We start from the raw sequence: 144,179 nt of genomic DNA on the forward strand, positions 1-144,179 counted from the left end.
CTTGTGAACTTGTGATAGATTCCCTAGAATATATTATCAGAAATGAAATTTGTCAGTCACAGGTTAGGATCATATGGAGGTTTATTAAATATGGCCAAATTGGTTTCTTATTGAGTTCATATTCTACTAGGAAAATATGAGGTTCAATTTTCCATACCTTTTGGCCAATTCTTTGACTCTTTCTCTATTTTTGCCAGTCTTACAGCATTTAATGATATTTCTGTGGTTTTAATTTTCCTTTCACTGATTAATTATAAGGTTAAACATTCTTATATTTTTGTTAGACATTTAGATTTCATCTAATAACTGCCTATTTTAATTCTTTGCCATTTGTGTTTATTTTTTACTAATTGATTTCCAGCATTCTATATGTGTGTGTGTATATATATATATATATATATATATATTCTCAAAACTCAACTCATTTTAAAATATAAGCATCCCAAATGTCATTGCTGATCTTGTGGTCTGATATATTGCTTGACAAATTAACCTAAAAGTCAAACTGATATTTGCTAACTCTAGTGGGAAATTATATTTTCAAGTTGTTTTTATTTTCATTCATACATGTAGTTCACTAAAGGGATTTCTTGGGACAAACATAGATTCCACACAGATCAAAGAAAGACAAGCACTGAACTTCTTATAGTTCACCTTCCCTGTAGCTAAACACAACAGAATCTAAACATGCTGCCAACTGTCGAGGATTTTCGTACTGCTCATCCAGGCTTAAATATCTGCTAATTGAGATAATGGCTACAGTCCATCAGTTAATAGTATTTACAACAAAAACATATGGCCAGTAATTGGAAGGCCAGACATTAGCTAATGTGAGTCATTTCCAGATGACAAAGAGATCATTTATATTGTCCCTATGAATTCCACTTGAGTACTGTGGCATCTCCCAGGCTTGACCTTAAAAGTAGATATTGGTGGCTCCTTATGTGTTGACTATTGGGAGACTCTGAAAAAGCCTACTCATTCATCACAGATTATGAGGTACAGACTGAAAGAAACTCTAGAGTTTGAGAGAGGTAGGGGAGAGATGAGAGCAAGAAGAGACAGAAAAGATTAGAACAGAGATTGAGCAAATTAAGTCTACTTTAGTCAAAATAGGTGGTAGTTTATGCTAAAATAACAAACCCTAATATAATGACTTAACCCAATAAATAATTTTTCCTTAAGTACATTACATATTCAGCATGGGTTAGAGAAGGCTCTGACCAATGTAATTATCTGGGAGGTAAAAGCTTCTGTGATCATCAGAGCTTTCTCTCCAAATTGATATATATCGTTTCTGACCACACTTGGTTGTCCCTAGCAAATCTCATGGCCACCTATAACTTCAACGGGAACTGATAGACTTTCCATGATATGCCTGGAAAGAAACTGGAAATATTTGATAAACAGCATAGTGACTATATAAAACCATCATTCTGTTTATCAAATGTGGTTCAACTGCTTCACTCTCTGTCCCCTACTCCAAGAAAGACAGTCCAAAAATCCCACTCATGGGACTTCCCTGGCAGTCCAGTGGTTTACACTGTGAGCTTTCACTGCAGGGGGCATGGGTTTGATCCCTGCTCAGGTTCTAAAGATTCCCCATGCCACATGGCACAGCCAAAAAAAAAATTCCCACTCTGTCATGGCATTAAGCTCAATACCTTGGCTCTCTGCATTGCATTCATCAGTCTCTACCTCAAATTTGGATGTGGCTACTCTAGAAATGGAGACCTGCCAACTAAAACAAGTTAAATTCCAACACACACACACACACACACACACACACAGACACACACACCCATACATTAGGGTATACATAGGCTAATGCTGGAAGCAATAGGAGGCCAATTCAGGAAGTTAAGAACTGCTGAAAAATACTAGTTTAGTGATTTTTCTGTGACTTTTATCAATAAGCAGGATCAGGAAGTAGTCTGGCATTTTATTCATGTTAAACTAGGCCTAGGGTGATACCTGGAAAAGATAGACACAAGGAGCTTCCAATGTTTTGCCAATTAATATGATGAAGTTAAAACCCTGTGTAGCCTGTATAAAGATAGATAGGCAGCAGGATATGACACAATTTACTTTTATCCCAGGGACGTCTGTCAGTTTCTAGGTCTGCAAAATTAAATTCCCCTGTGGGCTAACTAAATTTAAACTCCAGGACTCCTTTAGCAAATGCATTTATCATCTATTTCCACCTCATTTTCTTCCCATCTGTCCTGCCTGTGCCGTCTAAAGCCCCTGAGCTCATTTGGACTGAAGTCTCATATCTGTGCTTCTGGCATCTAGTTTGTTTGGTCCCAACTGAGTTTTCCCCTACAGAAGATAGATCTATAAAGAGAGAGGGAATATTTTTCACAAGGATGGGGAACTTTCACAGAGCAACTGTTTTCATTAACTGATGGCACAGTTGGCTGAAAAATAAATGATAAATGAGAAAGTATGGGGTATCTTTTAATATGTAGATTATACTTCAAGAGGAGTAACACCAGGAAGTAAGGAAATAATCTTGTAACAAGTACAGAATGCCAAACACCAAGGGGAATAAACAATTGAAAAGAAAAAAACCTGGGGAACTTTTAAACAGAAGTCAGTGAAGGAGGCTTGCCCTTGCTGTCAAAGCATGATCTTTGCACTAGCAACATGGGGATAATCTGGGAATTTGTTAGAAATGCAGAATCTTGGGTTCTGAAACTTACAGAATCAGAATCTGCATTTTAACCTCATCATCTGGTGATTCATGTGTGGGTCAATGTTGGCACTCATCTAGATTATAATTATTAAAAGTTATTAAAATGAAAAAATATAATTGTTCACATGTTCTTGTCTTCAGGAAGCAGCATAGAACACAATGCCTGACAACTAGTTGGTTATCAGTGACTATTTATTATTAAGATCAAACTATCCCTTTTGGACTAGAAGTATTTCTTTTCCTGTGTAGAATATAATTGCTGAGATAAAGTATATGTGGACGGCTAAGCAATAACATAAAAACTGAAAAACAATTTTAAGTAGAGGAATTTCTTACCATTTGTATACTTACATATTCCTGTCCAGGTACACATACATAATTCATTTATACAAATATGTTAAATTGTTATATAAATTTAAAAGTATATCCAGGGTGGTGGGGTGGTGGTGTGATGAATCAGACAATTGGGATTGACGTGTATACACTGATGTGTATAAAATGGGTGACTAATAAGAACCTGCTGTATAAAAAAATAAATAAAATAAAATGCAAAAATTAAAATAATAATAATAAAATAAAAGTATAACTTTTGTCACTAAGTATTTTTATATAATAAAGGATACTTGGGACTTCCCTGGTGGCACAGTGATTAAGAATCCGCCTGCCAATGCAGGGCACACGGGTTTGAGCCCTGGTCCAGGAAGATCTCACATGCTGCAGAGCAACTAAGCCCGTGCACCACAACTACTGAGCCTGTGCTCTAGAGCCTGTGCTCCACAACTACTGAAGCCTGCGTGCCTAGAGCCCGCACTCCGCAACAAGAGAAGCCACCGCAATGAGAAGCCCGCGCACCACAACGAAGAGTAGCCCCAGCTCACCCTAACTAGAGAAAACCCGTGCGCAGCAACGAAGACCCAACACGGCCAAATAAATAAATAAATATTAAAAAACAATAAAGGATACTTGGACACAGAGATGGATAAGTGTATACATCACATATAAGTGGCAGAATATGGAATAGGATCTGATCATAATCTGATCATAATCTTACATTATATCTAATAATTTTAGATATAAAATTATATTACATTATATCTAATAATTTTAGATATAAAATTATATTACATTATATCTAATAATTTTGAGGCTTAAATATTTTAATTAAGGTTAATTACAGTAGTATTCCATAATGAATTTCAAACAAGAATCAAGTTACAGATTGAATGGTTTGGTTTTATGGTCATGTTCTTCTGGAATTTTAAACTAATAAATAAAAATTTCATCTTCAGTTTAAAATATTTGTCATTATTTATAAACATATATTTCTAATATTTGTTATTTTATGACTATGGGCTACTCTTCTGCTTTCTAAATAAGATGGGTTAAATTTAATTTGAATGTTAAGGCTTTATCTCAGGGAAATTTAAATTTTACTAAATGTTATCACAAAGTTTTAAATCTGAAAGCTTTCTTATACTTGATTTATTTTAATCTATTTAATTTTTATAACGAAAGCCATAAAACATAAAGTGATAAAACTAATTTATTTAATATTTTCCATGTGTTATCCACTTATGCCATACTGTTTTTCATGAGTAAAGTTCCTTTGCTTTAAAACGTAAATATACATTAGCACCAGCTTTTATTATGCATAATGCCTTATTATTTACATCTATGAAGGCTTTAAAAATAGGGAATATAGAAAATTAAAACATATTTATTCTAAAGTAATCCAAAATTTTATGCATTCCATGATTACAATATAAGAATATTTGTGCACATAGTGGGTAAAATGCAAAATGCAAAAATAAGTTTATTTTAATATAGGATTATAGATTTTTGCTATTCTAGCCATTTACCTAATGTTATATATTCTTTTCAATAAAAAGTGGGTTTTCTCTGTGTGTGTACATGTTCTCTCATAACCTGTGGCTAGAATTTTCACCTTCTTAATGATAGATTTAGAAAAACATAAAGTCTTAATTTGAATTGAATTAGAGATATTAGCCTTCTTCATAGCTACTGTTTTGGTTCTGTTTAAAATTTTTCACCTCCCGAGTTCATATTCTCTCATCATCTAAAAACTTTATTGTTTTTGCTTTCACATTGAGATTTGCAATCAATTTGTATTGATTTTTGCTTGTGGCATAATGCTGAAACAGGCTTCATTATTATCCCACATGGATATCTAATTTTCACAGTGTAATATTTTGAAACCAATGTAATTTTCCCACCACTCTCTAGTGCTACTTTTTTCATAAGTCAAATGTCTATATGTACACAGGTATGTTAATGGTTTCTGTATTTTCTTTTTTCTTTTATTTTTCTGTTTGTGATGCTATGATAATATATTAAGTATTTTAACTGTATGATAGATCTTTAATTAAAGATTGAATTTACTTAATAGAATATTCAGATTTACTATCTTCTTTTGTATCAGTTTAAGTAAGTTGTATTTTTCTGAATGTCTAACATACATTTAGCTAAAGTTACAGAAAGAAAAAAGAAAGAATGGGACAGAAGGAGTATTTGAAGAGATAACAACTAAGAATTTCCTAAAACTAATGGAAGACTTCAATCGTTAGATTCAAGAAACTCAAATTCTAATCAAGATAAAATTTAAGTTAGTGACAGATAAATAGGAAGATGGTTAAAGAAGTCACAAAAGTAGAGAAAGGAAAAGCAAAGAGATAGACTATGTAGAAAGCAAGTAGCAAGATTGTAAATTTTAACTCAAATACTGTTGATACTGGTTATAATTTCAAGTACTAGTTACATTAAATGTAAATTACTAAGTGCTAGGATTGGGATTTTTCAGAACGTCTCAGATGCCTTAAAGCTGTTCTATAGTCTCTGCAAGAGCTGATTAATTCCCAGTTTATGCTAACTCCTAGAATGCAATTTTTTGAGTCTTAATCTATGGCATTGGGTGTTTATAAGGGTCCCCACAATTGGTGGGCTCTGGAGGATAACTTTTGCTCCAATATCCCCTAATTTCTTCAATAGTATTGTTCAGCTTCTCTACCACTACTTCAGGGTTGACCAAAGACCTCTGGGCCAAAGCAGCCCCAGAGGGATGCTGCATTTCTCTGCATTTGTGTCAAGATTTAATTCTCTGCATTTCTGTCTTCTCATCCACTAATTTTTTACTGTCTTGTTAGGACAGTGATCATTTCAAGTAAATGTTTTACAACAAATTTTGTGCAAGTTTTCTAGTTATTCTCAGTGAGAAGAGTGGTTTTAATTACCTAGTTTGCTACTATCAGTAAAGATAATTCCCCTTTTGTTTTTTTACATGTCATTTCATCTCTTTCTAATCTAGTTAAAATGTTTTCTTCATTTATTAAGCTTATTAAAAATAAGAGTTTTAATAGAATAGCATAAGATCCATTGAAAGTCAGAATCTCAGAATTCAATCATTAATATTATATTTAATATTTATAAGCCAAGGGTTTAACAGATTCATGGTATGCAATGCCCCATACCCAATTCTATCAATATTAAAATGGGCATAAGATTCATGCAAGCACATTTAACATCAATTTCCTTTACCTTAGCTAACTCTAAGGAAAAACATAGTGAACACAGATATAATATTAGGGATATGGGGAAAGTAGACTCCAAATATTTATAGCTTAGAAGACACACGAGAGATAGGAATACCATGAAGCTGAAAGAAAGGATAGAAATAAAGGTAGATATGTGCAGAAGACAAATTCCACTTTCTCTCAGGTTTCCTAGGATTTACTATGGCTCTTTGAAGCTGTTCTAGAATAGCTGGCAGTTCTCCTAGTATGCAAATAATGTTGAACTGTGGGTTCATATGAATCCTTCTCCCATCTCAGTTTCACAGCTTTATGCTTGGTTATTCTTGATAATGAAAACAAGGCCAGATTGTATGGCCAGTTAACAGGCTGGATGAGACAGCTACCAGAACTTAAATAAATAGAAGTTAGTCTTAAATAACTCAAAGGCTTTCAGTTGCTTTTCTTAGTGTGAATGAGCAATGTGTAGTCAGTTGGCAAGAGACGGACTCAGTTACTTTAATACTTCAAGTTTTGCTTAATGCAGATTTGTTCAGAAACTGCTTATGGAGTAGGGAAGATTTCCTGGTTAAGACAAAGTCTCTGATGACGGTTGAATAATGAGTATGAATTAGAAAGGTTGAAAAGGGCATGGGGGAAGGGCAATCGATGCGGGGAGACATTTAAGAGATATATTTTAAGATCTCATTATGTGAGAACCAAAGGAGCAATTTCTGACTCTAAAAAGACAAAAGTTTCTGACTTGAGTAATTGGGTGGGTGGATAATGGTGCCGTTTACTGTTATCAGAAATGCAGTTAGGTTGAAATCCTGAGATGCATCCATATTTAAGAACTGAGTTGAGAAAGAGGAGCAAAGCGCTTTGAGATAACATAGAAAACCCAGAGAGGGCTTCCCTGGTGGCGCAGTGATTGAGAGTCCGCCTACCGATGCAGGGGACACGGGTTTGTGCCCCGGTCCGGGAAGATCCCACATGCCGCGGAGCGGCTGGGCCTGCGCGTCCAGAGCCTGTGCTCCGCGATGGGAGAGGCCACAACAGTGAGAGGCCCATGTACCGCAAAAAAAAAAAAAAAAAAAAAAAACCCAGAGAAAGTAGTGTATTAGAAGCCAAGAGATTCGAGAGTTTCAAGAAATTAAGCACTCAAAGATGTCAAAAAACCCCTACATTTCTAAAGAAAAAATTTAACAAATTTTGTTTACTGTTATCCAATAAATAATAAATAAATATTGGACTTAACAATAAGTTGATGATTAAGTACTTTTATAGAGCAATTTTGGCATCAAAAATAAGATATAATTGAGTTAGGATGCAAAGGAAGTAAGTAACTGGAAATAACAAGGTCAGAGTAGACTTTCAAGACTTTATCTTAGTTATAGTGAGACGGGATGGTAACTGTAAAGAGGTGCAAGATTGATGGAGGGTTTGTTTGTTTTTTTTCCTCCAGAAGGAATAAACTTAAAGACTGAGAAAGACCCAAGGGAGTGATAGGATAAATATAAGAGAAAAAGTGCATAACTGATGGAGAAAATACCAAGTGAGAAAGAGGAGTCTTGATGGGAAGTACTAGAAAGTGGTTGGCCATAAAAAGGAGAGGACATTTTTAACAACTGAGGATAGGCGAAACTGCTTAATGAAGATGAAGATGTGAACATGTTTGTAGAAGATTAGTTGTGTAGATGATGCATGATCAGATGCTAAACCAAGCAAGATACATTGATTAAGCTGCACTCTGAAAACTCAGTTGAAGTTGATTTTAATATAAATGTTATAATTATGAGGAATGACAATTTGTAATAGTCATCCACATAATGAAGTCTCTAAATAAGATAAATTATACAGCGAACAAATCCAATAATAGATTTTCATAAAACTCTTGCATGCAAGACTGAAGTTGAATGACCATTATGGGATATACGGGAGTTGATAATGTTCCACAAAGGTTATATTCTCATCAGTTAGGCTACCCTGAGACTTCGAGGATATCCAGTCCGTCAACTAAAGAAAATGCCAGTTGTCAGGATACAGAGAATATATGAGATGGCAGAAATCAAAGAAGAGGACATGCCTAAAGATATGATACAACATAAGAGCTCAGAAAAGGGGTTTTGAAGATTTCACTACAACTCACTGCACCTAGTACTCTTTTATTTATATTAGCCTTTGCTATTTAGATAGAGATCACACATCCTTGTTTGCCTGGTCTACAAGTGTTGTCCCAGCCTCCTTTTCTATTCAGCATTTGTCATATGGAAAGCCTAGATTTAGGCACACCTAGCTGAATGTTAAAACTAAGAAAGGTCACGCTGGAGTTGAGTGAATATGCCAAGTTAGGAGAGCCAAGAAATTTAAATCAGATGGCCATGGCTGTTGGAGTTTGTCCTAAGCCACTCCTAGCCAATGCAGTTTGCTTTAATCTAATCTGACCTTGTTATGCTTGGTATTATAAATTTAGCTGCTCAGACTATAGGAAATTAGCTAAGGCTGAACTACTGACCTGATGATAAAAATCTAATCTCAGGGAAAATGCCTAAGAGGCTCATAAACCCCTGGAACCTTTCTCAGGGTCTCCTAGGCTAAGAGCCAGTGCCCTAGAAAGAAGTAATTATTTGCCACCACAAGTGATCAGGAAAGGATTGTATTAACTTTTTTTTTTTTTTAAGGAGAGAAAAGGGGGGAAAAAAGAAAAGAAAAATCAAATTAACTTCTCCTGTTAACTTGCATTGCCTTCCTTCTTTTCCTTCCTCATCTCCCTCCCCATCCTGGAAAACTAACTTCTAATTTGAATATTGTTTCTTGAATACAAAAATCAATGCAAAATATTCAATAAGCAGGTAAGGGATTTTATGCTTTAGCTCAATGATTTGCCAACTTTCACACTGTAAACACCTGGAGGGTTGTTAAAACACATTGCTGGGCCTGCCTTCAGAGTTTGATTCAATAGGTTTGGAGAAGAGTCAGATAATTGCATTTCTAAAGTTCCCAGGTGCTGCTGCTGCTGCGCCAGAACCACACCTGAGAACCACTGCCTAGTTCTACGTAGCTGCACAAAATACCCTCTTCCTTGTGTGGTACTTGAGAAATCCCCATTCATTTTCCCCCCACCGCATGGCTTCTTAGAGTCAATGAAAATTCAGGCGTGCACTGAAATCCCAGATCACTCCCGATTAGCCATGTGCTTCAGGAGACTCTTTGTGACCCTCAGGATGCTCTTGTAAGAATAAAATTAGAACATGTTAAGCTAAATGGCTACCAAGCTGCCTGATCACAAATCCAAAAGTCCATTGTTACCAACACAATGCCTGTAGGAGACAAATAGCGTAAACGAGAGCATCCTGTGTTAAGCGTGCACAGCTTGGACATCTCAGCAGGCCAGAAAGAACTTGTGGGCAGTCACTGAAGCGACAGTTAGTTCACATCCTCGTACGACTGCAATTTTAATGATAATTGGCTATTTTAAAGACTACTTAATAAAATTAAACAGTAAACCACCGTTCTAATTTAGTGCTTCTTAAATTTTGGGGGGGTTCTAGACTTACTTTGAGAAACTCAGGAAAGCTATGGCCCCTTTTCCCAGGTTGGTGCATCCAATTCGTTGGGGAAACAGATCTCCTGCGGGATCTATGTTTTCCAAATTCAGAACCTCTGGCTCTCAGTGCTTCAGGTTGATCCCTTCCTGATGAACGAGCAGTCTCGCAATCCTATGGGCTACATCTGAGAAGATTTCAAAATCAGAAGGCAGGCGCCTACTGACCAGACAGTCTCTGTTTTTAACTCAATCCTCTTTTGTCCTAGAATTCAGCATCTAGATTAGTTTCAGCTGTTGGGACAAAATACCATGAACTTTGTGGCCTAAAACAACACAGATTTATCTTATACCTCTGGAAGTCCAAAGTCCTAAAATCAGAGTGTTGGCAGGACTTCCTTCCTTCTGGAGGTTCTCGGAGAACCTGTTTTCTTGCCTTTTCCAGATTCTTGCTAGAGACCACTAGCATTCATTGGTCTATGGCATGGGCTTCCATCCTCAAAGACAACAGTTTAGCATCTTCAAATCTTTTTGCTTTCATCTTCCTGCCTCTGACTTTGATTGATTCCTCTGCTTTCCTCTCTTCCTTTATAAGGCCTCCTGTGATTACACTAGGCCCACCTGGATAAGCTAGGCTACACTTCTCATCTCAATATCTTTAACTCAATTGTATCTGTAAAGTCCCTTTTGTATTTAAGGTAGCATATTCACAGGTTCTGGAAATTAGGACATAGAAATCTTAGGGTGTATGTGGGAGAGACATTATTCTCTCCACCACAGCATTAATTTCATTTACATCTTTCTAACATCCACTAGCTCTTGTTTGATTACCTTTACTTTCAAGACCAGTCAAATAAAATGAATAATAACTGTGGATTTCAGTTAATATCTTAAACTTACTTCTAACATTTGGTAGAAGTTAAAAGTTCTAACAGTACTTAGTAGAAGTTATTACTTCTAACAACAGCCTCTCCAATGAATTGTGAAAAACTTCTAAAATTAGATGCTGGTAGCCACAAGTTAATAATTTTGCTTCCAATTCTCTAATGTAAAACCTGTACACTATGGAAACATGGTCTAATGATCCTATATTTTGAGATCAATTGAGAAACTATAGAAAAAGAACAAAGTAGGGGCTTCCCTGGTGGCACAGTGGTTAAGAATCTGCCTGCCAATGCAGGAGACATGGGTTCAATCCCTGGTGTGGGAAGATACCACATGCTGCAGAGTAACTAACCCTGTGTGCCACAACTACTGAGCCTGTGCTCTAGAGCCCATGAACCACAACTACTGAGCCCATGTGCCACAACTACTGAAGCCCACACACCTAGAGCCCATGCTCCCAACAAGAGAAGCCACCACAATGAGAAGCCTGTACACTGCAACAAAGAGTAGCCCCTGCTCACCGCAACCAGAGAAAAGCCCACGTGCAGCAACGAAGACCCAATGCAGCCAAAAATAAAATAAAATAAAATAAAATTTTATTTTAATAAATAAATTTACTAAAAAAAGGAAAAAGAACATAGTGGGCAGCTTATCTTAAAAGTACAATGTAATCAACCAAAGCTCTTGCACTTAAAGTGTAAAAAACACCATGAACATGCAATGAGAAAGACATGACTTCACAGAAATATTGTCAAAAATAAACTGTTATAGTTTTTTTTAGCTGACTCCATGATCAATACGAGTTTTTTAAGATAATGCAATTTTAAGCTGCATTAATAATACTATATTTAGAAAAGGGGATAACATTCATTCATTCATAAAAGATCGTTTTGAAAGCATCTATGTGCCAAGTACTATGCTAGACAATGGAGATACTCTCCACTTTGTAATGCTACTCTGTCCTCATTAAAAAAAAAAAAAAGAAAAAGTTAGGTTCATATAACCTGGATTAAAAAAATGACATTACCGTTACAGGAAAACGCTTAAACTTTAAACTCAATAAAATCTTTGTGCAACATTTTTTTCTGAATTATTACATCTGATCATGCAGATTTATTAGCAAAAATGCACTTTAAAATGTTTATTGTCATCTACATAATGCATCTGTTTTTCAAAATGTTCAAACATCATCAACAGTTTGAAAATTTTTTCTTTTCTGTTTTAATTTTGTTGTATTCCTCCTAAATATCTCTCACCATGAACTGTAATCATTTATAGAATTTTAATTCTATTATTTTTAACTAAACTTTTAATATATTGCAATTTTATGCTGCAACAAGACTAGTAAAAGAGATATTTTAAAATAAAAGATAATTTTTAAGCAAATGATTATGTAGGTGACACTCTAAATTGTCTCAACCTATTCCACAGACTCAAATCTCTGTTTTATTATTATATTTCAGATATACACATATTCTTAAAATTCCAAATTGATATGTAAGTGAGCAGATGCTATTTGTGTTAAAAGTTTTATGCCAAAGAAGTAATTAATTCCTCTCCTTCAGTAAAGTAAACACAGAAGAAGATGGGAAAACATGAGCAGTGACTGGTGAATGTATCAGGTCACAAACTCAGGTGCACAGGAAGTGAAACTAGTTCTGGTTAACTTTTGATCACTTCACTTCACCTGCTGAGTTGTCCATCATTCCAATAGCCCATCTGGTCTGCAGATCAGACCAGTGGCACATCAGTGGCAGCTGAGTCATCCTTCTCCCCAACTTTATAGCTTTTTATTCCAATTCTTTCATTACTATCATGCCCCTCTTAAAAGCTTGGGAAAATACTTTGCTGTGCTCCCAAGCCATGCTGGCACAAGAAGAAATTCTCCCATGCTATCTCAGACCATTTTTGCCTAAACAAAATTTGTTTAAAAAAAGTTTGTTCTCTAAGTCTGTGAGTCTGTTTCTGTTTTGTAAATAAGTTTATTTGTATCATGTTTTTAGATTCTGCATACAAGCGATATCATACAATATTTCTGTTTCTCTGTCTGACTTACTTCACTCAGTATGACAATCTCTAGGCCCATCCATGTTGCTGCAAATGGCATTATTTCATTCTTTTTAATGGCTGAGGAATATTCCATTGTATATCTTCTTTATCATACCATATCTTCTTTATCCATTCTTCTGTTGATGGACATTTAGCAGGCTTCCATGTCTTAGCTATTGTAAACAGCCCTGCAATGAACATTGGGGTGCATGTATCCTTTCGGACCATATTTTTCTCCAGGTACATGCCCAGGAGTGGGATTACAGGATCATATGGTAGCTCTATTTTTAGTTTCTTAAGGAACCTCCATACTGTTCTCCATAGTGGCTACACCAATTTACATTCCCACCAACAGTGTAGAAGGGTTCTCAGGATGCCTTTATTTTTTTTTAAATAAATTTATTTTATTTATTTATTTTTGGTTGCATTGGGTCTTCATTGCTGTGTGTGGGCTTTCTCATTGCGGTGGCTTCTCTTGCCACGGAGCACGGGCTCTAGGCACATGGGCTCAGTAGTTGTGGCACATAGGCTCTAGAAGAGCACAGGCTCAGTAGTTGTGGCTCATGGGCTTAGTTGCTCCGCGGCATGCAGGATCCTCCCAGACCAGGGCTCGAACCCGTGTCCCCTGCATTAGCAGGCGGATTCTTAACCACTGCACCACCAGGGAAGCCCTTCTCAGGATATTTTCAATGACAGCTAACTAAAGGGACTTTATTGCCTCCCATAAATAAAAGTCCAGATGAAGAACAAATTGTAGAGTGGTCCAATTAGGGCCTTTGCTCCATTTCTCTGCAGTTGTCAACTCTGCGCTTCCATATGTATGTGTCAGGTTTTTTTTGTTTTGTTTTTTTGGGGTTTTTTTTAGCTTGATTCCCCTTATCATTGTAACAGAACTGCCATCAACAATTATGGCAACCTGCGCCCTCATTCACATCTGGCTGGAAAGTCTGGCTTTCCATTGCTGTCCATTAAAAGTAAGGAAGGACCTCCTCAGAAAACGCCCTGGTGTCTCATTAATTAGAATATGAGGCTCATTTCTGTTCTTAACAAGTCACTGGTAAAGGCAATAGCAAGACCAACCACTTCTAGCCCATGAAATCATTACACAAATCTTATAAATAGAAGGAGAAAATCATCATCATCATTATCATTACCATCACTATAATCAACATTCCAGGTAGGTTTAGGAAATTAAACATATTGGTCATTTATGGACTTATTTTTTCTACTAGAGACCCCCACTCCTGCATCTTGACAGTTATACTCCAGGGACCTATTCCCTAAGCATGGAGCTTCAAGCAGGCTTTTTCTAAATTTCTTATATCCAAATCTTTCCTTCTCATGCCCCCTCCTGCAAGCCTTCCCCATCAAGCACATTCTCTCTCCTTGGGGGTCTGCTAAATAAAAGTAAATAAATATATTATATACTATTCATTCATTTAATTGCCATTTAATTAAACTCCTTGTTTTTACTGACCTTGATAGCTTTAAAGAATACAAGACAAGTATTTTGTAGAATGTTCTTAACTGGGATTTGTCTGATTTCTTTTTCATGATAAGACTGGGGTTGTCTATAGGTTATTGCCTACATATTGTCTTTTTTTAGTCCAGTGTCAATAACTAACATCTAAGGAAAGCATATGAGAGAAATCTGTATTATTGCTTTGCTCTTCTCATATATAGAACTTTCCCACATGTCCTGTAAAAAATTGATTCATTTTACTACAAAACTCCATTTGATCTAAACGTCTTTCATGTTTTCATACAGCACAAAATTAGATCATAATAGCTTCAAATAACGTTCTCTTTTTGGATTTAAATAGTTTATGAAGGTAATTAAATAGTTAAATCAGGTGTTTTGATGCAGATCAAAGACAATTGACCATTCATAGACTTCCTCTTTAAGCTTAATAGTTTGGCTTGCTTACCAATCACCAAAATATTTGACTGACACAGGATTTACAGGCATAGGTTTGATCATTAGCTTTGATATAAACCAATTAGTTCATATTTCTCCCTTACTGGTTTTCTCGGCACCATCAAAAAAGAATTGCCTTTTTGTTTACTTACCTCAGTCTGACAGAAATTTGTTCATTATGTTATTGCCTTTTTGGCATAAGCTTTCATGTATCATCTTCAATATTTTTAGCTTGTCTTCATGAGAATATAATATCTGGTCTGAATACTGCAGCTCTTAATATATGGAGAATTGCTTTAATTTTCCATTAAGTTATTGACAATTTATAAAACATGTATCTATAGAAAATGGTATTTTTTGGTCTCAGATGTCCAGTTAGAGATAATAGTACATTCAAGAAACAGCACAAAGAGCCACAATATAAAAAGATAGCAAATGCGTTACCTATTTCCATTCCCACATCTGGCAGCTTGGGGTCAGCACAAGTTTATCTTTGACCCACCCATTACTGATAACGCATTCCTTGTTCTCATTCATCGTGCACAATGAAGCCATAGTAATTGCTTGGCTGCTCTTCCTATTTCAGATGTAATTCACAAACAACTAGAAAGAAGTAACATAGCTGTCAATTGTGAATCATCCTAGAAGACCCCAAGAAGCACAGTCAATGAACAGTCCTCTGAGTATCTATCGGTAGAGAGGCTTCTTTGTAATTCTATGTCAAGATTAAAAGTTAGGTAATTGAACTTTAAGTTCAAGCCAGAATTAATCTAGTTTCCATTTGAAAAGGCAAGATTTCAGCACTTAATTTCAGGCAATTTTGGCTTCTCTTCCATCTATCATTTCTCTTGACATTGGGTCTTAAGTTTTTGAGAGTGTGCTAAGGATACTTGGGGAGGAGGGGGGCATTGGGGCTGCTTAAATAAAGTATGATATAGGCATCAAAAACTACTATAAAAAGTGAGAAAGCTCTTTGTATACTAATTTGGAAAGATCTCCCATATACATTATTAAATGGAAAACTTGAGGTACAGAATAGTATTTTATATGCTTGAAATGGGCAAAGAAATAAGAATATGTATTTATACTTATTATATCTTCATAAAGACACACTGAAAGTTTTCACAAGAAATGAATAAAAATGGTTCTCTACTAAGGGCAGGAGACAAGTCAGGATGGAACCAAGACTTATCAATGTATCTTTTCATCTTGCTTTATGTATTGTTTTATTTAAAACCAGATGGTCTATTTAAAAGAAAATACAAATAAAATATTTAAATTCTCTCTTGACTCCACATAGACTTCAAGCTCCTTCTCTGTCCCCATTTAATGCAAAATTTCATAAAATTATCTCCACTTTCTCACCTACCATTCACTCTTCAACGTATCTGAACCTGTCTTATTGCCTCCCCACCAGTACTCTTGCTGAAGTCATTAATGATACGTATTTTGCCAAACCCATGTAACAGTTTTCTTTCTAGCCCTGTCTTTCTAGATCAATCTGTATCATTCTACACTATTGACTATTACCTTGTTAGGTCTGTGACACAGTAGCACTCACTTACCTCTTATTTCTCTGATCACTCCGGTGTTTCCACTTCCATCTGAGCTCTAACTGTTGGTTCTCCTTATACGTTGGTCCTAGGCTCTCTGGGCTTGGTCTTGGGTCATCTTTCATTCTGCTACTAGAAGGGGTCCTTGAGCTCCTTAACATTTACATTTATGTGGCAACTCCAAAATTTTATCTGTAACTCAGACCACCCACTGAGCTCTAGACTGGTGGGGACATGCACTCTTGGATTGTTCCCAGTACCGTGTTACCACAGACAATGCCCAAGTCAATGACCTTGTAAATATTTCTTTCTGTGCACAGCCAGGTGCATCTGTTTGAATAAATTCCCAGAAATGAGATCACCAGACCAAAGACACATGTTTTAAAATGTTAATAGATATTGCTAAACTGATTTCTATGGGGTTATATAACTTTACACTTGCATTAGCAATATATGAGGGCCTGTTTCCTTATTCCCTTGCCAACTGTTGTGAAACTTTTGAATTTTGCCAATGTGATAAGTGAAAAATAGAAGCAAAGTGTATTTCCAGTACATGTTTCCCTTATTATGAATAAGGTTGAACATTTTTACACACTTAATTATTTTCTCTGAACTGCTTATGTTCATAACCTGCTTTTTTGTTGTTGTTGTTGTTTTTTGTTTTTTTTACTGTGTTACTTATCTTTTCTAAGAGATCTTTATTTAAGAGATTATCTCTTATCTGTGATACAAGTTGCAGATATTCCCCCAGTTTTTCATTTGTCATTTGATTTTGTGGTGTTTTTTTTTCCCAAGCAGAAATTTCTCGTTTTCTTTTCTTTTTTTTTCTTTCTCCTCCTCTTCTCCTCCTTCTCCTTTCTCCTCCTTCTCTTCTTCTCTCTCTTTCATGTTTCCTCCCCACTCTCTCCTGCCCCTTTCAGTCTCCTCTCTTTCCTGTCCTTCCTTTTACATACTCAAATATCTTTATCTTTCCATTTTGATTTGCAAATTTTGAGTTATAGTTGGAAAGGCTTTTGCCTCTCCAGTGTTATAAAGGAATTGGTCCATATTTTCTTTCAGTGTTTCACATTTAAATATTTCAAGTGCTTAGAGGTTATCCTTATATACAGTGTGTGGTATGAATTTATCTTTTCCAGATGGCAATCTTGTTGTTTCAAGAAGATTTAAAATTTCATCTTTGTCCTATTGCTGTCATACTGTGTACTAAATTCTTGTCTTTGTTTCAAACTTTTGATCATTTTCCATTGGCCTACCTGTCTATTCATGAACCAGGGACACACTGCTTTAATTGCTGAGAGTTTATAATATGTTTTATTTATTTATTTTTAAAATTAATTTATTTATTTTTGGCTGCATTGGGTCTTTGTTGCTGCACGTGGGCTTCTCATTGTGGTGGCTTCTCTCATTGTGGAGCACGGGCTCTAGGTGCGTGGGCTTCAGTAGTTGTGGCTCGCTGGCTTCAGTAGTTGTGGCTTGCTGGCTTCAGTAGTTGTGGCTCACGGGCTCTAGAGCACAGGCTCAGTAATTGTGGCACATGGGCTTAGTTGCTCCACAGCATGTGGGATCTTCCTGGACAAGGGACTGAACCCATGTGCCCTGCATTGGTAGGCGGATTCTTAACCACTGTGCCACCAGGGAAGCCCTTATAAAATGTTTTAGTATGAGATATGACTCATTAGCCCTCATGGCTCTTCTTTTTTCAAAATTATCTTAGATATTTTTCCACACATACTTTAAAATCGCCTTGTCTAGTTCTAGAATAGGGAAGTCTTTTTAAATATGGAAAATAACAGAACATACTTATATACTGAGGAAAATAATCAAATAGAGAGGAGAGGTTAAATTCAGAGGAGAAAGGGAGATAATCAGGAAAAATTCTTAAGTGGGGCAGAGAAGATGAGTTCCAGAACACATATAATAAGAATGGCTTTTGATAGTAAAAGGAACATTCATTTCATGGCAAGAAAAATGAAAGTAATTGGCATATAGACTTAAATTTTTTGAATGCTATGAAGATGATGGTGTTCCCATATGGTGACTTATGTATTCTCAATTAAGTGTGAGGGGAGCTATCAGCTGAATGGAGTGGGGTGGATGAGGAATGGAAGATTGGGAAAGCATGAGGAAGTATTATACAGTGAAGAAAACATGAGAAACCAATTGGTTTAATGAAGATTGGGATTGACTGATGACATAAATTAGAGAGAGAAGAAGGCTGTGAGCGCTTTGATGAAGTTTTCAGAGGATGTGGTGGCAGAACCAAGACATGAGGATGTTACAGCAAGATTGCAGGGTCCTCACAGGACCAGGAATCATAATAGTCCAGAAGGGACCATGAGGTACACAGAGCATAACCTCTGGACCACAACATTTGGGGTATATGAGTATTTACCAACTCCACTTTAGTGGACCAAAGGGAAAATGGTACCCTCCAGGGACAGCCACATTTCCAATAAGGCAGATAGTTGGAAGGATGGGTTTGATAAGACATTGAGGGTTTATAGGGGATTTGGTATGCATAGATCTGGGTTCCAAGAGGGCCTAGAGGAAACTCTGGGAAGCAGGGAGAGTTAGAGAATGAGAATAAAGAAATGGGACACAATACATAGCCAGAGCTCAGAATCTTAGGGGAGTTGTTAAAATGCAAGTTCCCAGGACCTATATTCAACAGAGTTTCTGATTCAGGAGAGTTGGGTAGCACCTGAGAATCTGCATATTAAAAGATGCAAAAATGATTGTTACTCACTCTGGCCTTGAGAACCATGTCTCTTGTTGGAGGCTGGGGACTGTGGCAATAAGAGCTTCCTGCAGTAGTTCGATGAAGAGGAGGAAGCATCACTCTTCACAAGATCAGGTTGTGTTGACTGAGAAACGCAATCATACTTTCACTCTCTCACCTCACTGTTGAAATGTGACAGAGTACACAGCTGTATGGTAATCATACAGCTATGCCCCTGTCTCCAGAAGGATGTGGGTCAAATAGTTTACATAGACTAAATGTCAGATTAAATCAAGAGACCAAAATTCTGACTAAGGAAAAGACAATGAAAGCACTGCAAGAGGTTAGTAAACTCCATAGACAGTTTTAGTACTGCATTTTAACTTTGACTTTTAATTTGGTGAAGACATTGCCCAGAGCTTTCTGGTCCGAAAACCACAGTCTCAATAATAAATCCTTTCACTAGTAAAAAAGCAGATGTAACAAACAATGAAAGATCATCAAGAATGTGGTTCAAACTTGATTTTTGTTACACATTTTAAAATTTACTTACAAATTTACTGATATGTAGGCAGAATTAACAGCCAGTGTTCTTCCTCAAGAAGATAACACTCATGTATGAAGTTTATAAAAAATATCAGATGCTTTTTCCTCTTCTCTTGAACTGTCTTAATTCATCTTAAATATGTCAACAAGTGGTAGAATCTACAGGGAAGTGAATTTTATTGAGAGAGAAAATGACAACCTAAAAATTATTTCTACTGAGAAAGGCTGAGTATCTTAAATTCCCCCCTGTAATAACACTTAATTCAATTCTCTGCTATCTATCTTATGCTTTCCTTAAAGATGCCAAGATACTTAACTTTAAAATTGTCTTGAAAGCATACATAAGCAGTGTATGGCAGTTTTTCAATTCAAATGACACAGAGGGTAAAGAGTAAAAAGTAAAAACCCACCCATTCCCCATCCAATTCTATACTTAATTAATTAGACTATCTGAAACTGTCCTTGTAAATATTTATACGTCTCAATGTATTTTTAACGATTTATAAATACCCTTTGTAACCTCCATTCTTACTGATATAACATGGAAATTATTCCATGTCAGCACATGCTGACTTTTCAGTCACTCTTTGTAATCATTGCAGAGCAACACAAAATATGGATTGCACCAATATTTATTTTACTTTTCTATATTTTAAGTTGTCTTCAATTTTTCAATTAATAATGTTGCCCTGAACTGAATATAATCTGACATAAATACTGGCTCACTATCAATAACTTTTTATTCCTAGAAGTAGAATTGTTGGGTCAAATATACATGCATTTTATATTCTGATAGGTACTATCCTCCAGAAAGTTGAACCCATTTATAGGCCCACCAACAATGACTATAAGAATTCTATTTTTAGTATGTTGCCAGCTCTAGACAGATCCAATCTTTTTAATTGTTCAAATCTCATTGGTAAAAAGTATCTCATCCTTATTTTAAGTTACAGTTTCCTAATTTGTAATGAATCTTAAGATTTCTTTCCCCAGTGCTTCATAGACATCTATAATTTTTCCATTGAATTTCACATTCTCTATGCTATAATTATTATTCGCATTATATCTACACAGAGTATAAGCCCCCAAAACAGTATTACAAATTATGCTTTAAACAATGAAATAATACTTTTTAAACAAAGAAATAGCATAATCTTTTATATTTACCCACATATCAACCATTTTCAATACTCTTCATTCCTTCCTGAAGATAGGAGTTTGTACTGGCTCTTATTTTTCCTTGGTCTATAGAACCTACCATCTTATTTCTTCTAATACACGATTCCTAGCTATACATTTTTTTTATCTGAAACTTCTTTTATTTCATTTTCATCCTTATAGAATACATTTCTGGCATATAGAATTCTGGCTTCAGTTACTTATCATTTTAAAAATATTATTCCATTTTCTTCTGTCTTTCATAGTTTCAATGAGGAGTCAGTCATAATTCAAACTGGCGGTTTATTCTATTATTTTTTTTTAAATTTTTATTTCTTTATTTTTGGCTGTGTTGAGTCTTCGCTGTTGCACATGGGCTTTCTCTAGTTGCAGAGAGCGGGGGCTACTCTTCATTGTGGTGCACGAGCTTCTCATTGTGGTGACTGCTCATTGCGGTGGCTTCTCTTGTTGTGGAGCATGGGCTTTAAGTGCATGGGCTTTAGTAGTTGTGGCACGTGGGCTCAGTAGTTGTGGCTCACAGGCTCTAGAGTGCAGGCTCAGTAGCTGTGGTGCATGGGTTTCATTGCTCCATGGCATGTGGGATCTTCCCAGACCAGGGATCAAACCCATGTCCCCTGCATTGGCAGGAGAATTCTTAACCACTGTGCCACCAGGGAAGTCCTTTATTATTATTTTTAATGTAACATGCTGTTTTATTCTCTAACTACTGTCAAGAATTTCTCTTTATCTGTAGTTTCCAGCAGTGTGATCATAATGTGCCTAGGTATGGTTTTCTTTGTATTTTTCCAGTTTGAGGTTTGCTGAGCTTCTGGTATACTGAAAAAATTTTATGTCTATTGCCAAGATTGCTTTCAAAAATAACCCTCAAACCCTCAAACCTGTGCTGTACAGTAGCTCCCTGTTGGTTATCTATTTTAAACATAGCAGTGTGTACATGTCAACCCAAAACGCCCAATCTCCCCTCCCATAACCATAAATTTGTTGTCTAAATTTGTGAGTCTGTTTCTGTTTTGTAAATAAGTTCAATTTGTATCCTTTTTTTAGGTTCTGCATATAAATGATATCATATGATATTTGTCTTTCTCTGTCTGATATACTTAACTTAGTATGATAATCTCCAGGTTCATCCATGTTGCTGCAAATGGCACTATTTCATTCTTCTTAATGGCTAATATTCCGTTGTATATAAGTACCGCATCTTCTTTATTGATTCATCTGTTGATGGACATTTAGGTTGCTTCCATGTGTTAGCTATTGTAAACAATGCTGCAATGAACATTGGGGTGCGTGTATACTTTTGAACAATGGTTTTCTCTGGATATATACCCAGGAGTAGGATTGCTAGATCATATGGTAGCTCTATTTTGGTTTCTTAAGGGACCCCCATACTGTTCTCCATAGTGGCTGTATCACTTTACATTTCCACCAACAGTGTAGGAGGGGTCCCTTTCTCCACACCCTCTCCAGCATTTATTGTTTGCAGACTTTTTTTTTTTTTTTACGGTACACAGGCCTCTCACTGCCGTGGCCTCTCCCGTCATGGAGCACAGCCTCCGGACGCGCAGGTTCAGCGGCCATGGCTCACGGGCCCAGCCGCTCCGCAGCATGCGGGATCCTCCCGAACTGGGGCATGAACCCGTGTCCCCAGCATCGGCAGGCAGACTCCCAACCACTGTGCCACGAGGGAAGCCCTTTTTGAAGACTTTTTAATGATGGCCATTCTGACTGGTGTGAGGTGATATCTCATTGTCTTATTTTTTTTTTTAAACATCTTTATTGTAGTATCTCATTGTCATTTTGGTTTGCATTTCTCTAACAATTAGTGATGTTGAGCATCTTTTCATGTGCCTCTTGGCCATCTGTATGTCATCTTTAGAGAAAAGTCTATTTAGATCTGCAATTTTTTTGATTCGGTTTTTTTTTTTGTGATATTGAGCCACATTGAGTTATTTGTAAATTTTGGAGATTAATCCCTTGTCGGTTGGATTGTATGCAAATATTTCCTCCCATTCTGTGGGTTGTCTTTTCGTTTTATTTATGGTTTCCTTTGCTGTGCAAAAGCTTTTGAGTTTAATTAGGTTCCATTTGTATATTTTTGTTTTTATTTCCATTACTCTAGGAGGTAGGTCAAAAAAGACCTTGCTGTGATTTATGTCAAAGAGTGTTCTTCCTATGTTTTCCTCTAAGAGGTTTATAGTGTTCAATCTTACATTTAGGTCTTTAATCCATTTTGTGTTTATTTTTTGTGTATGGTGTTAAAGAATGTTCTAATTTTTTAATATGCAGCTGTCCAGTTTTTCCAGCACCATTTATTGAAGAGACTATCTTTTCTCCATTTTAGGGTCTTGCCTCCTTTGTTGTATATTAATTGACCATAGGTGCGTGGGTTTATTTCTGGGCTTTCTATCCTGTTCCATTGATCTATATTTCTGTTTTTGTGCCAGTACCATACTGTTTTGATGATGGTAGCTTTGTAGTATAGTCTGAAGCCAGGGAGCCTGATTCCTCCAGCTCTGTTTTTCTTTCTCAAGATTGCTTTGGCTATTTGGGGTCTTTTGTGTTGCCATACAGGTTTTAAGATTCTATTATGTTGTTTTTCTAGTTCTGTGAAAAATGCCATTGGTAATTTGATAGGGATTGCATTGAATCTGTAGATTGCTTTGGGTAGTATAGTCATTTTGACAATATTGATTCTTCCAATCCAAGAACATGGCATTTCTTTCCATCTGTTTGTGTCATCTTCTATTTCTTTCATCAGCATCTTACAGTTTTCAGAGTACAGGTCTTTTGCCTCTTTAGGTAGGTTTATTCCTAGGTATTTTATTTTTTTGATGTGATAATAAATGGTATTGTTTCTTTAATTTCTTTTTCTGATCTTTCATTGTTAGTGTATAGAAATGCAACAGGTTTTTGTGTGTTTATTTTGTATCCTGCAACTTTACTGAATTCACTGATGAGCTCTATTACTTTTCTGGTAGCATCTTTAGGATTTTCTATGTATAATGTCAGGTCATCTGCGAACAGTGACAGTTTTACTTCTTCTTTTCTGATTTGGATTCCTTTTATTTCTTTTCCTTCTCTGATTGCCGTGGCTAGGACTTCCAAAACTATGTTGAGCGAGAGTGGACATCCTTGTCTTCTTCCTGATCTTAGTGGAAATGCTTTCAATTTTTCACCATTGAGTATGATGTTTGCTGTGGGTTTGTCGTATATGGCCTTTATTACGTTGAGGTAGGTTCCCTCTATGCCCACTTTCAGGAGAGTTTTTACCATAAATGGGTGTTGAATTTTGTCAAAAGCTTTTTCTGCATCTATTGAGATGATCATATGGTTTTTATTCTTCAATTTGTTAATATGGTGTATTACATTGATTGGTGTATATTAAAGAATCCTTGCATTCCTGGGATACATCCCACTTGATCATGGTGTATGATCCTTTTAATATGTTGTTGGATTCTGTTTGCTAGTATTTTGTTCAGGGTTTTTGTATCTATGTTCATCAGTGATATTGGTCTATAATTTTATTTTTTTGTGATATCTTTTTCTGGTTTTGGTATCAGGGTGATGGTGGCCTCATATAACAAGTTTGAGAGTGCTCCTCTGCAACTTTTTGGAATAGTTTCAGAAGTCTATGTGTTAACTCTTCTCTGATTGCTTGATAGAATTTGCCTGTGAAGCCATCTGGTCCTGGACTTTTTTTTGTTGCAAGTTTTTTAATCACAGTTTCAATTTCAGTACTTGTGATTGGCCTGTTCACATTTTCTATTTCTACATGGTTCAATCTTGGAAGATTGTACCTTTCTAAGAATTTGTCCATTTCTTCTAGGTTGTCCATTTTATTGGCATATAGTTGCTTGTAGTAGTCTCTTATGATCCTCTTGATGAGTCTGGCTAAAGGATTATCAATTTTGTTTATCTTTTCAAAGAACCAGCTTTTAGTTTCATTTTTCTTTTCTACTATTTTCTTCATCTCTATTTCATTTATTTCTGCTCTGATCTTTATGATTTCTTTCCTTTTACTAGCTATGGGTTTTGTTTGTTCTTCCTTCTCTATTTGTTTTAGGTGTAAGGTTAGGTTATTTGAGATTTTTCTTGTTTCCTGAGGTAAGACTATATTGCTATAAAGTTCCCTCTTAAAACTGATTTGCTGCATCCCATAGGTTTTGGATCATTGTGCCTTCATTTTCATCTGTCTCTAGGTATTTTTTGATTTCCTCTTTGACTTCTTCAGTGATCCATTGGTTGTTTAGTAGTATATTGTTTAGCCTCCACGTGTTTGTGTTTTTTACAGTTTTTTTTTTCTTGTAGTTGATTTCTAATCTCATAGCTTTATGGTAGGAAAAGATGCTTGATATGATTTCAATTTTCTTAAATTTACTGAGGCTTGCTTTGTGGACCAGCATTTGATCAATCCTGGAGAATGTTCCATATGCACTTGAGCAGAATATGTATTCTGCTTTTAGAATGGAATGCTCTTTAAATATCAATTAATTCCATTTGGTCTGAAGTTATATTTAAGGCCTGTGTTTCCTTATTGATTTTCTGTCTGGATGAGATGTCCACTGATTTAACTGGGGTGTTAAAACTCCCCCACTGTTATTGTGTTACTGTCACTTTGTCCTTTTATGGCTGTTAGTATCTGCCTTATGTATTGAGGCACTCTTATGTTGGGTGCCTATATATTAACAATTGTTATATCTTCTTCTTGGATTGATCCCTTGATCATTATGTAATTTCCTTCTTTGTCCCTTGTAACAGTCTTTATTTTAAAATCTATTTTGTCTGATATGAGTATTGCTATTCCAGCTTTATTTTGGTTTCCATTTGCATGGAAGAACTTTCTCCATCCCCTCACTTTCAGTTTGTATGTGTCCCTAGATCTAAAGTGGGTCTCTTGTAGACAGTGTACAAAATAAGACAGGTCTTATATTTTGTATCCATTCAGCCAGTCTACGTCTCTTGGTTGGAGCATTTAATCCGTGTATATTTAAGGTAATTATCGATATGTATGTTCTTATTGCCATTTTGTTAATTGTTTTGGATGTGTTTTTGTAGGTCTTTTTTCTTACCTTCCTCTTTTGTTCTCTTCTCTTGTGATTTGATGACTAACTTTAGTGTGGTGTTTGGATTCCCTTTTATTTTTTTGTGTGTGCATCTATTATAGATTTTCAGTTTGCAGTTACCATGAGGTTTTGATGTGGCCGTCTATATATAAACAAGATTGTTTTCAGTTGCTGGTCTTTTAATTTCAGATGCATTTCCAATATCCTACGTTGTGCTTTCCTCATCTCACAATTGCTTGTTTTGATATCATATTTGTGTGTGAATGATTTTCTTCCTTTATTGTATGGTTGGCTTTATCAGTGAGCTTTTCTATTCATAATTTTCTTGTTTCTAGTTGTGGCCTTTTCTTTTTCACCTAGAGAATTTCCTTTAGTATTTGTTGCAAAACTGGTCTGGTGGTGCTGAATTCGGTTAGCTTTTGCTTGTCTGTAAAGCTTCTGATTTCTCTGTCAAATCTGAATGAGAGCCTTGCTGGGTAGAGTATTCTTGGTTGTAGATTCTACCCCTTCATCACTTTATATTGTGCCATTCCCTTCTGGCCTGCAGAGTTTCTGCTGAGAAATTGGTCAATAACCTTATGGGAGTTCCCTTGTATGTTATTTTTGCTTTTCCCTTGTTGCTTTTAATATTTTTTCGTTGTCTTTATTTTTTGTCAGTTCGATTACTATGTGTCTCAGTGTGTTCCTCCTTGGGTATATCCTGCTTGGGACTCTCTCTGGACTTGGGTGACTGTTTCCTTTCCCATGTTAGGGAAGTTTTCAGCTATTATCTCTTCAAATACTTTCTCAGGTCCTTTCTCCCACACTTTTCCTTCTGGGACCCCTATCATGCAATTGTTGGTGTGTTTAATTTTGTCCCAGATATCTCTTAGACTGTCTCCATTCCTTTTCATTCTTTTTGCTTTATTCTGTTCTGTAGCAGTGAATTCCACCATTCTGTCTTCCAGCTCACTTATCCGTTCTTCTGCCTCAGTTACTCTGCTTTTGATTCCTTCTGGTGCATTTTTCATTTCAGTTATTGTATTGTTCATCTGTTTGTTTGTTCTTTAGTTGTTTTAGGTCTTTGTTAAACATTTCTTGTATTTTCTCTATCTGTGCCTCTATCTTTTTCTGAGATCTTGGATCATCGTCAGTATCATTACTTTGTATTCTTTTTCCAGTAGATTGCCTATCTCCACTTCACTTAGTTGTTCTTCTGGAGTTTTATCTTGTTCCTTCATCTAGGATATATTCCTCTGCGGTCTCATTTTGTCTGGCTTTCTGTGATTGTGGTTTCCATTCTGCAGGATGCAAGGTTGGTTTGTCTTACTTCTGCTGTCTTCCCCTGGTGGATGAGGCTGTCTAAGAGGCTTGTGCAGGCTTCCATTTGGGAGGGACTGGTTTCTGCCCACTGGTAGGTGGAGTTGGGTCTTATCCCTCTGGTGGGCAGGGCTGAGTCATGGAGTGTGTCAATCAGGCAGCTGTGTGCTCAGGAACACTTTAAGCAGCCTGTCTGCTGATGGGTGGGGCTGTGTTCTTGCCCTGTTGGTTGTTTGGCCTGAGGTGTCCCAACACTGGAGCCTACAGGCTACTGTGTTGGGCTAGGTCTTGTTGAGAAAATGGTGGCCTCCAAGAGGGCTCACACCAATAAGTATTCCCCAGAATTACTGCTGCCAGTGTCCTTGTCCCTGCAGCTAACCACAGCCACCCCCCCACCTCCACAGGAGACCCTCCAGTACTACCAGGGAGGTCTCGCCCTGTCTCTTATGAGTTCACTGCTTTTTTCCCTGGGTTTTGGTGCATATGAGACCCTGTGTGGACCCTCCAAGAGTGGAGTTTCTGTTTCCCCCAGTCCTGTGGAATTCCTGTGATCTAACCCTGATGGACTTCAAAGCCAGATTCTCTGGGGGCTCCTCCTCCAATTGCCAGACCCCCAGGCTGGGGAGCCTGACATGTGGCTCAGAACTTTTACTCCTGTGGGAGAACTTCTGTGGTATAATTATTTTCCAGTTTGTGGGTCATCCACCTGGCATGTATTGAATTTGATTTTATCGTGATTGCACCACTCTTACAGTCTCATTGTAGCTTCTTCTTTGTCTTTGGATGTAGGGTATCTTTTTTTGGTAGGTTCCAGTGTTTTTTGTTGATGGTTTTCAGCAGTTAATTTTGATTTTGGTGTTTCTTCAAGAAGAGGTGGGCTCATGTCCTTCTGCTCCACAATCTTGTCTCCCAATCTAGTCTCCAAAGATTTTAAAGAGCTATGAATTAGTAAAAAAAGTTCATTCAGATTTATAGCATTTTAATCTAAATTAAAAATATAAAGTCAAAACAGTTTTTTAATGGGAAAGGTAAAGAACAGCCAGATCATCAATATAAAAATTAAATGCCAATTTCTTCATTTACTTAATACTTTTTTAATAAAGACAATCCATTCTCATTTATATAGTGGTAACATGGATATCCTTAGATTATTTAACTTTTTCTATTCATTAAAAAAATTTCTTTCTCTTAGAATTATGGATTTTTGCAAAGCTGATATTATTTCTCTTTCATTTTTTTTTTCATTTGAAAGTGTGACCTTTTATTTCTATGCTACTTATGGTTAACCTTTACATTTAAAAAATATTTTAACTTTATAACACATGTTTTCCTAACAATGACAAAAAGGAACTATCTGCAACTTCTTTTCCCACCAAAATAAACTTTTTAGCATGTGGAGGCAACATGAGGCAAAGTCAACTTTACTTCTGGTTGTACAGAGAATTAGGTTTATGGGCAAAGGAGTTTGCTGCTGGGTCCTACTCTACTTCCTTTTTTTTTTTTCATATTAACAACTTATTTTTTATTTTTGAATATCACAAACTTCAATCAGAATACTTTAAAAATATTATTCTGTATGCGCTTAACAAATTTGACAAAGGGCAAGGATCCAGTTGACTTGTATTATGCTATGAAGTTTGAACTGAATAGCCAATTCACATATATTTAAAATTGTTAAGTACAGGTAACCATGAATACTTCACTGCATTAATCTGATGGCATCCTACCTCTATGCACACGTTCATGTAACACTACTAGTAATTACCCTGGAGCAGAGGCAAAATGGAGACGGAGGAATTGCCCTACAAAGCAAGTTTAAGGGACTAAACAGCGTCGTCATCATCGTCATCACTACTGAGGACAAAGCTGCTGCCTGTGGACCGGGGGGCCCTTCCTCCTTAACATTCCCTAAACCACCTGCAGTCCCTCTCTCATCGGAATCTTCAAACAACTTGTCACTGGAATTGTCATCAAACAACTTCTCAGTGGAATCGTCATCTTTGAACATCTTTTCATCTATGTCTTCATCTTCCTTTACCTCTACATCTTCCTCATCTTCTTTTCCATCTGAATCTTCAAACACCTTTTCATCTGCATTGTCTTCTTCATATTTTTCATTTGCATCTCCCAGCCCCTTTTCTTCTGCATCTTCTTCATCCTCCTTTTCATCCGACTCATCGTCAAATACTTTTTCATGTTTCTTCCTTCTCATCTGACTCTTCGTCAAATTCCTTCTCAGAGCCTTCTTCATCAAACACTTTCCTGGAGCTGTCATCTTTGAATTCTGATTTTTCAGAGTCATTTTCTTCTAACTCTTCTTCAGAAACATTTTCATTACATTCCTTTTCAGAGCCCTCTTCCTCAAAACCTTTCTCAAGGCCGTTTTCTTTTAACTCTTTTTTCAGAGTCATCTTCAAACTGCTTTTCTGAGCACTCTTCAGACCCTTGTTCTGAGCTGTTGTCTTCAGCTGCCTTTTGGGGGCTGGCCTCCTCCTCAGACTCCTGCTCAAGGCCATTCTCATCAGGATCCGTTTTGGGTCTCTTCTTTTTGGACTCTCATTCAGGGCCATTCTTTTTTGACTATTTTTTAGTACTACCCTCTTCATGCTATATCTCGGGGCTGCCTTCTCTGGACTCTCCATTGGAGAAGTCTTCTTCATGCTCTCTTTTGGGACAGCCTTCCTCAAAGTCTCTTTCGAGGCAGCTCTCTTCAGATTCTTTTTGGGGACAACCTTCTTCAGCCTCTTTTTCAGGGCCACTTCTTTTAGCATCTTTTTCAGAAGCAACTTCTTCATCCTCTTCCCTATCTTCTGTTTTTTCAAACTTCTTTTCATCTATAAGTTCTTCAAATGACATTTCAGTTGCGGCTTCTTGAACATTCATTTGAGATGTGCCAGGGTGCTCTGAAAAATGCCTAACTCTAGAAGGCCCCACCCTTCTGGAGCACAGATGGAATCTGAAAGCTGAAGGCCTCTGTTGGCCTCGGGAGTGTTGAGGAAAGCCTCCCATCCTCTCAGCCTTTCCTCCCTTTCTCTTGTGGTCTCCTCCACCTGATAATCTGTAGTCCCATCCCACACTTGGGCAGTGATTTGATGGCCACCAAACCACATTCCATTGAGGGTTTGAATACAATAACCAGCTTCCTCCGGATCCCTAAAGGACACAGAGGCCAGACCATGAGGGTGCCTATCAAAGAGAAGGAGCTTCCTAATTTGTCCAAACTTTGAACACTCTACTTGAAGGTCTTCTCTGATCTCGTTTGGCACCAGTGGATCATCCTCAAAATCCATACGATGAAACATTTTTGATGATGACAACTTGCTTATGGTGTATTCAGGATTGGCCAGCTCTTCTCTAAGGTCTCCAATCCAACTGCTTTTGTTGCATAGACAACTTTTTCTTGAAGTCTTTGCACTTCTTCTTCTGCTTTGAGGTGTCATATTCCCCTTTCAGTTGAAACTTTGCCACATCCATGTGTAATTTGTAGTCTCTAATTTCATCTTCATCCAAAAGTTTTAATGCGAGATCCACAGATTCTCTCTTCATATAACAGCAAAGTCCATCTCCTTTAAGAGTTCCTTGATTATCTTTGTAAAGCTTGACCTTAAATTCTTCTGTTTGAAGATCTCTCATAATAATGCAAAACTTGGACATGAGCTGTATAAATTCATCCACTGTAATGTCTGGAGGCAAATCAGACACATATACATTTGTGTTTCTGTCTTCTTCAACATGAAACCATCCTGATTCAGCCTTTCTCTTTTCTCCCCTCTTTTTGGGATAACTGGGTTCGGGAGTTTTTCTTTGTGGAGGTTCTTCTGTAGTCCTAGCACTGACATCTTGGACACTCGCAGTAGAACTAGATGCACCATCATTAGAAAATCCATAATTGGCCTGATATGTAGCAATAAAATCTTCAGTGATCTTAGGGAACCAAGCCTTCTTGTCCAGGTCCCATTCATATGGGGTGTCAGTCAGCTGCTGCCCGAAAGAATCAGTTTCTCCACTGGGATCTTTCTGGGTATCACAGTCCTTGGTGTCTCCATACAATTCTTGCATTCGCAACTGCTCATCAAACTCGTCATTCGCATCCAAGTTGTTGCCACTCATGTTGCCAACTCAGCCCAGGGGCAGGGTCCAGGTGAGCGAAGAGGCCAAGCTGATGCTGGTTCACCCTGCCAGGTCTTGCTGCTGCTGCTCAATCCAGAACACGGCAGGAGCGCAAACACGAGCTGCTGCCACCGATTGGGTCTGAGACGACTGCGGCTCCCGCGGCAACGTCCAGAAACCACTTGAAAATGGAGGCCCACTTAGGCTGATGCAGTCGCCATTGTCCCCTACCCTGCTTCTTAGTCCAGCTCCACCACCCCCTCCCATGGAAGTTAGCTCACTTTGGTAAGAGAGTCTCTTATATGTTTTTGGCTTGAGGCAAACACTGGAGGCTGGTGCTTCTACATGGAGATAAGTACCATTGTGCTTATTACACTATCCTTATGATACATTTCCCAGTTAACTACTCAAAAACCTGTTCACACTCAAAGCCTTTATGCCTCTGATCTTAGTGTTCACACATGGGCCCTAGTCTAGTCTATTCTTTCCCTGTATTATTAGTGGTTCCTATAGCTCTGTAGCATCAATTTAGCATCAGTTTGATCCCATTTATATATCTTCCCAAGATTCCTAAATGCTTTGGGCTTACCAGTTTTCGTGCTTTGTTGTTTCATATTTTTACATTTCTTCTAGCATCTTAATGTGAGTTTAGGATAAGGGAGACAGGAGCGCATACCTTCCTTTGAATGAATATTTACAATTTTTAATTTACAAATTTTTTAATTTACAAATTTTTTAGTTTACAATTCAAAACATCAAAACAAAACTTCAAAACTCATATTAATAAAGATGGTTTTATTGAGTTATAGGACAGGGCACATAAAAATCAAATATTTGATTAAAATTTAACCCTTTACTCAAAACTAGAAATTTTAAATATTAATAAGTAAATTTTTTAGCAGATGTCTAAATTGTTAACCACTTATTAATTATTTAAAAACTTTAAGGCAGATATTTACTTATGCACTGAATCCCAAATAGGTAAAAAGAATAATCACCCAAAGTTTGTTATCAATTAAAACAAATTAAAGTTAGTACTTAATTAAAGAAAAATTGTTGCAAGTTAAGGAAATATAGCACATGCTTAATGTCAGTTCCCTCTCCCCATTTCATATTAAAGAATCACATACTCTCCTTTCACTTCTCCTAAGCAGCATAGGAAAATCCCATATATAAAAAAGCTTAAAGTTTAATCTTCCCTAATATTATCTGATCATAAATTTCTTTGGTCAATGGAATGTATGATTTTTTCAACTTATCCATGAAGTAAAGTGGATCAGAAATTTTCAATGGACTAAATCCTTCTTCCACCAACCGAAACTTCTGTAGTTTGAATGTTCCTGTTGTTTCCATCTTTTCCTATAAAACAGTGACCAGGATTAGTGGAGTCAGTCAATATTATGTATAATTTACAAATAAAATATTCAACAATATAGACTGTAATATTTAATTATAACATTTTTATATCCAGTGACCATCTCTATTTTCACTACTAATAATTTAACATTAGAAATTTTAAAATGCTCTTTAGAACATTTAAATCTTTACCTTGATTTTCCTGTGAGCTTCATTCAACATATAAGAATTATCAATATAGTTAATAACTGATTACAAATATGTCTAAAACATATAGGTTTATTTCTTCAATCCAATGTCAAGGCAATATTATGTACAAAGAATGCTACTAGACGGCAAGAAGATAAAAGCTATAAAAGACAGCAATCTATTCCATAAGGCAGAATACTGCAAGAACCAGAGGGGGTAAGGAATGATCTAAAACTTGGGTTCCCAAACTATGCACTGAGGTGCTTCATAGTACCTCAGTGAATTGCCAGAGTCCCCATAGGATATTTAAAAATTTCAAGGTAAACCCAGTGACATCTGTTGTCACACTACCAACTACTTGGTCGAGGTAGTTCAGTTTCAATATTAGTTTATGATACATTCTTTTCAATGACGTCATATCTTTGAGAAACAGGGTTTTTGGTGGTTGCTATGACAAAAAGCAAGTATAACCAAAAATCAAGGTGGAATATGGAATTAGTCTGGCCCTGTTCAGCACAATCTAATTCCAACATTTGAGGAGCTGTGCAATGCCCAACTTACATCTCCTTAATACATGTGGTTATTTAAATATGAAATAAAAGCATTTTTCTTTCCATTTATATGCATTATTTTTTCAAACAGCAACTAATTTATTAGACCTAAATAGTTATTTTGCGTTGCCCTAAGTAGTGAATAAATGAATGTTTAGGTATTTGTTTTGGCCCAAGAGTGCCATGAAATAATTACTAAGACACTAAAGATGTTATGAATTGAGAAAGTTTAAGAATCTTTGCTTTAAGGAATTTAAAGGAGACAAGGATATTATCTCTGTGGTAGTTTCAGGCATAGGGAAGCAACCTTGTTTTAAGTCAGATGACAGGCAGGGTCCATACAAGGTTCTATGAGTAGTTAGAGCATTTTTATGCATCCTTCTGAACGAATGCAACTAAGTCAACTTTTCTTTGAACCTTCTTCCTTGATCTCATCCTCTACCCAACACTGTCATCACAGAATGAGATGTAACTGTGGAAAAACACATATTCTTTTCTCTTTTTAAAAAAATTAGTTCACATTATACAATTTGACAGTCTGCCTTCTTTAAAAAATAATTATTCCCGGTATGTTTCTCCAGGTTAGGTAATTTTCATCAAAATGGCAATTTTTAATGGTCTCATAAGATCTCATCTAATTATAATATGTTAATTAACCTTACTCTTATTCTTGAACCTATATAGAGAATATTTAAAACTTTTACTACATAAATAATAACATTTTATATATAACATTTGTGCATCTTTAATTATGTCCTAAGGGTAAATTTCTGGAAATGAAATTACTAAATCAAAATATATGCAAATTCTAAGAGCGTGATCACATATTTACCAAATTATTTTTGAGAGAGATGATAACAATTTGTGTTCCCAGAAGCAAAATGAAAGGACCAGTTTAATTTCATCTCAGCCATACTGAGTAATATCACATTTAAAATTTTTTTGTAAATTTATTGTCAAAAAGAATCCTTTTTAAATTTGTGCTAAACAGATTTTTAATAAGATAGTTGTCTTATTCATTTTGTCAGAAGTAACTTATATGTTTGCATTTTTTATATCAGATCATTATAATTTATTTATTAAATAATTTTAGTGCCAACTAAGTGTCATTCATTGTGCTAACTATAGCAAATACTGTAATAAACGTAACACTCATGGGCCAAGTTTTTTAGGTGTTTAATGATCCTAAAATATTTTCTAAATTTGTACAAGACTGATTTAATCTTACAGAGGGGTCCTATGACAAAATATTTCTTCTGCTTAATGACAGTGAATTTTAAGTTGCCCTTGGAGGAAAATGTTTAAAATATTATTTGATCCATCAACTTTCTACTCTACTAAGAATTAAAATCCATTCTTTCTGGGGCAAGATGGGAGGGGTAGGAGGGAGCTGGGTGTGGTTATAAAAGGGTAACGTGAGGGAGCCTTGTGGTGGTGGAATTGTCCATATCTTGACTATGGTCATTGATGCATGAAGCTACACAGGTAATAAAAATGTATAGAGCTTAATACACACATACACACAAATGAGTACAAGTAAAACAGAGGAAATTTTAATAAAATGAGTGGATTGTATCAATGTCAATATCCTGGTTGTAATCATTTACACAGGATCTCTCTGTATTGTTTCTTACAAATGCATGTGAATCTAAAATTATTTCAAAAATTTCAATTAAAACCGTCTTACTTCTTTTTCATATTTAGCTACCTTTATTATTTCAGAGGACTGCTATGAAAATAATCTGACACAATATATGTAAAAGCTCTTAAAATATTATGTAAATGGAATATGTATTCATGACAGTTTAGATGATGTGTCTCATTGGCCAAGCAGTGACTTGGCCACAAGGATTACCCAGCAAATGCTTTAAAAAAGAATATTAAGTCAGCTATTGCTCTATCAGGGATGTAACAGTGATATGACAAACATATCCAGAAAAGTTCTATGTGATTGGATGTTAAGAGAGGATGAGGACTAGCTTTGGGAAATTATATTTGAGGCACAATATTAAATGAATAAATGGCTGGATAAATGAGCAGGCAAAGTTACCCAGGAGCTGAGAAAATTTGTTTTCTCTTTATTGGACTTTACTCCAGCAGCCTAACAAGAGAAAGCCCACCTCTCAAAACCAATGAGTTCAAAATTCCCCCAAAATATAAGGTCCCCGAAGGAGACTGGACAGAATGAAGATAAAAAATTAAAGGCAAAATTGCTTAAAGCCAATTGCCTTGAGGGTCTACACACATCCTGCAGACACTTTGATGTCAGCTTGGTAGAACCTAATTTTAGGTACACAGCACCAAATGTCTTCACAAAGCATTAAGGCATGTGTAAGATTTGGGTTTGGCTTGCCACCATCACTGGGACCCTCATTTATCTGATTGAAGAGGAGGAGAGCAACAAATAGGACAACGACAAAGACTTCCTAGCATTTTATTGTCCTCCCTTCTATAATTAGGCTTCAAATATGGCATAAATTAGCATCCCAATGCTTTTCATTGTTCTGGAAATTTTCTAATAAAAATAAAATGCACCTATTATCTAAGCGGTAAATATTATTTTATAACTAAACCATCTCCAGATTCCTGGTCTTAAATTTTATGGGTAGGTAAGATTACCTGAATTCTTAAAAATTGTGGGCAGGCATAAGCCGGTAAAAATGTTACAACTTGTTCATAAACTTTTTCCAAGTCTAAAGACGTATTTGGTTTTAAAGTTATAGAAGCCATTCCTGCTTTTCCTTCACAATCTGAAAAAAAAAAGTTTGTAATAGCATCAGTTTTACAAGTGGTAGGTGAACTTTTAAAAAAATCCAGTTAATTACACACTAATTGTTACAAATATAGACATTACATCTATTGCAGCAATAACAATGCAACAGTATCATAAATAAGTGGGTCTTTCCCTGAGCATATGATTTACTCCCTAGAAATGATTTAGGAGAAAGGAAGTGCAGAGTCTATGTTTAATTGTTTACACTACAAAAGCGAACTAGATGGAATAGAAAACACCATAAGTGACCCATAATATGCATCCTGCCACTATTATTATAAAATATTAAGAGGAAACATTTTTTTAAAGGCAACTATATTTTAGAGAAATGTCCATGTTAAGCATCAATGCAAAAAATAAAGGGTATTATTCAATATCTTCAAGTTAAGAAACTAGAGGCAGGTATTTCCACAACTAATTCCACAGATCGCTTACTGCTTATCATGCCACCTTTTTTCCAGGGCTATGGAATCTCTTGTAGCATTTTCCCAGCACCCAGTGCCTGTCTATTAGAGTTAATGTCCTCTTTCTTTGCCCCCCTATCCAAACATTCCCACACTCAGTGTCCCCTGCACCTACAAACATTAATTGGAAAATACTGTCATTTGCTTTAAAAAAAAAAGGCAGTAAAGGGGAATAGCTGTCCTGTGATTTCAAGTTGGTCACTTTTCTTTGCCATTGTCTCACCAATGTGAGACAATCCTCATAGGCATACTTATAATGATAAATGAGGCCAACCACATTTTAAAATAATTTCTGAAAAAGATTCAACTTAACTACAAGTCAGTGTTATTAAACATTTAAATTAGAACAAGTTCCTATTTAGTGGTATGTATAAACTCTAGTCATCAAGAGAAAAATAATAGACCATTGAAAAGCTCTAAATATTCTAGCAGTGAGTCACTGATCAGAGTTTTCAAGATCGGCTTAGAAATACACACATACATTAAAATGCAGTTGGTACCTTTCCCCTGGTGTGACCATGAAGTTTGCGAGCTTGGTCTAGGGCATTACTTGCCAAGCCAAAACTAAGATATTTATTTTAATATGTGAAAAATGAAATGCTGAATTAATAAAATTGTTGCAAAGTGAAAGGAAAGTGGCACATTCTGAGAACCATTTCCAAACCTGAAATATATTCATACCTGGTACAGCCACACCATAGACATTTGTGTCCTGTATGAAATCCAACATTCCAATAATATCAGCAACCTCTGTGGTTGCAATATTTTCCCCTTTCCATCTAAACAAAAAACAAGTTCCAGTTAGTTACCTATACTTGAAGAATGAGGCGCCCAGCTTTAAGTTTTAGTGCCTTGCATTTGGCTCTATGCAAGCACCTAATAATAAAAAATAATGGCAGTTTCCAAAATGAAAAACATTTCTAAGGAAGAACATTTTTGAGAAGTCAACAAAGTTAGTATCTGTTTTTTATTTAAAATTACATCAGTATCTGTTTTTTGTTTGTTTGTTTGTTTTTGAAGTACGCGGGCCTCTCACTGTCGTGGCCTCTCCCATTGCGGAGCACAGGCTCTGGACGCGCAGGCTCAGTGGCCATGGCTCACGGGCCTAGCCGCTCCGTGGCATGTGGGATCTTCCCGGACCGGGGCACGAACCCGTGTCCCCTGCATCGGCAGGCGGACTCTCAACCACTGCGCCACCAGGGAAGCCCAGTATCTGTTTTTTTATTTAAAATTACATTATCTGTGTCTCATTGGTATCAACTGGTACTGTAAAAGGGTTTTTTTAATATGTCATAAAAAATAAAATAACAACAAATCCCTCTTTGTTTTGTAATATAATAACAGTGAAGTACAAAGCATTCTCTATCTCTAATGATAGAAAAAACTGAAAGGAAAGCTATAGTTGTCTTTCGGTGTACTGACCCCCTTGAATTTCTAGGAATTAACCCCTTTGGCTCTTTTAATGCATATGAATGTTTTAATTAAAATGATTTTACATAAGGTGACCTCCTAACATGTCACAAAGAAGGTGAGGAAATAGGAGGTATAACTCATTTATTCATTCAAACGTTTTTGGACTGTCTACTGTCTGTCCTCTACTGTTCTATAGTCATTGATTAGTAAAGCAAAATAAATTCATAAGCCTAAAATAACCCTAAGGAATTAAAAAAGCAAATATAAGAAAGGGAAATTTTGCTGTTTCACTATTTTTGCCATTAGGTCAAGAATTAGACCATATTTGACTAAATTGGTTTTCTGTTTTAACCCTACCAATTAGACTTCACATCAGCCTGCCTGTATCATATGCTAAAAAAAAAGGAGCTCACTGATTTGGACCCAAATGATTCATTAAGATAATTACAAAAATGACATCAAAATGTAACTTATGTTTCAATCTAGAAACAGATGCGCAGTGAATTTTTAAACTGGGAGACATTATTGAGATAAAAGCTCTCCGTTCCCTGAAGGTAGACAGCAGGTGGTGTATAATGTTTCCATAGAGCCTCACTCAGAGCAGGGTTCACAATCACGGAGCAAGCTTTGCAACCGACGCTATTTCATACCTGAAAGTGTCTCCAATACGGTCCCAAAAATAAAGGAAATTCTCCTGGTCTTGGACCATTAAATCTCCAGTGTTAAAGTAAACATCTCCCTTCTTAAAAACGTCACAAAGCAATTTCTTTTCTGTGTGCTTCCTATTTCCAGCATAGCCAAAGAAGGGATTCTTTGCATTCACTGGAGAAATGAGAAGTCCAGGTTCCCCTGGGAGAGACGTATTTTCAGTGATTTGATTAAAACGATTATTACACACACCATGCATGTACCTAAGTTACATATGACCAACACATCCAGTGTAGCTTATCTTACTTTCCTCTGAACTTATTTTTATTATATTTGACATCAATTACTCTGGGTGCCTAAATCTAACACCATTTCACAGACTGCCAAAGCACAAATCACTTTGGAAAAACTAACAAAAAGGAAATTGAATGTAAAGAAAGGAATATTAAATTTATTTTACATCCTGGGTGGATACAGCAATGGCTACTTTTTTTGATTATGTAGATTCTAACACTGATAATAATGACAATTATATAAATAACAACTACAATAATAATTTTAAATAAGATTATGATGGTAGCAATATTTATTTATTGGGCACTTACTATGGAGCAAGCCCCATGAGAAATGCAACTGTCACCTTATTAATTTTTCAAAGAAATCCTTTGAAATTGATCATTATAATCCCTATTTCACAGGGAAGGCACTAGGGTCCAGAAGAAGGAAGTATGTTAGCAAAGCCCAACAGATAAAAAGGAATGGACCTAGAACTCAAATTCAAGTCCCTATGATTTTTCTGTACAATATTATCTCTGATTTAATAAATATGTTATTAGAAGCTTAAGAATATGTTTTATTCCTCTGGAATGTTACTCTGGAAATCCTCAATGGACAGGAGATAAGCCACGAAATTTATTAGTTTTACTTACATTTAGACACATTATTTAAAATAATTTTTAATCAGACTTATTCAAGTTAATCAAGATACTGCCCAGCAATCAACAAGGTAACTACTTCTAAGAGTAGAAGACAAAGGGGAGCAGCAATCACTTCCCCAGAAGATTTCAAGGCCATTGTTGGCTTGTTTTGGCCACTGTGAAGACAACTAACATCTATGTGATGGGTTAGATGAGGCTGTATTCCAGCAAACTCTAAAGCGATTTATGTCATTTTAACACTCCCTTTTCAATTCTTATTGCTCCCACTCCTCTGGACATTATGGGTTCCAAGGGCACACATGCCACTGGCCAAGACTAGTCTGCCCTGACTCAGCAGGGACCCCTCACTGTCACTGTCATCACCGACACCATCATTATCATCGTTAGCATAATCACTGCCATTGTTACACTTATTGAGCACTTTCTGGGTACCGGTCACTATTCTGAGCACTTTACATATGTATCCCATCTCATCCTCATCACAAACCTGTAAGACAGGGCCTCATATTGTATTCATTTTACAAGTGAAATTGAGGAAGAAAAAGTAATTTGCCCAATATTACACAGCTGCCAAATGTTGAAGTTGGAATGTTTTTAACCAGGTCCATCTAAATCCAAAGGCTCTCCTCTCTCACGTATCCCATCCATCTACATCCCCTATATACATTTCAGAATTCTCTAAGTCTCTTATATTTCCCTTAAAATTTATGCTTTATTTTTCTTCTTCAGGACACAGGTGATAGTTTCTTCACTGACAAATTAATTATTGCGAATGCTTAAAAAGGTCAGAGTGTATACTTATCTTTCCCTCCCAGGCATACTTTATGAAAGACACAATGCTTTAATGTAAAATAAAATTGAGCAATCCATAATGAGAATTACAAAATTGTAAAGCAGATATTTGGGGACAATCTGTTTTTGAAAAACCCTGAGGTTGCATAAGTGGTTCTGGGATTCAAGTTCCAATATCAGATATTATTGTAATTGTAATAAATAAAACACACTAGAAAAGAGTGCTTAAATAAAGTTCTTTGCAATCTTCTTAGAAGTGACTTTTTTCTTAGATGCTGTCTATAGAGTTGAATTAGAGAAAGATATTTGATAAACGCTCTTGAAATTCAGAGGATTGGGAAATTTGTTTTTTAAAAGACAAGGCTTATATTTTTGTCCAATCTTTCAGCTACCAGGAAAACAACCAAAACCCTAAAACTAAAACAAAGAAACCCGGGTCTGTGACCTTTATCTCCATATTTGAAGTCATCTCTGAAATGTAATTTAAACATATTCTGAGGCAGTAAAAAGTAACTTTGGCCTGATTCTTTCAGACTGGATCTCAAACCAATTCTAAGGGCACATCTCTACATTTAATTTTCTAGATTGATTATATGCAGCTGCATGTTAACTGGGGCACTTGCTTTCATTAAAATTTCTAACCCAAAACTATGAGAAAGACTAGCCTGGTGGAGGAGGAGTGGGAGGAAGAAGAGAAAGGGGGGGAGGTAACTGGCCACATGACAGGCCCTCCAGAGGGCTCTGCATACATCATCTCATTAAACTATCAACAATCACCTCCCGAAAGAAATACTGCCACCTCCACTCTGCATATGAAGAAAATGAGACTCAGACAGGTTGAGTGACCTACCCAAAGCTGGACAGTTTCTAAGTGTGAGAGCCCAGATTTAAATCCAAGTCTGTCTCACTTTCCACTATACATAGAATCATAAATTGCCATTAATTTTTATATTATATCTTGGTGGTACAGGACGTCAGACATATGCCACTGCAAGAGTGGTGGATTAAGAAAACTATAAGCCCACAGCAATCACTTTTAAATTTTCGTAATTACCATCTGAGTGACCCACGTGGGGCCTCTAACTTCTAATAATTAAATCATTCTACCTGTATTAAAATTCCATTAAATTAGAAATAACCATTCTTTCTCTTCTAAATTCAGTAATTAAAGAGAAATTCAGGAACTTTGCCTGAGGAGACATCTTCAAATACAAGAATCTTACCTTTTTTCACATGACTACACCATCCGTGTTCATTTCTAATGGGTTCATCTTTCTGAAAATCATACTTTATCAAGTCAAAAGTGAAAAAAAGCTGCAAAAACAAAATGAAACAAAACCAAGATTTATTTACTTGTGCAATGACATCTCCTGGTAGTAGATTTAAATCTCAGTCAACTGAAATACAGAATTAGAATGTGGATTTATTAAAACAAGTAAGCTTTCCTGGTAAAAAGTTAAATAAATATTTAAAAATCAAAACTGAAGGTGTTGGTAACCAGCGCTCATGTACTGGCATTTACTTTCACTTCTTTTATGCTGCACCCTACCTTAGAAAAGCGTTACTAATTTTAATCTTTTTTTAAGTTTTTTTTTTTTGATGTGGACCATTTTTAAAGTCTTTATTGAACCTGTTACAGTATTGCTTCTGTTTTATGTTTTGGTTTTTTGGCCCCGAGGCATGTGGGATCTTAGCTCCCCGACCAGGGATCAAAATCTTAACCACTGGACAGCCAAGGAACTCCCCTAATTTGAGTACCAGGAAGCAATCCTTGCACGAAATCACATACTCTGCTAACTATAGTTAAGAGGACACTTTCTTGCCTTCTCTTTTTTGCAATCTTTCAAACATCCCTTGAAATGGAAAGTTTTAATAGAACTAAAATGTCAACTATGTGAATGCAAGGATTGTGTTGTGTATTTTAACTTATGATCCCTTGAAAAGGGATTAGATGCCTCAAAAGTACTTGCTTTTGTCACTTACTTAGACCTTTTCCCAGGCCTTTCAACTTAATGTCCTTAAACTAACCCTCAGTACTTCTGTACACAGTTGTGGTGTAAGATGGAAATTTGTTGGAACATCCTCATCACATCAGGAAACAAGCTACTTGGACATCTCTCCTTGACCTCCAATATTTCCAGCTCCTCTGCTCTTGTAACATTCATATTACCATGTCATGCAGATTCACAGATCCTCAAAATCTGACCCTGGGAGAGAATTGCACATTGGTTCAATCCAACTCCCTCATTTCATGCATAAGAAAATTGAGGTTTTCCCAATCAATCAAACAAGCAATCTTATTAAGCTGAACCAGCACGTAGTAAACTAAAATGGAGGTGATAAAATGAAGTGAGAAAAGATAATAATTAGGAAGGACAAACAAAAGAGAGCAAGAGAGAAGAAGGAGGAGCATGAGGAGAAGGAGAGAAATGAACAAATAAAGAACAAATGGGAAAATATGAATAAAATTAATGAGATAAATGTAATAGTATTTTTTTTTTTTTTTTTTTTTTTTTTTGCAGTACGCGGGCCTCCCACCATTACAGCCTCTCCCGCTGTGGACCACAGGCTCCGGACGCGCAGGCCCAGCGGCCATGGCTCACAGGCCCAGACGCTCCGCGGCATGTGGGATCCTCCCAGACCGGGACACGAACCCACGTCCCCTGCATCGGCAGGCGGACTCTCAACCACTGCGCCACCAGGGAAGCCCTGTAATAGTATTATTTATTATCAAAGACTAAACACAAACATCTCAGGAAAGTCAGCATGTAACTACAACCACAATTCATTGTTTGAATTAAAATACAAATGAGAGCAACTAATATATATATATTTTATAAATTTATTTATTTATTTATTATTTTTGGCTGTGTTGGGTCTTCGTTGCTGTGTGTACGCTTTCTCTGCTTGGGGCAATGGGGGCTACTCTTCATTGCAGTGCATGGGCTTCTCATTGCGGTGGCTTCTCTTGTTGTGGAGCACAGGCTCTAGGCGCTCAGGCTTCAGTAGTTGTGGCTCGTGAGCTCTAGAGCACAGGCTCAGTAGTTGTGGCACGTGGGCTTAGTTGCTCCACGGCATGTGGGATCTTCCCGGATCAGGGATTGAACCCGTATCCCCTGCATTCAAGGGCAGATTCTTAACCACTGAGCAACTAATATTGATTGAGTACTTACTGTGTCTGAGAGCAACTAATATTGATTGAGTACTTACTGTGTCTCAGTCACTGTGCTAAGAGCTTTTAATTTAATCATCAAAAACCCTATAAGGTAGAAATTAATATTACCCTATTTTAAGATGAGGGCCAATCAAAGAGACAGCAAAGCAAAAAAATTGTTACTCTTGACATAAAGATTCCTATTAAAATGCAAGTTTGCATCTTGTTGGTCTTTGGGCTAATAGGATATTGGCAACTTGCCTAATGACTGGTCAAAAGAAAGATTCCAGAGGTTCCAGAACTGCATTTATCATTTTGGCCAAACTAGAACAGAGTCCTTTTTATTACTCTCTCCTGTTTTAACATGCTTTATAGTTTGAAAAATTTGCCCAGCAACTGGTAATATCATCTTTAACATTATTTCTTTTAGATTAATTTGGCAACCACACGCATGGGTAAGATTCATTCCACGCCAAATCACTGTTCAGTGCGCCTGTTATCAGATACAGGGGACTTTATGGTCAGAAATTGAGTAACTTTATAATACAAATGAAATTTAAATATATCACAGCACTTTCTAGAAGTAGCCTGGATCAGAGCATTAAGTCTCAGCTAGAAGGATTTCTATTTTTTTTCCTGCCTTCAAGAGGACCCATGAGGTTACAAAAATGGTTATGTTATAATAACACAAATAAAGAAATAGATGCCACACTTCAGTATCTCTTAAATGTATAGTATACTTACATGTACAGGTATAGGTATAGGAAGAGGTATACATGGCCAAAACACAGCTGCAGGGGGTCTCATTTGTAACAGTCTAGACAAATGGGTCCCCAGAACTGTACAGCATACATCTATGTGACTGCACACTGGCCCTTGGAGTTCCCACACATACCTGTATGCTTTTGCATATTCAGATTTGTAAATTTAGAAGTTAGAAAGGGAACACAAAAATTATTTCCTCTTTAAATAAATGAGTAGACTTTGAATCCAGAAGAAAGTGACTTGTCAAAGTCAAAAAGTCAGGTAGTGGCAGAGCTGGAACTAGAGCCCTAGGTACAGTGATTCCAATTCAGGATTTTTTGCCTCAGCGTTATACTACATTGCTTTGACCTATACAGTACAGGCTCATTTATCCCACACCATAGGTAAAGGGTGGTTTCTCTGTTTCCTTAAACAGAAGACCCTTAAAAGATACAAACACACACACACACACTCATAAACTTATCATCTATCTCTCTATCATAAATATACATTTATATACCTATAGTAACATGTAATATTATATAGAGTTGGGACATTATGAATACTCATTTCCAGGATGCACTGTTATGCAACAGCATAGTTTTCTGAATGGTTCGCAGACTTGTATTTAAAGAACAATCATTTGAAAAAAATCAAGTAAAACAGAAAAATAAGAAGAAAAAGTTAAATTTCCCCAAATGTTAACCAAAAGTAAACCATTCTTAACATGGTGTAATATATTCTCAATACAAAGTGATCCGTGGCCATTCTACCTAAAATTTCAAAAACGCCTCCCAATACACATGCACACACACACAATCTCCTTTCCCTGTTTAATTTTCCTCTTTTGCACTTATGAGTATGTGCTATAGACTGTATTTTATTTATTGATCTTGTCTGTTTTCTGTCTTCCTCAATAGAACATGACCTGCACATGGGCAGGAATTTATGTGCATTTTGTTCACTGTGCTCACTTGTGTCAGGCATACTGGAAACTTATTATAAATATATATAAAGAAAGGCATTTGATGAACATCATTACAAATGCATTTAAATCAATAGAGGGAAAGGTATGAAACTGATTAGTAAAATAATTTATGAAAAATGAAATCACACCATTCTAGTAAATGCAATCAATTTAAATTTTCTTGAATTTAACAAAAGAAAATGGAACCAAAGTTAAACTAAAATGTGTCTTTAGCATAAGAGATACCAGTCCCTATGGGATAAAAGAATTTAACTTTAACCACAAATTTAATTAGAGGCCTGGCCTTTGCTCTCAGCTTCTGGGAGATAATCTCAAAGCCCTCACAATGTCATGAGGGACAGGACTTTTATTTGCCTAAGGACCTTGGGCAACCAGATAGTAACTCTATGATTGAGAGTGGGTCTCTGAGCCATGCCAATAATGTTATGTAGGGTTGGGCTTTGGGTCACCCAGCTTGACCTCCTGAGGGACTGGAGGTGGAGGTTGACCACAGAGGCAGCCAACTAGATTTAAAAGATTGAGCACCCGCAAAAGACTCTGGACATCAAGGCTGGATGAGCTTCCTGAGTTGGCAATACTCCATGTATTGTCACACATCAATTTCAGGAGAGTAATACCCTCCTGACTTCACAAGAGAGGATAACTGGAAGCCTTGCATTTGTTACCCTCCTGGATTCTACCCTACTGTTCCTTCCCTTGACTGATGTTAATCTATATCCTTTAGGTGTAATAAACTGTAACTATTATATGGTTTTTGGTGAGTTTTGTGTTCCTTCCAGTGAATTATCAAACTTAAAGGTGGTCTTAGGGACTCCCAAACTGCAACTGATGTTAGATGTGAAGGTGGTCCCACGTGAACTGCTTTCTAAATTCACAGTTGGCTAAATTTCTTAGTCTCTAAAAGATGCCTACTTTAAGACAATAAAAAAAGTTTATACAAATGTGAGCAAAAGGAGCCTTTTTAGTAAGTCTCATACTTTACTTTGTATCTATGGATTTACCACCATAAAAGATGAGATAATCAATACTTATACCTTCTTCTCTCCTCCCACACAATTACCATTTTTGTTAGTTATAAGTATTCTTATATTGTCAGGATTTATACTTCCATTTGATCTATAAACATAATTCAGAGCTTTTCAATCCTCTATATTTAAGTGGATTCAATCAAACCTTTCAAGTGAAGGTGGTTCCTTCCATTTCTAAACTGCTTTATCTTCAGGTTCACTAGAATTTTTCATTCAGTGAATATAAAGTAGTATATTTCTGTAAGTACATGGGAATTATATTCTCTGATTTCTTAAAAGTTTGAGAACACTACTTTGTTGCCTTTGGACTTGTAGGACAAGTTTGCTAGAACTAAAATTCTTAGGTGAAAACATTACTTTCTTTTTTGGGGGGCACTGAGTGTAATGTTTTTGTTTCAAAAGATGCCTGAGACATTTCCCATCTTCACCGTATACTTTGTACATCTTTTGCTTTTTCTGCCTTAGCATCTTCTTATGGTTCTTCAATTTACATTCAGTAATTTCACCAGAATATATATATTTTCTGATGGTCATTCTGTACCATATTTTTCCCCCTGGAACATAATGTGCTCTTTTGGTAAAGATTCAAATCTTTATTTTCAGGAATTTTTCTTCTATTAGGTTTCAAATAGTTTTTTTCACTTTGATTTGTTCTCTTCTGCCAGAACATGAATGAAGCACATGTCAGATCATTGTCTATGTTTTCAAAATTTACCTTTTTAATTTATTTTATATTATTATTTGCTTATTCTTTACGTCTGCGTGACTCCTTAATCGCATCCATCTTGCTAACAATCTTTTCAGTCTTGTTTATTTTTAAGTCCTTCAGTGTGGTGTTCAGCTCTGTAATATTTTCATTTTTCCCTTTTATTCTTTCTCCTTTGGGTTGAGCATGCCTACTTTCCAACTGGAAAATGATTTCCTTGCATTTTCCTTTGAGCTCTTATGTTTTTTTGTTTTGTTTTGTTTTGTTTTTTTGCGGTATGTGGGCCTCGCGCTGTTGTGGCCTCTCCCGTTGCGGAGCACAGGCTCCGGACGTGCAGGCTCAACAGCCATGGCTCACGGGCCCAGCCGCTCCACGGCATGTGGGATCCTCCCGGACCGGGGCACGAACCCGTGTCCCCTGCATCGGCAGGCGGACTCTCAACCACTGCGCCACCAGGCAAGCCCAAGCTCTTATGTTTAAAGAGAGTATTATTACAATTTTTTGAACCTATGGGAAATTGTTTTCCTAAACATTTTCTGGCCATTTGGGGGGACTTATTATTTTGATATTCATACATATATTTTTAGTTGTTTTTTATTTAGATTCATTTTCTCCCTTTCTTTCAAGTTTTATTTCCTCTATGGATTTCATGTTTGTTCCTTCCCAATTATTACTACTGGGCATAGAAAAGGAGAAGGCGGTCCCCAATTTTTACTTGGATTTATCTCTCAAATGCACTGTCACTAAATTTTTTATATTATTTGCTTTGGGGGTGTATATGGGACACACCTCCCTTCAGTTTCATGCATTTAAATAGTAAGCACAGAAATAATAGCACAGAAGAACGACATTTGGGTCAGAGAAACTCTGTTGCTGCTTCATCTTTTTCTTTCAGTTTTAACATCCTATCTCCATTTACAGGCTGATTCATCTCTGAGACGGTAAGTGTAAGACTCCAATAAGTTTAAATTTTTTAGAGACCACTTAAATCTCCTCACATAGTTATGAAACAGTTATTGGTTCAATTTTTTTCTGATTATCTGCTATGTAATGAAACAACATGCAAATGAAATGATAAAAGACTAGAATTCACATGACATTGGGTACTTTTTTTTTCATTTTCAAACTGAAGAAAAAAAAAACAGAAAAAAAAATCAGAAGTTGCCCAAATAAATTGGAGACAATAATAACTTGCTGCATTATGGATATTATAACAGTCTGACAGGGACTTTAAGATATTAGAAAATTATAATGAGGTCAAGCCAGTAATACAAAATACAAATCTTCATTGTGTTCCTATTACATGATTACCTAGGAATGACTCAGCTTCACCAAAAGGCTTTAATTATGAATACCAAATTTTTAACGGAACCAGCACAATCCATTGAGAAAATTAACTGTAAAGAATGTAATAATACTCGGTAATATCAGCACTTACTTTCCCCCAATTATTTTTGTTCGCAATGCGCATGTATTTCTGAAATGTCAACAAGACCCTCACAGTCCCACAAAACGCATTATAAAAATAGTATGTACCTTCTTTAAGTTTCAAACATTAGGTCAATTTATACCAGCTTTGAATCTATTTCTTTACTCTTTAAAAATTATACTTTTATCTCGTTTGATAATCCTCACTAAATGTTTCTTTTTACTTTTTAAAATTATGCTTTTTATTACTTCCTTTTATACTCTTTGAGTTTATTTTAGTTGTTTTTTAAAATTAACTTACAGAAATGGATATTTAGCTCACTAATTTTCAGCTATTCTTATCTGAGTTTTGAAATGTAACATTTTCATTATGATTCAGCTTAAATTATTTTCTATTTCTATTTCTCTATTGTGATTTTTTTCTTTGACTCATAGAAATTTAGAGATGTTTCATTTCCAAATATATAGGAGATGATCTAGCTGTTATTTTAAACATTTCTATCTTAATTAAACTGTGGTCAGAGAACATAATCCATATATACTCAAGCCTATGAAATTTGCTGGAATTCCCTATGTGGTCCTGTAATCTTTGTGAATGTGTGATAAACACTTAAAAATAATGGATATTCTGCAGTTTTTAAATGCAGTGCCCTATATATGTTCATTAGTTCAAATAGTTTAGTTATTGTATTATTCTAATACACTATGTCATTGAAAAAACTTTTTGCATGTTCTATCAAATAGTAAAGAGCTAAAATAAAATATTCTACTATGATTCTGGATTTGTGTGTTTCCCCTTGAGGTTATATAAATTTTGATACTTTTTAAAAATTTTCATTTTTATTATTTAAAAATAATATTGTTGAATATAAATTCTATTTTGATAATTATTTCTTCCAAACAAGTTGAAGATATCTGTCCATTATATTTTGTCTTCCATGGTTGCTATTGAGAAATTAGCTGTCTTTTACTCCTAAGAAGGTAATTTTTTGGCTACTTTAAAAATTTTAGTGATATCTTGACATAGTTTTTAAGGAAACCATATATTAGAAGCCTACATATAATTTTTGAGTGATATAAAAATGAATGGAAAGTAGAAATAGTGGATTGAAAACACAGAAAATGGAGTCAAGTTAATATATGTCGGGACCTATGCCTGTTTATACATTATATCATTAAATTTGAAAACTGAACAAAATAACTAACTATCATTATCCCCATATTACAGGGGGAAAAGATGGGAGATAATTGAGGTTTTCACAGTCTATGGCACCACAGTTCATCTAGAGGCCACTATGTTATTTATAGAAGTTCTCAAATTTAAAAAAAAAGGTGATAATATTTAGCATAATTTACAAGCACAAAGTCTAGAGAAGAGGTTAGCAGATCTCAATATATTTCTTTTGTAAAGAAAATATTGTACTTACTTTGTGAAGGAAATTTGCTCTCCCAACTGATCCAATTTTCCCAGTGTGATTCATGAAACAAATGTTTCCTTCAGTAGCTCCATAAAGCTCACACATCTTAATATTTCCAAATCTGTCTAAAAATTCTCTCCATACGTCACTCCGTATGCCATTTCCAACTGCCAAACGTACCCGATGATCCTTTTCTCCTTCTCTCTGTTAGAAGAAAAGATTTTACTTATAATTTATTATTTCCAGTTCCCTATTTTTTCTTTCGTTGCTATTACTTAAATAGCAACCATCCAGAAGTAAGTTGCATGTGTGCAATAATGCTAAGGAGTAAAAAAAATATCATGTAAGTCCATGGCAGAACTAAGTCCAATAGCTAATGAAACTAACACTGGCCCAGAGTAATATAGCTTTATTTCCCTATATCTGGCAAAATCACTTCCTAAATTTGAGATGCTGAAGTCTTATTTTTCCTGAAATATGCTTTCTTCCTTACCAGAATGGAGGTTCCTCAAAAAATTAAAAGTAGAACTACCATATGATCCAACAATTCCACTCCTGGGTGTTTAACTGAAGAAAACAAAAACCCTAATTCAAGAAGATACTGCACCCCATGTTCATTGCAGCATTATTTACAATAGCCAAGACATGGAAGCAACCTAAATGCCTATCAATATATGAATGAAGAAAATGTGGTATATATACACAATGGAATATTATTCAGTCATAAAGAAGAATGAAATCTTACCATTTGTGACAACATGGATGGACCTTGAGGGCATTATGCTAAGTGAAATAAGTCAGACAAAGAAAGACAAATTCTGTATGATCTCACATATATGTGGCATCTAAAAAAAACAAACAACAGCAAAAGCAAAAACCCAAAACCCTGAGCAGAGAACAGATTGGTGGTTGCCAGGGGCAGGGTGAGGAGCAGGCAAAAATGGGTAAAGGGGGTCAAAAGGTACAAATTTCTAGTTATAAAATAAATAAGTCCTGGGGATGTACTGTACAGCATGGTGACTATAATTAACAATACTGAATTGCATATCTGAAAGTTGCTAAGAGAGTAGAGTTGACCCTTGAACAACCAGGGATTAGGGACAAGGACCCTCCATGCAGTAGAAAATCCAAATGTAATTTCTAGTCAGTTCTCAGTACCACCAGTTCCACATCCACAGATTCAACCAACTGCAGATCATGTAGTACTGTGATATTTACTACTGAAAAAATCTGCATATAAGTGGACATGTACAGCTCAAACCCATGCTACTCAAGGGTCAACTGTAAATCTTAAAGTTCTCATCACAAGAAAACGAAAATTTGCAACTATGTATGGTGTTGAATGTTAATTAGACTTATATTGGTGATCAATTCGCAATATATACAGTATATTGAATCATTACATTGTACACCTGAAACTATATGTTTTATGTCAGTTATACCTCAATTAAAAAATTAGAGTAAGAATATAGTATCAGCTTAGTAATGGTAAATCCATGATTCCTTCTGAAGTACCTCCAACCTTACAAAAGTAACACAAAATAACAAGAAATAACAATAAATAGACAACAATAATAGAGAAATCAATGTCCCTGACACAATTAAAAATTATCCAATGAACACATTCTTTACCTTAGTTCCTTCTCCGTCTTAAAGGAGATTTTAATCTATTAACTCTCAAGAACAAAGAGAATGTGAAAGAAAGGTAATTTCAAAAACTGAAAGGTGAATAGATAAAAGGCATGTGACTAAGCAGAGTAGTTAATTCTGAAATCTAAGCCCACAGTTGGGAACGCAAGACATGCTCCTAAGAGTGTCAAGGAAACAACAGAAAAATGAGGAAGGCAGAAGACTTGATTGGAAATTTGTTTAAGAAGCATCTGCACCCTTAGACACCCTGATTCGGATAATACATCTGGGAGTTTGACCTCTGCACACTGGTCAAACACTGGAGACACTCTCTGGAGAAGCCCAACCAGATACCATTTCAGGTGCAGGAATCTACTGAAAACAGTAAGTTCAATGCAAGCTTGAATACTAAATGGTGAGAACTCAGAGCCAAACTAATCTACAGAGGTAGAAATCAGAATATTGTTCACATTTGGTAGGACAATGACTGATTTTTTTATGACAACCAGGGGGAATATCTTCAAGAAGAAAATAAATAAAATTGATTAAAAATACTTGAAGTGTTGTTAAATCATATTCAGAAATTTGGGCTATGATGGAGAGATGAATTAGTAACGGGCATTTAGAAAGCAAAATTTAAAAAGTCAATTATTTTCAGTAATAAAAAGTTAAAAATTGTTATTTTATTTTAAATACATTATGTGTCAGCTATGAATAAAAAATATGTAATTTTTATAATGAAAAAACTTATTATCAAAGTATTTTAAAATGATCATAATTAGATTGGTGCCATAAAGGGATAAGAAACATATGTGTGCGAATATGTGAGTAGGAAGCCAGGTAGATGATAGTTAAGACTGAAAAATCAAGAAATAGTAACATACATGTTTTATTAAGAAATATGGAAGTAAATAAAACCCAAAATATCTTAAAATAATTAAATATGTTTACCTCTAGAGGTCAAGTATTGATAGGAGGGGGTATTGTTTTCTTGAGAGTACTATTTGATTTTTCAGAATTGTAAAAGAACTAATTTAATAAAATAAAAATTAAATTAAAAAATAAAATAAGAGCCGAGGTTGTGGATACATCAGAATCTGACTTGCTGATTTCCTTAGGCCCTTAAACCCTTAAGGGTTTAAGGTAAATATTCCACTGATAGAAACAAACAAACAAAACAAACAAACAAAAAACCTCAATCAAAGTAGCTACTTCCAAGACAGAGGATTCTTTTCTACCACTAAATACTACCAGAAGCAATTCTGTCCTGGTTCCACCTCCCATGGGCATGTCCAGTATTGCCGAGCTGGCATGGAACTAGCTCTTGGATTTTTCACTGCCATTTTCATATATAAAACAGTAGTGTTGCAAATCTTAGGATTTATTCTGCTTTAACAGAGAACAATCTTTTATTTTTATTTATTTATTTTTAATTAATTAATTAATTAATTAGATAAATTTTTTTTTTGGCTGCGTTGGGTCTTCAATGCTGCGCGCGGGCTTTCTCTAGTTGTGGCAAGCGGGGGCTACTCTTTGTTGCGGCTTCTCATTTCTCATTGCAGTGGCTTCTCTTGTTGCTGAGCACAGGCTCTAGGTGCATGGGCTTCAGTAGTTGCGGCGCATGGGCTCAGTAGTTGTGGCTTGCGGGCTCTAGAGCACAGGCTAAGTAGTTGTGGCGCACGGGCTTAGTTGCTCCGCAGCGTGTGGGATCTTCCTGGACCAGGAATCAAACCCATGTCCCCTGCATTGGCAGGCAGATTCTGAACCACTGCACCACAAGGGAAGTCCAGAGAACAATCATGATTCTTGGATGCTTTTCAGGTTAGAGATGAGTTTTAGCAAGCATTATTTATAAAATGAATTGGCACACTCTGGAAAACCAGTAAGAAGACGGTTTACAAACCAGATTCCAGACTTTAACCTGTGTGGGCTATATAGCTATACAAGCTTACTAAATAATAATATTCATCCAAAGTCATTCAACTGATATAGAAAATAAAATCAACAAAACTAGGATAAGCCTTTTGTCTAGAAATTTCAAAGTCATGTATTTAACTCTCAAGATATGTATTTATTTAAAGTATTTAAATATTTATTCTATTTTCCTTTCATTTAAAAGAAAGCCCAGAAGATCATGCTTTGAGGAGTATGAAGAAAGATCAACAGATTCATTATTTAGAGTTGTGGGAAAAAAGAGAATGCATATTTCTTCTGTTGTTGATATGCATGCACTCCTAAAACAGTAAAATACAAATGACAATTGATATAAGGGATATAAATTAGTTATTTTCAGTTTATTGAGATACAATCTAGTTTCAGTGACATTATTCAGATTTTTGTTTACCTGATTAAAATCATGAGCATGGAAATATATATATACATATATATATGAAAATAATATGATTGCTTTATCTATAATAATGATATAAAAATTATATGAAGCTCTGTAGCAAGATCAAAATATATAGATATATAGTTATTTTTGGCACACACACAATCACACATATATACATAATGGAGACAGAGAGAGAGATAAACAGAAGTTTTAAAAAAACTAGGTTGCCCAGGAATGGAAACTTTACCTAAAAGATATATAATACACAATAAGGTGTTATCATAAATGTTATCAAGATGTTATCAAGGGTTAGCAGGGGCTAAATCCAGCCTACTTCCTGTTTTTGTAAATAAAGTTTTATTAGGACACAGTCACACCCATTTATATGGATTGTCTACCCTGTTTTTGCAATACAGAGGTAGAATTAAATAGTTGTGAGAGACAGCATGATCCACAAAGCCTAAAATATTTACTAATCTGGTGCTTTACAGAAAAAGCTTGCTGACCTCTGCCCTAAATTATTAAAAAAAAAAAGTAAAAAAAAATCAACTTAATATTTACACACATTAAGCACCACCAGGTAAACTGGACAACACACTGGTGCTACAAATTGGCGAAGCTTCCTCATCCAGATTCCCATTTAAGTTCATTCTATGTCTTCTTAAGAAACACTTTATCTCATTGGAACTAACTGGGAGTTGGTTTTATTTGTAAAGCAGGTGTAGAGTTTCTTATATACATTGAACATATTGGTAGGTGGGCAAAATACTGTTCACATGAGCCTTTTAAAAAATCCTACCCAGGTAGTGATGTTGTGAAGCTCTCTTGGTAACCCTGGAAGATGACTGGAAGCCAAGGGAAGGTATCAAGCAGAGCCTGAAGTAATAGCAACATTAACCCAGCATCAACTGGCACGATGGACTGGGAGGTTGGCAGGAGTCAGAGATAGCAGCTAAAGTGGTCCAGATAAAAGATGATTAGAGGAGGAACCCAGATTATGGTCAGGGAAATGGAAAAGGAGGGTCAGCAGAAAGACAAATGTATGGAAGAAAAAATCATCAAGATTGGCAAAGGGAGCCTTTAAACGTCGCCCTGGAGTATATGGAAATTGAGAGGAGGGTCTGAGGTTGTTAATTATATTTGGTTTTATATGCGTCCATTTTGAAGGTGATTTGTGAAATTAGTGGTAAATCATCTAAAATACAACCAAATCTTCCTAATGCCCATCTATAATTTAAAGAATCTCCTCTCTGTCCATAAGCCTCCTGAAGGCTTCTTTAATTTTATTTTTTATTTTTTTATAAATTTATTTATTTATTTATTTTGGGCTGTGTTGGGTCTTCATTACTGCATGGGGGCTTTCTCTAGTTGCAGCGACCGGGGGCTATCCTTTGTTGCAGTGTGTGGGTTTCTCACTGCGGTGTCTCCTCTTGTTGCGGAGCATGGGCTCTAGGCATACAGGCTTCAGTAGTTGTGGCGCGTGGGCTCAGTAGTTGTGGCGCATGGGCTTAGTTGCTCCGCAGCATGTGGGATCTTCCTGGACCAGGGCTCGAACCCATGTCTCCTGCATTGGCAGGCGGATTCTTAACCACTGCGTCACCAGGAGAGTCCCTGAAGGCTTCTTTAGAACAAATTCCTATTCCTTTCACTTCTTCCTGAGTTATGAAGTTACTACCTAACTGTCACTGGATATCTAAGCTGTGTTGGGGACAGAATGAGAAGAGCATGCATAAATACAAGTACAATTAAATGAACTAATGAACACATAGCACCTTCATATGTACATATACAAGAGAAAGACACAGAGTGGCAGAGACTAAGACACAGAGAGACAGGGATGGAGAGTCTGAGAGTGCATGAGAGACAAAAAGACAGACAGAAAGCAGGAAAGGCAGAGAGTGAAAGTGAAAGAGAGAGAGAGTGAGAGAATATGAACAAAACAGAAAGGGACAGAGTGAAATAGGGATACACAGAAACATAGAAACAGAGTGACATATGCACAGGCAAAGAGAGACCCAGAAACACAGAGACACTCAGAGAGCTGGACACACACACACACACACACACACACACACACAGATGCAAAGTGAGACACATTCACACAGCACAGAGATCCACAACACACACAGAGTGAAAGACAGTGACAAAGAAGCATGCACACAGAGGGATATTCTCTGTCACTCTCTCACACACACACAAACACACACATACACACACACACAACAACAACAACAACAAAAAGATATAAACTGGACACATATACCGGAAGACAGAGAGGCACACACATAGAGACACACAGCTGCTCACAGAGACATCAGTATTGAGACACACGGAAAGAGATACATGCAAATAAAGAGACCTACAAACAGAAATCAAGGCAAACAGAGTCCAAGAAAGGGGGAAAAGTAGAAATCCAGAGAGAGTGGGACGGGAACAAAAGACACGTCTGCAGCCGTATCAGAAGAAGCAAGGGAGTGAAATATGTCTGTGCCTCCATGACCAGGTTATTATATTATCTCATTTTAATCACCATGACAACCCCATGAAATAAGAAGCATTATCCCCATTTTGCACGTGGGGATAATGAAGTTCAGGTCCAAAGTCATACACCAAATAAACAGAGACAGAATTTCAGCTCATCAAAGTGTAAGTGCTCTGTGGGCAGAGAGGGAGGGAAGGAACGAGGGGTGAGAGGAAAGAAGGAAAGAAGGTAAAAGAGGCGGAGGGAGAAAACCAGCTCAAAAACCCTTAACAGCCCCTGCTCTGTTTTTCCAAGCCTTTCCCCATGATTTCAGTAATAGGAAGCAATTGAAACCTGGGTTTCTAATTCAGCAGTAAGTGCTTAAATGTTTATACAATGGCACACACATAGAGTAAGCCATTTTACAGTACACAGAAAGGACTTATTTTATTGTCAGCCCTTTAAAATCCCATTTGAAATTTAAGAGAGTATTTGCTGAATGGGTCAGAGCTTTTAATGTAGAGACCCCAGGGTTATGGATTTCAGTAGACAGTCCCTCTGGCTTTCAGTACCACGCGTCACAGTGATGTGCGGATAGCAGTGAAGGAGTCACGTTACTTTGTACCAAGGCTCTTGTTTCTTCAAAACATCCTTTGAGAGCTGTTTTCCAGGAGTGTCTGTTGAGCTGCTATATTTGAGGCAGTGGTTGAACTACAGTTACCTCCTACCCAGTCACAGATTTATTCACTTGCCAAAATACGCAGGTCTCTAACAACGCCTCTTAGAAACAAAAACTCTTTCTTCCAGACCATGTGCTTAATCCTACTCAGTGAATCTATAACACACCCACGCTGAAGAGCTTCTTTGTATGCTGAAAAGTGAAACTCTGGAGGCTCTGTTTCAATACAAGTAATTTTGTGTATCAACCCTGATTTCTCAGGAAACAAAGACGGTTGATAGATGGAGAGACAGAAGAGAAACATAAACTCAAAGTGGAAACAAAGGGACAAATCATTTCTGCCTTCAGCCCTGGATAACTAGCGGCTTAATGTACAAAACAAAAGTATGGTCTAATTCCTAAAGGATCCTCTAAAACATATTAACAACATGTGTTAGGGATTATGATTCTTCCATCATGATTCTATTTAACAGAAGACCTCTTTTTCCACCCACTGATAATCACATACGCACATGTATCACACCCACACATCCCTGTAATAAGAAGAATAACTATACATTCCAACAGTTTGCTTCTTTCACGGACACTCTACTACTACACACTGGAAAAATATAGGCAGCAAGCCCAGTGGGTATCACAGAACAGGGACAAAGAAACCTTAAATGCAAACAGGATATGAGAGAATCCTGTTAACAAGAAAATAGGCAAAAAACAGCAGTTTCTTATACTGAAGCAGGAAAGGCATGGTGGAGGGGAGAGGGCAGGGGACTCTTTTGAGAAAGCACATAAGAGGATTTGAAAGGAGAGGCCCCCAAGGCTAAGAGAGCGTGGGCTCAGCTGCCCGGGCCTTGGTGTAGCTGTCTTTCCAGTCTGGTTACGGGCAGGCCACGGTTTCAGAGATGACAGTCATCAGTTCAATTAACCATTTTAAGTCACAAATAACAGCTAGAAAAGACCTCTGTGATTGCAAATGTTACAGCAGAAAGACGTACCACATAGTGGGCTTATTTCCACTTCATTTTCTAGAAATAATAAGTAATTGAGATTACCATTTGCAGACCACTCACTCTGCACATGTGCTTTCTATCCTGGCAGCACTGGTGAGAACTGAAAATGGGAGGAAATCAATGCTTCAGACCAGAGGCATTGCACAGTTGCCTTGTAGAGAAAGACCAGCTCCAGGAGTCCGCAGGACTCACCTCTGACCCAAATGACTGTTTTCACTCACCTAAAAAAAGGCTGTGCAGATGTAAAGGGAGGATGATCTTCCCTGGAAACCCAGAAAGAGGTCACCTGAGCCACAACTACCACAAGTCACTAATGAACGGTCTGAAAAGTTCAGGGGCCCATTAAAAGTGCAGGGTAATTTCTGCTGTGAGCTGGAAGCAGCAATGGCCTGACACCCTTCACGCAATGATGCTGACTTTGATTTTTCCAAAGTCTCTCACTGGGCTCTGTCCTCCCCAGGAACTCTGACTTTCTCATTACAATTGAGCTTTCCTTTCAGGTCTGGACTAGGTAAAGATTGTTCTGGTCATGAACACATAGGTGTCCCAGCAACTGGTCTCATTACATTTCCTTCCCTCCTTCCTTCCTTCCTTCCTTCCTTCCTTCCTTCCTCCCTCCCTTTCTCTTTCTTTCTTTTTTTCTTTCTTTCCTTCCTTCCTTCCTTCCTTCCTTCCTTCCTTCCTTCCTTCCTTCCTTTCTTATTTTGCAGTACGCGGGCCTCTCACTGTTGTGGCCTCTCCCGTTGCGGACGCGCAGGCTCCGCGGACATGGCTCACGGGCCCAGAAGCTCTGCGGCATGTGGCATCTTCCTGGATCGGGTCACAAACCCGTGTCCCCTGCATCGGCAGGTGGACTCTCAACCACTGCTCCACCAGGGAAGCCCTGTTACTTTATTTTTTTAAATTATTCAACAAATTTTTATTGAGCACTACTATGGCAGGCACCATTCTGAGTACTGAGGATATAACTAGAGATAAAAATGATAAACTCCCTGCTTTCCTGGAACTTATATATAGGGTGGGGAGATTAAGTGACAACAAATAAAAATTATCTATAAAATATGTAATGGGGTAATAAGTTCTATGAGGAAAATAGAGCAGGGAAAGAGGACTGAGAGACAAACACTGTAAGAAAGAGCTGACTCCATTCTTGATGTTTGACTGCTGCGAGCTTTCAAACCACCCCCAAACCCCTTTCCTCTTCTGCCCTGTATCTGGGCAAGCTCTTGAGAAAGCCCAGGGTTCCTTCCTTTGGCAGCAACAGGAAATTCAAAGCGCGTGAGCAATCCTGCATGCACAAGGCCCCTCACCCTAGTGCTAGCCTCTTATCACAATAAAAGCTGAACCTGTCTCTTTCCCCTGCTTTCTCAAGCCAGTTTTTGACCTGCTTGGGCCCCTGCCCTACTCTCCCCAGAAAGCCCCATTATAGGGGTGATAAACCTGTTCATATTCTCTTACTGCATGTGTGGCATCGTCATCAGTCTCAACATTTGAACCAGATTTTGGGTACGGGGTCCACGGGAGTTGGGAAGGTGACTATACCAGACGTTTATAGGGGTTGTCGCCAGAGAAACATCTCCAAACAGGAGGAGGAGGCATGCAAATATACGGGGGAACACTCAGTGGGAGGAAACTGAGAGTCCTGGCGCATTGAAGAAAAAGCGAGGAGGCCAGTGAGGCTGGGGTGGAGTAAACAAGTAGTCTGGTGGAGTGAGGGAGCGGATAGGGGAGGAGGTTCCAGCAGGAGAAGCAGATCACATAGAGCTATGTGGCCCATGCCAAGGGAATCTGGATTTTCCTCCAAGTAAACTGTCAGAAGGATTTGAGTAGTGAAGTAACATAATCTGACTTACATTTTAACAGAATCATTCCAATTGCTATGTAAGAATTGAAGTTAGGGGGGCAAAATGGAGTTAAGAGGAGGCATTGCTGGAATTTCAGGGGAGAAGTAGTGCTGATGGAGATGACAGCAGCAGGTCAGGTGGTAAGAGGAGGTTTGAGTCTGGATATATTTAAAGGTTGAAACTGCAGGATGTGCTCATGGACTGGACAGGAGGTGTGAGAAAAAGAGAAGTTGCAAGGGACATTCTAGAGTGTTTGTGACTGAGTACCTGGAAGAATGGAGTTGTCATTAACTGAGACAGTCAAGATGGAAGCAAGGAGTACATGCTGAGGGAGGAGGTGCTGACAAAGTTCGCCACTTTTGAGAAGAGATGTCAATCAGATTTCTAAGTGGAGATGCCAAGTAGGAATCTAGACACACAAAAAGTTGACATCAAGGGAGAAGACAGGGCTACAGATATAAATTTGAGAGTTAAGTTGTAGATGGTATTTGCAGCTGGGAACATGTCCAGAGACAAAAGGGAAAAGCTTGATTGAGAGTCCTGGACACACTAACAATTAGAGGTCAGGAAGATTGAGGAAGATCCAGCAATGGAGACAATTTAAAGCTATAAACTGGCATTCCTGAACCTGGCTTATATGAGTCTAATGTAAAGACAGGTACTGATAAATGCAGTTCTGAACCTGTCAGGCTGGAGGCTAGAAAAATTTTGGTACATCTGCTATGATAACAAGACTGTCTTGTGAGGCCTCTTGGGAGAAGGCTGTCTTCTCTTCCAGAGAGCCCCCAGCATTACGGTCAATCTGTTTTCATTTGTATTTCAGTACTTAACTCATTAATCCTTATGTCAGCTCTGGATGTAATTGTTATTACTCTCATTTTATAGATGAGAAAACTGGGGTGGAGGCTGCTCAGAAAAGCAAAAATTTGTTCAAGATCACAGAGCTTGTAAGACAGGGGAGACAGGCTTGAACTTCAAGCTCCCCAACTCCAGGGGGCAAAGAAATTAAATGCTTTGCCTGATGTCACATGATGAATTAATGGAAAAGATGGAATTAAAACCCTTATCTTGGGCTTCCCTGGTGGCGCAGCGGTTGAGAGTCCGCCTGCCAGTGCAGGGGACACGGGTTCGTGCCCTGGTCCGGGAAGATCCCACATGCCGCAGAACGGCTGGGCCCGTGAGCCATGGCCACTGAACCTGCGCGTCCGGAGCCTGTGCTCCGCAACGGGAGAGGCCGCAACAGTGATAGGCCCGCGTACCGCAAAAAAAAAAAAAAACAAAAAAAAAACCCCTCATCTTTAAATTCATTGTTACTTTTTTTCATTGGGAATAAAATCATCTATTGGAAAATTCTAGTTGGTAATAATTTGCTAAAGATTCTTGTATTTGCTGGTAAGCCTTACCGGAAGGGCAAAGATCAACCATTTCTGACCTTGACTTCTTATGTCCGTAGCATGAGTATCAGGAACAGACAATTAAAGGAATAGGCAGTGTGAAAAACAGCAAATAAATAGTAAAATAAATAATCTTGAAGGTAAATTTTAAAATGTTAAATCAGTCTGGAATGTAGGAAAACCTTACTAACGTACCACATTTACAGTAACAGCAGGATATATGCCAAGAGGAAACAGGTATAATATTTTCAGGGTTTCTTATTTTATTTTTATTTCTAATGTTTTTGTATGACAAGTGTAATATAAAATTGTTAATATTTGAACATTATTAAAAAGTTTTATTTTAAAATAATCATGATCTAAATTGACTTTTACAATCAATGCTGTATGATTTTTGTTAGTCAAAGGCCAATTATTTTTTAACACCACAAAAATTACTCTAAGTTTATAATGACATTCATGGAAAACATTACCATGTTCTGCATAAAAATAAAATCCTTCCATTTGTATTGGCTTCCCAGTTTACATTTTTTCACATATATCTCAAAACTGGATGGTGAGAATCAAAGGCTGAATTAGGAGAGGTAGGTATTTTATATAAAGACGGGAACTATGGCTCAAAGAGAAGAGACCAGCAGAGTCATACAACAAGAACTTGAAACTGAGCCTGTCTTTTGATTCCACAGCCAACACACTATCTGATGGCTTTCCACATAAAGCTAAATTTGTAGGGAAATTTAATAAATAAAGGATATATGTATTCTTAATGGAAATGACAGCAGGAAAGGTATAAGCAGATAGACAGAAAAAGATATGTATACTTTATATGTACCACTACCCATGAACTACGAATCATTAAGTATTAAATTAGCACTTATAAAAAGTATTTAATATACACGCAGTTCTAAAACTTTCCAAAACATTAATTCCCTCTTAGTTCTACTAACATTTAGGTTGCTAATAGCTATTTTTTTTTATCTTACCCCCTCATATTTCCTTTTGTTTTTTCCTTCTGCCTTTATTTATTTATTTGGCTGCATTGGGTCTTTGTTGCTGCGCTCAGGCTTTCTCTAGCTGCAGCGTGCGGGGGCTGCTCTTTGTTGCGGTGCGCGGGCTTCTCGTTGCAGTGGATTCTCTTGTGGCGTAGGAACACGGGCTCTAGGCGCGCAGGCTTCAGTAGTTGCAGCACGCAGGCTCAGTAGTTGTGGCACGGGGGCCCTAGAGTGCACGGGCTTCAGGAGTTGTGGTGCACAGGCTCAGTAGTTGTGGCTCACTGGCTCTAGAGCACAGGCTCACTAGTTGGGGCACACAGGCTTAGGTGTTCCATGGCACGTGGGATCTTACTGGACCAGGGAATGAACCTGTGTCCCCTGCATTGGCAGGCTGATCCTTAACCACTGCACCACCAGGGACGTCCCCTTCATCATTTATTAGTTGGAATTCTTCTGGTTCCTGTCCCGGGCATTTGTGTACCTGATCTTCTGAATGAAGTAGAATATAAGCCATGCTGAAGAAATAATCATCAAAATAATAAAGGATATTGACATGAAGACTAGAGAGCCATGGCTGAAGTTCTTTGGCAGCATTCGAGTTCCAACCGCTATTGTCATCTGTACAGAGATGTTTTTCTCCAGGTAACTCAAAATATCCTTACCTCTCAATTCTGTAATCATGACAGCAACAATATGTCAAGTGCCTGGATGAGTCATGGTGACTGGCTCCTCTTTGGATTTATTATTGTAGATAACCACAGCAACTGCATTGTGGAAGGCAGCCTGTGATATTTTCTCTTTAAAGGTGCAATTTCCCCTCTGCAGCAAGGCAATCCACTGTTTGGTGTTAGGAGGGACAAAGAACCATGTTTGAGGATCACAGCTCAGATGATCAGCAAAGTTCTGAAGGCCAGAAGTCTTAAATCAAGGTTGTTGGCAGGGCCATCTTCCCTCTGAACATCCTAGCGGAGAATCCTTGCTTGCCTCTTCCAGCTTCTGGTAGCTCCAGGTGACCTTGACTTGTGGCTGCATCACTCCAACCTCTGCCTCTGTCTTCACATGGCCTTCTCCTTTGTCATCCCTCATATTTCTATATTTGTAGTTTCTAAGCAGAAAAGAAAGTTCTGGTTCCTTGCCGACTTTTCTAAATGCTTTCATATTTAGTGTGAGAATAGTAAACACATCTTTGATTTATTTAAGAAAAACTGGGTTTTAAAAGAGAGTTGATTTTCTCAACCATGTGATAATATGCTTCAAATATTTGGGGAAAAGAAAAAATTTAAAAATATCTTTAAACGACTAGGTCTTGGAGGTAAAATCAATTGTTGTGAGTGTTGTCGAGAAAACAATGGTAATGAAACTAAATCAGAACATCTTAATAACAACTAAAATTCACAATAGTTTTAAAACGGCATTCCTTAGAGGTTACTATGTGTGATGAAAATGTTTCCACAGCTTAATGCTTTGAGAAACTACATCTTTCACAAGACGTGAAATGGGGAAAACATAATGGTAAAACACTTGAAGTTATATAGAAACTAAGAAAATGAAAACATGATAAAAAGAACAAATGCTTTAAAAATATCTATTTTCAATTAGAAAAGAAAAGAATAAATGGTAATGCCCTGCATCAGGGACAAGGTAATGCCAATGCACTTAGCCTGTAACTGTCTTCAGACCCATTCAAAACATAACTGGCAAAACAAATAAACAAACAAGTTCAAGAGATTTAGGTTAAGTCAGCATCATTTAGTCTCCCCTATTGGAATTTTATTCTCTGGTACTGTTGCATTGTCTTTATCCTTATATCTTATCTAAATATAACAAGGACACCTCTTAAAGTTTGAAAGAAATGATAGACTTTCTTTGGAGAAAATAAAGTAGGTGTCCTTTCATGTTGAAGTCTGAAAAAATCTCACATCATTAATTTCAACATTTTCATTTTTTTACCCTCAAAAAACACTTAGGGGTTCACTGCAGGACTGTCTAAACATTACTAGTGACAAATTTAGTACAATCCATATGGAAGTTAATGAACAATATTTAATATTTAATTAAAAATATTTAATAAATATTTATCAAACATTCAGGTGTTTAAAAATTTCTCTCTTTTCATGATGGGAGTTGAGCATAATCCGTTTTGTCGAAGTTTTAATATACTTTCACTACAGTATCCAGAATCATAAGTATACTTTCTGGCTCCCAATAAATATCTTAGATTTTAAGAAAATAGAATAAAGAAACAGGATTTAATTAATAGAAAACATATATACAAATATATACTAAAGAATATAAGCTATGCCTTGAGAATGTCAAAACGTGGGTGTTCCACATTGAGAGCTATAGACAAACTATATAGTGTAAATGATAAACTATAATGTTAACTTGAAAAATAGGCATCATACTTATGCGTTACAACATAGGTCTTTGCTGACTAGGTCCCATCCCTTGCATTCTTTGGGCTCCATATTCTTGTATCCAACTGCCTATTTTACTTCTTACCCTGGATGTCTAATTAACACACTAAACTTAACAGGTCCAAAAGAAATTTAATTTTCATTCCCCAAATCTCAGTTTTCCTTATCTCAGCAAATGGTTTGCAATTTGCCTAGACATTTGAACCAGAAACCTGGGACTCATCCTTGACTCTATCCATTTCTTCACTCTTCACTCCCTATTCTTGAAATAACAAGTCTTGTTACCTTTCCTTCAAAATAGATCCCAAATTGGTATAGTATTTTCCAGTTTGCCTTCATCTTTTTCCAAATACTCTGATGGGAACAAAATGAAATTTCTCCTCCAGGGTCTACTGAGCCCCATAAGATCTGGTCTATGGATGACCCAGCTCCTTCTCTTTAAACACTCAGGCTATGTCCTCTGTGGGCTGCTTCGTTTTCAGTTTATTCCATCCAGACTGCAGTCCCCCAGCTTTTCCATGGCTGGATCCCACCTGTCATAACGATTCCTCAGCTCACAGGTCAACATGTCAATGAAGTCTTCCCTGACCATTCAATCTATTATAATTAGCAATGCCCCACTCTCGCCACTCATTGGTCTCCATCACCTCAACCGGTTTTGTTTCTTCATAATATTTATCATTATCTGTAATCACTCTTCTTCATGTGTGTGCTGGCTTATTTTCTCTCTCCTCAAACCAGAGTGTAAGTTACGTGAGAAAAGGGGTCTTGTTTGTCTTCTGTGCCCCTGTCGAGTCAAACCTACAACATTACTTGCATGAACAAATGAGTGACATGATCCTATTCCTAGGTAACCTAGGTATGGCAGAGTTATTTAAAAAAGATAAACTGTGCAGCAAGAGTCCCCCAGAGGATCACTGATGTCTAGAGTTCCACCACATTCCTCACCTATCAATATTAAATGCAGCATTAATATTAAGAAAATTTAAAGCTAGACCCAATCATAAAATGTATGATGGTCTTCAGTAATGTAGAAAATATGGAAGATTGGAAAGTGGGGAAAGAGCTGCCTTCCTAGTCTCAGGGGAAGAGGATAATCACCCCAACACTCCATGACTAAGAGAAGCCAGTACCTCGGTTTTTTTTTTTTTCTAAGGACAGTGCTGCTGCCAGCAGTTTGAGGCACATCCAGTGTTTATGCGAAAGGAAATATTGTAACTGGAGTTTTTAAAAAGAGAAAAAAGATGGGGTTGGGTGGGGGGTGCTAAGTGCTTCCAGCCAGGGAAAACCAACCCTAGGATGTTTTTATACAACTATATACAAACACTCAACTCAGACTGTGGCTTCTGCCTGCAGGTAAATGTCCTTTGGAATATATTACTTACCTGAGATTGACAACAACTCTGGATATACTTAGGGAATATGTGGTTTCGCTTTCTTTTAATGATTTATATTAAATATCTATGGGGCTTCAAACCACGACTCATGAGACATGCAATTTAATGTCTTTGAGGGTGTGGACCATGTCACTTGTTCACTCTGTGGCCCTACTTGAACCCACTGCTATGTTGGCTGCACAGCAGACACTGACACTTCCTTTCAGGGGAAGTTCACTGAAAGGAATGAACACTGGACAGCAAGAAAGCAAGATCTCCTTGAAGGGATAAGATGTCATAACAAAATGACTTTCTCCCTTTCCCAATCTTTAATGCCAAGAACTGTTTGTACTCTTTCTGTGAGAAATCAACAAAGAGGATTAGGTAATACAACGCATCTCTGCTCAAAAAAATCATTCACTTTTCCTTTGGCAAATCTATATTTATTTCCCTCTCTCCTCCTCAACTTGTCTTCAGGTAAGTGGTTAGAGATTATTACACAAACACTAGTCTTTCCTCAAAGAACTTTAATTAAGAATTAGAATACTTAATAACTAAAAGCAACCAGGAGTTCTGCTTTCAATTCTCAGTTCTCTCAAATTCTCTGCAGCTACAGTATTTCCCCCAAATCAGTGCATTACAAATTCAGAGAGGTGAAAAGACTATTTCATTTCATTTAAAAAAGTCAAAGGAAAACACCTTGAAAAAAGACTTGTAGCAAATATGACAAACTGTTAATTCCTTTATTATATGAAACGAGAGCTCAAATGAATAAGCTAAAACATTACGTGCCAAAGAGATAAATGAGTAAAAGACTCAGAAGAGGTATTTTAAAAGGGAAATACAGCTAGAAAACTATCCCACCTTGCCAGTAATCTTAACAAAGAAATTAAAAATGTTTGTTTCTAGTCTATAAAATTATAAATAAAATTAGAAATCTTTTCCTCATTTAAAAAAAAAAAATAGGACGTTCTTTGTTCAAACAGAATATCACTACGAAGCCCAAGCAAGTTGGGTTTCATCTACCATATTTGACAGGGTGGGCCATGGAAACTGGCCTTTCTCCTTGTTCTCCATCCTACAGGGACTTCTGAGGAAGCTTAAAAAGCATAACGTGTTTTAGGTGTTACCCACGTAAGTAAAATATAAGTGTTATTGACTGACAACAACAACAACAAAAACAACTAGTGTCAGGCTTCCCTGGTGGTGCAGTGGTTGAGAGTCCGCCTGCCAATGCAGGGGACATGGGTTCGTGCCCCGGTCCGGGAAGATGCCACATGCCGCGGAGCAGCTGGGCCCGTGAGCCATGGCCGCTGAGCCTGCGCGTCTGGAGCCTGTGCTCTGCAGCAGGAGAGGCCACAACAGTGAGAGGCCCGCGTACCACAAAACAACAACAACAACAACAACAACTAGTGTCTAGTTTTCCATGAAGGACACTGGAAGACCACTATTTTTAATACCACTCAGTATCAAAAAGAGACTGTGCAGTGGGCATACTCCCACATTGTCGATGAGATTCTAAATCACATCCACCACTCTGAACAGCAGTCTGGAAATATGCCATAAAAAAATCACCAAAATACCCATGCCCTTTGACTACCTTCACTTCTGAGGCCCTACACTGACTATATTCCATGAAGATACTAAGTACAGCATCGTTTAAGGTGGTAAAACTTTAGAAAAAAATTAGTGCATGAATCCAACCATTCAATAGATACTTACAGAGCAAATGATCTTGCAAAAGTTAATGGTGCTAATAAAGGATGAGAGGAAATAGAATGGCTGGGGGCACGGTCTAGAAAAGCCATGAAGAAGTTCATTAGGTAGTGCTTACTACGTCCTATACTGAAGGAGGGTTTCATTTTACTGGAGGGCATTAATTCCTTAAATTACATAGTCCAGATATCATATCATCAAAGAATACAATGAAAACTATAAGAGAAAATATGAAGCTTGTGGCATTATAATTATTCTACTGGGAATCCTCAGGTAAGACCACAACTCTGATATTGGCAAAATCTCCTGGAGGAAAATAAAGGTCAAAAAGCTAAAACACTTTTCTGGGACTCCTTGTCTTAGCTATGGATGTGGGGAATCTTCAGCTATTTGAAGTACTCCTGACCAAAAAAAGAAGAAGGATGGCTTCTCCCACAAGGAGGCAGGTCAGGAGTTAGATGGAAGGTCTCTCCATGGCAAACTCCAAGCTTAAATTTACAGGCATTTTGTAAATAAGATTATCCAGTTTCAGGTTCTTCTCTGTGTTATCTCTCCTGTGTAATTCCATATCTTTAATAAAGTCTTATTTAAATGCCTCCAGTCTCGTCTCAGTTGTGCTGTGGGTAAAGAAAGGCAACCTCTGTCACCATCCTTCAAGGGGGCTGGTTTTGATTTGATTACAGGCTGAGAACCTTCCTTGTAGTCTCAAGAATGCTTAGACAATCAGACAGTGAAAAAATAAGCATCTCAAAATACAAATGAGACCAGGAAAAGGACAACAACTTCTGAGGGCAAAAAAGCAAACGAACTAATAAAGACAAGCTTTAGGCTAATGCAACTGTCTCTGCGGGTCTATTTTCAGAAGGGGGTAATTGATCAAAAGTTCATGGAAATGATTGCTTGAGGTGGTGGGGAGACAAGTGCAAATCAAAGCAAAGTTTCTTTTTAAGTTTACAGCAAAACCAAACAAAAAGATATTCTGATGTAATCACTTATTCAAAAGAAAACAAATAGAAAAACAAGTATAATCATTGTTATTAGTTTTTGTGTGTTATTTAAAGACCAGCATTTTAAAAATGATCTAATTCAACCCTTGGAATAACTGCTTTCTATAAACAGAAAATAATTTCATAATCACATTCATGCTATGTTTACAGAAATTTTAATCCGTCTAAACATGAAGTGGACTGGATTGAGAGTCTGTCTTCTCCTGCCTCAATATAAAACACATTAGTACATTCCTGATATCCTCCTTCTATTTTCTCTGACTTGTTTTATACTTATTTTATCTTGGGGTTTTGCATACATCTTTGTAAGTCAGTTAAACTATGTTCTGGAAGAAAATGGAGTGTAAGCAAACAAAAATTATTTTCTCTCAATTAGTTTTTCTTTCTGAAATTACTTTTTCTCTCTGACAACGATTAGTCTTACCTTAGGTTGTTTGCAAAGGTAGCGACAAAGTTCTCCAATGTACTGAAACACAGTCACATTATACTTTTTGCAGTCATTCCAAAATTGGCTTGCTGAAAATTTCTTCTTTAACACACAAGTAGCACCTACAAGAAAAGGTATAAAAAGGCAAAAGGGAAAAAAATTCAAGGGCAGAATTAACATAAAACACAAATGATGTTGCCCTGTCTAGAACACTTTTGCTCACTTTCAAGGCTTTTATAATCCATCAGTGGCCATTTATATCAAGCTCATTTGAAAACATTAATCTTACAGTCCAATAAGTTTTTTAAAAATATTCATGTTGTAATTTTATATTTTGACTGTAGATATACTTTTTGCAATATATGGGATGAAAGAAGCAATCAAAATATGTAGGAGAATTACAAGTATTAGAGCATGAATATAGATAAGGTCATCCTTCTTCACAGAAACCAAGAATATTCACTTACTTTCAACGTTGAATATATACATAGTATTCATTTTTAAAAATTTTTAAGCAGTCTCAATATAGTTTGAGATTGAGAGCTGGTAAGGTAGAGTTAGTATGAAAGCACCAAAAAAAGGTTCATTGATGACTGCTAATTTTAATAACCTAATTTTAATAATAATGTAAGTCATATGAATATGTTCCAAGGAAAATGCTAATGTCTTGACCCTCATCTTTATTTATTGTGGACATTGATCATATTTTAAATATACTATTCTATAAGATTACTTTATAGTATTTTAGACAAACATAAATAATGGTGAATTATCTCTGTATATTATTTCTGGGCTAACTAGTAACAGACACATAATCTCAGCATGGTTATGAATGGAATCTACTGAGTCACCAGCTCTACCAACTGACTTCTTGGGTATCTGGGGTACAATGTTTGCAAAGATAGCCTCAACAATTTCTCCTACACCCTTACCTTTGCAGTGTGAATTTGCCACCCTTCCCTTCAAGAAGTGGGATCTCTTTCCCCACTCTTCAAATCTTGAATTTAAACTGGCTTGTGACTTGCTTTGATCAACAAAATGCAGGTGAAATGATCCATGTTACTTCCGAGGAGGCTAAGACTTAAGAGCTACACAGCTTCTGAGTTCACCCTCTGGGAAGGCTCCTACCATTTAAGGACAGGGGCAGCAACCACTCAAGGGTGAGCGACCACATGGAGAGGGAAGCCCTGTCAACAGCCAGATCCAACCACAAGGCCAAATTACTGCTCTTTCCACTTCAGGCATACACTGAAGTATGTGATGAAATTGTGTCCTTTAATAAATATTTTTTTATAATTGTATAACATGCACACGATCACTCTGAATTCTACTGATAGAGTTTTGAACTTTAATGAAGGCAAGTTCCAATTATTAGGCATTTTGAGAACTTATGAAACAGAAAATAAAAGCTTACCTAACTCAATACATCCACCAATTCCCAGGAGAGATCCTGCACTATGATACAGAGGAAGGGTTATATAAATGATGTCATTGGAAGTACAACCAAAAGCCCATAATCCAGCAGAACCCTTCAGAGCCTGCAGCTGACAAATTACAGCTGCTTTTGGGAGACCTAGAAAAGAAAGAAAGAAAGAAATAATAGAATAGATACTATGCTGGTATCAACTACAACAGCAGTTGAGACAAAAATACATCAAAATAGTCTATATCCTTGGTAAAAGGGGCCATACAAATGTCAGCTACAACTGTAATTAATCTCTAGAATCTTAGATCTACCCAGAAGGATTAAAACTATAAAATTACATAGAGTTTGAGATCTTGTAAGGTTCAAAGAGCCATATCTGTTATAAAGATGCCAAAAATATATCATTCTTTCTCTGGTTCAACATATTTACCGAATAAAGCCCAAATTGTCATGGGTTTTTGGTGACAGCAGCACATGTAGCTATGAACCCCAGTCCACAGTGACTTCCAGACACTCACCAGGGTGAGCCTCAAGTCCGCCTTGCTGCTGCACCTGCTTTGATATTTTCTGACAGGCTTTGTGCTCCATTTCCATTAACTGGAAGATCTCATACACAAAATTGGCATGATCTTGCCTACCATCCTAACCAAAATTCATTTATTACATTTTTTCAAAAGAAGTTTCTGTGGCTTTTCCTGATAGGTTGGCATCTCACACCCTAAAAGAGTTTATGGTCATCCACATGCACAGGGAATCCCTCCAAAATTTCTTCTCAAAGCCATGTATAAAGATTTTGAGTGAGACTAGCATCCTTGATTCTTGATAATGCAATGCCTTTCTCTTCTTCATTGAGAGAATCAAATATTTATACATTTTCTGCTTCCGAGAAGTTCCCACCTACTGTTCTTCAGTCAGCATATTTCCTACTTTCCATATTGTTCCTGACCTCATGGCAACCCAGCCTTAAAAATAACTTCTCAGGGCTTCCCTGGTGGCGCAGTGGTTGAGAGTCCGCCTGCCGATGCAGGGGACACGGGTTCGTGCCCCAGTCCGGGAAGATCCCACATGCCGTGGAGCCGCTGGGCCCGTGAGCCATGGCCGCTGAGCCTGCGCGTCCGGAGCCTGTGCTCCACAGCGGGAGAGGCCACAACAGTGAGAGGCCCGCGTACCGCAAAAAAAAAAAAAAAAAAAAAAAAAAAAAATAACTTCTCAGTTGGAGGTATGTCGAAAAAAGAAGGATGCTTTATCTAGTTATTTTCCACCTGTGTGCTTATGTCACTCCTGTAAAGCACTTTAGTGAGCGAATTAGTCATGTTTTCGTTCCTAATTTGGTTAGCTTTAAGTGAATAATGATCTCATTAATTTATTATTAAATCATTCAAGGTACTCAGACTTTTTGATAAAGGAGACAACAGATAGGAGCTTATCCAACAAATGAAAGTGATCAAAGGTTCATAGAGTTTAAAGTTTTAAAGAAGGAAAGAAGAACCAACAGAATAAATGAAGCTTGTTAAAACTGCAATTTAGAGTCCCTTCTTGGAAGAGTTAGAAAGCACATTAACATATTAAAGCTTTCGACAAGCCCAACAGTACAGAAATGTTACTATGTTTTCAATGATGTTTCTCAAGCTCATGTGGTCATAAAGTCCCTTTACAACTTTTATTTCCCTTCTTTGTAGACATGAAGGGACATGCTGTGCCACATGCTTGGAGAAATGCTACCTTAGATGGTCTCTGAAGTCCTTTGTTCTTCCAACCTTCTATGAATCCCTAGCATTGAAACTCTCCACATGTCCGCAGATGTGAGGAGACCACTGGGATAAGGTCCAGGCATAAAGGTGGGAGTGAGGCTGTGTCCAGTGAATTGGGGATTAGCAGGAAGAAGGAGGAACAGATAGTATCAAGAGGAAAACCAATTTAGGGGCAGGGATGAAAAATCTGGGGGATTCGGGGATAATTATGGAAAAAGGAAAGAATCCATAAGATTAAGGAGAAGGAGAGACAAAAGTAAATAGAGACATAGATGGTGATAGCAACTGGCCCCAGGCGCAGCGTGGAAGGCAGTTCTGTCTTTTTCCCCCTCCCACTACTTACCGGAGTGGTTGAAGGCAAGGCTGCTCTGTCCAGGCTTAAATAGCCTTTCCTAGAGATCTTCAGGCACCTAACCAATTTCAGTGAGCAACAACAGAACTAGAAGTTGGCAGACTGAACACATATATAGGCCAAAAGAATGGAATTGGAGATGACAGCAACACAATTTTAGAAAGGCAGATGGGGACTTCCCTGGTGGTCCAGTGGGTAAGACTCTGCACTCCCAACGCAGGGGGCCCAGGTTCATCGGGGAACTAGATCCCACATGCATACCGCAACTAAGAATTCACATGCCACAACTAAGACCCAGTGCAGGGAGGGAGGGAGGCAGGGAAGGAAGGAAGGAAGGAAGGAAGGAAGGAAGGAAGGAAGGAAGGAAGAAAAAAACAGAAAGGCAGATGGACAACTGGTGACTGACACAGCAGACCCAAGAAGATGAAACCGAAGCTGAAGCCTTGAAGAAAGTTGGTTTGCTCCCACAGAACCCCAGTGAGGCTCAGAAACTTGATGACCAGGTACCCCCCAGAGTGGAATATCAATATGGAGCTATAAAGAGGGAGCTAAATGGGAGTTCTGTTTAAGAAGAAATTCCATCAGAGTCATAGATAAGGGAATCACCCCTTGTTCATCAAGATCTCACAGAATCTCCCAGGTCAAAGACACGTGAATGGTATAAAAACTGACCTCAATCCTTTCCTTACTCAGAGACATTCTAAGTCTGTTCCTGGGTCCATGGATATAGTATTTTGGTGAGCTTGGGCAAACAGGACTTCATAGTAGTAAAATGATTAGGAAAGGTTCAATATAATCCAAAATGCTCCCTTATAACCTGCCTGAAAGGGCCTATGAGCAAACTCTACTGCCATCATTTAACTTTTCCAAGTCTCATTTCTTTACATCACTTCGTAACTTGCACCAACACCTTCATCGTTATCAACATTATAAGATTTTTATGTGAGAATCAAGTGATTTTTATGATAATAGGTGACATACTAATATTAATTCTCATGTTCATTACAATTATCATCACTTAATTCAGCTCTGGGTTTTGAGTTGCAAAACATCAGCTTATATTAGAGAGAGAGAACAAGAGAGATGCTTTTAATAAAAAATGTCAATTAAGTCTCTAACAAGGCTCAACGTGAGACAGGCTGGGAGCTGGCGCCTGGAATCCTTTATTGGAGTTGCTTCACCTTGAGCAACAGAATACGAAGAAACTATAAGGGACTAAAAATAACTGCATGCATGCACGGTTGAGGCAATTATGAACAATAAAATACAAAAAGGCCACAAATCAACTGCCATTTCTGAGGTGCCCGGAGCAAAAGCAGGGTACTGCACGTGATCCCTGCACAAAGTACCACCAAGGGGGTGGGCAGAACACCTAAGCCACCCTCCAGCCCAACCCACCAATCCACCCCTACCCTCACCCCATTTAAGGAACCAGTCCCTCCTCAGGGAGTATGGGCACCTGTTACTTGTTTTCACTTCCTCATGCTGCAGCATGAGTCCCAATAAAGCCTAGCATTAATCCCTCATCTGACGTCTTATCAATTTCTATTGAGTAGAACTTAATCAATTTCTATTGATTAAAGAGTCCAAGGGCCCTAGTCAGTAAAAAATGTGATTTTGTTACATTCTTTGATAGCTTTGCATTTATAAAGCATGACATCTACTATATGCCTAATTCTGTATGTTGCTGTGCTCTGATCTCTACAAGACCCCATGCTGCTCAGAACTTTAAGCTAACAGGAGATGCTATCTATAAAACTTTCCCTGTATAAGATCATTCACAATCCAAATTTGGAAGAATGTCAATAAATGCTTTTGATATTTTAAAATGCAAAAAATAAAATAAAATTACAGCCCCAGATTGCTTCCTCCACACTGGTATAAGATCTGATGTGTATTCTCTGGAAAAAGATGAGCCTCTGGAAACACCAGGAAGAAGAGAGGCTGAACAAGTAGGGAGAATAAGAGAAAGTCTGCATTCTTCTCCAGCTCCCTTTTTACACTTGACTAGTTTTCCCTTCAAGATTCTTATCTGAGGAATCTAAAGCACCCAGAAGTAAAAACTGACAGTCAAGAATCTCCCAACAAAATGTTGTGAACAATGAAACTAACCAGCCCACAATCCCACTCAATCACACAGAGCTTCTAGTTAGGATTTGGTTTGTTTTTGTGTATGTGTGTCTTGGTGGCTGCATTTTAAATATGCACAGCCAAAGGTCACCAGATATTTGAGGAAATCCTCTAGGGTAAAGAACAGAGACCCACATAAAACAAAAGATAAAAGGATGTCAGAGAAAATAGAGACAAGGTAGAGAGGAGAAATTTTCAAAAAATATTAACATTCTGAGAGGTATGAGACAATGAAGTATCAATAATACAAAAATAACATGCTACAAAATTAGAAATATTAAGAGAACACAAGGGCTAAAAGATAAATCTCTCAAAAAGTAAATCAAGGGGTCCCATCAGTGAAAAACAGGTGTTTTTTTTTTTTTTGGCTGACTGTTAAAAGCTAAATTTTAGAAAGTCATCTCTTGTCAAAAGGTTTACACCTTCCCATCTTGATTTTAAAAGCATGTCAAACAATCCACATCAGATGCCATAAACGTGAACTGCAAGAGGAAATGGTACAATCTTAGTGAATGGGAATTGGAATCAAAAGGGTTTGCTGAAACAATCTAACCGGTGCCAGCAGAAAGGATCCAGGAACATCAAGTCCCCGTGTGTTTAAAGGTTCTATGAACTCGTGGTGACCTTTTTCCAGCTGCTTGGCACACTGCCTTAAAAGACATGAGACCCATTTTACGCCAGGCACTTTGCCCGGATGAGAGGTCTAAAAGAGCCCAGTCCTACAGGAATAAAGACGCAGATGTAGAGAATGGACTTGAGGACACAGGGAGGGGAAGGGTAAGCTGGGATGAAGTGAGAGAGTGGCATGGACATATATACACCACCAAATGTAAAATAGATAGCTAGTGGGAAGCAGCTGCATATAGCACAGGGAGATCAGCTGGGTGCTTTGTGACCACATAGAGGGGTGAGGTAGGGAGGGTGGGAGGGAGAAGCAAGAGGGAGGGGATATGGGGATATATGTGTATGTATAGCTGATTCACTTTGTTATAAAGCAGAAACTAACACATCATTGTAAAGCAATTATACTCCAATAAAGATGTTAAATAAATAAATAAATATTTTTTAAAAAGGGTTTGCTGTCCTTCCTAGAATGCTCTAAAATGTCAAAGCAGTTGCTTGTGTTTAACTGTGAACAAATAAAAATTTATTATTTTGCACTTAAAAAAAGTAAATCAAAAGGTAAGAGAAGGAAAATAGGATATAAAAGATTAGAAAATTAATAACTCAGTGCAAGGAAGCCAATCTTTAAAAAGTTAGAGTTCCAAAGATAAAAGATCAAACAAGCAAACAAATATAATAGAAGGAGGGAATGGGCAGAAAGAATAGAAATAAAGAAGGAAAAAGAAGAATATGTAGACACCTTTAAAAAAAATTTTCAAGTACCTAGACTTGCAATACATGGGTTTCTAGATTTAAAAGGCTTACAAATTTACCAGCAAAATTAATAAGTAAGACTGGTTCCAGTACAAATAATCATGATATCATAGACTACTGAAGGCTAATAAAAGATTCTAAAAATCCCAAAAAAGAAAGAAAGAAAAAAAATACCAGTTTGCAAGTAAAGGATTAGAAATCAGAAAGAAAAAGACTTCTCAATATGTGTACTGGAAGACAGAAGATAAAAAAGCAATGCCTTCAAACCCCTGCATCAATATCATTTTCTAATCTAGAATTCTATACAAACAAGTGCAAGGGTAGAAAAAGACACTCTCAGGCATATAAGGACTTAAAACGTACCTGCTAAATACTCTTTATCAAGCAGCTAATGAAAGCAGTGCAGTGATAAAATGAAAAGCAAACTAAGGAAATGAATTTAGAATCTAAGAATCAGGGGATCAGAAAAAAAGAAAAGAGTTGAAGGGAATTCTCAGGGTGATGGTGAGGAATGAACCCAGGACAGTAAGAGAGCAACAGGTCAAGACTGGAATCATAGGGAGGAAAGCTCTGGGAAAGATGCAGCCAAGAACATGGGCTTGACAAAATACAGACTAGCTTTTCAATATCTAAAGGTGAGTTACGTTTTGATAAAGGGATGGGTACAAACCATTTATAAGTGTATAGAAAACTAAGCAAGCAAACAAACAAAAACAGATGATTAATCCAAGGTTGGGGAGAGTTTTACATGAAAGGAAATAAATATAATTTTGTTATACTATAGAGCTCAGCAAGAAATACTATTTACTAAGTTATGATACTGATACCAATCAAACAAAAATTTATGATGAAACAATATTAGGGTGATATTGGAGAGAGAAAGTATCTGCACCAGAGAGAAAGAAATGAGTGGAGGGAGAGAGTGGTAAAGAAAGAAGATAAAATCCTCATCTTCCATTGTGGAAAAGCAGTACATACTTTTTAGTAGGCACCTATTAAGTATCCAGTAAAATACTATTAATAAATCTATTTAGATAAATGGAGGTGATTACAGAAGGAAAGATCTAAAAATACTGAATGTAATTGGTTTCGGGATGGAGAAATAGAGGGGTAAGCAGGGTACTTTTCTCTAAAATTTTTAAAACTATTAGAATTTTTCATCTCTGTGCTGTATAACTTTAATACAAATAAATATCAAATAGAAAAAATTAATAGTGCTTTTGCTTTCAGCTTGTTGTGCAAATGTATCAAACACTCTGGTTTTAATCTTCAAGAACAAAAGATGTTAACAGTCTGCTCCACACTGTTCTCTTTTGGGGTGGGGAGGGGGGTTGGAGGGAGCAAGGAGTGGTAAAGATTGTTTTGAAGACCAAAGTCACTTTCTATTTTTACAAGAAAACACCATAAAGACAAATTGGTCAAGTAACTTCCGTTGGAAGTTTTCAAAGCATATAATTTCCAAAATTTTATTGTCTCTTTCAAAGTCCAAAGTCAGTCTGAATTTATGCTGGCGACTTGATACATATTAGCATTTCCTAGTTCATTTATCAAAGCTGTTGCAAACAAAGTCAAAAAGAAAACCATAGTCTACTCTCCAGTATAGAGGAGATCACTGTTAGCCTCCAAATAGGAAAAAGAAAAAGAAAAAAATAAGAAAATTTTACCAATGCAATAGTAGTTTTGCTTACAATACTACCTGTGCATAAGAAATTAGTACCAATATTTTTAATATGCCTCTAATTCAAACTCCCAGTCATCTTCAAATTAATTACAAAAGCTTACTTAGACTACCAAAGATATCATTCAATTTTTCTTAAGAACCAATTAAGTTTAACATTTCTTTTGAATTCTCAGGTAGTTTCATATTCTTTGTGTGTGTGTGTTGTTGTTTACCTAAAAAAAGGAAAGTTTAGTTACTTGATTCTATTTTGTATCCTTCCTCAAACCTGCAATGCCTTCAAGATTTCCTGTTTCTCACATGTTCCAGTCAACTTACGCAAAAGGAGGAGAGCCGGCTACAGGTGGTTAAATTGCAGCTACACTTGGATTGTGCTTAGGATTTAACATTTTATACAAGAATAAAGAAAATTGTTTTAAAGTAGACTAATGGATTTTTTAACCCAGCAGGATAATTAGAAACTATTTAAACTAATCTTTTTATTTTATACATTATGCATCTAAGGAAAGCTAGCAAAGATCCTGCCAAAGAAGCTGGCCAAATTCCACACTCTGAGCAACCGGGTTGGGTCAAGTCTTCACACATTCCTGTGCCATTTGTACTACCAAACTTGAAGAAAATCTTTCCACGTGAGACAACGGCCAAGTGAACATGGTGACTTGTCAAGTTAAAGTTAAAGCAATTACCTTTTTCATCCAAGTTTGGGAGTTCCAAGATCTAAGAACCCCAGGTCTTCTTGGATGCATGCTTTCTGAGATGTCTGGTGACTATGAAACCGAGTGCCCCTAAAACCAAGTTCTCTTACTAACTTTATGATTAATCTCTCTATATCCAAAGGTTTGTTCCCTTTTTTGTTCCCTCTGACCTCAATTCTGGGCTAACTGAACAATAATCAACCAGAGTCAGATGACTAAAATTGCTCTTGCGGATAACATTGTTAATGTACTAAAGTAGCTATTACAGATATCATTAATGTGTAAACCCAGTTTGTTTCTCTGGGGTGAGATGAGCTCACAGACCCTCAAGCCATGGACCACCTGGTCAGAGAGTTGTAAACCAGAGACAGCCTGACTCCCCGAAACTATCACAGAAATGTCACAAGCTGATGATTAACCCTAGCTTCTTTCTTCTTCCCCTTTAAGAAACCCTTAACTCAAAGATCAAGTTGGAGTGGATCTGAGGCTGGGCGCCCTGCAATAAATCCCTACTGGGCTGCAGACTCCCACTGTCAGAGCTTGGCTTTCTGTGTCAAGGGCACATGAGTTCTTTGCTCAGTTACAACTACACATGGCAGAGATTTGCCTGAAACTGCTGCTTTGCAAATACGCTGCATCCTTCTTAAGTTTCAAGAACAAATGGATCTTACCTGTTGTTCCAGAAGTGAAAATATAAAGATAAGGAGTCTTGAGGTTTGAGGCAACATGGTGGCTGTGTGGCACCTGACTGTCAGATGCTGTGCTCAGTTTTTCTTTGAGTGAAATTATGCCTTGTGGAACAGACTCTTTCATTGCCCAAACACTGATATCTCCTGGGAGGCTCGGAAGGATCTCTTCTATAGTTCCAAGCAAATCTGAAAGCCAAAGCGTTAGGAATAAGTAAATAAGACATAAATCTCAAAGCACTCACCTTGTGTGTTCTTTTGCATGTTGGAACAGGGATGATATGTAAATACAACGCTTACTTCCTTTTCATGTTGGATAAGGAACATCCCTGCCATTTTATGAGTATGTTTCAACATGACCAACAGAAAGGAAAATCTAGTTATTACCTGATTTAATCAATGTAAATAGCCCAATTCAAATTGAACTTCGGAGATTCCATTATCCAGATTGTGTTTTTTTCCCCAAGTTTTAAATAAAACTCTATTTTCGTACTTTGCTTTAACTTAAATTCAGGACACTGCACTAAACATTCTCCTTGAAATACAACTCAGTAGCTCGTTATTCCAAAAAGCCATCTGTCTGTCACTGTTTAGTTCTACTATAATGTAATGATCCAGGAGAAACACCTGACTGGATGGATTCACAAGATTCACAAGATTATGGCTTAGAGACCTTTTCAGAGTGAAAAGTTAAATGAGGAGATTCAGAGATACTCTTTTCTCTGGATTAGAATAATTAAAGGTAAAAGGTCTTTGAAAGCAAAAGGAGAAAAAGAACGCCTTCCAGAAAAGGCAGTAGGATCCACGGTGCACAGGAGGCTATGACAATGGCAGGTGAGAGCAGGCTGGTGAAAGCAGAGCCTGTGTCAGCAGCAGCAGCAGTGGGATCCAAGGCCTGGCTAGAACCAACGTCAAGCAAAAAAGAAGGCAGAGGACTAGAAAAGCCAGAAACACGGGTGTCTTCAGGCCTGAAGAGCTTAGGGGTCCTCACAAGGTCAAGGGTCTGGGTTGAAATTCAGACTGGAGAAAGGAAAAGGGATACTTCTCTCAGGAAGCATCTACTGTACACATTAACAAACGAGCAACTGTGGAAGGGAGACTGTGCTGAGTCACTCTGGGAGACTGAATTAGACCTTCTTAATTTGATCTTTAATGTAGGAGAAACTGTCGTCTGTCCAGGAGGAGGGTAGTGGTAGAGAAGGAGGGAGATGGAAAGTGGGTGCAGGTCCTGGAGAAGGAAATATTCAGCGTGAAGGTATCTAGCACTCTATGGGGTACAAAAGAAGCAGAACATTGGCATCCCTTGGATGAGGCGGAAGCAAGCGAGGCATCATTTTTTTTTCCAGAGTAGAGAGACAAACAGTTATTTATATTCTTTAAATTCTTTTAAAATGTAACACTCCTTTCCTTTGACATGGATCTTTAACAGTGAAGATCCACTTTCATGTTCTACATGAGTGCTCCAGTTTTATTTTCGTATTATAATACATCATACTTTTCTAAGATAAAAGCGATTTCTGGGTGCTATATTGTTTATCTTAAAATCTACATTAACATCCACGGGGATATTAAGCAGTGGCCTTTTAGAGTTAATGTAAGGAATGCCAAAGATTACCAGCAACCACCAGAAGCTAGGAAGAGGCAAGGAAAGATTCTTTCTTAGACCCTTCAGAGGGAGCATGGCAGATACTTTGATTTTGTACTTTTAGCCCCCAAATCAGTGAGGGGATGAATTTCTGTCATTTTAAGCTACCCAGTTTGTGTTATTTTATTACACCAGCCCTAGGAAACTAATTCAACCAAGGTCACAAGTTGGTGGACAGAACTGTTAGTCTAACCTAACTCTAAAATCTATATATTACCTCATTAAAGAAATCAATGATTAAAAATATTATTAAATGTAAAATATACCCTGGTCAGAATGATACGGTCCATGTAAATATAAACCTGCCCATCTAAATAATTACATTTTAAAATAATTTTTAAACAAAAAATAAAAAATAATCACCAGATATATTCTATTTTGAAGCTGAATTCAGGGGGCTGCATTAAACATCTTCCCGGAAATGTAAATCACTGTCTCGTTATTTCAAAAAGCCATCTGTCAGCCCTGACTTAGTTCTACTATAATACAAAACATTTGAAAAAAAACTCATGATTTACCGCCTCAAAATCTATAACCCAAATTGTTCACAAAGAAGCAACAAGAGAAATACATCAAATAGGACTAGGAAATTCACAATAAAACCTGCAAGAAAACTGTGAAAACATAGAAAAATGATAAGGAGTTGAAAGATCAGGGTTGGGGAGGCAAACTGGGGTTTGAAATTTTTTGAGTTAATTTTTATTTCTTTAACAAATCCAAATAAAATAACCTGTAAGATTCCAGAGAAAAATCTATTTGTACTGAACATACACAGCATGCTGCTGTATACAGATTGCTTTGGTGAGAAGGAGAAGTGAAAAATTACAAGGAATGCCAGGGGAAGGACAAGTCATAAATAAATGAAAAAGCAGGACAAGCAAATGATCTGCACTTTGTATCTTCTTTTAATTTTTAGCACTAGATTTTGTTTAAATGATTCTCCTGGGCATTCTGAACGTATAAGGATAAGTCTCTGACTTGACCCATTTCATTACCTTAATTTCAAATTTCTCACCTGGAATTGTAAATTCACAGCACAAACTTTATGTATTCTTAATAATATGTGTGTCTAAATTGGCAAAATAAGTACAAAGAAAGTTACAACATGATTAACTGTGGCCCCAAATCTTTGTTAGAACTGTAGAGTCTAAAAAATCAGAGTACTTACAGAGTGATGACTTTTACAAGAAAAAGGAAGTGAGTGGATTTCCTAGGAATCAGAGGAGATACAATTTAATCTCCTTCATACATTACAATTAAATGGACTTAGCTGAGACATTTAGAATTATCAAACAGAATTTTATCTAACCAAATTATTTCTTCAATAGTGGTAGGAAGTGTGGATGAGGATAGTGAAAATTGAAATAAAAATTTGAAAAGTCTTGTAGGGGATAAAGAATCATTATTTACTTATCACTGTCAATCTTTCTTAATCAAATGGAAAGTTTTAGTGTCATTTTGCAAGTAAATTTTAAATATTAAGTCCCACCAAAAAATAGCATGTGTTTAAATACTTCATGGAAACTTGTTTGTGTTTCATGAAGATTTACTCCTTAGTGAAGTGTCCTACCATTGAAACCCATAGAATTGTAAGCACCTCAAAATGATGCCTGTCCCTACTCCATCCTTTCACTGACTGTGCCTGGCACACACACCATAGGTGCTGGATATGGAATGGAGCTCTGTCCATGGGATCCACTGTAGGTGCAGGTCTCATCAGTAAATTACCATAAGAAAATGAGACAGACACAATTCTAAGAGATTTAACAAAGTCTGCACTACAGGGGAAGACTGAATCTCTCTTTTCAAAGCAATAGATCTTTCCAGGAAATACACACTGTTCCTCGCATTTGCAAGGCACTGTGTTAGGAGGGGCTGCAAGCATAAAAAGAGGTAAATTATGATCTCTGCTTACAATCCTTTAGTACTGTTTGTACAAATTCATTTCTTGTTTCTACATCATTATAATGCCTCTTATTCACATTTCTAAGACTATGAAATCAATGAGTAAAAATGTAATATATTCCTCTAATATGCCATTAGTGTGAATTATGTTATTCATTCTGCATTAAAAACTCTTTTTTTAAAAAAATTGAGGTATAGTTGATTTACAATGTTGTGTTAGTTTTCTGGTGTACAGAGAAGCGATTCAGCTATGCATACCTATATATTCTTTTTCATTATAGGTTATTATAAGACGCTGAATGTAGTTTCCTGTGCTATACAGTAGGACCTTGTTGTTTAGCTATTTTATATATAATAGTGTGTATCTGCTAATCCAAAACGCCTAATATATCCCTCCCCCCTTTCCCCTTTGGTAACCATAAGTTTGTTTTCTATGTCTGTGAGTCTGTTTCTGTTTTGTAAATAAGTCCATTTGTATCATTTTTTTAGATTCCACATATAAGTAATATCATATGATGTTTGTGTTTCTCTGACTTACAAAAATTATTTTTAAATTATCTTATTCTATATAAAACAAACTAATAGGTATCTCAAAGGTATTGCTTGTAGCTCTTAAAACACTGGCAAACATTTAACTTTAAACTTTTATGTGTTAATACAACTAATATGAAATTCATCTGCACAGGGTTAACTTGAGCTTTCCATAATGCAAAGCAATATTCACACAGAAACCAAAGTGAAGTTGTAGGTCTCATCACATGCTCATAACTACCATCCTACTGCTTAACAGCAGCTCAACAGGTTTCTCAAAGAACACATGGGTAGGCTATGGTGTCTAAGAAAACTGATGCTTAAGTAAGCAATGTCCTAAAGCAACGTATATCATGATGTAGATAACAATACTTCTTATCAGGCCAGAAACTAATTTCATCATCAATAATGTGCCAGCTATTTTTACAAATATTAGTTTATTGATAATCATAACCCTAGGAAGTACACTGGAGCATAAGCCTTTCAACTGTGCTAACATATTCTTCCCTGAAGCACCTTTATAAACTGCCCTGAATACGAGCACACAAGTTTGTAAATGGGTTTATGGGTTTTCACTTTCAGCTGTCCCCACATCTTTTGGGGAGTAGACAGTGTATTTATTATTGGCAAAATTGTGCAAGAAAATAAAAAGTAGAATACTTCATTTGACATTATTTCCAACACATCTCCTATTGCCAGTAAATAATTATTACTCAGATGTGTGTTTCTCCCATTCAGCCATGCCACTTCTCTGAGGAGGCACAATCCCACTTTAAATTGTTTTTGCTCCTGTCAGTATTCAAGCACCATTCCCTTACAGTAAACACATGTTCAACATATACTGTACATAAGAATCCCAGGGTCGGTATCCTCATGATCAGTGAAGAAAATAACACATGCTTAGAACACTACCTTTTCCAACTAGTAAACTAGGAAGCCACTTAAACTTCCAATCAAAATCAGTTATTTTCTTTTGGAATGGAGGTAATCCTTGACAGAGCTGAGTCTAAAACGGGAAAAAAAATTGCAAAACAGCCATTCATTCTACTACACATAAAAATTAAAATAGGTATGTGAGGCTATCATAGTACATGGATAAAATACTACAGGTTCACATGAGCCATGTCTTATCTATCTGAATATGTATTACTTTCTATAGAACTTTCTACAGAATTTAAAGGGTCTTATTTTTCCTCTACCTCTTCCTTTTGGTCTTTGAACAGAAGATGCCTTTATGGTTGAAAGTCATTTGGAGAATTACAATGGCTTGATTGTTAACTGGAATATTTGCCCTGCGCAGTCTGAATGCAACAGATCATAAAAATGAACAGGGCAACGCTGCATGCATTACTGTAAGTTTAGAGAGCTGACAGAGGATTGTACTTCTTGTGAATAGAAACACAAAACTCTTCCGAGAATGTGGAGACACAAAATACTACTGAATATAAAGTAAAAAGGTTCTGGATAATATCAATATATATTTTTTAGTTATCCACTTATAATTATAATGATTTAATATGTGATATATTGAGAAAGGAGAGAGTGCAAAATACACACATGCAAGTAAATCTGAAATTCTGTGGATGTTTAGTCTAAACACTAAAGACTACAAAGTCTAAAATGCTTTGACTTTTGGGGAGTCATGATTCTAACATTTAGCAACATTGATATAAAATAACACAACCAGAAATTCCATTGATATATCTACTGCCAAAATCAGCTACCAAAAGAACAGCAGAGGGACAATTCATGGGCAAAAATAGGCAAGTAAGTAAACAGTTAGTGAATGCCCATATGTACCTTACAGTTTTTCATTAGGTCATTCAATCACCTATTCATTCATCCAGGCAATAAATATTTATTGAGCATCTCCTTTACACTAAATTCTGAGAACTTAGCAGCAAACAAAACAAACTTCCTTCTCTAAGAGCTTACATCTGAGTTCTTGGCCTATTCCTCAGAGGCACACAAATATCTATACGTGAATTGGCAAACAGATCTTTACCATTCCATTGAGTCACTGGGATAGCCACAGCATACAGTGACTGAGGCAAGAGGATTGGTGGGAAAAGTGCTGAAACAAAGTGGACGAATGGATGGAAGATGACAGAGAGAGAAGGAAAAGGAGCAGGGCAGAGGGAGGGGTGGAAAGTGAAGGGAAGAGGAAAGGAAAAGATGGAGATGAGGGAATGGGCAGGAGCAGACATGAGGAGAAAGACAAAGGTATACCCAACAGGTTTTGAGATTTAGCATCAGAAAATCCAGGCTCCAGTTCCCATACTGCCTCTCCTAGAAGTAGGAGCTTAACAAGATTACTTGCCCACTCCCAACCATGCTTCCCTCATCTTTAAAACCAGGCTATGGCTGTGGTGAGGATGACATAAGATAATGTGTCTAAAAACAGCTTGTTATTTACACAGTACTTTAAAAATGGAAGAGATTATTATTTATTATTACCATTATTCTTATTATTGCTAAATATGTCAAAGGATATAATTACAAAAACTTTTAAAAGCTATACACAAACATCTCAACATTTTTCTCTTTGTTCCAAGTAAAGAGAAGAGCATATCTAGGTGGATGATAATCTTGGCAGCAGGCACTATTTGCAATATCAGAGTTGAAGTATTGGGGGGAAAGAACTAGGTTTAATACAAGACTATTTAACTTTCAGTAAGTGCTGAAATTTTCCAGGGAAAGTTGGGATGCCACCTGACACATCTTCTAAACGAAACTATACAGATATAAAGCTTTTTTGCAACTATTTTTGAATCTTCAGAATGAGAAATAGGAATAATAGTTTTATAAACATTTAAATTTTTTCTAGTTATCTGTGCATGAAAAACCTGATGTCTTAATATTGGCAACTTTAATTTTACTATTTTTATATAACTGGAATGCAATTTTTTTCATGGTTATATCAAAAGGGGATTAACAGAGCCAGAAACCATTGGGCTATAGTGTATAATACAGCAAGAGTCTTACACCAGATACCAGGTTTTGAGTCTTCTCTGTACCTACTAAGCTGTGTCACCCTAGACACCCTAGATGAATTTCTTTCCCTTTCAGTTTCCAAAATATGGCTCTGTACCTGCCTCTCAGAATCACTGGGAGTGCCTTTTACACAGTCAGTCTTGAGTAAATGGCAACATTCGTATTTCTGTTAATGACAATTAGAGCAAGAATAACATTTATTTCCCTGGTGGCTTAGTTGATACAGACAGAACTATCAGACACCTGCCATGATTAAAATGTCACCTATCACCATGGACCACCATGGACAATATCTGGCCTGCCTATAAAATCTGTTTGACACTGTTTTTATATAATTTATGAAAAATAACATTTTGCTAAGACACAGCAAAGTGAAATGTTAAAGGTCCTATCCCAAACAGATAGTCCGACTCACTAGTCTTTCTTACAGCTAACACCAAATTAGAATGTAGCAGCAAAATCCAAATGAGATCCCCTTAGTAAAAGCCCCCGATGACTCTATAATGATAACAGCAATTGTGTTAATTCACCAAGGATTTACTTTGTACATACTAGGCATTCAGCTAGGCACTTTACAAAAGCTGTCATTTAATCCTCAGAATTACACTGTGAAGGAGATGGTATTATCACCATTTTACAGCTGAGCAAAGCAAGACTCAGGGCAGCTGATAATCTTATCTTCAATCACACAGCTAAGAAGTGGCAGATCATAAGTGAAACCTGGGACTGTCTGGCTTACCTTGACCTAAACCACTTGACTGGTCTTTCCACCTGATACACTCTCCCTGGGGATATAATGATTTCATAATACATCTCCATTAGAAACATCCAATGAGAATTTAAGACCTCTGAAATGGAAAGTTCTAAAAGCTATATGTATAAATTGTTCATGGATTAGACTCAAGATGCCAAGAATACGGTTTTCAGGGTAAGAGCTTCAAATACAAAAAAGTGACCGTGACCTAAGCCATGCTGTTTTACAAAACAAAACAAAACTAGTAATTAATAAAAATAGAACCGTCCTACCTTTGAAAAACATAAGCAATATATGTATTTTGAAAGAACTGTTACTAGGATTTAAGGTTGATTTCTCCAGGTACCTACTTACTGAGCAAAGCAATTAAATGTTTTTGGCTTAAAATTCCAACAAAACCTGACTGGTACTGGTAAAAACAAAAACAAGGAAACTATGCAATTAGTTATTGGCAAGCAAAGCAAAAACTGGCACAAGTAAAACTGCAAAATTAATTGGTTCTAATTAGGCAAGAACTTGGTCAAGAGCAAAGTTTGAAGACTCTGTTTTGAGAGGTAACCAGCCCTATGCCCTTCAAGAGGAGTCCCTCAGGAGACAGGATATGGGATGTTTCTCAGGTTGGCCTCAACATCATGGCCACAGAAATCTTTTCAGAGATATCGTGGCCCTTCTAGTTTGCCCTTCTAAAGGGACTTTATGGCTTTACTAATTTTTTGCACAATTTAAGGTTTAGATTTGCTCCAGAAACTGCAATCTAAATTAGAACAAGCAACTAAAATGTCAGAATATATCCAGAGATGCACTGTGATAGTTTTCCCTGCTGCATTCATATTATCACTGCCCCTGCACTGAAGGTAAATATTGGTTCACCATGTTATCAAAATTCTGTGTGACTCCTTTATCCTTCTTATTTCTACAGTTCAGAGAGACTTTATCATACTAGTTAACTTCCTTCCAAGGTGAAGAGGAGCTGAATTTCAATCTTGGAGGTATTACTGTTGAATGGAAAAAAAAAATGAACAAAAATACACAATAGAGGCCTTCTGGCTTCTCCACTCCTATAACATAAGATAAAATCAGTGCTTAAGAGTAATAAGGGATAGATTGGGAGTTTGGGATTGACATGTACACACTGCTATATTTAAGATAAAATGCCTTTCTATGAAAAAAAAATCATCATAAAATAAAAAGAGTAAACATTTTTGCTATTTCATCAGGTCACAAACTGAGCTGGAACGACAACTGGAACAAGCAAAAGCGAAAGCCTTGAATAACTAACCTTTCTACTATATACTGCCTAATTCATTTTCGTGTGACGTGCAATTATTATATAATTAAGGTTACACGGAAAGTACTGTACTTTAGACACCACTGGTGTATAAATGTACATTTTCCCCCCCATACCTCTCTGTGAATCTAAAACTTCTATATGAGGTGTCAGTATATATCTATTAACCTAAAATACTTAAATATTTTCACTAAGGTCCTTGCCATGATCCTCCTCATGCTCCACCTTCCTACCCCCATGCAAGAAGCATAAGCATAAGCCACTTAGATTATACCAAAGCATCAGTTTTCATACCGCACTTCCACTTTGTTATGCAACCCATCTTACTAGGTCCTTCATTAGTTAGGCACTCACCCAAAGACTTTTCTTTGTAGTTCACTGTCAGTATATGTATGCAAAGCCTAAATCGAAGGGGAGTGGGAAGAAGGTTAGCACTTACTGAAATAAAGAAAATGAGGCAGAGGTTGGGGTGGGAGAAGGGAGAGAAAGAGGCGGAGAGTCTGCCAAGAGCCCGCCACTGGCTGGGAGGTGGGAGCCCAACCTTGCCAGGCAAATCCTAGCTTGCAGGCAGTGCAGAATAAGAGCAGACCTGAAGACTGGCATTCATGCACTTGCGATTAAACATGTTTCTTCTGCAAAGGCAGTCAACCCTGATGATGTTACTATTCGAGGCAGTAGGTATTCCACAATGAAATCAGGATCCCTTTCCTCCTCGTCAAATAATCTTGTCAGATCTGACAAAATTTAGAACTTACCAAGCTCTATATCTCTGCGTTCTTGCACTCACTGAGGGTATCAAGAAAGGTAAAATGCGCACCCCTCCCCCCCACCCGCCTTCGCTAAAATAATAAGCAGCAGAGATTTCAGAAGTCTTAAACAGCTGTCCTAATAATTAGTAATTTACAACAGAGTAAGTGATGGAAGTGGCAGAGGGGGAATTAAACCACTAGCCATAGAATTATGAAGCTACTTTGTTCCCTTAACATGCACACTTCATCACACACCCAGAATATCAGTTGTGAATTGATTCTAACAAAAAACTGAGGGGGCAGGGCTAGGAGGCAGAGTTGCCATTCTGCACAAGCCGACCACACCCCATACTCTACCTGCACCCACCACGAGGGCCCTGGGCTCACAGCTGCGGATGCAATGCAGGAGGGAGAGGGAGCGAATGCTGGAGTTGAGGAAGGCCACCACGCAGCCCAGCTTGGCCAGGCCGAACCACACGTGAATGAAATCAGGCTCATTGCTCATTAGCAGAGCCACGGTATCGCCCCTTTTCAGCGTGGAATGGTTCAGGAAGACATGGGCCACTCTACTACTCCTCTTGTCCACGTCCTGATAGGTGTAGATGTCTCCCTCATAGATGATGAAAGGTTTCTGAGGCTGCTTCTTGGCATGCATCAGGAATTTATCCAGGACAGTGACCAGCTCCCCTTTCAGTCTGTACATCTCCATCTGAAATCCACAGCGTACCACCTTCAGCAGGTACCAGAAGTCGTCCCAGAAGTAAGGGTACAGGAGTTTCTGCATGAAGCTCAGGAAAACCATTCCAGCCCCTAGTCCTGTTAGCCATGACAGGAGCATGGGGGCCACAGGGCCAGAAGGCAGCTCTGATCCCGGCCCTGCCATTGTCCTCTTCTAGGTGCACCTCTCCTCGGAGACAGCTGGTCTGCAATGTGCAAGGCTAGCACCTGCAGCTCGTCTCAACCTTGGGAAGAAGGGAATCTTGCGAAACAGAATCAGAAGTTTGCACAGAAGTCGCCCCAAGGAGTGCCGGGGATCAGGCGTGGGACAACTGGTGGATGAGCAGACAGCCCATGAGATAAGCTCAGGGCCTCGGGATCTACGAATCGAGCACAGCCCCCTCGCCTCCGAACCACGACGGCGGCCCGCGCCCTGCGGCTTTCTCAGGCGCCTGCCAGTCCTCCCCAGGCTGGTTGGGTCAGTCCCCGGTGCCTTGTAAGCCCCTGAGCAAACCCCACCACAGTCAGGGGCAGATGCCGTCTTCGTCGAGGTAGTCTTTCCGGTGCCTGCAACTTGGAGGCTGAATTCGAGCTGAGAGAAGCTGGGGTGGCGACTGCTTAGAAACGCACCGGCTTCCCGCTTTGATCCACCAGAAACCGCGCAGGGTGACGCGGCCACGCCTCCGTCCCGGCTGTGCCAGGTCTCGTGGGATCCGGGCCGCGCAGCGCCGCCCCGCGCCGCAGCCGCAGCCCAGCGCCCGGGAGCTCCCCTCGGGCACGTCGGGTCCCCGCGGGGCTCCCAGGTGACCGCCGCGCCCGCTGCAAGAGTTGCCTTCTACGCCGGCCGCGGCTCCCCTCCGAGGGTTCTTGAGCCGGTGTAGCTCTGCTCCGAGCCACGGAGGAGCTGTTGCCCGCCTCCGGCCCGCCTCCAGGCTTCCAGCCAACCCCTGCTCAGACCGCGGCCGCTGGAGCGGCTCTGGCCCCCTCGCCGGCTCCTTGGCGCACGTCAAGTCCAGCCCCCCGGCGAGTGTGCTGCGACCGGAGTCCCAGGAGGGAAAGCCGCATGGCATGGGGTCGAGGGGAACCAGGCTGCTGGAACAGGGTCGGGGAGTTCATTCATTCAATAAATAGTCAATACGGGAAAGTAAACTAGAGGCTAGAGAGGCGAGGGGAAGAATTAAAGAAAAAAACCCCAAAACTGCCGTAGGGGGCAGGGGGGAGGCAGGGAACAGGGAGACAGGCAACAACAAAAAAGATATTTATGAATTGGATAGATCAAGGAATATTTGAACTCTTTGTTCATGAAACATCACAAAGTTCGTTTGCCGTTCTACAAAAAGTATTTGTGAAAACTTGTATCAGTAGGTTGGTATTGACATTTATACTAGAATTCTATCCTTAGAGGGCCTTGATAGTGCTTTTTTTTTTTTCTTTTTTTTTGCGATACGCGGGCCTCTCACTGCTGTGGCCTCTCCCGCTGCGGAGCACAGGCTCCGGACGCGCAGGCTCAGCGGCCATGTCTCATGGGCCCAGCCGCTCCACGGCATGTGGGATCTTCCCGGACCGGGGCACGAACCCGTGTCCCCTGCATCGGCAGGCAGACTCTCAACCACTGCGCCACCAGGGAAGCCCTGATAGTGCTTTTTATAAAATTTTCCATACTGATTGATGTGGGAGCTTAAGTCCATACCCACATCCATATTTTTTAAAAAAGCATAAAATAATTTTTTTCCATTGAAATAATTTAAAGAATGAACAGAACTTCAAACTAAGGAATCCAAAAGGGGGGAGGGCAAAGAAGAGCCGAAACAGGTAATTGCAAATAACAATAAATTTTATACAATGGTGAAATTTTACTGAAGATAAACTGAGGGGTGTTTAATTACACATTTTTTTCTTTCACATACCACCATCCCAGCTCTCTGCTTTTAAAAAGAGTGTATAAATGGTTAATTGCACATATTGAAATGATTAAGCATTGCCTCACTTTGTCAGCTTTTCCTCCTTCAGTCTTATGTTCTGCAACTGGGTTCTAGCTAACCTCAGATTTCCTCATAAAGAAAAAACTGATAATTCCAAGGCAGACTGGTTTAATAATCTGAAAATGATTACTTTGAAGTCACAGTGAAGAGCCCAAAAGAAAGACAAGCCCTTAAAACCCTTTGGTGTAGATCAAGAAAATGCTTTCTAAATTTATTCAGAAACTCTGGGCTTTTCAATTCAGAAACACCTTTCCATTTAAAGAAAAGTATTAGTACCCAGTAGTTTACAACTGAGAAGTTAGTTTACAGCTTGAAAAGCATCTTTGACATTCTATGCTTTTCTCTTCTAGATCTAGTCTGAATCAGTCGCCTCCAAGAAAACAATATTTGAAGCAGAGAATAGAATATGGAGCAGTTGGTCTCAGACTTTTGAATTCCAATACAAGTAAAATCTGTCCACCTCTACTGGAAAACGAGCAAAGAAACATAGGTTTGCCATCTTTTTAATGTATAAAATTAAAAATATTAAGCACACATTAAAACAATTACCATCTACTGTCACCACTGTTTCATAAAGGGAAGAATTTATTTCAGCATTAAAGAAGGAAGGGAATACCATTATAATAAAAGACAGTCTTTGAGAATAAATAAAATTAACTTCATGAAAAACTCATGTGTTACACTGATTTTTCATATCACGGACCTCCTAACATCATCCCAGGTCATGGAACAAAATTTTTAGCAACTATTGATATAAGTAAGCTGAGAAAATATTTGGCACCATAAATGTGAGACAGTTTGATTTATTAGGAGAACTAAAAACATATGTTGCCAAAATTTATATTGGCTAAGGCCAATTCCATGCCTGAAATCTCACCACAAAGAAGGAATCAATGATCATCTTGCGACAGCTAGAAGTATTGTGTGTATTCCTACATTAGCCCCATGTAAAAGAAAAATCTTGCTTTATTTTCAGTCCAAATATGCTCTACTCTAACCCTTTCCCATTTCCGATTTGACTTTCCTCTCTAACTCACTCCCACCCCACTCTTCACCCTCAGTTACGTTGAGGATGAATTGTTTAGTGAGTAGATCAAAGTAAAACTGAACAAAGCATCATATGATGAGCCATGACTTATGCCCATAGGATTATAGCACTGTAAGTTGAAAATTTTGACTTTGTGAAGATCAGTTACTTGTGTCCATATGTTTTCTGATGAAATCCTACAGCAGTCACATTTTGGATTATGGGAGATCTGGGGAAGAAGACAGAGGTTTAGAAAGGCCCCAGATGATGCTACACTGGCACCAAAATACCATAACAGGTGTTTGCACTGGGCCAAGAAGCACTGAGTTCCTACACTGCAGCTGGCACTTGGGGAAGGGGTTGGGGTGGAGTGGAATATATGAGGAAGAGAGATGGTGAAATGAGGGTGAGAAATGCTGAGTGTAAGTAAGACTCATCCACTTTAAAATTCTGTCCAAGAACAGGGTTTTGTTCAGGTTTTAATTACTGTTTTACTCTCTGATCGGAGTTCGGTTTTTAATGGGAAGCTTATTCATCCTACAATCTGTTTGTTTGTATTAATGAACAATTATTGCCCACGATATTATTCCTCACAAGGACTCATGAAGCGAACTCAACATTAAAGATGAGGCTTCCTGTTAGAGAGTTGGGTGGTATTAACATTACCACACGTCTTAGATACACCAAACACTTCCTGAAATATAAAATTTTTATAGCACCAAATAAGTGATTCAGTAATAATGGTCTGGGGAACAATTCTCAAATTAAATATTTAATTATCATTTTTGCCACAGAATACAAACTATGCCTAGAAAGTCATGCCAGTCAGAATTCTGCCAAGACATTTTACACTCATGTTTTATTCATGGTTTTTAAAAACAGCTTGCATACATCTGGATACTTCTGTTTATGATAACTTACCCTTCCTCAGTGCTGATGACATGTACTATTTGGAAAAGATGTTTATATAAAGTTTTATCACTGACTCTGAGACCTCAGCGTAAGCCTCATTTCTATTTTATAAGCCACCTATGTGGAGGCAGGTCATCTGATCATTAATGAGATAAATCAAAGAAACTCTTTGGCAGCTTTTATTAGGAATTAACAATGTTCTGAATATTGCAGTGAGTTTTTCCATGGGCCCCTATTTTTGCATACCTGATAAGGTCTAAGATTTAGTCTAGAAGGTATGGGCAGGGAGAGTGGGACTTCTGAGATTCAGAGTGTATATCTTATTTCTTGACACATCCTGCAAATTTATAACACTTAAAATTAAAAATTTCCGCCAATGGCTTAATTATAATAATCATTTCTCCCTGGGCAGGTAGGTGGTCCAGAGCTGGCATGACTCTGCAGACTTCAACCTGTGCCTTCCACTTAGAAAAGCAAGGCAGCTGCTACAGCTCTTGCCTGCTCCCGGTCATCGACTGAGAGAGGAGGGGACCAGGCAACACCTCGGTGTTTCTTTGTTTAGGTTTCAGTTTTTAGCTTTTTATTAAGTGAAAAGTTTCAAACATACATAAAGATAGAAATAATACAAATATTGCTTCCAAACCAAACTCGGGTCCACTTGCCCAAATGCAGCAAAGCCAATCTACTGACACCTGGTTGAGGTGAAAGAAATTTCAGTATTTATTGCAGGACGCCAAGCAAGGAGAATGTGCTCAAAAGACCCAAACTCCCTGATGACTTTCAGGGAAGGGTTTTTAATGTCGACCTTAGGGGTGAGGGTTGTAGGGTACCTGATCAGCTCATGGGCTTTCTTTTGATGGGCTGGTGGTGAGGTAACAGGGTGATGTTTTGCAAATCTTAATTATCAGCCTTCTGATTCCAATCAGTCTGGCGTCTACTGCCCGTGGTGAGTGTGTAGTCCCCATCCTCTACCTGGGTGAGGGTCTTTGGTTCTACAGAACAACTCAAAGATATGTATCAGATTATTACACATATCCCTTCAGGAGGAACTAGGACTCTTTCATTGCTGAACTAGTTTTTAAACTATCATACTTTTCTTGCTTAACTGCTTTTCCTTTGTTTCTGCATTCCCCCACTTCTCTAATTAGTAACTGCTTGAGTCTGCTCTTTGGAACTTGGGGAAGGCCTAGGAGACCAAAGCCTTTTTCTACAAATATGGAGGGGACATGGAGGGGCTTTTTTACCCAGGAACGCCCTGCAGGGTTCTACTTGGTTTCAATCCTCCCTTTTCTTTGCTACTCCTCAATCCTGAGAGGAACAAGGGCAGGGCAAGAAAGAAAATAAAGTTTTTTTTTGTTTTGTTTGTGGTACACGGGCCTCTCACTGTTGTGGCCTCTCCCGCTGCGGAGCACAGGCTCTGGACATGCAGGCTCAGCAGCCATGGCTCACGGGGCCAGCTGCTCCGCAGCATGTGGGATCTTCCCGGACCGGGGCACAAACCCGTGTCCTCTGCATCGGCAGGCGGACTCTCAACAACTGTGCCACCAGGGGAGCCCAAAAATAAAGTTTTTGATTGAGAGGTTCATCACAGACTTGGCAAAGGAACTCGGTTTTAGGGGACTTGGTTTCACAATGTCCTCCCCAATATGCTCATCATCTAGGTTTCATGATTGTTAACATTCTGCCCAATTTTTTCAACTATCTTTTTCCTGAAGTATTTAAATTACAGACAACATAGAGTATTTCTACCCTAACTACCTCTGGGTGCTTCTGAAAAAAGGATGTTTCCCTACCTACTCACCATACAGATAAAATTAACAATAATTCTTTAGTACTATCTAATACTTAGTCCATATTTAATTCCTTCCAAAATGTCTTTTAGAGTTGGTTGGTCTAAACCAGAATCAACTCAAGCTCTTTCTCTTTTAATCTGAATAGACCTTATCACAACCACTGTATCTTTTCCCAAGACATTTCCTAGTTAAAGACAACAGGCCAGTGGTCTTGCAGAGTGTCCCAACTTCTGCACTGGTCTGATGCTTCCCCATGTCTCCTTTAACATGTTCCTTTGTCCCCTGTATTCCAAGTAAACTGGGAATTAGACTTAAGGACTTGATGAGGCTCAGGTTAAACATTCTGGGGGAGACTACAGGTGATTCTATGTACTTTAGGTTGTAGTACATCAAGATAAACATACTATCTAGTTGTCCTGAAATAGCACATCACTATTGATGATGAAATGTAGCTTACTGTGTACACTGATCTGCACCTTGCTTCCTTCACCTAATGTGTCCCTGTGATTACAATCTGTCATTATGTAGAAATCCTCATTTTTTGTGTGTGTGGTTGCATATACTCCATTGTGTGCTATTATCACAACCTACTCAACTCCCTCCCTGCTGATGGGCTTGTTTTCAATCTTTTGCCATTACAAATATTGTTACAGTTAATGAGCATGTGCACATAGTATATACTTTTGCCAGTGTAACTTTGGGATAGCTTCCTAGAAATGAGATTGCTAAGTGAAAGAGTAAACATATCTGTGATTTTTCCAGATATTGCCAATTTACCCTCCATATCAGCTGTATCATTGGCATGTTCACCATCAGTGTATGAAATTATCTGGGAAGTGCAAAAGCAGTTACTAATGACTTTCATTAAATTGGAAATATCAGGGACTATGTATAATATTTACACAAACATGTACAAGTTAGTTCATATTATATATTGTAAAGGTTTTTGATCTGTTTTGTAATGCTATTATTGAAGTGTTTCATGCCTATCAAATGTAAATTTTTCTTTTACTTTACATGAAACTATTTAATTCAAAATTCATATCTGTTTTATGATTTTGATGATACTGAATTTCCAGCCTATATCATATAGTAAATTAGAAAAACATATTTAAAACAAAAGCTAAATTAAATTAACAGACCTTTTCAGAGTTGAGAAATATGGCAGCAACGTGGCCTCTAAATCCAGGCCACACTTCAAAGAGATACTGTTCTCCAAATTATTATAAGAATGTGTGTTCTGATTTGCTACAGGAGGTACATACAAATTTTGTCTCATTTAATAGTTGATATCCATGAACTGCATAATATAATACCAAATGAAAACCTAAAGATTACAGACAAGGAATTTCTGATGCATGCCAACAGGAAAAACCTGTCGACTTTTTAAAATCAGCTTTTGAACCCTTAGAAAGATTACAAAAGGCCTAATATGGACCTTTCTCAATGTGGAAATCTCATGAATAGAGTACAGATTTGATTATGTATTTTACTGTTAATGAAAGACACCCAATAACAGATGTAGAAAGCCTGCTACTCCATCACAGCTGTGAGTTTCCAACAGACAGTCAATGCCAGTTTCTGTGGCTCTGTTTCAACAAAATGAGAACCAGAATAAACACAGTGACTGACACCCTTGTTTAAAGATCAGAATACAAGAGACACAACTTCTAATAATGACACGCTGACAGAACCTCTGGCAGGGAAGGGGCAGACCCAATTGCGGGAGCAGGGCGACATTAAGCTGCAAACAGAATTTAAAGGTCAATCTATCCTTTTAATATAAAACAGGAGCATTAGCACAGGGTCAAGTGGAGCAGGGGAAGGTGTAGGAGGAGGCAGGGACCTCATTTAGCAAAATGGAAACTTTTCAAATAGTCCAACACTTTTCTTCCCAGGCTTAATGCTTGGTATATTTCCTCACACTAGATTAGGAGAAGGGGGTGGAGTAAATATAGGGATTACTGGAGCTTCGTTATGGAGCCAGAATGAGGAAGGGAATGAGGATTTTTTCTTAAAGCAACTTAATTATTTTAAAATGCATTTGAAGGGCTTCCCTATTGGCGCAGTGGTTGGGAGTCCACCTGCCGATGCAGGGGGTGAGGGTCTGTGCCCCGGTCCGGGAGGATCCCACATGCCACGGAGCGGCTGGGCCCGTGAGCCATGGCCACTGAGCCTGCGCGTCCGGAGCCTGTGCTCCGCAACGGGAGAGGCCACAACGGTGAGAGGCCCGAGTACCGCAAAAAAAAAAAAAAAAAAGTGTCCTCCTTTGAATCCCTCCTTCCTGCCACTCCCCACCACACCTGCCCCACCCCTGTGCCCAAGCAAATCCTGACAGTTTTATCATTATATATTAATTTTCATTTTCTAGAATTCCATGTAAATGAATCATATAATGTGCACTTTTGTTTTGGTTTGGTCTGTTTTCTTTCACTCAGCATAATTATTTTTAGATTAATTTATTTTGCTGCAAGTAGAAATGGCTTGGGATTGACATATATACACTAATATGTATAAAATAGATAACTAATGAGAACCTGCTGTATAACACAGGGAACTCCACTTCACTGTACAGTAGCAACTAACACAACATGGTAAAAGAACTATACCCCAATTAAAAACAAAAAGAAATGGCTTATTTCTTTATATTGATAAGTAGTATTACATTGAATGGATATACTACAACTTGTTTATCCATCCACCTTTTAATGAAATTTTAGTGTTTTCCCAGTGTTTGGTCATTATAAGTAAAACTGCTATGAACATTATTGTACAAATATTTGCCTGGACATATTCTTTCAATTTTCTTGAATAAATAGCTGGGGGTAGAATAGCTGAGTCATAGGGTAAGGATCTATCTAACTTTCAAAGAAACTCCCAAAATGTTTTCCAAAGTGCTAGGACAACTTTTTATTCTCATTAACAGTGAATGAGAGTTTCAGTTGCTCTACAGCCTGATCAACACTTAGTAAGCTAAAACATTTTCATTTTAGACATTCTAATATCTGAGTAGAAATATCTCACTGTGGTTTTGACTTCATATCCCTAATGAGTAATATTGAGCTACTTTTCAAGTGCTAATTTGCCTTCATACACCTTAAGTGTCTACCCAAATCATTTGCCTATTTTGCATGGATTTTTTTGTTTTCTTATAGAGTTTTGAGAGTTCTTTTTATATATATTCTGGATAAAAGGTCCTTACCAATATGTGCTTTGCAAATATTTTCTCCTGGGCTTCAGTTTGTCTGCTTTTCCCCCTCAGATTTCTTAAGAATGTCTTTCAAAGAACAAAAGTTCTTTATTCTGTTTAAGTCTTATTTATCATTTTTTTCTTTTATGGTTCATGCCTTTTACACCCCATTTAAAAGTCTTTTGCCTAAGGTTTCACAAAAGAAATTTCCTCCTATACTTTCTACTTGACAAATATGAGTTTCAGGTTTTATATTTATATTTATGATCCATTTGAGTTAATAATTTATACAGTGCAGAGTATGGATTTAACTTCATTTTTGGGTATACTGATATCTATTCCAGCACCATTTGTTAAAAAGACTTATTTCTACACTGAATTTCTTTTGTAACTTTGTTGAAAATCAGTTGTCTATATATGAATGGTTCTATTTTTGTAATCTCTATTATGTTCCATTGATCTATTTGTGCACCTGTACAGAATTTTTTCAGTATCTTCATTATTCTAGCTATAATTTTAAATACATCATTAATCCTCAAACATTAATTTTCTTTTTCAAAGTTGCTTTGGCTTTTCTATATAATTTGCATTTCCTTTTGAAGTTTAGAATAAGTCTGTCAGTTTCTACAAATAAAGTCTGTGAGATTTTTATTCAAATGCACTGGATCTAAAGAATAATTTGGGGAGAACAGACATCTTAACAATACTGATCTTTGAATCCAGTAACACAATATATCTCTCCATTTATTCAGTCTTCTTTAACATCTGTCAACATTATGTTGGTAGTTTTTGTTGCACAGTTACAGCCCAGCTTTTGTCAGATTATATAAGTATTTGATAATCTTGATATTACTATATACAGTATTTATAAACTTTTTTAATATCTGACATTTCTTTGCTGGTATAAAGAAATACCATCAATTTCTATATGTTAATCTAATACCCTGGAACTGTTGCTAAACTCATTTATTAGTTACAATAACTTTTTTGCACATTCCACTGGGTTTTCCATACAGATAATCATGTCATCAATGAATAAACATAGATTTACTTCTTCTTTTCCAATTTGGATGCCTTTATTATTTCTTTGGTTTTTCTTTGCTGTGCTACCAAGAATTTGCAGTACAATATTCAATAGAAGTGGTGAGAGGACATCTCTGTCTCATTCCTGATATTAGGAAGATAACATTAAATCTTTCATCATTAAGTGTGATGTTAACTGTAGACTTTTGATTGCTACCTTTCATCAAGTTAAGGAAATTCTCATGTATAAATAGTTCAGCACAAGCTTTTATCCAGAGGGATGTTAGACTTCGTCAAGTGCGAGGAGAACCAAGATGGCGGAGTAGAAGGACGTGCTACCACTCCCTCTTGTGAGAACACCAGAATCACAACTAACTGCTGAACAATCATCAACAGGAAGACACTGGAACTCACCAAAAAAGATACCCAACATCCAAAGACAAAGGAGAAGCCACAATGAGATGGTAGGAGGGGCACAATCACAATAAAATCAAATCTCATACAGCAGGGTGGGTGACTCACAAACTGGAGAACACTTATACCACAGAAGTCCACCCACTGGAGTAAAGATTCTGAGCCCCACGTCAGGCTTCCCAAATTGGGGGTCTGGCAATGGGAGGAGGAATTCCTAGAGAATCAGACTTTGAAGCCTAGTGGGATTTGATTGCAGGACTCTGACAGAACTGGGGGAAACAGAGACTACACTCTTAGAGGGCACACACAAACTAGTGTGCACATTGGGACCCAGGGGAAGGAGCAGTGACCCCAGGGGAAACTGAAACAGACTTACCTGTTAGTGTCGGAGGGTCTCCTGCAGAGGTGGGGGTGGCTGTGGCTCACCATGGGGACAAGGACACCGGCAGCAGAAGTTCTGGGAAGTACTCCTTGGCATGAGCCCTCCCAGAGTCTGTCATTAGCTGCACCAAAGAGCCCAGGTAGGCTCCACTGTTCGGGTGCCTCAGGCCAAACAACCAACAGGGAGGGAACCCAGCCCCACCCATTAGCAGACAAGCAGATTAAAGTTATACTGAGCTCTGCCCACCACCAGTCCCTCCTATCTGAAAACTTGCTCAAGCCTCGTAGATAGCCTCATACACCTGAGGGCAGACAGCAGAAGCAAGAAGAACTACAATCCTGCAGCCTGTGGAACAAAATCCACATTCACAGAAAGATAGACAAGATGAAAAGGCAGAGGGCTATGTACCAGCTGAAGGAACAGTATAAAACCCCAGGAAAACAACTAAATGAAGTGGAGGTAGGCAACCTTGCAGAAAAACAATTCAGAATAATGATAGTAAAGATGATTCAGGACCTCAGAAAAAGAATGGAGGCAAAGATCGAGAAGATACAAGAAATGTTTAACAAAGACCTAAAGAATTAAAGAACAAACAGAGATGAACAATACAATAACTGAAATGAAAACTACACTAGAAGGAATCAATAGCAGAATAACAGAGGCAGAAGAACGGATAAGTGACCTGGAAGACAGAATGGTGGAATTCACTGCTGTGGAACAGAATAAAGAAAAAAGAAATGAAGACAGCCTAAGAGACCTCTGGAACAACATTAAACACAACAACATTCGCATTATAGGGGTCTCAGAAGGAGAAGAGAGAGAGAAAGGACCAGAGAAAATATTTGAAGAGATTATAGTTGAGAACTTCCCTAACATGGGAAAAGAAATAGCCACCCAAGTCCAGGAAGTGCAGAGCGTGCCATACAGGATAAACCCAAGGAGAAACACGCTGAGACACATAGTAATTAAATGGCAAAGAAGCAAGGGCACTCCCATAAGGATAAGGGCTGATTTCTCAGCAGAAACTCTACAAGCCAGAAGGGAGTGGCATGATATACTTAAAGTGATGAAAGGGAAGAAGCTACAACCAAGATTACTCTACCCAGCAAGGATCTCATTCAGATTCCATGGAGAAATCAAAAGCTTTACAAACAAGGAAAAGCTAAGATAATTCAGCACCACCAAACCAGCTCTATAACAAATGCTAAAGGAACTTCTCTAAGTGGGAAACACAAGAGAAGAAAAGGATCTACAAATACAAACCCAAAACAATTAAGAAAATAGTCATAGGAATACACATATCAATAATTACTTTAAACATGAATGAATTAAGTGCTCCAACCAAAAGACACAGGCTTGCTGAATGGATACAAAAACAAGACCCATATATATGCTGTCTAAAACAGACCCACTTCAGACCTAGGGACACACACAGACTGAAAGTGAGGGGATGGAAAAAGATATTCCATGCAAATGGAAATCAAAAGAAAGCTGGAGTAGCAATACTCATATCAGATAAAATAGACTTTAAAATAAAGAATGTTACAAGAGACAAGGAAGGACACTACATAATGATCAAGGGATCAATCCAACAAGAAGATATAACAATTATAAATTTATATGCACACAACAGAGGAGCACCTCAATACATAAGGCAACTGCTAACAGCTATAAAAGAGGAAATCGACAGTAACACAATAATAGTGGGGGAGTTTAACACCTCACTTACACCAATGGACAGATCATCCAAACAGAAAATTAATAAGGAAACACAAGCTTTAAATGATGCAATAGACCAGATAGATTTAATTGATATTTACAAGACATTCCATCCAAAACCAGCAGATTACACTTTCTTCTCAAGTGTGCATGGAACATTCTCAAGGATAGATCACATTTTGGTCACAAATCAAGCCTCAGTAAATTTAAGAAAACTGAAATCATATCAAGCATCTTTTCTGACCACAACGCTATGAGATTAGAAATGAATTACAGGGAAAAAAACGTAAAAAACACAAACAATGGAGGCTAAACAATACGTTACTAAATAACCAAGAGATCACTGAAGAAATCAAAGAGGAAATCAAAAAATACCTAGAGACAAATGACAATGAAAACACGATGATCCAAAACCTATAGGTGCAGCAAAAGCAGTTCGAAGAGGGAAGTTTACAGCTATACAAGCCTCCCTCAAGAAACAAGGAAAATATCAAATAAACAATCTAAACTTACACTTAAAGGAACTAGAGAAAGAAGAACAAACAAAACCTAAAGTTAGCAGAAGGAAAGAAATCATAAAGATCAGAGCAGAAATAAATGAAATAGAAACAAAGAAAACAATAGCAAATATCAATAAAACTAACAGCTGGTTCTTTGAGAAGATAAACAAAATTGATAAACCATTAGCCAGACTCATCAAGAAAAAGAGGGAGAGGACTCAAATCAATAAAATTAGAAATGAAAAAGGAGAAGTAACAGACACCACACAAATACAAAGCATCCTAAGAGACTACTACAAGCAACTCTATGTCAACAAAATGGACAACCTGGAAGAAATGGACAAATTCTTAGAAAGGTATAACCTTCCAAGACTGAACCAGGAAGAAATAAAAAATATGAACAGACAAATCACAAGTAATGAAACTGAAACTGTGATTAAAAATGTTCCAACAAACAAAAGTCCAGGACCAGATGGCTTCACAGGTGAATTCTATCAAACATTTAGAGAAGAGCTAAGACCCATCTTTCTCAAACTCTTCCAAAACATTGCAGAGGAAGGAACACTCCCAAACTCATTCTATGAGGCCACCATCACCCTGACACCAAAACCAGACAAAGATACTACAAAAAAAGAAAATTACAGACCAATATCACTGATGAAGATAGATGCAAAACTCCTCAACAAAATACTAGCAAACAGAATCCAACAATACATTAAAAGGATCATACACCATGATCAAGTGAGATTTATCCCAGGGATGCAAGGATTCATCAATATAAGCAAATCAATCAATGTGATACACCATATTAACAAATTGAAGAATAAAAACCATATGGTCATCTCACTAGATGCAGAAAAAGCTTTTGACAAAATTCAACACCCGTTTATGACAAAAACTCTCCAGAAAGTGGGCATAGAGGGAACCCACCTCAACATAATAAAGGCCATATATGACAAACCCACAGCCAACATCATTCTCAATGGTGAAAAAGTGAAAGCAATTCCTCTAAGGTCAGGAACAAGACAAGGATGCCCACTCTCACCACTATTATTCAACATAGTTTTGGAAGTCCTAGACACAGCAATCAGAGAAGAAAAAGAAATAAAAGGAATACAAATTGGAAAAGAAGAAGTAAAACTGTCACTGTTTGCAGATGACATGATACTATACCTAGAGAATCCTAAAAATGCCACCAGAAAACTACTAGAGCTAATCAATGACTTTGGTAAAGTTGCAGGATACAAAATTAATGCATAGAACTCTCTTGCATTCCTATACACTAATGATGAAAAATGTGAAAGAGAAATTAAGGAAACACTCCCATTTACCACTGCAACAAAAAGAATACAATACCTAGGAATAAACCTACCTAGGGAGACAAAAGACCTGTATGCAGAAAACTATAAGACACTGATGAAAGAAATTAAAGATGATACCAACAGATGGAGAGATATACCATGTTCTTGGATTGGAAGAATCATTATTGTGAAAATGACTATACTACCCAAAGCAATCTACAGATTCAATGCAATCCTTATCAAATTACCAACGGCATTTTTTACGGAACTAGAACAAAAAATCTTAAAATTTATGGAGACACAAAGACCCCGCATAGCCAAAGCAGTCTTGAGGGGAAAAACGGAGCTGGAGGAATCCCTGAGTTCAGACTATATTACAAAGCTACAGTAATGAAGACAGTATGGTACTGGCACAAAAACAGAAACATAGATCAATGGAACACGATAGAAAGCCTGGAGGTAAACCCATGCACCTATGGTCAACTAATCTATGACAAAGGAGGTAAGGATATACAATGGAGAAGACAGTCTCTTCAATAAGTGGTGCTGGGAAAACTGGACAGCTACATGTAAAAGAATGAAAGTAGGACACTCCCTAACACCATACACAATAATAAACTCAAAATGGATTACAGACCTAAATGTAAGACCGGACAATATAAAACTCTTAGAGGAAAACATAGGAAGAACACTCTTTGACATAAATCACAGCAAGATCTTTTTTGATCCACCTCCTTGAGTAATGGAAATAAAAACAAAAATAAACAAATGGGACCTAATGAAACTTCAAAGCTTTTGCACAGCAAAGGAAACCATAAATAAAATGAAAAGACAACCCTCAAAATGGGAGAAAATATTTGCAAACGAATCAATGGAGAAAGGATTAATCTCCAAAATATATAAACAGCTCATGCAGTTCAATATCAAAAAAACAAACAACCCAATCCAAAAATGGGCAGAAGACCTAAATAGACATTTCTCCAAAGAAGACATACAGATGGCCAAGAAGCACATGAAAAGCTGCTCAACATCACTAATTATTAGAGAAATGCAAATCAAAACTACAATGAGGTATCACCTCACACCAGTTAGAATGGGCATCATCAGAAAATCTACAAACAACAAATACTGGAGAGGGTGTGGAGAAAAGGGAACCCTCTTGCACTGTTGGTGGGATTGTAAATTGGTGCAGCCACTATGGAGAACAGTATGGAGATTCCTTAAAAAACTAAAAATAGAATTACCATATGTTCCAGCAATCCGACTACTGGGCATATACCCAGAGAACACCATAATTCAAAAAGACACTTGCACCCCAGTGTTCATTGCACCACTATTTACAATAGTCAGGTCATGGAAGCAATCTAAATGCCCATCGACAGACGAATGTATAAAGAAGTTGTGGTACATATATACAATGGAATATTATTCAGCTGTAAAAAGAAACGAAATTGGGTCATTTGTTGAGACGTGGATGGATCTAGAGACTGTCATACAGAGTGAAGTCAGTCAGAAAGAGAAAAACAAATATTGTATATTAATGCATATATGTGGAACCTAGAATAATGGTACAGATGAACCGGTTTGCAGGGCAGAAATTGAAACACAGATATAGAGAACAAATGTATGGACACCAAGGGGGGAAAGCGGTGGGGAGCTGGGGGTGGTGGTGTGCTGAATTGGGCGATTGGGATTGACGTGCATACACTGATGTGTATAAAATTGATGACTAATAAGAATCTGCTTTATAAAAAAAATTTTTGTTTTGCCAATATGACAGGGATAAAATGGCAATTCGGTAAAAAAAAAAAGATTTTGTCAAGTGCTTTTTTGCACGTATTGAGATGATCTTATGGCATTTGTTTCTAAATCTACTTTCATTGATATTCTTATGTAAAAACCAACACTGCATTCCTAGGATAAGCTTCACTTAATCATGATATATTTTCCTTTTTATGTATTGCTGAATTTGATTTTCTAATGTTTTGTATGGAACTTCTTCACCTTTGTCCACGAGCAATAGTGGTCTCTACCTTTCTTTCTTTCCTTATAGTTTCTTTATCGGTTTTGGTATCAGGGTAATACCTTCCTCATGGGATGAGTTAGGAAGTTTTTTTTTTTTTAATTTTCTGGTTATTGTTCTTACATGTTTGATAGAATTCTTCAGTAAAGTGACATTGCCCTGGAAGTTTCTTTATGAGAAGTTTCATAACTACAACTACTCAATGTCTTTAGTAGATATAGGTTTACTTAGATTATCTATTTTTATTCATTATGCCTTAGTAGATTGTTTTTTAAATGAATGTGTCCATTTCATCTAAATTGCCTAATTTGTTGGTATAAAGTTGTTCATAGTATTACCTACTGTGGTAGGCACAATTATGGCCCACCAAAGATGTCCAAGTCCCAATACCCTGGACCTGTGACTATGCTACCTTACATGGTAAAGGGATTTTGCAGATGTCATTAAGTTAAGGATCTTGATATGGGGGAGATTATCCTGGATTATCCAGATGAGCCTATATATGAATTCCTATCTGATGTTTATTATTTTCTTTATCTGTTTCTTTGAAGTTTGATTTGGTCTTCTTTATTAGTTTCTTAAGGTGGAACTCAGGGCCTTGATTTTCTACTAAGTACTGCTTTAGTGCATCTCACAAATTTTGAAATACTGTGTTTTTAGTTTCCTTCTATTTAAAATACTTGTCTGATCCCTTTTTATTCTTTGACTCATGCGTATTTTATAAAGTTGTTGTTTAGTTTCTAAATATTTGGAGCTTTTCCAGATACCTTTCTCTTACTGATTTCAAACTTAATTCCATTGTGGTCAGAGAACACACTTAGTATGATTTTAAATTTACTAAGACTTGATTTATGGCCCAGAATATGATCTATGAATGTTCCAAGGACACTTGAAAATAATGTATCCTCTGCTATTGGTAGATGGAGAGTTCTATAAATGTCAATTAGGTCAAGTTGATTGACAGTGTTATTCACATCTTCTACGGCATAACAGATCTTCTGGCTAATTGTCCTACAATTTATTGAAGAGGGGTGTTGAAATCTTTATATTTGTGCATTTATCTATATCTCCTTGTGATTCTATCAATTTTCACTTCATGTGTTTTAAAACTCTGTTAGTAGATGAATAAACATTGAGCATTGTTATGTCCTCTCGATGCATCAATACTTTTATCATATTAAATGACCTTGACAATATCCTTTCCTCTTAAATCTACTTTGATATTAATATAAACATTAATAGTGTTTATATATTCTATGTTTTTACTTAACATACTCAGCCTGTCTTTTAGTTTCTTGAATATATGGAATGCAATTATACTTATTGCTTAACTCATCCTTATTAATTCCATCACTTATGTAATTTCTGTATCAATTTCAATGGATTGATTTATCTCTTCAAAATCAGTCATATTTTCCTTTTTCTTTGCATACGTGGTAATTTTTGATTGGATGCTAGACATTGTGAGTTTACCTTATTTAGTGATGAATATTTTTGTATTTCTTTTAAGTATTGACCTGTTTTCTGGGATGCAGTTAGGAAACACAAAGTTTGATTTTTTGGAAACCTGTTTTTAAGCTTTGTTAGGCAGAACTAGAGCAAAGATTATTGTAGTGCTACGTTTGCCCCACTACCGAGATAAAACACTTTCTCTACCCAATGCCCTGTGAATAATGAGATTTTCCACTCTGGATAGTCGAAATAGGAAGTATTCCTGGCCCTGAGTAAGCTTTGCATATTGCTCCCTCATATCCTTTTGATTGGCTCATTCCCCAACCACGATACTTTATTCACATGCATTCACTGATCTGAACTCAGCTGAAATTTTAAGTACTACCCTCTACAGATTCAGAGTTACTCTGGGCATCTCTCTCCTCCCTGATACTATGCCTTGCAACCTCTAACCATGTTGGTCTCCCAGGATTCTAATCTCCATCTCTTCAACTCAGAGAGACTGCCAGATTCCACCTTGCTCTCTCTTCTCGTTCTGTGCCCTGGAACTCTTTCCAGTCAATAAGCTGGCACAACTATTGGGCTCATCTCATTTACTCCTTATAACTCAAGGATTACTGTTCTTCATTGCTGGATGTCCAATGTCTTGAAAACCATTTTTTAATATACTTTGTCCAGTTTTTAAGTTGTTTCAGATGTGAGATTTAATCCAATCATATTAGTCTATCTTAACCAGAAGCAGAAGTCTTCTTCACAGGATTTCCTTATCACTAAAAATTAGATATACTCTTACTTTTCCCGTTCACAACCATTTGTATTGCTTTCAAGAAGTACCCATGACTCTGTGCACTAGCTAGCTGTTAAATTTTTGATGTACAGAGAGATTAGTACTTATATTATATTGTAATTCCAAAAGATTGTCAGTATTCCTTTCTTCCAGAATAAAGAGAATATTGTGTCTAGGAATTAGCTTTGAATGAATAGGAAATCTATTTAAAGACTATTCCAATGAAAATGTTATTATTGAGCGTTATATAACAAAATTACTCTCATAACTACCTACACTTAGTCCTGCTCCTTTTTGCTATATAATTATTTAGCATTTATGGTAAAATTTATTTTTCTTTCCACTTTCTTTGAAATACTATTTTATGAAAATCCTGCTCTTTACTTTTTTAAAGCTTTTAAGAATATTAACATAATGCTGTATCATATATGCTGACTCCATTATTCAATGGATTTTTCTTTTTTTTTTTTTTTCCTGTAACTAAGAATAAAACTTCCATGGGAGGCAGTTGTAAAGTTTTAAGGAGTTAATGTATCAGAACCTACTTTGTAAAATGTAAACTATTCAGTGAAGGATCAGAAATGTTATTAATGAAAATAAAGTCCATTATCTTTTTCATATTGTTGAAATATGACAATATGAAACAATGAAAGCCTTGAGTCAATGAAAGCTGTAGGTTTGCCATTATATTATCATTTTTCTTTCCTGTATATTCCAAATATATTAATAAGTAAGATAAATTACCAAGCTATTAAGCAATTTGTTTCTTATGTATTGTTTAACTTCTCACCTAAATATGATTATTCTTAATATGTATAATTAGAAATATATTATCATTATAAAGTAATTTAATTAAACATTATTATTTTATCCACCCTAATGGTAATTCTGTGAATACAAGCAACTTTAGCTGGAGCAGCAAAATTGCATGCTTTACTCAAATGCATTTCATCTACTGAGGGAAGATTGGCTCTTCTTGAAAAAGATGCATTTACAAGAAAGTATAAATTCTAAGAGAATTAATAAGGGACACTTGACATTGGTGGGCCATTTTTCTCAGCAAGTGAAGACATTTCCAAACAAATCTTTTATCTTGAGAAAGAAGTCCACACTTGTCAGGATGCAGACACAGGAGCACTCAGGTTAGCTATGTCTTACTATACTAGGCAGCTCTTAAGGAGAGAAACACATTGCTATGTTGTTGATTTCACTCATGTATGGTTTGGACTGGCCAAGTTGGACTATGTAGCAGCACTCCTCACACCAGTGCTCAGTCGAACTCCTGTCTGCTCTGCTCATCAAAGCAGAGCCAAGTTATTGGTATTGGGTGGCTGTCTTATTTTATTTAAATTGATCGTCAGCATACTACCTTTTACTTCCATAGAAAAACGTTAAATATGCCATTCATTTATTTAAATGGATATACATTTAGTACCTACTGTGCAGCATATATTGATAGATTCTGGGGATACAACATGAAATATCAGAGTCCCCTCTCTCAGGAAAGAGAGGTGGACAGGAAGCAACTAGTATGATGGTTTATATAATGGATGAATTAATAAAGTGTATTGAGGGGCAAAAGGAAAGATTTCTTTTTTTTTTTTTTTTTTTTTGCGGTAGGCGGGCCTCTCACTGTTGTGGCCTCTCCCCTTGCGGAGCACAGGCTCCGGAGCACAGGCTCAGCGGCCACGGCTCACGGGCCCAGCCGCTCCGCGGCATGTGGGATCCTCCCAGACCGGGGCACGAACCCGCGTCCCCTGCATCGGCAGGCGGACTCTCAACCACTGCGCCACCAGGGAAGCCCAAAAGGAAAGATTTCTTGAGCTGCTTGGGAGAGTCAGAGAAATCTTTTTAAAGGAAGTAATATTTGAAGTGAGCGTTTCTGAACTTTCTCATACCAAAGAGTAGGGGATACAACCTGGGTTTCACCTAGGCTTCGTGTCACATGGCAAAGTTACTTGGCTTTTTTGTGTTTTACATTAGACACCTACCACCAAGACTACTATGGACCTTAAATGAGACAACATAAAGAACAACACTGTGTAGCACATTCTAAGTTTCTAGTAAATATGATCCATTCTTTCTTTCTTTGCATTACTAGTTGTTTAGTCTTATCAGGTATTAGGGTAACACCAACTGGCTCAGGACTCACAAATGAGGAAAAGCAGACCCAGAGAAGCTGGTCAGCCATAGCCACACAGGTAATTAATCTCCTGAAGTAATTTCCAAAGTTAATTTATGACTCTTCTAGAAATAGAATTTACTTCATTTTCATTTTTCTTGACTCTAAACAGGCTTAGATTCTGAGCTTACCATTCCTAAAACAGGTAGCACTCAAAAACCTATGAAGATTTTTAAATGTAATAAATGCTCAATTATTCTTTATCAGTTGGATCAAAGATTAAAATTATTTGTTCTTACTTTAAACATTTTAAGTATTTTCCTTCTCATTTTTGATTATGTGACTATTTGTGAAGATAAGTTTATCTGTCAGTTTCTGGGAGCTACCTTTAGCATTTGGTTCATGAGCAAGAATTATTCTTTCCAAACTTTAATACTTTACTGAATAAACTAGATCATGCCCCAAAGAATTCTGTCTCTTCACATCTCAGAACAGCAGCAAATATAGGCAGAACAGCCTTAATTATACTCAAGTCCGAAACGACAGGTGATACTTTTTGAAAATTTATTCATACTGTTCAAAATCTCTACTGCACGAAAATCCACATGAACAAAATCTGTGCCTTACATCTATATCTCATTATAACAATGCAGGTGAAGAAAAGTCTTAGGAAAAGAAAAATTTCTAAGAAAATAAGTATTTCTAAGACTATTTTTCTTAAATAGAAACTCATGAGATGAATGCCAGTAAATATTACCTTTCCAAATTTTTTAAATATTAAAATTGATATTTAGATATTAAACCAATATTTATATTAATTGTACCTATATGTCCACTGCCTGAGATAAATCAGTCAAAGTTGAAATGAAATTATTTGTTATAGCATCGTTTTTTTTTTTTTGCTTTTTTGTGAATTTATTGGTATTTCATGTTTGTTTCATTAGATATTTCACAAGCACTTATTTGCTACAAGAACATATTTGTGCTCATTTAGTTTAGAAGCAAGCGTAAAGAGTGATCACATTTACACATGTGCATTAATCCAGTGCAGATTTGGTAGCCCGGTGATATTTGGGGTGTGAATTAAAGTTTTCAACATATTGCACTAGATTTATACACAAAACATTTAGTCTGAAATCTCTTGTGAAATGAGGACAGTTGAAGTGTCAAAACATAATGTTTCAAAGAAGAAAGCAACAATGGAATTTAATGAGTGTTTGCCCTAACAAACCTGCATCTTTGTACTTGGGTACTCCTCGTTCCAGTCCTATTGACTAGAAACTGTACAGAAATTGAGTACCATCTGGATGAATCAACCAGGAGAATTTATACTGTTAATCTAGCTCTTGATTGGGAAGCATTAAACTGGATATCACAGTGTGTCGACAAAATACTGTAATAATAATTTTAATTATTTATGTTATTTAATAATAATAATAATAAATTATACTCAGATAAATGCTCATTGGTAATAATGTATTTTAGCTTCCTGTATAGTTCTCTACTCATACATACCCAGGACTGCCCTCTTGCATGTGAAAGTCTATCTCCAGGAGTGACCATAACAGCTTGCTTTTATTCCCTAATGGGCAACTTGGGTTCCCTTTCCTTTCTTTGCCTATGACTGCCTTTCCTTTCCTCCACTCTGAATCTTGGTATTTTAGTACCCCCAGAGTTTTTGACAATAAGAAGGGAAATAATGAGGAAGCTAGTTGGAAAAGAAAAGTGGAAAATTCCAAGATGGGTTCTTCCTCAACTTAATGTCTCACCAGCAAGCCACATTCTCAATCTCCCAATTAAACTTTCACTTCTCAGAATTCCCCAACCTTCTCTTCCCTGGACTTCTAATGCAGATTTTTCAGAGAATTGCCAAGATAAATTATTTTTTTGCATAAAGCAGAGCTAAAATACCTAATGTTTAATTAAACCTTAGGGAAATGGATTGCAACTGATTGCAAACAAGAGAAATCAACTTACACTATGCAGATTTAAACAGGAGGAGAATTGCTAAAACAGCTGGAGAATAAGACACAGACAAGGCAAGAATCGAAGGAACCTGGGCACAATGACCGTGGCTAAAATCCCACCACCAAACACCATGTGGGTGCAGACACTGCTGTCCTTGCAGATGACACTGGATGCAGCCTCTGGCACTAGACAGTGTACACTGTTGTACCATGGTGTCTGCGGTCAAGAGTAAGTTATGCTGCCAGATGAATTCTTGCTCCAGACCAAGGGCCTGTAAGGTTGTACTAAATCCTCACTTCCAGGGGGCAGAGAAAGAGGGGGTTTGGATAGTGGAATGGGAGTGTTTTGCAGTAGGAGAAGGGCCCTGCCTCCTCAGGTATTATAAGGTGGAGAATTTTCCAAATGTACGAATGAGTTTCAACACCTAAAGAGCCAAAGCAAACTAAATGTCCAGTAGAGTGACACTTTTAGAAATTTTGTGAATTTTCCCTTATTCGTTAGTTTAAAATTTTTATTATTGGAATCTTTTTAAAAAACCTTAAACTGAGTTCTTCAAACAATGGGATGTAACCTGTAAAACAGTCCTGCAATCAATTTAGTGAGCTGTGACTAACATCTTTTAATACACTAGAATGGAACAGAAATTATCATTGAGCATATCACATAGTATGTTGAGTTTTGTTCCATAAAACTTTTGTTTCAGTTATGTATATATGTAGGTATATATTTACTTAATTATGATGTAAAATACTTCTATTACTATGAGTCTTAGTCAAAAAAAAAAAAAAAAAAGAAAGAAAAAAGAAAACGGCTGCTGCAAAGGACTGTACTTTCCACAGACCTGGAGACTAGAGAGTAACTCTAGTTTTTCATGTTAGTGGCCTGGGAGAGGAGACAAACTGTGGGCAGAACGGACAGGTCAAGGTAGGAGAACTGGGAGTATGTGGGCAACTCTCAGGGCCGTATGAGAAATGTAATTAGAAGCTGATGTAGCAGAAAGGACCCCAGAGGACTCTGTGCTCTCTCACCATTGTCCTTCACCCAAGCCTCAGATGGCTGCAACTCTTTATCCAGGTCCTAATAATCATTCTGTTGAGGAGACAGTACTGAAAGGGGTACAGCAGTAGGACATGGTTCCTGTCATCCCAAGTTAGAATCCATTTTGAATGTCCCCTGAGAGGGCTCGGAGTATGATGCTGGAGTCTACAGTGTTTTTACTGCTATATTTGGGCATGAGTTAGGTAGGCTACAAGTATAATATCGTTTTTGTAGGAAATAAGTTCAGTTTCTAAAGAATTGACTCAACTTTCTAATGATTTGGTAACTTCCTCTAATAGCTTTAAATAGAAATGGGGGCTGGTGAAAAATCATTTGGATAGTGGAGGAAGTGTCTCTTGGTTTAAACACATGAACAGGCGGTAGAAGCCATGCAGAAATTGCTTTCCTATTTTTTTCATAGTGCAATAATTCTTTTCAAAAAGCTTAGAAGGTACAAGCTTATAATTTGGCATTTGTGCAAGTTACAGTAATACTAGACATTTTTAATGTCATATACTGTCATTACTTATTTTCTGGTCTCCCTAAAACTGAGTTATTAACTTGAACGTATTGAGAGCCAGACTTTTTTTCTTTTTCTGGGGGTGGGAGGGGAAATCTCATGATACTATCATGTTGATCTCCCTGTGTACGACGCCAGGGCATCTATTCCTGGCAATGGAGGATGCACTGAACTGTATAATCTATCTGTCGATTAAACATTGTTCTGTAACTCTCCTTGCTTGGTGTGGTGAGGTACAGGACACGGAACTACAAAGAGATTCATTTCCAAGGAAGCAAACACATTTTCTCTCACAGAGCATGAGACTGTGAACTGCTAGAGAGTTAAGAAATGTAAGAGCTAAAGATAGTGGATTTTTTCTTTCTTTTAAAAATTGAGAGGTAATTGATGTACAGCACTGTGTTAGTTTTATATATAATACATAATGATTTGATATATGTATATATAGCAAAATGATCACCACGATAAGTCCATTTCCACATGTGAGAACGATAACTTTTCTTGTAATGAGAACTTTTAAGATCTACTCTCTTAGCAACTTTCACGTATACAATACAATATTATTACCTATAGTCACCATGCTGTACATTACATCCCAGTACTTATTTATTTTATAACTCTAAGTTTGTACTTTTTGACCACCTTTGCCCATTTCACCCCACCGCCACTCCCCACCTCTGGCAATCACCAAACTGTTCTTTGTATCTCTGAGTCTGTGGTCTTTTTTTTTTTTTTTTGGATTCACATATAATTGAGATTATGCAATATTTCTCTTTCTCTGACTTATTTTACTTAGCATAATGTCCTCGAGGTTTATTTGTATTGTCACAAATGGCAAGATTTCATTCCTTTATGGCTGAATAATATTCCACTGTGTATTATATACCACATTTTCTTTATCCATTCATCCATCAGGGGGTGCTTAGGTTGTTTCCTGTCTTGGTTATTGTAAATAATGCTGCTATTAACATGGGGCTGCAGATATCTTTCTGAGTTCTTGTTTTTGTTCTTTCAGATAAAAACCCAGAAGTAGAATTGCTGGGTCATATGGTAGTTGTATTTTTAATTTTTTGAGGGACCACCATTCTGTTTCCCATTGGTTGTACCAATTTACATTCCCACCAACAGTGCACAAGGGTTCCCTTCTCCACATCCTTACCAATACTTGTCATTTCTTATCTTTCTGATAATATCCATGCTAACAAGAGTGAGGTGGTGTTGTTTAGAGTATGGGGAGAGAAGCAAATACTCTATGAAAGCCTGATCCAGTCTTTTCTTCAAAAAAGAACAAACTAATGATAATTTTCACCTCACTCTCCAAATGTCTTCTTGGAATTCCTGGATCATTTGGTAACTCTATGTTTAACATTTTGAGGAAATGCCAGATTGTTCTCCAAAATATCTTCTAAATTTCATATTCTCACCCTCAGTGTATAAGGGTTCCAGTTTCTCCACATCTTCACTAAAGTTTGTTAATATTATTGTCTTTGATTATAGCCATCCTAATAGGTGTGAAGTGGTATCTCCTGGTGGTTTTGATTTACAATCCCATGATGAGTAATTATGTTGAACATGTGCTATTCGTATTTGTATATCTTCTTTGAAGAAATACCTATTTAGATCTTTTGCCTGTTTATTTTTTGTATATACAATAAAGTATTGCAGCTTTAATTATTTATTTTTCCAGTCTTCTTGGGATATATTTAACAAATGGAATTGCATATGTTTAAAGTGTAAAATGTGGTGATTTGATAAATGTATACACTGTGAAATGATTACCATAATCAAGTTAATTTTATAGCTCTATTTTTTAAAAAAGGCTTTTACTGACTTAACTTTATGTTCCTAGGATCATGTTTTTTCTTTCTGCTTCTACTTAAAGCATTTGACTAAGTTTTCTATATTTTATATTAGCTAACTCAATTTATTTGGAGTCAAAGTTGAGTATAAATAGAGAAATAATTAAGCCAAGAACTGTATTGACCTAGTTTACAAGTTGCTTGTGTAGAATAGAGAATATTTTGACCTTCCTCATGATCACATCACATATTTTCCTTCCCCACCCCCAACTTTTGTATCACTTACATTTTCATGAAGGCAAAGGGACTGCAAATGTAATCTGCTCCAATGTATGCATCTGACATGCACTAAACCACTAAACGGCACATTTTGAAAACTTGTTTTCATTTTACAGTCCCCTAAAACAGGCAGAATAGCTTTTATTGCTTAAAACTGTAAGATTTTTGTTTTACTAATTTTTTAAAGTTTTATTTCCCCACAAACAAAAATAATATAATAAAATAATTATTTGTCTGTGAAAACAAGTGTTTTATAGAATGACATTTTTAAAAAAATCCTTCTACATAGTGTGTGTTAAAGATCACTTAAGAAAATAGAGTTATTAATAGACAAAGCAGAATATTTTGCTACCTCAAGTATGTATTTCACTTCATGTTGATTATTCTTGAATCTTAGAAATCAAACAACTGTCTCAAGATATTCTGTATTAAACAAGGGTAATTGTTAAGTATGAATTATTTGCCTGAAGTGGTCCTTTCTTTTCAAGTTCACATTGAATTTACTTAGCACTAACTAAGTAATTAAATACTATATCTTGTTTCATTTCTGTTTCTGACATTTTATTCTAATTTAGTAACAACTTGTGTAATTAAGAAATTTTCCTCCAGTAAGTTCTGGGATGATTACCAAAGATATAGTGACCATGTTCCTATATGCTGAGTGAGTTCTTACATGAATTGTATAACCAGCCAAGAATGAAGTTGAAGGACAGGGTCCCAGGGTTGGGCCCAGGTGATGGGACAATGGACCCTGCTCTTCATGCAGACCAGTGGTTCTAACCAGGCAAATTTTGCCCTGAGGCATATTTGGCAATGTCTTCTTAACATTTTTGATTGTCACAACTAAGGCTCCAGGTGGCTCCAGGTGGCAGAGACAGGTGGGGAGAATTGACAGTGAGATGCACTGCTAGCCCCTAGCTGTCAGGCATGTTACTAAACACACTACAATGCACAGAACAATCCTCCACAACAGACAATTATCTGGCCCAAAATGTCAACAGTGCCTGAGCTGAGAAACTTTGATACAGACAGAAAAGAAACTGCTCTATCCAAATATTCTGCTTCTAAGTAGTAAAGGTCATTTTCTATTGAATTCCAGGAAGCATGCTAGGTCTTTGACATTGAGTCATTTTCTCTTTTAACCCTGGATCTCACCTAGACTCACCCTTTCATTATTTATGCAACATAGATGTTTTTCAAGGTAATTAAGTAATTTTCCTAAGTTTGTAAAACTAGAAAGAGACCAAACCTGGATATGGACCCAAATCCAGACTGACTCCCAAAGTTTCTGCTAGTTTTATTACATTCTATGGCTTCTCGGCTGGCCTATGGCCACAATGCTCAACTAATTAAGTCACGTGTTTCTAGACAGCACAACTTAGAAAATTGGAAAGAAACATAGGAATTCAATTGTAATCTAATTGGATGTGGAAAACAGCCCTTACTCGCCAAACCATTGCCATTGTAAGTTTGTCATTTTAAGTTAGAAATTTAAGAGAACATACTAAGATGTGAAAGACTAATACTTCTCTCCAATTTTCTCAGCTAAATGGACTTGAATGATTCATGAATTTCTCTACTGTTAGAGTCATAAAACGGTGTTCAATTTGACATATGCTTTTAGAATTTTCACACATTTAAAGAAACTATTTATAGTATGATTAATCACCTAACGCAGATTTCCATTTCACGCTACCTACCAAGTTTATAGATTCAGATGTGATAATGCTCTACACAGCATGGGTCTTACAGAATTTCCCCTCATGAGTCCCAGTAGTTGTATATGGATTTACCATACTTTAGATGTCCATAAAAATGAAAATACACCTGCTCTGTGGACCACACAGTAAAAATTGCTAGTGACTGCTTTGTTGATGTGGCGAATGAAAGGGATATATCCGTTTGCTTTTAAGCATGACCTAGGTTATCCCAGAAGTGGCTTTCTTTCACTTTTCTTAGAAATTGGTATAGATGGGGAATAAGGTTCTAGAATTCTACCTCTTGAAATGAGCAAGCTCATAATGGAGGAGACATGGAGCTGAGACACATCATAGGCAAGTTAATTTTTGGTTAATTTTTCATTAGTTTGGTATAAAAATAGGGTGTTAGGAAGGAAGAATATTGGATAATGGCCAGAATATACCATTAACAAGTGATTCAAATTCATTAAGAATCCAAATATGCACGATGTTTGAAACATTGCTCAAATAAAATCAAGCAGTCTTGGTCCACGTTTTAATGAAACATCACCTACATATTAATGGTAAATTATTATCTTAAGTTGTAAGGATAAGAAGAAAATATACCACTCTTTTTAATCTCCACTTGAACATTTTCAACTAACCTGAATTTCATGTGATTCCTCCTCTTCAACCCATCATCTATTTGTGGGAAGACTGTCATTGAGGTCTATCAGTTGGTCTGTTTCAGGAGACATATTTCTTGTGATTATCTTCTTACGCATTAATATGCAAAACTAATATGAACAACACACAAAAATAATATCAAGAAGAGAATAGGGAATTGACTAATATGGAATAAAATAATAACCATGAAAATAATTAGAAATCTTCATTTTTAATTTTATCCTCAAGCCCTCCCACCTCTCACTATGTCAAGACCATCTTCAATTTACTCCATCAAATAGCCTTGGTTTTGCTGTAAGGCAAATAGAAATTTAGTCCAACATTTAGGAAAAGTCTTCTATTTATATTTATTTATTGGCTAGGCATCTATAATTTTCAAATAAAAAATATGAATGTTTTCCTGTGAGCAAAGATATTTCAAATTCATCTAATAAGTGATATTTAACCCTTTTTATTTAGGTTGGACATGGATATTTCTTCTGGTTGCCTAATTGCCCTTCTTTCTGACTAGTGCCTATTTTTACATACCCCAAACAATTTCTAATTATACACAATAGCAAATACACAAAAATAATTTGTTTTGTATCATCCATTCTGTGCCATTTCCCACAATTATTATTCATCTGTGAAAAGTTTTAAATTGACATTTTTGTTTAAAGAACCCATAAATATATTTATTTATACCATGAACCAAAATCTAAGTAATTCTGGGGAAACAAATAACCATCACAAGCAGGGGAAAAGGTAAAAGTAGGAGAAGGACGAGCAAAATATGCGAACATTTTTAGTGGTTTGTTAAAAGGAAAGCTCAAGTTAGAAAACCAACCTAGAGAAAGAAATATGGATGGAAATTTTCTGAGGTGCTGAGAATGAAGGGCTCCTTCTAGCTCAAGCCACGCACATCTGAAGCTAAGAAACACTGCAGTTATATTGCTTTACAACTTGCATTTTGTTAAAAAGGTGGGCCATAAAATGAGAATCATGCTATATTCCCATTTTTACCAATCAATTAGATGTTTGTACAATTGTTCTAAATAAAAGCTTTTACGAAATGAATTGAATATCATGATTATCACTGATACGGCTTCATACATGTCGCCTTGCTAAGTGAGAAAGAGTATGTTTGGTCCCTGAGACACCAGGGGCCAAAGAGTATTGAAGAATGGCACATCCTGTCTTGAGGCTATCTGACCACATCTCTAAGATCCTCTTTTCAAAGTCTGAGAGTAACTATAAGACATACAAAGTCACGATGTTCTGAGACAGTCCTCGAATTGTCCTCCACTATCACCAAGGGACAGAATTCTCCACAGGAAAGTAAGAAATATGAAACAAAGTATTCTGTTTACCACAGCCACACATAGGCTAAAGTAAAAATTCACCCCAAGAAAGACTCACATTTTCTGCAATAGAATCATTAAATATGTAATTTTAAGACCCTGGAAGACAGCAGCAGAAGTCAGCACAAGTCTGTGTCTCATTTATAACCTAATAATTGAAATAATTTATAGTTTTTATAAAGTCCTCAACACAGACTGTCCTTCCGGTATTTTGGCCTTACTTGTGTTCCTTCTATTCCTTTTTTTATTTTTAAACGTTGTTTGATTATATCCAATGTAAACATTTTTAGGAAAAAAAAAGAGAGATCACCAAGCCAGCCTGGCACTGGGAAATGGAATAAGGCCTGAGACTTGAAAGGAATTTCCTGAATGGTTTAGTCTAATTTAAATGTTTGAGGTTCATAGATCCACAGAGGGAAATATATTTGTCTTCACCTACACCAATGGCCCTGGGGCTGTGGGAATCACAGTGTCTTTTCTGAGGTAAATGTTACCTGCTTTTGTGTAGACAGGTTGCCAAGCCCTACCTCTGGAGAACTACAAGCTTGATTCAGACTTCCTTTAGTGTTTGCCAAAATAACCATAAGTTTGCCAAATGGTGCTTTTCATTTGGTTTGACAGTCCTTTCACCCTCTTGATATGGATATAAAGAAGAATGAACAATTTGGAGAAAATCATGGATGGTATATCAAGGCCAAATTGGCTATAAGATGGCTTTGTTTCCCGTACCCCATTGTTGATAGCCTGAGATGAAAAAAATAATACTACAGCATTGTGATGACAATGATGACATAAACACAAAGCCAAAATATACAGTAAAAAGATTAATACCAGACAAACAAAAAAAAAGCCCAAAAAAGTGCAACATCTTCCTTTCTGAAGTGAGCTGAACAGTGTCCCCCCAAAGAAATGTCTATGCCCTAGTCCTTGGAACCTGTGAATGTTACCTTATTTGGAAAAATGGTCTTTACAATGTAATTAAATTAAGGAACTTGAGGTGAGGAGATCATCCTAGATTATCTGGGTGGGCCCTAAATCCAATGACAAGTGTCTTTATAAAAAACACACAGAAGAGAAGACAGACATTCAAGGGGAGAAGGCAATGTGAAGACACTGGCAGAGATTGAAGTGAGGTAACGATTAGCCAGAAGCTGGAAACGATTAGCCAAAGTCTCTAAGGGAGACACTGTAGGGAGTAAGGTTCTGTCAACACCTTAATTTTGGATTCTGGAGATAGTTATATATATAGAGAGAGAGACACACACACATATGTGTATACATACACGCATACACATATGATTATGCATACACACATGTGCACGTGTGTTATATGTATGCACATGTGTACACACATAGTATGTGTATATGGATGCATTAAACATATGTGTGCTCAAATGTATATATTCATAATCAATATATTTATTATATAACTTCCATTAAACAACTCTTAAAAACTTGAAATGTTCTGCAATGTTTGGTAAATATCCCCCGGTGTCAGTTAAGGACTGAATGTGTGTATCCCCCCAAAACTTGTATGTTGAAATCCTAACCTCCAGTGTGATGGTATTAGTAGGTGGCGCTTTTAGGAGGTGTATAGGTCATGAGGGTAGAGCCCTCATGAATGGGATTAGTGTCCTTATAAAAAAAGACATGAGAGAGCTTGCTTCCTCTCTCTCTCTCCCTGCCATCAGATAATGGCCATAATGTAAACCAGGAAAAGTGCCTTCAGGAAGAACCCAACCAGACTGGCACTGTGATCTCAGATTTCCAGCCTCCAGAACTGCAAGAAATAAATGTTTGTTGTTTAAGCAACCTAGTCTATGGTATTTTTGTTATAGCAGCCCAAACTGAGACAGTGCCCCATGTTCAGCAATCTTTCCTGAAGGATATTATCATGAGTTAAAAATCATACGGTAAGAAGACCTTGAGAATTCTATTATCCTGTCTTTTGCTTTCAGAATGCTTTCCACCTCCATGTCAGATGCCCTATTCAAGTTACAGTGCTTAGACATGACCCATTTTCTAAAGGAGATGCTTCCACTGTGATGAGCCTATCCCTGATGGGTCATGTGAAGTTGCACTGAAGCTGTGTGAAATATCTGGTTTTCTGTCTACGACAATCTCCTTAATTAACCTTATATTACTTATAATCCTACATTTTTATGCAATTTAAACAAGGGATATTTACTACCAATAAATACTGAAAATGAATCCTTTAAGAAAAGTGTGAGAAATGCATTTTCAAACTGTCCATATATGGATGAGCATGTCACCGATGAATGAGGGCAGATATAATTTTGCCTTTCTCTTATCTTTTAGAAAAAGTTGCTTTTTTATATCCCAAGTGATTTCAAACAACCCCCTCCTAAGCTGTGATAGAAGTGAAAAGGCTACTAAAAGCAAACTCCTACACAACGTATTCATGAAAGTAGATCAGTGTGGTAATTTGGGGCCCCACTCTTGATGGCCCAAGAAGGTTTCTATACTCAGGAATCCAGTGGGGATAAACTCAGGTAATGCATTTTCTGAAAAAGTACAGAATGAGGCTCAGATACTAAAGAAATTATGAGAAATAACTTAGAGAAAAAATGATGTTATGCTCCTTCAGAAAATTATATATTATGTTATTATCAATTATTAATAACAGTAATTTCAAACTTCTCCTGTTCCCCATATTCTCACTTCCAACAATCCACCCTTGCAAGCATGGCCTATGATTGTCAGCTTTTCTTCATGTAAAATAATGTGCTTATAAAGTTAGCTTACTTGCCATGCAACACAATATGGTTGCCCTAAGGTGTGCTTGATTTCCCAACTGAACTAGGTAAGTCCAGGGTTTTAAAAGGCAGACATGGAACCCTGGATGCTTTAACAACATAATCAGTCTCCTGTTTTCTAAAGAATGTCTAATAATTCAGTCCCACTGTCTCCGGATGGAGATTCTCCATTACTCTTGCACCTCATGTTGGCAGGCAGGCTCTAGGCCTGTCTAGCCCATGTTAGATGACTGGAGATAATACATTTCTCCAGCATTTTGTTTGGTAAAGACTATAAAAGGAGGCTAAAAAAATATTCACTAGGTTAGAAAAGCAGTATTGAAGGAGATACTGCATAATTTTTAAATTTTATTAACTGGAATTTTTAGAACATGTGAAGACAACACCAAATTTCAAGTGTATGAAGGGAGCTCTAACAACAAAAGGATTTAACCCAGATGTCTCTGGACCACTCTAGTACTTGGAAGTCCAACCTTCCCTCAACAAAAGGAAACCTACAAGAAAATCAATTCTAAATGTGTTCAATTATAATTGTTACCATGATATTTTTCAAAGAACATGGGAATAATTCTGAGAATCAGAAAAATCCCTGATTTTGTAACAGGGAAGAGCCAAATCCAAATGTTGGATCTGTTTCTTTTACTTTAACCTTTGTTTCCCATTGCTCTTGTTCACTAAAAGGATACTGTCTCTACATAATGGCCTGCCTCAGGGAGCCCTGCCCCTCTGCCTGAATGTTAAACCAAAGTGCCTTTGTTCAGGGAAACATCCAGACCCTGTCCACCTGTGGATGGCTGCAAGAAAGAAGAAATTAACACATCCCCTCCCAGAGGCTGGTCATTCCAGGAGATATTTGCAAAACTTATGGTCTTTTTACTTTACTTCCTCATCTCCTCCCTCCACTCTCTGCTATAAAAGAAACTGGCATCCAAACCCCGATAAGATGTTGAGACATTAGTCTGCCATCTTCTTGGTCTGCCTGCTTTCCTAATAAAGTCATATTCCTTGCCTCAACACCTCGTCTCCAATTTATTGGCCTGTCGTGGGTGCACAGAGCAAGCTGGGACTTGGTAACAAATTTAATGATTGTCTGACAGTTTTTCTAATGAGCACTGCTATACCTCACATCTTTTTCTTTTTTTCATTGCTTACCAAAAAGTATCATTTTTAACTGAATCATGAATCTCAAATTATAAAAATAATGATCAGGTTTAATGAATACATTTTGTACCAAGAAGGTAATGGTAAGTCTAAGAATTTTAGAAAACATTCTTATTAAAAATAAGTACATTAATTTCACAGGATATATATTACTATGGGCTCTTTTTAATAAACTATGTTCATGAATAGAGATAAGTCTTTTTAAATTTTACATTTTTAATAGTCAAGTAGTAGACAGAATTAGTTATGGTGTAGACCCAAGATTCAGAGGATGGTCAGAATTCACACTTTTTAAAAAAACTGTCTTTGCTAGAAACATTTCATATAGATCCAGGAGACACATGTGTATGCTTTGACTAATGATGACACAAAGCCTAAACATGCATAGTCAGAGCTATAGAGGTTTGGTTGCTTGAGTCAGACAAGGGCATTTGATGATTTCAGCAACAGCCTCTCATTTGGAATTATTTTTATTTTTTTAAAATAATTTCTCTCTGCTCCAATCTATTTCTCATTCAACAACCATATTAGTATGTTTAAAACACCAATTCTGTCATTCTCTTTCGCAAAAATGCTCAGCTATCTTGTAAGACAGCACTCAAATCTCCCATCCTGCTTATAACATGCTTTCTAAATACACCTTTCCCTCAACTATTCACCTATGTCTTCCATGAATACCTAATACTGCTCTTTGCCCCAAACTGTCCAGTTCCAACTTGAAGCCTTACCTTGTGATTTTCATGCCACCTGCCCCTTCTCAAACGGTCAGCTATGTAGTTTGAGCGCAATTTCTTTTCAAAATATCTCAGTATCTTTAACACTCATGTGTCTGAATTCCTGTAGCACTTATTTTCTCATCTGCTTATTTTAGCATCTAATTATATACTTCTGCATCTCATTAATTATTATTTTAAACTTCAATCAAGTTTCTATGATTAGGTATTTAAATAATAATCACTGTTGTAGATGAGACCTTACTGTTTTCCAGCTAACAAAATGTTTTGCTCCTATCAGACCCTTTTTACCTGTTGAATGAATGAGTGTCGAGAGAGGAAGTTCAAGTATAGTGATCTAGCAAAACCAAAAGTAATGTGAGGTCTCCTGGTTACATATGTCCAAAAAATATGCAATATATAATAGCAACTAATTTCTCATCTGTGACCACATCAGAAAAGGTCTACCAGCAGGAAATGACTTGGATATGTGGTCAAGACACATCTTCTAGACCTCAATAAAGATTCTGACAAGACTATTTTTTTCTAGTCTGTATTATTTTCAGTATGACTTCCCCTGATATTGCAGAATATCTAATAGTGCCTGCTACCACATCTCACTTTGACTCTTTGGAAATGTGGACTTAAAAAATTATTCACAACCTAAAAGTTGAGAGTTATGTTTTATTTGGCAGGAATTTTTAGGACTCCAAGCCTGGGAGGCAGCATCTCAAGTAACCCTGAGAGAACTGTTCCAAGGAGGCAAGGCAGGGAGCCAGGTTATATAGAAGTTTTGCAACAAAGGGCAGGTAGTCGGGATCATCAAAAGATTATTGTAAATTAAAGAAAACCAGATATCCCAAATTAAGGAATTTAGTGCTTTTCTATGTATGGGAAGATGCAGGAGTCTGGGCTCACTGAAATCATTCCTTTGTTATGCACCTCAGCTCTCTGGGGCCAGTATCCCGTATTTTCACATCCTGAGTTTCCTCAGGGCTCACCGTAGGGAGTGGCTGCAGTCTGATGGCTGCTAGATGGCAGGTATTCTTTCCTTCCTGAGTTCCCTCAGGGCTCACCAGCTCACATTGGAGGGCTGCTAGCGCTGATGACTGTGACATCCTTTGTTTACTGATATGGCAGGAAATATTTCACTTCTCAGAAAAAATAAGGTTGTTTCAAGATGTGCCTGAAATTCTGTTCCCAACTTTTCAAAAAAGCAAAAATAGATATTTTACTTCCAAGTAAGTTTAGTTGGTTGGTTTGTCACATGGTTTCTTTGAAAGAGTAGGATTATCTAGTCATCATCATTGAAATATATTTTTAAAATTTATAATCATAGCCAGTTTACAAGTTACATGAGACAAGATAAATTTTACATTATCACCACAACTTGTTTTGGACCCCAGACAATATGCACTGTATTCACTAAATTTAGCTCCAGATTGAGTTGCCCCTAAAATAAATCTACCTTCAAATGATGATTTGACATTACTGATAATATTTTTAAAAAACCGGTTCATACATTGAAGGCAATTACAGAGGAAGTGTTCCCCCCAAAAAGGCAAATTTTGAGTATCTTTTTAACTCCCAAGTTGGAATAAGGAAGAACCTTTGTATTCTATTACAAGTTAATCACTAAAGGAATGTTGCTTATAAGCTTAATTTTTACATAATGGCCCATCTCTGGGAACCCTTCCTTCCAGGTAATGAACAGTAAGCTAAAATACCTTTGTTTAGGTCACTGGGAACATCCTGACCAGGCCCACCTGTGAATGACTGCTGGGAGGAAGAAATTAACACATCCCCTCCAGAGGCTGACCAGAACCAGCAAATGTTTGACTTTACTCCCTCCCCTTTTAGTATAAAAGAAGCCTGAATTCTAACTCAGGCAAGATAGTTCTTCTTTGAAGATAAATAAAAAAAGAAATATTCTATTATAAGTTCTGGTATGTTTGTTAATATACTGTTATGTTCTAGCCATACACTATGAATGTGTATTTGTTTTTATATGGTTCCTTTCAGTTAATACATTTACTGAATATCTTTCATCATCCAGGCACCTTGATGGGGATAGGAATAGAAATAAAATAAAATACCTCAAGTGGCTCATATCTAATGAGGAAGACATACACATATATGATTAATTATAACAAAGTATCCTATGTAACTGTACCTGGGCATCTCAAATGTTCGTTTTGTGGTTACTCTTGGCAGATGAGGGAAGTAGAGGAATGTAAGCCTTTTCCGTTATCACAAGTGCCCTGTTAAAACACAAGTGACAATTTCCCTTTATGGAGGTTACCTTCTAGTAGAGAAAGGAAGACAATGAGCAAAACTAACAAGCAAATACACGTTAGATAATAGTAGCATGAATTACAGAAAAATGAAGCAGGAAATGGGGATAGTGGTATCGGGGGAGATTAAAATGTAATAGGGTGACCAGAGGGGTCTTTGTGAAAATGTAAAAGTTGAGCATCAGCTTGAAGGAGGTAAGGGTATAGTCACAGCAGGTATCTAGAGAAAGAATGTTCCAGGAAGGTGTAAAGAGCCTGCTGGAGAAGTCTGGTTGCAGCCTTTAAGGAAGGGCAAAGAGCCTGTTGTGTGAGAGAAGAGGAGTCAGTGTGTAAACAAGGAGAGGGGTCAGTGGTGGAGGCGGGGAGTGGAGAACTGATATGAGGTGAGATCAGAGAGGTAAGGACGAGGTGCATGTGTCAGAGGGTATCGATGCTCGGTATCGCTGATTGAACCATTCTTGAGTGAGATGGGAAGCTATTGGTGTGTGGGAGCAGAAGAGTAATATGATCACACATTTTAACAAAGTCACCGTGGATGTTAGGTTAAAAATAAACTGATGGGGGCTTCCCTGGTGGCGCAGTGGTTGAGAGTCCGCCTGCCGATGCAGGGGACACGGGTTCGTGCCTCGGTCCGGGAAGATCCCACATGCCACGGAGCGGCTGGGCCCGTGAGCCATGGCCGCTGAGCCTGCACGTCTGGAGTCTGTGCTCTGCAAAGGGAGAGGCCACAACAGTGAGAGGCCCACGTACCGTAAAAAAAAAAAAAAATAATAATAATAATAATAATAAAATAAACTGATGGGACAGAGCAGAACCAGGAGACCAGTTAGGAAGCTATTGCACTCATCTACTCCAGGAATGAGAGTATCTTGGACATGGCTGACTGTTGTGAAGACGGAGAAAAGTGGTCAGAGTTTGGATCTCTTAAAACAACGAAGCTAAAAGTGTATACAGATAAATTAGAAGTTAGGATGTGGGAGAAAGAAGGAGGCAAGAACAAACCCAAGGGTTATGACCTGAATCACCAGAAAGACAGAATTGCCAAGAGTTCAGTTTTTAGATGTGAGGAGTCCATGAGACCTTCAAATAGAGACATGGAGTGGGCACTGAGGTCTGGAGTGGAGAGGAGAAGTCCTGGCTGGAGATACAAATTTGGAAGTCATCACATGTTTGAAGATCCAAACCTATGTTGAAATGTGAGTAGAAATGTTTTTATCATCTGTACTGACTAAATAGAAACCCACAAAGTTTGAAAAACAGCACAAGGTGCCTTGTCAGCGGGGCAGAACAGAAATGAAACTTCTACCTCTGTAGTCTTAGATTAGGACTCTTCCATCTACAACACCTGTCCTGTTTAAACACACCTACCATCTTGCTATACTTATTTGTTCCAGCCTCCATGGAAACCCCTTCAGTGCCTATTCTTGAACACCCACCATGTGCAAGAACTGTTCTTGGGACTGCAGATACAACAATGAACAAAGCAACAAAATCTGTCTGTGGAGCTTACATCTTATTGGGGGGGGACACAAATAAGCAAATACTCAAGTAAAAGTATTATAGATTGGGTGATGATAAATGTAAATTTTAACAATAAATCAGGATGGGGGGAAAGGAGTACTACGGGAGGAAGGGGCTTTATGGTGTCATTATTTTTTACAGGAGAGTCATGGAAAACCTCATTGAACTAAACTGAGCAGAGACCAACGGAAATTAGAGAGCCATGTGGAAACTGGCGGAACAACTTTTCAGAGGGAATAGCAGTTTTGAGATGTTTCCCCCTCTAAGTCAGTAAGTCAGAAGAGAGGCCAAATAAGATTTGTGATTAAGGATATTGTCTTCTGGCCTAAAAGTAAATAGATTTTTCACCAGGTAGTTTAATTTATAAAAGAACAATTTTAGATTCTTCATCATGGGGTGATAAATACACATTGCTCTAGAACTTAAGAATATGAACAATAAAATAAGCAATAATGTAAACTGGTTACATTATAGAAGGTGGAAGTTCACCTTTGAATCATTCTTTACATGTCCCCAAACCTAGATACATTAACTGTACACTAATACAAATGTTACCGTAAATAGGCACCCTTGCATGTGCTGCCATCTTGTGGCACAATAGAAAAGTGTTCCTAAATGACTACATTAATGACTACATTTATGCTACTACTGGATCACTTAGTTGACCAAATACACGTCCCAAGAGAGAAAAGTATGCTTTATAACTGATCTTTCAAATTAAATACCTTTGAGTTAAATTAACATTGAATAAAACAACTGAAAAAGTAAAACTTATAAAAACTGAGACTATCAACTTCCCTTAAAAAATAATTAATTGCTTTGTTAAATTACTTCACCACACATAGTTGCTTCTCAATACACAATACATACATTTAAGATTAATTTCACTATTCTGTAATCCCCAAGTCAACCTTTTTCTAAACGTAAGCAGATCTTGTCATTCAATCTTTGATGAATTGTTTTCTACATATGCTAGATAACACATGCAGGGGTAAGTTTCATTCTTCCTCCATGTCCATGACTTTCATACTTTTTAGCTATGAGTGACCTGAACAAATCAGTTGCCTGAGTATTTATGAGCACTGTGCGGGTAGGAATAGGATTCCTGATGGGGAGCAGCTGCCTAAGGAAGTGAATTAACCTATCATGGAGAGTAACTCCCTGTCTCCTGGAGAGTTAAAGAACATGGGACATCACCAATGTTATTCTAACCTCATTTGCCTTGACAGCAAACATGTGTGAGAGATCACCCTACCATAACACTGAGTCACAGGTTTGACTGTTGCCTCCAAACAGTGCTTGTCCATACAGTGTGCTGTGGCCCTGCTCACACCTGATCCCAGATCCATCACTTTTATCTTAAAATGGATTGCTGCTTGGTGGGTCCCACAGACCTATTTCACCTCCCCTACTATATTTTTCATTGAGGTATAATTGACACAAAACAGTATATTGGTTTCAGGTATACAATATAACGATTTGATATTTGTATGTCTTGTGAAATGATCACCACAATAAGTCTAGTAAACATCCATCACCATAGATAGTTACAGAAACTTTTTCTCGTGGTGAGAATTTTAAGATCTATTCTCTTAGCAACTTTCAAATATGCAATAAAATATTAACTATAGTCACCCTGCCGTACATTACCTCCCCAGGACTTAATTATTTTACAACTGAAAGTTTGTACCTTGTTTCCCCTTTCATCCATTGCCCCCCACCTCCTGCCTGTTCTCTCTGTATCTATGAGGTTTGTTTTATTTTTTATGATTCCACATATAAGTGATATCATATGGTATTTGTTTTTCTCTGTGTGACTTATTTCACTTGTTATTCACTTATTTCACTTTGTGTTTTTATATTGTCAAAAGGTGTGGCATTTACATTTGGTTCTATAGCAGTAACTCCTACAGTTGTTTAACCTTGGTTCCATATTTAAATGTATTTGACGTTTATGGCAGTAATGGTCAGTGGCCCTCCTCCTTGTCCATTGTCTATAACAGAAATCTCAATCTTTACCTGCACACTTGGTTGTCCAGAATGAAAACCTCCATTTCCCAACCTAGACAGGGCTATTGGACTAAGTTCTAGCCCATGAGAAGGAAGCGTAAGTGCTGAGTGACTCCAGGAATCTTTTCTAAAAGACAGCTGGTGTTCTATACATTAATTTTAAAAAAATCAATTTCAAGAAGTATGTATGTTGGGGGACTTTAGACACATTCTATAAGATGAAAAATAAATTGTACACAATTTCAGGGACGCAGCACACCAGTTAAGATTTTATGAGCCCAATAGTATGGGGTGTGCCAAGACATCCCCTCCAAAATAAAAGACAAATGATCACTTCTCCATGCCTGGTCCCCTTGGTGAAGAACCATCTAAGCTCTAAACTCCCCGTTGGATTGACTGAGACCGCTGTTGCAATTTCCCTGTCTACCCAATCCTGATTTTCCCACTTCCTTATATGTGACAAGAGAGGAATATCACCCCACCTCCCCCTAATTAAACTCCTGCACACATAGTCCTTTTTCTTAGTGCTTCTCCAGGAAACCCAACCTAAGACACCTTCTAGTGTCCACCTTATCTCCGCTGAGACCTATCTGATTTACACAATCTTCTGAACCACACAGGGTCTGATGTTAAGTGTATTTAGCACCGAACTTCAAGCCCCTCTTATCCATTTAGGTGTAGTACATAGAGTTATACACAATATACAACGTGATCCTATACATACATGTGCAGATTTTTAAAATACTGAACAAAGGTCACAAAATGTATATAGAATTATCTCTAGATTGCAGATAACTTTTATTATTCTTTTTTTACTGAATTTTTCCTAAAAAGAAAATTTATTATTTTAATAACAAAATTTTTTTAAGATAAAGTAAAAAACCGTCCCATCTAATAATAATGATAACAATAACAACCAAATAGGAATACCAAATATACCAAATAAATCAGATGGAATTCATCATACAAACCCTGCTGGTAGTGACTGATAGGCACATAAATTATCCCAAGTCTATCCCTTTTTCTGCATTTCAAGTTGAGTAGAGATAAACTTTGTAGCTCTGAATAGGAATATTTCAACACTCGAAAAGAATAAAAAACAAGGAGATATTTCTGCAGTCTCTGTCAAGTGATGTTTCCGCTGTAATCTGCTTTGAGTCAAGTAGAGGATAAGCATTATAAATGCGTGCAGTGAGACCAACATTATAACACATTTGCTTAGATTTGTCCAGGTTAATCAACATGGATGATGTTTGAGGATTTATTGGAGAGGAGGGATTTCTGGTGGTATTAGAAATTATTAGAAATTTCAGAACAGATAGTTACTTTTTGCTGACTTTTGAGATCCTGGCTTACAACCTTAACTCTCCTGAAGTACGTGGTTGGCTTTCCTTTCTTTTTCCTTCTAGTCCCATCCTATGCAGTTTTCCAAATTTTTTTGTTTGTTTGTTTTGGTACGCGGGCCTCTCACCGTTGTGGCCTCTCCCGTTGCGGAGCACAGGCTCCGGACGCGCAGGCTCAGTGGCCATGGCTCACGGGTCCAGCCGCTCTGCGGCATGTGGGATCTTCCCGGACCGAGGCACGAACCCGTGTCCCCTGCATCGGCAGGCGGACTCTCAACCACTGCGCCACCAGGGAAGCCCCAGATTCCCAATTTTTGTTGCATTTCTTGCAGGGGAACACTCATGATCCTTTACAGAGTTAGACCTAATGTTTATTTGGAGAGGGTGCATTTCTTTCTCTGGAGCTATTAGCTACAGATTTAGATCAATTGTTTCTCAGTATAGATAACATTGGCTTTTTACACCACTTATTTTTGAGGTCTATTATTTTTTTTTCATATAGTGATAATCATAAGTCAAAGTTACAGTTGAAATGCCCACAATTTGCTCTGTGTGTGTGTGTGTGTGTGTGTGTGTGTGTTTGACTCCTGTGAGACCTCTCTAGGACTTCATGGGTCTGACACACAAGTGTCTCTATCTCTTAAGATAACACATTTACACGTCCAGATTTGTAAGTCCACCTACATTAATGCCACATTTTACAAATTACATCTTTTTTCTTCTAAAGGCTTTAATTTTAAGTGTAGCTAAAATGTTTTTAAATAAAACTATTACCTAGTCCTAACATTGTGTGGTCAATTATTAAAGTATATTACCACAGCTAAATGCCTTGGAATATTAAGAATAAAGACTATAAAATGTTAAATGGGCTTGATACTTATGCATTAATATTATATAATTTTAATAAACAGTTTTTCTGCAATCATAAGTAAGCCTGAATGGACTCTTGAATGGGCACCGGGAATCAACTTCCCTATGAAATCACACCCCCTTTCTTTCTGATGCTTGTTTGAGAATGGTTACTTTCTTCATAGATTCTTGGCTCTTTAAAGGTTGGAATTTGGGGTTCATGTTTTTACTCCATAGCAGTTAGCACAAGTACCCTTGCCTTGTATACAGATGGTGCTAATAGTTATTTGTCTGATAGGCAAGAGGTTAATATTATCATGAGACTGACTATAGAAATTTGTGTTGCTAGCTTTGAGTAAGGACAACAGTTGATACTATTTGGTTTAACAGCAAGTGAATGGGTGTGCACAAATATTCCAATGTTATCCTGAGCCCATTGTGACTGTATGTGGCTTATTAAGATGGCCACAAGCTCTTTGACACTTCATCCATTTGAACTGGGTACAATGTCCCTTCCCTTTCAATCCAAGTTAAACTTTGACTGCTGTGGCCAATGGAGTATTGCAGAAAAGACAATATACTAGTTCCAAGTCTAGACGAAAAATGATTGACAACTTTCACCTTGGTTTCTAGGAGGCCCAGGCCACCATGTAAGAAGTCTGGCTACCCGGAGGGACAGAACAAATGGTGAAGCCCTGAGATTACAGTGGAGAAGAAGAAGGAGTGACAGCTGTTCTTGCCAAAGTGTCACACATGTGAATGAATCCATCTTGGAGCCTCCAAACCAGACCAGCTACCAGCTGAACACCATCCAGTGACCTCAGCTGATGACACATGAAACAGGAAAATTATCCAGTTTAATTCTGCCTGAATTCCTGACTCAAAAAATCATGAGGTGTAAGGAAAAGATGGTTTTAGGCCATTGCTTTTTGGGGTAGTTTCATACACTGCAATCAATAACCAGAACATTCCACATTGTGGTTTGCCCAGGACTGTCTCAATTTCTGCCAGTTGTCCAGGCATTCTGTCATGATCTACATTTGTTCAAGGTTCTTCATTTTTCACAAAGTATTATTAATAATTGTGTTAAAATACACCAAGATAGATCTGGTAGTTTCTTTCATGGTCTCATGTAGAAGAGTGTGAGAATTATGTGGAATGAATAGTTTCGACTTGTTACCTAATTTAAACTGAAAGACAACCAACATAACTCCTTCTCTTTTCCAGAAACTGTCAGATTGAAGAAAACTAACATTTTCTTTTCAAGGTCAGTATGCAGGATGCTTGCTGACAGAGTGATGTTCCTGGGACATATAATGCAAGAGACAGCCATCTCCTGGTCTTGGATAGGGGTGGAGGAACACTGTACACTCTGCTCTAGCCAGCCACTGGGCAAACCAGCCAGTGGTGCTTTCGTCCTGCCTTAGTCTATGAGACAGATAAATCTGCCAGGCCACCAGTCCTGCATGAAGACTCTGTTCATGATAGTTGGGAGTGAGGTCAGAGGAAACATGAGAAATTATAGGTTGCCTGTAGGCAATTACTGTGTAGGAAATAGATCTGAAGCTGTCCTTTTATGGAGTGAACAGGGAGTAGTCTGAATTCTTGATGTAGTGGTATTGTCATTATTGTATCATACAAATGTATAATATTTATTGTCTATCAAATTTTAAAATTTTGCAATAGAAGCAATGAGCTAAAATAAAAGTGCCTATTTAAGGAAAATTAGTATTGAATTTTCATTTCTTAAGAAAGTAGGTGATAAAAAGTAACTTGCACAAAATGTTCATCATTTCCCATCCACCATGATACCCGTAGTACTGTATCACTAACACATGAAAACCAGAAGACATAAATCTTCTAAAGAAGCATTAGTATCTACTTAAAAATTATTTGTTTTAGAAGATGGTGCCTGGAGAAAACAATTTAGTACATGCACTTGCAGAAAATGTGTTTCCATATCAACCTGTGAAGTATCACTTTCATTTTTTTCTAAGTTAAATGTGTTCATTTTCAATTCCAAGATTTCTTGTCCATATGTAAAAGTGAAGCAATATCTGTTAATGCATCCACTATTGGCAAAAGAAAAACTTGGTAAATAATTAATGCTGTTTGTTCATCAATGTCATTGGGTACTTCAAGTAGAAAATCAATTCATTCATATAAGTAATCATTCAAATATCTTTCATTCAATTATTGGAATCAAAGAGAAGTGTTTAGTTCATTTTGCACAATAAAACAGCTGACAGAGTGGATTATATTGTAAAATGTGTTTAAAAGTTCAACCCTGAAGATAGAATAATTTGTAGTAAAAATATGATGACAAATTCAGAACAAAGTTTATGATAAAAACAATAGTCTTAAAAAAAAACTGAGAGAATCGTTCACTTGGAATTGTTGGTGGTACACACATAGTTCATAACTGAGTTCAAGCCAGCTTCAAGATTCTGCCAATTGAAATGGAATGTGTTAATTGTACAAATTTGCAATGTATAATTATTGTTACATATATATAGTTTGAGTAATGGGTCTAAAATTTTTTGGTGATGAAATTGACACTTAATATTTTAAAAATCCCTTCAGCATAGCTGCAGGCACTTCACTACTTGAATATTAACTGAAAATTAGATGTATTTGAGCTGCCTTGTAAATCAACCTAAGTGTTCTACAATGGCATTGAACATTTCAGTAAATTAGTCCTTTAGCGTTTAGAAGAATTTTCTTTAAAATTAGTTGGAAACTTTTAATCAAAATGTTGCACGAGTTGAGCATTAAATATCTTTGAAACACTTGCATATTGCACCAACTGAAAGCATTGCTTAAAAATGGAAGACAATGAAAAATCCTCTTTACAAAGCTAGAGAGAAACTGAACAAATTAGATAACATGAACTCAAAGGATGTATATGATTTAAGATAGATGTTCTATAATTGAAATTTGAAATGTCTCTATTTGTGTGGAGAATCTTTAATGGAGCTCATTTTTTAATAAATTTAAATTTCATACTGGATTGGAATAAAATTGAGAAGGCCTACAGTTTTCTAAATTTAAACTTGCAAAACATTGAAAAGAATCATACATAGAGAGGATTTTTTGATAAATGTTATCTTGGAGTAATATTTCTCAGAGACGGTTTCTTGAATGGAGGCAAAAAATACCCAAAATATTAAGCTAAAATTAGGGTTAAGGTTAGAGTTAGAGTTAACAGTTTAATACAAAGTTTAAAATTGAGAAAGTCTTCTATTTAGCAGAACTTGTGCTGAATTTAGTAGGCATGTCAGCATGTGTAGTGAGAGCACTTTATCAAGTAAAATTATCATAGTCTACAGCCAAGCTCACTTCAAATTCAATACCATAAAAGACAATTTTCGAGAAGATTGCAGACCATTTTATGAAAAATTAAAAATAATAATTTATATTGAACATATATTCTCTAGACAATGTTAACGACAATGTATTAAAAGCAGAAATAGCTATAAAACTGATAAAAGTATGTGAATATATATAACAAAAACAATTATTTTGTTTCTATTATTTTTAATTTTCAGCTAATCAATATTTTCACTTTAATGTATATGGGCATAGTCTGTTTTTGAAAATGGATATTAAATAGAACAATTTTATAGGTCCATAAAAAAGATAAAACTAATTTGCTCTCCCATAAATATTTCTAAAAGTTATAATATTTTAATGATTTTAGTGCCCATGTTTGCTCTCAAAAGTATCCCAGTTTGAAGGATAAATTATGTGGTCACTTTGCTTATTTCCAATCTGAATTATTTTTCTTTAATTGTTTTTCATTTTTTAAATTGAAGAATAGTTGATTTACAATGTTGTGTTAGTTTCAGGTGTACAACAAGGTGATTCAGTTATACATACATATATATCTTCTTTTTTTAGATTCTTTTCCCTTATAGGTTATTAAAAAATATTGAGTATAGTTCCCTGTGCTATACAGTAGGTCCTTGTTGGTTATCTATTTTATATATAGTAGTGTGTATATGTTAATCCTAAACTCCTAATTTATCCCTCCCCCTCCTTTCCCCTTTAGTACCCATAAGTTTGTTTTCTATGTCTGTGGGTCTACTTCTGTTTTGTATACGAGTTCACTTGTAATATTTTTCTTTTTTAGGTTCCACATATAAGCAATATGATATTTGTCTTTCTCTGTCTGGCTTACTTCACTTAGTATAATAATTTATAGGTCTATCCATGTTGCTGCAAATGGCGTTACTTTATTCTTTTCAATGGATGAGTAATATTCCACTGTATATATGTACCACATCTTCTTTATCCATTACTCTGTCAATGGACATTTAGGTTGCTTCCATGTCTTGGCTATTGTAAATAGTGCTGAAGTGAACATGGGGTGCATGTATCTTTTTGTATTATGGTTGTCTCCAGATATATGCCCAGGAGCGGGATTGCAGGACCATATGCTAGCCCAATCTTTAGTTTTTTAAGGAAACTCCATACTGTTCTCTATAGTGGCTGTACCAATTTACATTCCTACCAACAGTGTAGGAGGGTTCCTTTTTCTCCACACCCTCTCCAGAATTTATTTGTAGACTCTGATGATGGCCATTCTGACCAGAGTGAGGTAGTACCTCACTGTAGTTTTGATTTGCATTTCTCTAGTATTTAGGAATGCTGAATTATTATTTCTAGCCCCTTCTTTACTTTGCTCACATTACAGCCTCATGCCATCATCATCAGATTGTTTTTATCTTTTACAATGCAGAAAAAGTTGGTTCCTTATACTCTTTTCCAATCTGACATTCTTCTTTATTTTCTGTTTCTACTACTTTCTATGCCCTGAATATGTTTTTCACCCTCTCCAATGTCTTAGATATTGCTGATGCCATTTTCTGACATCTTGAACTCTTCCTTTCCAAAGCAAGCTGTGGCTATCTTCCCCATTTTTTTAACATCTAGCTCAAAGATCATCTCCTTCCAGGTTCTCTAAGCCACAATTAATCTCATTCTCTTTTCTCTTCCCAAAGAGTTTTACTTGTACATCTACTAGAGCACATCAGATTTGCTTTGCATTGTAATTAACTGCATGCCCAATTTTCTTCCTTTATATCATCATGTTTTTAAGCAACGTGTTCTCTTGTTGATCTCTACTTTTTCCCTTCATCAACAAACTACTGTGGTTAGAGTGGATTAAGCAGAAAGGTGCTCTATGAAGTTAGTTCAACTAACTCTTATTTTTATGTAAGTACTTTTATTTATCTCTCTTTACAAATACAATCTTAATTTTACTGTTTTAATTCATTAAATGTTCATACTCTTTTTATGATGTACCTTAATTAAGCTTTCTCACCCAAGCTCCTCACTACTAGTATTCAAAGATGGGCTTCTATGTTTTTTCTCACAAATGGATACATTTTCCTCGTCTTACTCATCTCCTAGTTTGACTGCAAAGTCTAGTCTTCAATATTATAATTCCAAGTCCACTTTGAGAAATATGTGACCATTTTTTCTCGGTTTTTAGCCCCCAATATTTCTCTTCATAAAGGAGAACACATTATTTCTTCAGATAATTAATAGCAAGGGAAAAAACACATACAATAGTTGATGCAAATAGATAAGAATGATAAAGGCATGGACGTTATTCATATAAGGAAGCTGGAGAGGTAGCAGTATTCAGAATACACAAATATAACCATCTTTAGTCAAATGCTTTTAATTATGACTCACTGAAGAAAGATATGAGAATTTGTTTAGTCAAAAAAGATAGAATTGCTGGTAATACAAACAATGGAAAATGGCTTGGATTTAATTTGTTTATCAGGAGCTTTTATGTGTGCTTAAATACTGACAACAAAATTTAAGAAGCAAATAGAGCAAATGACATAAAACTATTGTCCATCTCTTACAGCCCTCTGGTAAGTCCCAGTGATTTTCAAATCAGCCAAGAGGACTTGTCTTCCTGGTGCCAGACCCCAGGACTGGCGTGCCTAATGTGTGGTTCAAACCCCTTCCTCTCTAGGGAGGATCCCCAAGCCTGTGACATCCCCCTCCTCTTCTGGGTCACCACTAGGGGTGCAGAGACCTTCTCCTCCCCTCCTACCAGAATCTATGTGGTTCTTTCTTTACAGCCCTGTTTGTAGAAAAGCTGCTCTGCTAGCCTTTGGATCTCTCTCAGAGAGAGTTATATGTAGTTGTAGTTTTGATGTGATCATGGGGGGAGGTGAGCTCAGGGTCTTCCTACTGCACCATCTTAAGCCCTCTCCCTCCCACCATCCATTAGTTTTGATTTTAATTATTATTCTTTTCATTTTTTTCCCATCACAAGCAGTTTACCATTTGATGAGTCCTTCTAGGTCTCATTTGTGTATTTAAACACAACTAAGCATCCATTTTTATGTAATTAAGATCATACAGTTATGTATCATGCTTTTTCACACATCATGAATATTTACCATTTCAAAGTCCCAAAGCTATGAGTATTTTGATAACCAAAAGTACACTACACCAACTCAATCTGGAAGGGAAAAAAATGTAATCCTTTCTTGGCGACAAAAACTTCAGAAAAGACAAAAATGGCAACAGGTCTCTAGATAAAGATATTGGCAGAGTTATGATTAAAATACTACATTCCCTTAACGTTCAATTAAAAATGAGACATAAAGCAACACAGTACCCAAAGTATAATGCTTTTAAGAGGATTCATTATCTGGTCTAAACTATTAACGTATTAGCAAGGAGGTATGTTTCCACTGAATTACTTAACAATGTATTCCTATAATACAGCTAAGAGATGCACACACATCAATGGTTATCATCAAAATATAAAAAGGAACACATCCACATACTTCCCTCCCTTTTATACTTCCTTCTGCCCCTCTGCTGCCAACCTAATGAATAAGTCGTGGTGTACATTTCTCAGATGGTTTAACAATTCCATGTCCAAGATGCTACTTTTTTACCAATTATAACAAAGATATTTACAAATTGATTAATTCACTAGCTCTACTTTTTATCATACACTGTCACCTCAGGACTCCTAAAAAGCCTAGATGTTGCAAAATAATGAATGAACCTTGTCCATAATAAGCATTGGTACTTTACAAAAATGCACATTTAGACCTATGGTTATAACCTAAAACTGTCTTCTAGATATGGAGATATTAGCTAAGAGCCCTTCCCTTCACCCTTCCTCTTACCCCTCCTCCAGCATGTCAGCGACTAAGTACAGGACTATATCTAGCTCCAGGAGGAGGATTAACATAGATGCTCCCAGAAGACACAGCCCTTCCTAAAAACCAACAAAAGGGCATTTATTAAGGGGTTATTTTACTACCTCTACTTTTAATATACTTTGGGCATTAGGACTTGCATATTCTTTAATACACAGCCGTATTAACTAAAACACACAAATAGAACAATGGTTAGACAATCTGAACTTGTCTAAAGACTCATGGGCACAGATCCCTTCTCTGTACTTCTTTCCCTGTCCGCTCCCCGCCTCCCCACCACCCAGTGAATAGTGAGCTTACTCTCCAAGACTGAAGTTTAACAATTTCCACTCCCCCAATACAGCCATTCCTATGAATTAACAGAAAAAAAAAATACTTAAAAGGTGTTACTTTTAACTCTCTATTTTCAACATATGTTGTGCACTTTTACACATCTAGAAAGATTAGATGTTTCAAATACAGATTTAAGTGTGTCCACTATGTATACACGTAGTAGCACTGAAGAAACTGCACACAAAGGCTATAGTCACAAAGTGTCTCCTAAAGAGGAACGCTCTGGCCTAGAAGCTTCCCCTTCTCATCTCTATCAACCCAGTGGACAAGAATAATAAGCATCTGTAATGCTTAGAGGGGATTTTAACAATTTTACTTCCTCCAGTTGTCTTCAGAAGTCTTTCCTATGAATTTTAACACAAAGTGTACACAATGTATTTATCGGCTATTTTTGTCATACACTGGCAACCGCTTTAACATCTAGGAAGACTAGATGTTGTAAATTTGGACCCTCTGTCCTTTATGTACACTATGTACACAGCCAAGTAAAACAAAACACAGAGACACACCAGACAATGGTTAGTCTTGGTATAAAGCCCTTTACACTTTCTTCTTTCTCCCTGAACCAGCACAAATAAAATAATGTGTACCGCTCAGAGAGATGGTTTGATCATTTTGATCACTCCATTTCTAAAAGACAGTATTTCATATGAATTTTAACCAAAGGATATATCTACAAAATATGTTACTTCACTACCTCTACTTTTAACATACTTTGTGCACTTCTAAATATCTAGAAAGACTAGATGTTTCAAATAAGGACTTAAGTTTGTCCACCATATACACAGTAGTGTTGAATAAACTACACACATGTAACTACACACATGTATTATTCTTTTCAGAATTTCTATTTTGTTCTTTCTAATCTACTATGTCATTTGTCCTTTTCAACAGTGGTAATTATTTATTTTGCATACCACAAAATTCACTATTTTACAGTATACAATACAGTGTTTTTAGTATATCCACAAGGTTGTGCAATCATCACTACTATCTAATTCCATAACATTTTTATCACCCCAAAAAGAAATCCCATATCATAAACAGTACCCCCATTACATTTCCACTCATTCCTGCCAACCCCTAAATTACATTCTCTTTTTATGGATTTGCTTATTCCACATGTTTTATAGAACACAATCATACAATATGCATTTTTTATGTATGGTTTCTTTCAGTTAATATAATGTCTTTAATGTTTATCCATATTATAGCATGTATAAGTGTTTCTTTATATTTTATGATTGAACAATATCCATTGAACATATCCATTGTATGGATATGCCACATTTTGTTTATCCATTCATCAGTTGATGGAAATTTGGATTGTTTCCACTTTTTGGCCATTTGAATAATGCTGTCTTTTGGAGATAGCATATAGTTGGATTATGTTTTTATATCAATTCTCCCAATATCTGCCCTTCAACTGAAGAATTTGGTCCACTTGCATTTAATGTACTTACTAATAAGGTAGGCATTATGTCTACCATTTTGATATTATACTTATTTTCTATATATCTGGAATGCTTTTCCCTCAGGTATCCACAAATTTCACTCCCTCAAGTCTTTATGATCTTTTCTCAAATATCAGCTTTTCAGTTATGTCATCCTGGCTGGCCTGTTTAAAATTAGAGCGTTTCTAACACATACATTTCCTAACTTCATTTCCTGTTTGATGTTTTCTCTCCAGTACTTATCATTATCTAAAATACTATATATTAAATTTATTCATTTTGCTTAATGTATGTATTATGTTGTATAGAAACAAATTTAGTGCATTACACCGTAAGCTCTGTGAGGGTAGGGTTTTTCTTTTTGTTTTATTTACTGGTGTATCTCCAGCACCTAGAAAAGTCTCGCCCATAGTAGATGAGGCTTGCCCATAGTAGATGCCCAATAAATATTTTGTTGAATGAATGGTCAAAATAACTGGTCATCTTTTTCTATGAATATGTCAGTGGAAGCTGGTTATTTTCTTTTCAGTCAAAAACACTATGAAAATTTCAGAAACTGAATTTTAAATGCTGTGTTTAGAGAAAATTAAAAGAGAAGTCATTTATGAAGCTTATTATATGTGATACACAAGGCTTGCAGATGCTAACATGGTGGATTTGCAAAATAGAATTCAATAGATACATTAATTGAAGTCTCTGCATAATCAGAAGGTGAAGTTGACCTGGCTCAGGGGGGCTCCTAACTTCAGCATATCTCCTTTCTTCTTACAGATGGGGCAAGAAGTGTTAAGCAGCTGTAGCCATCCCAAACATAATCATTTACCTCCAAATCCAGATACCTTTCTGCCACTTAACATTCTGTCTTTGCTATTTCAAGGGCCCTCAAACTCAGCATATCTAAAACCAAAATATATTTCTCTTTACATGGGATCCTTTTCCCAAGAATGCCATTTCAATCATCCTATTACACAACCATTATTGACACATCACTTTCCATAAGTTCTAATATAAAATCTATCATCAAATACTGTTTCATTTACTATCTAAATAGTTATCCATATTTTTCCATCTCCATCACTACTGTCCTAATCCAGGCTACTATCATCTCTGTTTTGTTTCCTGCAGTAGATCCTTAACTGATCTCCCCTCTGCCACTTTTATTCCTCTTCGATCCATTCTACACACTTCAGCAAACATTGTTTTTACTAAAACTTCTGCTTAAAATATTTTATCATCATCTCTCCTAAGAGAAAGAAAAAAATTCTGAATTTCACCCAAAGCTCTGAATGGTTTGGTCCCTGTCTACTCATTTTGAACCATTCTACCTCTCCCTACTTATACAGCTGCTACACTGACCATTTCTCATTTCTTGAAATGCATCTTGTTTCCTCCTGCAGTTTTGTTTCTATTTCTTGACTCTCTCCCTCTCTCATTCTTTCTCCATATACATATCTTCTTGTCTACCCACTCAGAGAATTATTATTACACATCCAGCAGATCTAAGCTCAAACCTTTCTTATCAAGAAAGCTTTTCCTACCATCTTACCCCTCCATAACTCCACATATCCAAGTTAGGTATCTCTGTTATAATTCTCCTATAAATCATGTTCCTTTTTCTCATAGCACTTATTTGGTTTGCCATTAAATGCCACTTACTTAAAAGGTTACTTAATTATTATTAATATTTTAAGCTCTGCAATATTGAGACCATGCCTATTTTTGCTCCATATGTTTTGCCCAAATACAGTGCCCAGAGCAATCAATATTTATTCAATGAATGTATTAAATAGCTTTGTATCGAGATCATAACTTGGTGTTATGGTGCCCCTATGACTTCCTTTTTGCATTACCCTCACTAATGTCACCCGACCCCCATCCCCACAGTGACAGCTCCACACAGCACACATGGTTATCTCAAGCTCTCGGAACAAATAAAGAAGACAACACTGCTCAATCATGTGATCAAGGACCCAAAATAATAATAAAATTGTAGCAGGCAGATACATGGGCCACTGCATACAAAAAAGATGGTTACATCAGTATTGCTGATCTCCATACACTCTTTTATCACTCACACGTGTATAGATTATCATATTTTTGTAAATAAGTGTTTCCATATATATATATATGGAAATGTATATATGTATTGGAAGTACAAGTATGTATTGGAAAAGGAGTCATGATCATATATGCAATCGTTACTCAAACCCTCCTCTTCTTTAATTACCTGTTGACTCCAGACTCAGCTCCATGAGAACTGTGAAGTCTGCCAACTTTTTTTTAAATGAGTTCTTTCACTCTCCTTTTCAACCACCATTGCCCCTACTCTCATTCTTTTCTCATCACGTATCAGGATACCCTGTGGTTCTCTAGATACCCAGTTTCACCTCTTCCACCTCCCGTCTTGCGCGTCTTGCGCTTCCTTCACCTTATTTCCCCTGCTGTTGCATGTGAAGGATATTATCAGGTGATTTGTAAATATCACAAATTGTTATCCCTCCTGAGGGGGAAAAAAAAGCCTTTTCTGGTAGCCTTTCATTTACATAAAGTAGACTGGCAGATGATAATTTTAGCAGCAAGAAATATTATACGTGTCTCTTATCCGAAGAATGTAGGTATCCTCTAGCAACCAAAGACAACCCAGATCTTTTCCCAGTGGTGCTGTTCTTAGCTAGTATTAAAAAAAAAAAAAAACAACAGTCAGTGCAATATATAAGGAAATGTATCCTTTTAGAGCTATTCGAATGTTTTAAAAGAAAGAACCACACCCTTAAAACTAAACATTATAGTGCTTCCTATAGCTTTTCTCCATGCCTTTGGAAACTTCCCAACTATTTTCATATGTGCTTAGTAGTACTCCTCCACCCCCTTGATTGATGTGGTTTGAATGCTGTAGTTCCCTTGTCATCCAAAGTTACTTCCCAAAATGATGTTTCCTCTCAA

General features: G+C 37.1%; 1 protein-coding gene and 1 pseudogene across 2 annotated transcripts; both read right to left on the minus strand.

The window, feature by feature from the left end:
* Nucleotides 1-28,800: 28,800 nt before the first annotated feature.
* On the minus strand, nt 28,801-31,087 carry LOC307051237 (17S U2 SnRNP complex component HTATSF1-like; annotated as a pseudogene). Its single transcript has one exon. The product of its transcript is annotated as a 17S U2 SnRNP complex component HTATSF1-like (transcript).
* A 775-nt stretch (nt 31,088-31,862) lies between these two features.
* Nucleotides 31,863-89,775, minus strand: SLC27A6 (solute carrier family 27 member 6). Its single transcript, XM_079702543.1, has 10 exons — nt 89,280-89,775; nt 79,042-79,245; nt 70,376-70,534; nt 68,959-69,083; nt 49,687-49,881; nt 41,435-41,525; nt 38,484-38,682; nt 37,102-37,199; nt 35,803-35,933; nt 31,863-32,446 (listed from the first exon to the last, which is right to left on the minus strand). The coding sequence occupies exons 1-10, from the start codon at nt 89,758-89,760 to the stop codon at nt 32,270-32,272; spliced, it is 1,860 nt and encodes a 619-aa protein (XP_079558669.1). The 5' UTR covers nt 89,761-89,775; the 3' UTR covers nt 31,863-32,269.
* Between the last annotated feature and the right edge of the window lie 54,404 nt (nt 89,776-144,179).

The sequence above is a fragment of the Hyperoodon ampullatus genome, assembly GCF_949752795.1.
Source record: "Hyperoodon ampullatus genome assembly, chromosome: 4".
NCBI lineage: Eukaryota > Metazoa > Chordata > Mammalia > Artiodactyla > Ziphiidae > Hyperoodon > Hyperoodon ampullatus.

Excerpts from the sequence above, each read along its gene's own strand:
- SLC27A6 (XM_079702543.1), bottom strand. The coding sequence starts at position 89,760 with ATGCTCCTGTCATGGCTAACAGGACTAGGGGCTGGAATGGTTTTCCTG. Across the intron at positions 69,084-70,375 it reads TGGTGGATGTATTGAGTTAG|GTGCTACTTGTGTGTTAAAG; the intron begins GTAAGCTTTTAT and ends CTTTTCTTGTAG. Across the intron at positions 37,200-38,483 it reads CGTATTGGAGACACTTTCAG|ATGGAAAGGGGAAAATATTG; the intron begins GTATGAAATAGC and ends TTTTTTGTTTAG.